General features: G+C 40.4%; 7 protein-coding genes and 4 non-coding genes across 18 annotated transcripts; 2 read left to right on the plus strand and 9 right to left on the minus strand.

The window, feature by feature from the left end:
• Positions 1-3651: 3651 nt before the first annotated feature.
• Positions 3652-80839, minus strand: megf11 (multiple EGF-like-domains 11). Of its 7 annotated transcripts, none has more exons than XM_040025829.1 (27): positions 80604-80839; positions 64131-64259; positions 61031-61139; positions 59685-59786; positions 59205-59305; positions 54945-55037; positions 54764-54784; positions 32591-32837; positions 32330-32450; positions 31798-31934; positions 25402-25614; positions 24748-24922; positions 19960-20080; positions 17135-17298; positions 16906-17008; positions 13980-14126; positions 12534-12668; positions 10453-10581; positions 9710-9838; positions 8943-9071; positions 8677-8805; positions 8337-8570; positions 8031-8200; positions 7877-7940; positions 6392-6436; positions 5483-5695; positions 3652-5234 (listed from the first exon to the last, which is right to left on the minus strand). In XM_040025829.1, the coding sequence occupies exons 3-27, from the start codon at positions 61129-61131 to the stop codon at positions 5059-5061; spliced, it is 3399 nt and encodes a 1132-aa protein (XP_039881763.1). In that variant the 5' UTR covers positions 61132-61139; positions 64131-64259; positions 80604-80839; the 3' UTR covers positions 3652-5058. The 7 variants fall into 7 exon arrangements, with proteins under 7 accessions (XP_039881763.1, XP_039881762.1, XP_039881765.1 ...); XM_040025828.1 differs by having other exon boundaries at positions 8337-8573; XM_040025831.1 differs by lacking the exon at positions 54764-54784.
• LOC120729879 lies at positions 28037-31694 on the minus strand. Its single transcript, XM_040025835.1, has 2 exons — positions 29008-31694; positions 28037-28782 (listed from the first exon to the last, which is right to left on the minus strand). The coding sequence occupies exons 1-2, from the start codon at positions 30400-30402 to the stop codon at positions 28444-28446; spliced, it is 1734 nt and encodes a 577-aa protein (XP_039881769.1). The 5' UTR covers positions 30403-31694; the 3' UTR covers positions 28037-28443.
• A 12295-nt stretch (positions 80840-93134) lies between the features above and the next one.
• On the plus strand, positions 93135-106750 carry map2k1 (mitogen-activated protein kinase kinase 1). The gene is made up of 11 exons (XM_040025836.1): positions 93135-93429; positions 103476-103686; positions 103997-104143; positions 104354-104431; positions 104567-104618; positions 105173-105297; positions 105455-105662; positions 105850-105914; positions 106039-106097; positions 106202-106247; positions 106323-106750. The coding sequence occupies exons 1-11, from the start codon at positions 93347-93349 to the stop codon at positions 106434-106436; spliced, it is 1188 nt and encodes a 395-aa protein (XP_039881770.1). The 5' UTR covers positions 93135-93346; the 3' UTR covers positions 106437-106750.
• A 15-nt stretch (positions 106751-106765) lies between these two features.
• On the minus strand, positions 106766-110270 carry rpl4 (ribosomal protein L4). The gene is made up of 10 exons (XM_040025837.1): positions 110152-110270; positions 109336-109507; positions 109141-109247; positions 108769-108907; positions 108352-108476; positions 108086-108215; positions 107579-107735; positions 107277-107360; positions 106975-107095; positions 106766-106888 (listed from the first exon to the last, which is right to left on the minus strand). Exons 1-10 carry the CDS (start codon positions 110152-110154, stop codon positions 106817-106819), a joined length of 1110 nt encoding a protein of 369 aa, XP_039881771.1. The 5' UTR covers positions 110155-110270; the 3' UTR covers positions 106766-106816.
• On the minus strand, positions 107167-107233 carry LOC120730547. The gene has a single exon (XR_005695125.1). It is a non-coding gene; the product is annotated as a small nucleolar RNA SNORD18 (small nucleolar RNA).
• On the minus strand, positions 107441-107511 carry LOC120730546. The gene has a single exon (XR_005695124.1). It is a non-coding gene; the product is annotated as a small nucleolar RNA SNORD18 (small nucleolar RNA).
• On the minus strand, positions 108563-108662 carry LOC120730549. Its single transcript, XR_005695127.1, has one exon. It is a non-coding gene; the product is annotated as a small nucleolar RNA SNORD16 (small nucleolar RNA).
• LOC120730548 lies at positions 108967-109065 on the minus strand. The gene has a single exon (XR_005695126.1). It is a non-coding gene; the product is annotated as a small nucleolar RNA SNORD16 (small nucleolar RNA).
• Positions 110271-110608: 338 nt separating the features above from the next.
• On the plus strand, positions 110609-117651 carry zwilch (zwilch kinetochore protein). 2 transcript variants are annotated; one of them, XM_040025839.1, is made up of 18 exons: positions 110609-110816; positions 110907-110949; positions 111035-111127; positions 113556-113698; positions 113811-114001; positions 114125-114204; positions 114285-114440; positions 114627-114698; positions 114784-114877; positions 114970-115022; positions 115109-115214; positions 115295-115374; positions 115497-115653; positions 115753-115781; positions 115859-115995; positions 116119-116214; positions 116990-117105; positions 117193-117651. In XM_040025839.1, the coding sequence occupies exons 1-18, from the start codon at positions 110719-110721 to the stop codon at positions 117279-117281; spliced, it is 1833 nt and encodes a 610-aa protein (XP_039881773.1). In that variant the 5' UTR covers positions 110609-110718; the 3' UTR covers positions 117282-117651. The 2 variants fall into 2 exon arrangements, with proteins under 2 accessions (XP_039881773.1, XP_039881774.1); XM_040025840.1 differs by having other exon boundaries at positions 110610-110816; positions 115112-115214.
• A 58-nt stretch (positions 117652-117709) lies between these two features.
• lctlb (lactase-like b) lies at positions 117710-122567 on the minus strand. Its single transcript, XM_040025841.1, has 13 exons — positions 121464-122567; positions 121186-121346; positions 121006-121093; positions 120806-120915; positions 120589-120717; positions 120391-120486; positions 120240-120294; positions 119998-120159; positions 119638-119915; positions 119426-119552; positions 119116-119315; positions 118926-118989; positions 117710-117854 (listed from the first exon to the last, which is right to left on the minus strand). The coding sequence occupies exons 1-13, from the start codon at positions 121588-121590 to the stop codon at positions 117739-117741; spliced, it is 1713 nt and encodes a 570-aa protein (XP_039881775.1). The 5' UTR covers positions 121591-122567; the 3' UTR covers positions 117710-117738.
• Positions 122568-122694: 127 nt separating this feature from the next.
• Positions 122695-124712, minus strand: snapc5 (small nuclear RNA activating complex, polypeptide 5). The gene is made up of 4 exons (XM_040025843.1): positions 124554-124712; positions 124004-124125; positions 123837-123917; positions 122695-123324 (listed from the first exon to the last, which is right to left on the minus strand). Exons 2-4 carry the CDS (start codon positions 124091-124093, stop codon positions 123130-123132), a joined length of 366 nt encoding a protein of 121 aa, XP_039881777.1. The 5' UTR covers positions 124094-124125; positions 124554-124712; the 3' UTR covers positions 122695-123129.
• Positions 124713-143683: the final 18971 nt, after the last annotated feature.

Below are 143683 nucleotides of genomic sequence, written 5' to 3' on the forward strand. Positions count from 1 at the left end.
TGGATAATCACAGTTCCTGTAGCAGGACGTGACCACAATAAAGATCGGCAGCTGAGCTCTGCTATGGATTTAGCCACAGCAGAGTGCAGTCAAATGGTGCATACTTAAATGAGAGCGCTATCACACCACAATTGATCCTGCTATCAGAAGTTCACCAGGAAAAATAGAAACTTTATCAGAAGTTGTTGTGTGTCGCTCTTTTCAAATGCTTCATGCAGACATAAATCTATTCCCTGGCTCTCAACAGCTGATGTCAGACTCAAGTGAAAGTGACAGGTTATTCTGCAGCAGCGTGGTCAGCATCCAGGTGCAGCTTTTCAGAACATGTAGATGTTTTCTTCCCTCCCCACTCTATGACAGCTTCTGTGAAAAACAGCTTTTGCGAGAGATAGAGCTGACAGGCAACTGCACCAGAAAGGTGTACACCTTAGGACTGCATTAGAAAGTGAAAAAAGCCCTGAAGTTCTTCAGCTCAAGATTTATCAACGTTGTAAGATGCAGACCAAAGATATGCACACATATGAATCAAACCAATGACACCGCTCACATTTAACCAGTTGCAATGAGTTTGTGTCGTGTGTAATTTTTGGTAGCGTTTGCATGTCATCTTGTCAGCTTTGCATGAATTTTGATAAAACGTGGTAGGGTTGTAGAGTGGGGTCATGTTAACAATCCATTAAAATTTGGCTTACATCCACCAAGGTCTTCAAGGTCGAATGAATGATTTATCCGTCGGAAAATGATAAAAAAAAAAAAAAAAAAGCTTTAGAACGTAGAAAAAAAATGATCCTTATAAGTGAGATGTGTCAACATATAGAAACTACTGTAAAAATATTTTAATATGTCATATATGACCTCTGACCTCACAGTTGTTAGATTAAACTGCAGGTCAAAGTGATAATAATTCTATACAGTGTTATTTAAACCCATGCTTCGTACTGCTTTTGCTTGCATTGACAACATGTAGGTATACAGGGAATTACATATGGGGATATACAAATATCTCGTTACTCTAGTCAAATAACCTCAAAGTTTCATCAAATACCTCATCATTAAATCTGTGCCGCCTTTGTTTGTACTGGTAACATTTAGGAAATGATTCTGGTATACGTGGATTTTAAATATGGCATTACAGTTTGCATCCAAATATCATGTCACATTTGACCTCTGACCTCACTTTCACATTTCACATCTGCCTTTCTTACATCTCTAAAGAAAGTATTGTCAAGAGAAAGAACGAGCTGGTTATTCCTAAATCAATACCTTGTTTGATTTATTGATCATTACCTACGCCTACATTATCTGTCTAGCTGCCCTTCTCTGATTTTTACTGCACAACAAATTTCTTAAAGTAGTTTGAAAAGAACAAAGAAAAGAAAAATGAATATATACAGAATACAACACTATTCCCCTAAAAGTAAATACTACCCAGAGAATGAGCTGCCATGCCAGAGGTTTGTGCTCTTGGAGTGCTTCTTGTTAACAAAGTGAAAATGTCCAAAAAGTTCTCTGCAAGTTTTAACTGCCCACTGAAAGACTAGCAGTAATAAAGGAGAAGAAATATGTTCAACTGTGAAGATTATTTCAATACTTTGTATAAAATGTAGTTTAAAGGGAAACAAATGACTTCCCGTGAGACAGCTGACACTGTTAAATTAGGATTAATGGAGAACAGATGTGGAGAGAAGCGAATGTGCCACTAATATAGTTGCATATTTGATGGCACACTTTACACTGAGATGTAATATTCATATAGGTGGCAGAACAAGACTCTGGAAATTAGGAACATTTTCTTTTTGTCTGTCACAGTGACTCAGCTGAAAGAGAGCACACGCTCCCCAGCAGCAATAATGATACCTGCATCTGAACGCACAGAACTTTTAAGCATTCAGTATCTGTCCAGCTTTTAGTCAAATGAAGGTTTGTTGCCGTCTGTAACTCTCTACATGGTCTGACCTCTGAGAAATCACATAAAGTATTTCAGTTTGGAAAGGCTATTCAGCAAGCCAAAAAGAAGAAGAAAAAAAATCGACATCTCTCAAGTGCTTACCGTGCTACCGTGTGACCTCTTCCTTTTATGCTTCTTTTCTTCCACTTTAGCTCTCTTTAAAGTCCCCGGCTGTATTTGGTCCATTAGTTCCTTGACTTAGTGACTGCATTTCCTTTCCATGGGGCATCACTCAGGGTTTGTCGGCTGTCAATTGAGTGGAGCTCAAAAAACCCGCTCCTTAATTCTTTGTAACGGTGACCCGACACCCTGCAATTTTTCCACGTTCCGGTAATTATGACAGTTATGACTCTTTTTTTTTAGTAAAGCAAGCACTATGGCCTTTTACACTTGAGAGACACAGAGTTATTTCTATAACTTCATATAGACAGATACCGTAGTCATATTAAATGTATTTGGTGATCCAACAGCGTAAATTATTTAAACACCCCGTGCACTGAGACAAACTTAACAGCTCCAAAAATGTGTATCTTTACTTAACTCCAACAGGTCATCATCTCAGCCTATCGTGTTCATGAAGTAGACTTCTGAGCATCAATTACAACCATCAGCGATCCTGGGCGCAGTCAGAGATGAAAAACAGGCTCCACACTTTCACCCAGAGTAGCAGTAAAAAAACCTGCTTTTCTGTTTTTCACTCGTCTGCACAGTCGATCAGGAAATTACTCAAAAGAAAATGTTTAATTCCTGTGATTTCATTTATATAGCTGTCAAGTAAATCTAATGAAAGTACAATAAATGCGGTAGAATAAAGGATAAAACATTTTCCTCTGTGGTGTAGCGGATAAATTTACATGCTGTGGAGAGCTGAAGTGTACGTATGGTGTAAATCAGCTTGCTTTGCCTGGAGGTCGCTCCTTTAGAATGACAGGAGGCCAGGGGCCAGTTTAAATGATAAAAAAGTAGAATTTATGAGATTAAATGAATAAAACTGACAAGCTGATAGCGCAATCAGTAGGGGCATCTGAAGTTTTGTTAAGTTTAAAAGCCTTCATGCAACACCCCACAACGGTGGAGACCACTCAATCAATTTTATACAGTGAATTTTAAAATAGTCGACGGGTCAGCCGGCGCCCTGCGGTGGCGAGTAAGCCTATCACTGGTCTAAATCATGTAGTTGTCCCCTTTCTGCTTCAGTCTGCGCACAGCATATAACACATTGGAGGATTTAACAGAGTTTCTATTCATGAATTTCACCCAAAGACTCATCATTAAACCACCTGATAAGATTTGTCGTTCACCAGACCAGAACCCTTCATTAAGGGTATTAACCTGACTGAAACGGGTTTCTGATGGCAGAATAGGCATTTAATTTGAAACTTGTACCAAAACAACAACCTGCTTTGATATGACAGCAGCTAGAAAAACCTTCCTCGGAGGTCAAATAGTCACATGGTTTATGATCCACTGGTCACCACACTGGTCAAAGATGGGATAATGTTCAGCACTAATGAAACGCTGTCTGTGCATCGATTGTCAACATGTTATTGCTTCTACATAGGGTGAAATGGAATTCACATAGTGAATGAGCAAATTCATCTCGATAAATAAATAAATAAATAAATAAATATGCTCTTTTAGCCTGATACAAACATAAATTTTAGATTTAGAAATGGATTTGTTTCCCTTTCTTTTTTCTTTTCTTTTTTTTAAACATATAATTCCCTTTTGTAAATACTGCACAGGATATTTGTGGGTCTTAAACTGCTCATGTGAAAGCCTTTTTTTTCTCCCTTTTTTCAATTTACAATTTGACAGAGAGAGTGAGAACATTTTAAGTGACTTCAAAAACAGTTCACAAAATGACACCGATAATTTCACAAGAAGATAAATTGTGTTATCTACATCAGCGGGTATCCATGCTCATCTTTTTTTTTTTATGCTAGAATAACACAGATTTTTTTTTTTTTTTAAAAGGAACACCATCACTAATATAAAACAATCCAAAAAAAAAAACCAATTAGATTTATAAATACAAAAAAAGTCTAAGCAAACTCTTCTTATGACCCACTATTTTTAAAAAAAGATGTAAACCAAAACATTTGCAAGAAAAAAAAAGAAGAAGAAGCTTTCACGTACAAAACAACACAAGATCAGATCACTTCATTAGTGTGGGGAGAAAAATCCAAACTTTAGACTTACTGTTACTTTCAGCAATGCAATAAATGCATGAACACTGATGACCTGAATATATTTCAAGATACACTGGGCCTCATTAACACTAAAACTAAGAGAAGCTCTTTAGTAAGACACAGAGATCACATGAGTATTAACTGTGATTGTTACTGGATAACAGTGAATAAAAAAAAACCCAAATACAATATTTTACTATTTATCCATGCTTCCTCAGACTTGGCTCACTCACAGCAAAGTTTCCTTAATTAACATTTAGTGGAGGTTGCGCTACCTTTGCCTGCGCTTTTCTTCACTTCGGAGTAGATGATCGTAAGCACTTTGTGGCAGCTGTGATATGCAGCTGCTTCACAGAGAAAATTCATAAACACTATACATAGCAGATCTTTGCCTGCTTAGATATGGTGAAGGCTGTTAAACCTTCCTTCCTGTGGAGAAAATCACTTGTGTTTTGCGGGGACTTTATAAACGCTTGGCTGCCCTTGAATGCAAACTTATATGATGGGTTAAAAATCAGAGTGAAGAGAGCTCTCTCCAGGTAAATAAACTGTCCACCCACTCCATGTATACTGTCTTACAGGGTGCTTGGAAAGATATTGTTCCACTTCAGCAGGTCCATAAAGAGGCCAGCCAGCAGTTTGTGTGATCAATTATATAAGAAAATACAATGAGTGAATGATCGCTGGTGTGTGGGACACTCTATCTCCCCCCTTTCCTCTCTCTGGGCGATAGAATGGGCGCCAGTGAGGGAGCTAAAGAGAGCAGGGTCCAGAAGAGCTGTGGCTGTCCTTCCATCTCAGCATGTCAGTATCTAATCGAACACACACAGAGACAAAGGGAGGGCCGTTGGTTGAAAGGTGGCTGGATGTTTCCCAGATGCCGGCACGCAGTCAGAGGCCCGGAGGATAGGGTGCCTTCTAGAGCAGTGAGCTGGGGCTTTCTGGAGGCGGTGGGGGTGTGTGTGTGGGGCTGTGACGCATGGGTAGTATGTCATAGTGGCTGGGGATGTGGCTGCTGCGGGGAAGGTCGTAGGGGCTCTGGGAGAATCCGGTGGCCATTCCATTGGGCCCCTGCAGGACGCTCACTGTCGGCTCTGTCACAGTTTGGGGAAGGAGGAAGGAAAAAAAAGTGGGAGAGATACATAAGACGGTAAAGTGTCAGGCACAGGCTGAGGGAAAAAAAGAGACCAGAGAGGTACATGCAACAGAGAGACCACATATATTTTCTTTTATCAAGGCGTACAAATTCTGTACAGGATCACAGTATGGGACATGACCAGAGAGGCCATAAGCTGCAGGACCCTGCTGAGCTCCACACACAACACTCCAACAACGCACTCACCAACATCATAGACATTCCTGCTTGCACTGCCCAGGAGGGTGGCAGTGCCTCCAAAGGGCACTTCACGGTGGGAGGGGGATTTCATCTCCACATAGCTGCTCTCTGTGTGCTTGCAAGCCAGCCCTGGTGGGTCTCTAATGGTAGCATAAGGATTCTCACTATTGAGGGAGCAGGAGCTGTTGCTGCACATGGAGCTCTTGATGTAATCTGCAGCTGCCGCAAGACAAGGACATATTTAGTATCAACAGAGATGAAGTGCCTGCCACTGACTTTTAACAATGGCGTACATACTGAACTCTGATATTAAAGGACTAAAATTTAAGCTGGTATCAGAGCGTGACCAGAAGAATGGAAGCGAAACCCGTTGCCATTCTCAAGAAGCTGAACTTCTTTTGTCTCGGACAGGTGACTAATGATGGTACGTAGTAATCAGAGTACAAAGGGGAGAGAGTGGAGGACTCGTCTCATCCATAACAGTCTCATCATACTGATAAGAGGGCTCATTAGAGACCGCAGCAAAGCTGCTTCAGACCACTCTCCACACCCTTGGGTTTCTCACATTCACCACCGATTGAACAGTGTGGAAGACAAAATGACGTATCAGGCACGGAGCCATAGAGAGCAATTACTGTTGGAATAAAACCTCAGCCCACCATGATCTTGTCCAAAGTGCAGTGAGTTTTCACATAAATTACAGAGACTATACGGATGTGGGATTTTGGGTCAGAGAAATAGCTGTCTCAGAGGGGAACACGACCCAAATGGGAAAATGGATATATGGGCTGTTAAGCATAAAAGGATTTTGTAATTTAGCTGCTAGTGAAGCTGAACAGGATTCCATATGCAGAATAGGTCTTCACAGACACGCATGCAGCACACAGCAAACTGTCCCTGCTATTCATTTCTTACCTTTCCTGGAGCCTCTTTGTGTCTGCGCCTCACCCTGTTGAACATCTGTAAACATGTCAAAACAACAAAGTCAGACATCACATTAAATTCCCAGAACGTGTGAAGGTTGACAGGCGACGTCTCATTATAGTGAAATATTATTATTTTTTTATTTTTTGAAAGGATAGGAAGAAAATGATGGTGATAAGTTACTGCCAACAACAAAATACCACAAAAAAGAGAAAAACAAGCCAAGTACTGTGACTACAACAGTTCATAGCTCAGTAAATAAAAACCACTTTTTGACTTCCCATTATAATTGATGTGCTTTGTACGTATAAACTAAATGGGGGCTCCGACTTTTAAAGTCAAGCATGACAAAGAATTAATTATAGATATTAGGTTTTTGAATGGACATCCAGCCTATTGTGATTCCCCGAGCGCTGAACACTGTCCTTTTTGTCAAAGCTGCTGGCATCTCACAGATATGCACAAGGTGTCCTCTGGTGTCTGTGCATGACCCACTTGGTTATAACGAGACTAAGGCTGCTTTCTCGCTCCAAACTTGTTACATACAGTATTGAATCTAGCAAAGGACTGTGCACTCTTTTCTAAAGTTAAGCAAGCCTAAGCCTAACCAGGGAGTAGATGCAAAATTGAATTCAGTGATAGAAAATAAAGCAAAACAAAGTCCAAAAGACAAACGCTCCCAAAGGGGACATGGACTGCAATCACTTCCTACTGAGGATTTTATCAGTCTTTAAAAAGGGGCCCAGTTATCTCTTGGCATCTTATATTGCAGCACTTCACGGCAACAAAGCAAAAAGGACACCTTGTGCGTATCTCTAGGACACCGGTGGCATCTGACAGAACAGCAGCAGTTGACGCCTCAGGGTCAGAATGCATTGCAACAGTGTTCAGCGCGCCTAAAGTCAGGACATAAGCAGTAAAGAAAATAATAATATTAATAATACAGTATTTTTACAACAGCTCACACTGTCATTCATTATCTGTGCACCACATCTTATTCTCCACTTACAAATGGTTACCTGACAATTACCATTAATACAAAAAAAACAAAAACGACTTTGATGTGCTTACATCAAACTACCCTTTAATTGATATAAACCATTTATGAAATGCTAATATGCTCCTTTTAAATGCCACACTTAATTTTCTATCGTTCACAGCCTATGTGAGTGTAGTGTTTGACCCAATGTAAGCCTTCATAGAAAAATGTGCCACCAGGGGAAGTGAAAGAGGACTAATGAGATCATAGTGATCCCTATTCATCTTCGCACCACTGCTTTCGCTGCATATCTTATCAAAATCAGAGCAAAGGTTATGTCTAACAAGAGACCCCTGGTTCATCTTCATTCACAGCAGGTTAGCGCCAATAAAGGGTGTGTGAAAACGTGTGTCTTTTGCCCTTGAATTGCTGGTTCTGTAAGGTCCAAATTCCAGATCTACGAACTGAGATGTAATAAGGGAGAGAAGAAAACTGACCCAGGTCATTGAGGTTGCAGTAGGCCCTCCATTCAGACCCATTTCTGCTCTTCAGCGTGTTTGACTGTGAAAAGAAAAAGACAATGTAGTGTTGATTTTGTACTGCAGCGTGTAATTTAGAAATTTTGTGTGAAGACATGGAGGGAGTTCATACTTTGAGGGTCAGAGTGCTGTCCAAGTTGCTGGAAATGGTTGAGACCACGTTACACTGAGCCACGGTGTGGTAGCTAGGGTTGGAGAAGCACTGGCCACTGCTACTGCTGCTGTTCTGGCTCTGACTGATCTCAGGAGCACTGGTTCTCATCGCGACAGTACTGCCACACTCTGAGGATTTACACACAGAAAGCAAAATGATACCTTTTTACATTTTTTTTCCCATTTTAGTGATATTGCATGGGGTGTAAGCAGTTTTAATACATATATTGTAAGTGATGGAAAAATGCACATGCAAGACTCTTACCAGACAGAGAGTAGTCAGTGTTGGTAATGTGCATGGCCTGTGAGTACGATACACTTGGCTGGATCTCATGGCCCTTGTCCCTCTGCCTCTGTCTGTACCACACAAACAGACTAAGCATGGCCATGATGATGAGGAGGAGAAAGATGATGCCCATGACAGCCCCTGCCGACTGGCGCTCGGAGCCTCGTGCTGGACTGATCTTTGTGTATGGGTTCAGCTCTTCCATCATCAGAGCTGCTACAGAGAAAGCAGAAAAAGTGGGTCGTTTAAACAATGCGTACACATCTGTGTTTGAGCGATAATACCCCGTAAAGCCTCGGCCATCTCAATCACCTCTCACCTTGATCGCAGCGGATGCCTTTATAGCCAGGGCTACAGTAGCATGTTCCAGTCACATAGTCACAGGTAGCATTGTTCAGGCACTCGCATAGCTGCTGGCAACCATATCCAAATGTACCAGCGGGACACTCTGCATGACAGAGAGGCACATTATTACACCCATCAAAATTAAAGCACTTACAGAGTGGGAGCCAAACTGTTTATAGAACACACACTCATCTACTGGGTAATTTTGCTCAGAGCTAAAATGTGTTGTGCCTACTCAACTCTGCTCACAGCTCGTCCCAATGAAGCCGGTTCGGCAAGCACACTGGCCAGATATGTGGTCGCAGTCTGCACCGTTTTGGCAGCGGCAGACTTCGGAGCAGTCCCTGCCGTAGAACCCTGAAGGACAGCCTGGGACAGAGATGTATAAAATGTTGGGGTGGGAGGAGTGGTGAAAACAAAGAGAAGGGAAGACAACATGGAGAGTCAAGGTCAAATCGCAAAGGAACGAGGAAATCAATATCACTCAATGTCTCTGCTGCATACTCAATAAGAGACAATGTGAATGAATTGAAATGAAACATTTCCTGCTTCTGCAGAAAATGCTGTTATGCTGTCAACATAACCTAGAGGTGGAAATAAAGAAGAAGACAACTGCAAATAGTAAGAATCTATATGAGAGAAGAGAGGGGAAAACAAATGTAATTTTCATGCACAATAGCAGGAGCTCCACACTGCAAACAATACTGAATAAACCCCTCGAGGTGATGGATAATGGAAATTCAAATTAGTGGACTGATATTGATGATCTGCTCTATCCCTGGGTAAATGACTGGGATGTATTACAAACATTAATGAAATGACCATTAGTTCTGTTCTGCTATTGCTCTCTCTCGCTTTAAAAAAAAAAAAAAAAAAAAAAGATAAAAACATCCAGTTTCCTTGTAATCAGAAAAAAAGTATTGTTTCTCACTTGTCATCTGCTGCAGTTCTATTAGACTGCCAGTAGATGACACTGTGTGTCTACTAACTGGATGGGAGAAACTCACGCTGTGTGCAGTAGAGACCGGTCCAGCCGGGGCTGCACCTGCACTCTCCATCATAGGCACTGCACTGGGCTCCATTGTGACAGTTACACGAGTTGAGACAATCAGGGCCCCAGTGCCCAGAGGGACAGGCTGCAGACGCCAGAGACACAGTCAAACTCATGGTCACGCACTCTCCCTTACATACACTACGTCCTAGACATGCATACATGAATCACATAACACATATGTTTGAGGAAAAGTCCAGACATTCTCCACGCTTTTCATACAATATGTTAAAATGATACATTTGGAAAAAAAAATCCAGTTTTGTCATTACCCTCCACAAGCCCACAAGTTGTAGTGTTGGAAATTGCTGTCAGGTGAATATGTATGGAGTATCACCCGTGTGATCGTTAGTTGTTGTTTTTTTTTTAGTTTAATAGTTAATGCAATTAAAAAACACACACACACACACACATCAATTTTCCATGCCATGGCAGCTCAAAGTTCTGCTAATGATCTTTGGCCTACAGTTCTGTAAATCAAAGAGCATAATGTATTACAACAATCATTTAAGCAAGCTGTGTGTTTTACATCAGCTGGTGCTGAGGGTAGTTCTCTCTGTGTGCCGGGTCATGAAGATGATTAATGTGTATGAAGGTAAGGGTGAGAGAGAAATTAGGAGTGGAGACAGACAATGAGAGTGGGAAAAGTGGACAAATGAGCAAATTACAGAGTGGATGAAGGAAGGAAGGAAGCCATACCCTGAGAGCAGTCCTCTCCTATCCAGCCAGGGAAACACTGGCAGGAGCCATCAATGGGGTTGCAGGTGCCGTTGTTGGTGCAGAGGCAGATCTCGGCACAAGCTCTCCCGTACCTGCCACTTGGACAGACTGCAGAACAGAAAGAAACAACACACCACTTTATGAATAAACAAAAAAACTGCTCTGCCTCTTTTAAGATTAGAAAAACCCATTAACATTATGACACTAAACTTAGGCACATTACTGTGAACACATTTATGCAAACACACTGATTTTTTGAAAGGTTGTGTAAACATGTTCCTCTAATGGATGATATCCTTTTATTTGAGTGGACACGAAATGATCTGCTTAAACAAAAGGAGGAGTCAGTCACTGCCTCCTGTGGCACAACTGCCCCATTTCCACTGCTTAGAGTGGAATGAGTGATGTGCCAAAGAATTAAAATAGACCATGTACACAGACCACTGTATACATTTTTTATGAAATTAATATTTCAATGCATCCAGGCACTCTTCAATAAGAAATATTATTTCCAGTGAAACCTCGTTTGTGTTTCCTTGTTGGACCATGGGACAAATTAAACCAAGGTGTATCTCAGTATCAGGATCAGGGAGCTGCAGTGCCAGCAGATGCAATAAACGTCTCACATAAAAGAATAGCCACCGTTAGGAATATCTGATAAGGTGGCAGGCTGTGAAAGAGATGGGTCTGACTCATTATCATGGGGGGTGATTTTAATGATTATATTTCAACTGGTTTTTCCCTCTTCCTGAGAGCTCTTTCAACCTCTTTCAAGCAGGTTGTCATTAAGCCATGAGGTTGGCTCCCCCATACTGTTGCTTCTGGGGATTCAAGCCTCAGCTCACTGGGAGAGCTTCATTAGGCTGGGACTTTGTGTGCTGGACAGAGGACAAGTGAGGACACAATGGGGCTCAACAAGAGGATAATGTGCATGATGATGGCCACCTCTGTCCCTCGTCGCCTAACGCCCGCTCACCAGTAATTATGGTTCAGACAAATTAGGACTCGTTCTCGCTTTTACTTTTCCCTCTTCCTTCAGCTAAGCTATTAAACTTTTATTTGTAAGACATTGCTTAAAGCCATGAAAGAGAATTCAAAAATTCCTCATCGCCTATCTGTAATTTATTAAAAAAAAGAGGTAAATTATTAGAGGAAAAAAATCTACAGCGCATTTGTGTGAAGGTATCTCTTCTCAGAACGGCGGAGAACATTTTTAATGTGGAACCACTGACACGACAAATACAATACCTTGTCACACAAATGAACTGAAATCAGCACGCTGTTCAATGGATGGACAGTGTGGAGACAAAAACTACTGTGACACACACATAGTATACATTCATTCTCTTTCTCAGTTTCCTACTAAATGTTCTTTTTGACCAGACATATAGCTAAACGTCTTGCAAAAAACAAAACCCTCTTTGTAAAACATTTATCAAGATGTCATCACGCTACAAGAAGTAGTTGCTGAGAAATGTCGCTTATTAGGAATAAAAAGTGCCAAACCAAGTTGTTTTCATATAACATCCTCAGTAACGCCACAAAAGAAAAGTTGCCTTGAAAACAAGTTTAACAATAGAAACAGGTGTGTTTGTGCATTTCTTTGTCTGTATATTAATGAAAGCAATTTACATACAGCTCCTTTTGCAGAATTAGGCAAGGGGACAGCAAAATTTACTTAAAATATTCTTTGTCTAAAAATGTGGCTCTTAGCAATTTTCCATCCTCTGTTGAAGGTTGTTTTTTTTTGTTTACTTTTGTTTTTAGCTTAGGTTGCATCGATAATAGTCATATTTTAAAGTTTCAAGGCTAAGATGCTAGTGCGAGAGGCAGCAGGTCATCTTATTAGGACCAGTGTGCAAAGAGAGGACTTAAATGAAATGTACAGGAACGACATGATCAGTATTATTCCCTTACAGATTTCTGTATTTTATACAAAGGCATTTTCAAAAATAGCCAACAAAAAAAGAAAAAAAAACCACTCAAACTTCACAGTGAATGAATTTCACTGTACGTGAAAGAGCAGGATAAAGGTCAAAAGGACATAGAAGACTACTTGCCTTGGTTGCACAGCGAGCCGGTAAAGCCAGACAGGCACTCACAGTGGCCCGTGACATGATGGCATGGCCCGGTGCTGTGCACACACTGTGGACACGACTGGCTGCAGCGGTGCCCGTAGAACCCCGGAGAGCAGACTGGAGGCAGCAGAGTGTGGCAGGAGAGGACAGAGAATCAGTCACCAGCGTTGGATGAAACAAGAGGTATATAGTAATGAAACAAAGCATGACAAGAGTGATCAAGGGAGTGCAGAAAAATCAAGGCTGCGAGAAGTAAAGCAGAAAAGACAAGGAGCGACAGCAAAGGCAGGGGAAAAGTATAAAAGTCAGTCTCCATTGTAATCACTGCCATTTTATCTGCAGCCAGAGACAGAATAGTAAACGAGTTAAGAGCATAGTGAGTCTGTTTTACGTCAAGTCATGAGAGCAGCCTGATGATCTATATATGTGAGGAGACACACAACTGTGTTAATAATGCAAATTTCATTGAAAGAATGTGAACCGAGAGATATATAAACGGTGGTGCAAAAGTTATTATATAACACTTTATGCAAAGATTGTGCAACCATTATAAAAAGCTGCAATTTATATTAAAAACATATTTTCATTCCAGCGCTACACATCCTAAGAGCGCCTTAGGAATACTTACACTATTTTCACAGCCAGTGATTTGGAGAAAACTGTCAGGGGACAGCTGGGTATTTCTAAAATAGAAACCTTTTAGAAACTGACAAAACAACCTCAGTTGTAGCTTGACAAACTTGCAATGTTAAGTTTACCCAGTGGATTTTATTTTAAGCACCAGGTGTGGTGCATTTTTATCATCCTCTGGAGAAGCATGCAATTCTTCAGTTAACAATATTTCAGTGAGGGAAAAAAAGTGCAAAACTGCAGTTACGAGGTTTCTAGCTGACGAGAAAATTATCTGTGTAAATATTGAGTTTGGAGGAGTAACCATTTCCCCTCTCTGTCTCTCACACACACGGCGTGTTTAAGTCTCTCCACTCAAATTGATGTTTACAGGTTTGAGACAGTGAATTCACTCCCAATCAGTGAGTTCATCACTTGAGAGCACCTTCAGACAGACCCCGTTCGGAAACCAGAGCTGGGACTCCCAGTGAGCATACCCTCTGATGAGCCTCAGGCGAGGACTGTGAGTCTCCCACTGTGAGGTGGTTGTTGAGGACTGTGCCAGAAGGGGGTGAGAAGTGTGTCAGCGTGTGTGTATGTTTATGTGTCTGGGGGAATGCCATTGGGGCAAAGACACTGTGATTACATGATAGCTGTGATGAAGGGTTTACACTCAAGCAGTTATGTCCAACAACAATTCTTCAAAGATCAAACAAGGTCAGTGCTGTGATGGAGTTTGCAAGTATGATGGTCTCAGTGAAACAGATTTATTTCCTAAGGGTTTAGATAAAAAGAAGTTGCTTCGAGAAAGAGGCTCACTTCTTTTGCAGGACGTCCCTCTGTATCCAGGTGCACACACACATGTGCCGTCCTCAGGAGAGCACGATCCTCCGTTCTGACAGGAGCAGCTGACTGAACAGTTGGGTCCCCAGAAGCCTTGTGGGCACACATTATCACAGTGGATTCCTGCAGGCATGTTACCAAATCTTCAGTGAATGCATATTAAGAAGGCAAAAGACTGGTAAGCTGATAAATTCTAAACAGCGTGCCATCTGTAAAAACACATCATTAAGGGGCAGCATTCACAATGCTTGATCATTGCACATCTTTTCAGGGTTATTAAACTAACATGAATCATTGACTTATTTTAGTTTTGAATAAAGAAGCTGCAGTTTGGAGGGTGTTTTTTTTTCAGCCCATCTTTCACACTCTGCTTCTCCTCTCCAAATGTATTTTATTTTTGATCTGACTGGAGCTCCTTGCCAGTGCACTGTGTTGATTAACAGGGTTGGGTCTCAAGAGAGGCCAAGCTTGTCTCCCATTCTCTTTCAGCAGAGCAAGGGTAGTGCATGGAGCTGAAGGGAAGTACTCAGACCACAGTCTGCAAGTGTCACAGTGTCTTTTTTTTTTCTGTGGCTTCAACCAAATGCAAAACACTGCATCCATACAGGGCTCTCACTGTGAATGCATTAGCATGCCCATCAGAGCGCCATGTTTTCCTTCAGAAAAAAAAATTCACGCGTGCCGTTCTACATGTATACAGCCGGGTTTAGAAAGTGTGGCATAGCCCTGCAATTGCACATGCACACGGTCGGTGTCACACAGTCGCACAAATGCATGCAAACTCTGCAACCTTTCAAGCTTCAGCCCTCAGTTCGAAGCCTCATTTGAAATTTCCTTTGAGCGAGAATATCTGAGAATGGTGTGGCAATTAAAGCGGCATTAGTGCAGTACCTTTGAATTAAACCTGGACTAAACTCTGGGGACTAATGTTATACGGTAACCATGGCGCCTTAAGGCTATACAGGATAGGAAATGTTAAGTCTGATGAGTGGGGGACTAGATGGGTGTGGGGGGTACAGTCGCAGTGATTAAGTCAGAAGCTGTGCCATGGACATCAAAAGGAGGGCAAGGCTTGTGCAAGTGTGTTTGAGGTTCTGCTAGGGCAGGCAGGAAAAAAAAAAGAAAAACAGTGGCTGGCTTTACTGTCAGAAAATGAATGCGGACAGAGCATCACATTTTTCAGTCTAATGGTGACAAACAGAGGGGCTTTGGGTGCCTAGTGAGGGAGAAGAAGAAAGAGTGAAAGAAGCCAGAACTGAAGTCTCTTCAAAGGAGGCTTTTCGCTGAGAAGTGCCAGAGGTCCTACTATCCAATTTGTACAGTGAGCACAGCGAAGCAAACCTCTCTCTCCCTTTTTAACTCTCTCTCTCCTAGTGCATGTAAACACACATCACATTACCTGCTTCGTGTCATGGACCAGAATCTCTACAGAAATAAAAGGCAAAGGTCTATTTAACATGGTCTAGCACGATGCCCCCTGCATCAAGTGTCTAGTCAGAGAACTTTTTAAAATCTTTGTTGGCTGATGTCAGGCTCACGACAGTTCAGTAACAATTCTGTGGGTCATAGTCGGCCTAGCCACTTAAGCGCGCACACTCCTAAAGTCAAGCTTCTTGACAATTTAGGCAAGCCTCACAATAGAGCCAACACCAAGTTGACAGCAAAGTAGAATGCAATACCAACCCTGGCACACTCAGTGATATGACAGTGTTTACAAAAATAGCTGTAAACAGACATTTCACTCCATCCCTGACTCAGTCCTGTGACGAATCCCACATAGCCCTCTCTCTAGGTGCTCCTTCCTTCAGAGAGACCGCTGTCAAGCCGCTGCAATTTAAGTATGTATGTGTGTGTTTGTCCGACCCACTGGGCTGCACGCTGCCCCCAGCTCTGCACCCTGGTGACTCAATTAAGGCTGACAGATGGTCCCGACCTGTGCGGGATTCAGAGCATGAGAGGCCCGTTTTGCCGGCTCCATTCTTGCAGATAATAAAACCCACATTGTTTCCCAGAATAAATGCCCGAAGCTCGGGAGGCTGAATGGAGTGGGATGCTGAGAGCTCACAGGCTTGACCTTTCCTGCTGAATCTTTTTCCCTCTCCGACTGCACCTCTCTGCCCAAGCTCAGAGACCAGGTCCTTTGCTAGCCCCCTGTATTTGACATTCAGATGCGACGCTTCATTTTTGAGCATAATGACTCTCACCCTTGCTGTGACATTCATACTTTCCAACCTCCAAGCTTTTTCCCTGTAAGCAAATGGTTTAAATGACAAGAAACAGAGAGCGAACATATGGACGTGCAAACCCCCCAAAAAACGAAAAACTATCTGCATCTAGAGGGGATCAGATTCCAGTGGAGAGCTTGTGATAGCAAAGAACGATTGATACTCTGGTGAATAAACGCGGCAGCTGGTTTAATCAAATTTCCCAATAAAATGCAAACTCTAATAAACAGAACCAAAAATAACAATATCACAAGACATATCTAAAAATCTTGAGAGCAATGTGGGCCAATTATTTAGCTGATGATTCAGTTCAGTCCTTGTGTGTAGCCGGCATCATATAATATAAGCATGATTGCATAGCAGCTTCCAGCGTGCCAGCCAAGAGAATTAATTTAGAGCTCAATTCTCAACATCTCTCATTCGGCTATGCCACCGGCGCAGTGGCAAAACAAATTGAACATTTAATTAACAAAACACTGTGTAGACATTCTGTAAACATACTGTACTGCACAAGCCATGAATGCTGCAGCATATTTTCCTGTTATGGTAAATCAGTGTGTCTGACTGGCATCTAATGTCTTTGATTTTCAGCTAATGAAGATAACTACTAAAGACGGGCCGCTTCTGCTCCTAAAGACAGACTACTGTGATTTTGTTGTGAAAAAAGGAGTACAAACCTGTCCAGCCAGGGTAGCAGCGACAATAACCGCTCACTGGGTCACAGCCATCAGCGTGGCTGCAGTCGCAGCGCTCACGGCACTCCAACCCATACGTACCCTCCTGACAACGACGATAATAATAAGAAAACTTGATCTAACTCTTCTAAAATACAGCACAATGATGCAAAAGATTTAGCTGGGTCTTCACATCAATCTCTCAGTTAAAAAGAAAGAAAGACAGACTTACAGGGCAGGGCTCGTCACAGTGCTCTCCTCTCCAACCAGGAGAACATGTGCAAGTGCCATCTATAGGATCGCATGCAGCTCTGTTGCTACATAAGCATGTCTGATTACAGCCCAGACCCCAGGCACCACTGGAACAGAGGATGGAGCAGTCCACACCCTGCCAACCTCGAGTAACAGAGAGAGAAAAATCTAACTATAAACATTTATACAAGAAAAACGACATGAAGGCAGTTGCTTTATATTAAAATTACCAGACAACTGAACAGTCTAAATCAGGGATGTCAGGTCATTTTATATCATTGGCCTCATACAGTCCACTTTGATCTTGAGTGGGCTGGACGAGTGAAACACTCCTTTCTATGAGTGCAAAGAAGTTTAACTACCCACTTGGTCCATGAGATATCTTAATAATAGAAAAAGAAATGCAATGTCAACTGTGCATCTCAGTTTTTCTGCACACCAAAGGAATTCTGCTCTGTCATCACGACTCTTTCAGCATAAATTGCAAGAAATGTGTAAAACTTCAGAAAAAGTTCTGCAAGGTCATTCACAGAAAATGTTGTATTTTATAATTACTGTGGACCCATTGTAATAAACTGTCATTTCTATAATAGTGAAAAGAACAAAGCTTACTCAAAATTAATTGTTTATCTATAACTTTGTTGTAACATCAGTGATCATGAGGAAGGTCTTCATCAGAAGAAAAGATGGAAAACTTAAGAAACAACTGTTTAAATCCTGAAAATTAGGTCCTCCATCACATTTTTAAAATCATCCCAGTAGGCTGGGCCGATTTTTGCCCTCAGGCCTTATGTTTGACTTTCTTGGTTTAAATAATGGTCAGCTACAATGGTTTTTGCCCTTGTGCTTGAACCCTAAAGATTAATTTAAATAAACGTGATATGATTCAGCTGCAAAGAGAAAACACACCTCTAAGAATGGCGATGTATGAATGAGCACAATAACTATGGATGGACTTGTATAAATTTATTCAGTCCTACTGACTTTGGAGAGTTCTTAAGTTTCTCTTTAGTGCGTCCAGTACAATGGGTAAAAGATTTTAAAAAATGCGGTATATTGATAGCATCTGGACTTTGGTAACCTCTTCAGTTGTTCTATTGTGTTCAAATATAATAAAGTTTTCACTTCCAGAGAAATATATCTATATGTCCTGGATATATTGCCCCCAAAACACTGAATAGACTTAACTGTTGGCAGTCAAAATTTAGCGCACGATTCCTCTATTAACCCACGAGTTAACATCTGTGTGCATGAGTGAAATCTCTCAGGAATAATTGATCTGGGCGGTACTATTGACTGCGTATACTGTATATTTGGTGCACACTCTTTATATGGGACATTTGGTTATTTTTCATCTTTTATCTGATGGAAAACAATACAATCTGAGAAAGGAAAATGTTTTTATAGGCAATGACAGGTTAGAAGGTAAGAAGGATTTGATATCAGTGAGACATTTATGCAGTGCTGTGTAAAAATCTTGAGCCACCCCTCATTTCTTTATAGTTTGCTTCCAATGAGCCAGACTTTCTTGTAATTTTTAAAGTGGCCTGCAGCAATAGTTTTCCAAGCTTTCTGAAGGTCCTTGAAAGTTATTCTTTTAACTTTGGCTACCTTTTCAGTCATTTTTCAGTGTAGTCTTTGCTGTCTTTCACAGAAATATATCGTTAGGCACCTTGTTATTAGCTGTCTGTCACAAAACCAATAATTTGTTCCCATTTCTTTAGTTGAATCGATGAAAAACGTCAAAGATAACACAGTTTGATGGCCATAACATAATATTTTTGCACCAGCAAGGTGATTCCCAAAGTGCTATTGGCCAAAAACGTGGCATATCTTGGCATTGTGTGCAGTGTGTCCTTAAACACTCTGAGGAAACTGGACAAGTGGAGGACAAAAAAAAAAGTGGCAGATCTGAGTTTAAAAAAGAAAAAGTTGGACTTAAAATCAGTTGCAACAGGTTTTTATTAAGGGGTGAATCCAGATTTGAAGGTTTTAGTTTAGATTGTTGAGGAGGAGTTTAGGACAGAGGTACGATAGTGACCATCTACAGCCACGTGTAAGGCATAGTGGAGGCTCCGCCATGATTTGGAGTTTGAGGTCAGTGGTGTTGTGAATTGTGTCAAAATGTATCACATTGTCAACAGAAAACAGCGCCATACATTGATCCATCATGTAAAACCATCTGGAAATTGTCTGATTGACAGTGGCTTCATTTATCAGCACGACAATGATTCTACACACACAATTGCATACTATCAGTCATAGATTGGCCTCCCCACACCATGCTCGTTATTATTAAGTGCTCTTCAAGAATCCTGGAGAACTATTCCTGAAACCTACATGAAGAAATGATGAAAAAAGCTTGCCTAAGAGAGTTCATGGTCTGCTGAAGAATAAAGGCGGTCATACCAAATTTCATTAGAATTGTATGAACAGTTTTTACCTTGCATGTTGCATTCTCATTCATGTTTGCACATTTCAATGAATCAATGCACCTATTTCACATTTTCCTTGAGAAACACATGGAAATGAGGGGTGGCTTAATGAAGGGTGCATTGTACTGACACCATAAAATTTTGTCTTAAGAAATTAAGAATAGCTTATGTCATGTATTATTCATTAGACTGGAAAATTGAACAGATTAAATAAAGTTTGTACAGGAAAACAACCCAATGCACAGAATGCAACTGAATTTAGTCCATAAGAATTTATGTGTACAAATGTTCATCCATCTGTTCATCTGCACAGCCAGTACACCTTATCTCATGATATAGAAGACTTGTTCTCAGCCTCATGATTCTTTACCTTCCTTGCAGAAGCAGGAGCCATCAACAGGAGAGCAGGATGCATGATTATGGCAAGAGCAGGTGGACAGGCAACTACGTCCAAACAGACCAGGTGGACACACTGTAGAGCAGTCCTCACTCTGTGGGAGAAATAACGCAAAGTTATGCAGCACACAGCCAACATAGCAATAAATGCTGACACTGGCAGACTGAAAAAGGAATAAAATAGTCTGAAAGGATGTGGACTAAAACACTGGGAAGGTTGACTCTACTTCTCTGTATAGCTTACTAAGCTGTTTACTTAAACAAGTCACATTGTGTCTGTATGGAGACTGAAATTGAATGGATTTAAGAAAGTAACTGAAGTTCAAAGGAAGGACCACACTTGATCAGCTCAAGCTATCTCTTCTTAACTTCCAATTATGCACTCTATATATTCTGACAGCACCTGCTCTGAGCCATGGTTTGCAACCCCATTTCACCCCATCTCTCAACTTCTCTCTTCATCTCCATCTCCCGTTAGATTTCCTTTTCAGCTGAGACGCAGGCAGGACTCCAAAGTTGGAGAATCCAGACTTTTCACCGCTTTCTCCAATCAAGCAATGACTAACTTTGCACTCTTATCTAATCATCTTCACTCTATTAATGCAATCTTTTGAGTTCTTAATAAACTAAAGTCACATTAAGTTACTGCCCTTGCCTTGTGAAATGACTTGCGGAAGATGTATTTTGTAAGGGTGTTCAAAATCTGACACTGTGGACCCCACTCAAGCAGTCAAGACAATATTGGCATGCAAATAGAACTGGCACACTGAAATGAAATAAAAATATGGCTCATAAGCATAACAAGTTGCTGTTTGCAAGCTTCCCATGGACTGGATTACACTACACTGCATTACATTACATTGGAAGGTAAAGAAGAACATCCTGGAGTTTGTCTGAGATCTGATTTATGGATGCTTATTGCGATGGACATTGGAGATGATGAAACCATCATGAATTGTGAGCCAAACTAAATCACAAAAATATGTAAAACATCTGTGTGTTCAAACAGACAAAGAAACTGGATTTTTGAGTTCGAACCACTTCTGTGGCTTCAACTTTACCGGTTTGCTGAGTGAGCCAAATTAGCATGCCAAACGGCAGCAACAAAAAATGGCAACTTTTAAGATACTCATAATGTGTCCTTTGGCACCGGTGTCCTTGACACACTGTCAGCAGCAGTCTTGGACACAGAGAGATAATGGTCCTCTTTTAATGAGCAAATAAGTCAGCATCAGGAGATTGAGGCTTGGGTTAAAACATGCACCTTCCCCACATTAACCCTGCCCATAAATGTGATGCCAAGGGGTCCTTTACAAGTTTGCCTGTGATCATTTGGGAGCAAAACCCATCTCATTGTTGCCATTACCCCGTGCGTCACAGCACTGATGGCAAAAAAACACATTGTGCTCGTCTGTGAGACATTAGCAGCTTTCCATGGATTTGACAGCATGGGAATGAAATAGGGCTGAATCTTGTGGTGAGAACATTGTATCTACATTTTAGCACGTGGGCCCTCATCAGGCTAGATATTCAGCCAAAGCCACACTAGGCAAAAACAGCGATAAAATCCAAGTAAATGAGTTCCACAGTGAAATGGATGGACAGGATCTCACAGGTATCACTTATAGACCAACTCTCTAACCTCTCACTCTAATATACCATAGAAAAGATTGGCAGCCACATTGGCACAGCCTTTTAGTGTTGTTGCATTAAAATTAAGTATCTGGTAAAGGACATGAAGTACTCCATCTCTGTCCTCTGCATCCTGCTGTCATTAGAATTTCTCTGCTTTAAAGGCTGAGCACAACCCACCTCCACCGCTCTTGTCCCTCCCTCAGCTAGAGATCACAGCTAGTCTATGGATGCCCACACCCTTTGTTTCAAACCCTGACTTGAGTGACAGGTGACACAATGATTTAGAGTTCCAATTAGAGGCCCAGAGGAGTCCTGAGTGGCTCTTGCTTCGCTCACCAGAGATCTGGGGGACTGCTGGCTGCTCACTGCTCTCATTATCATTTTGAACTCAGTTTAAACATGAGGCAGGAGGAGATGTGCCAGTGGACGCCAGGGGCAGAACACACATCTTAAAACATCTCTCCTCCCCGTACACCACATAAAAGCGCCTGTCTGCGAATGAAATTTTTATCAATCGGTTGCAATAACCTTTGTTCTGCCGCAAACGACAGCTTCAAGACTGCTAACAATAGCAGTTCAGTTACAGTTGTTAAGTGCGGCAAGAAGTTCGACCGGCTGGGGGGTGGGGGATGGGGGAGGGCTGGACAAAGGGGGACTGGCAGGGAGGTGCAGTCTTTCTTCAGAGCTCAGGCAATTTACTGGTGACTGGACTCATGGATAAAACGTCATACAGCCACAAATGACCACATGGATTTTGCTGCCTCCATGACTGCGTCGAATTCCACTTGGTTTCCCCCCTCACAGTGCGGACTCCAGTGGTTGGTCTGTTCTCAAGTGGGGAAAGGCAGCTCTCTCATTAGTCGACTGATTCATATTCCTTCTGAGCTGGGAAGGATAGAAGTCTGGATGTGGAGAATCATTATTAATACACGGGCTGTCAGTCCATTGCATAGGAGCAGCAGGACCTTACATAACTACACAGCCGATAGAAGCAGTAACCAGACCAGACCAGGTCGTCCTTGGCCAAAGCACTAAATTCATACCTATTAGTATCTTAATGTAATTGGAGTGCATTTTTTCCAGAAAGCCACTAGCTGACACAACATTGATCAGGCTGGTACCCTTCGAGACTAGATGCAAATGGCACCACTAATTACCAATCATTCTCACTCCTTAACAGTTCATCTAACTGCTGGGTGAGTGAGTGCAGTTTAAAATTCATGCAGCATGGTTGAAAATGAACCTCTGAACCTTCTGATGAGGAGAGAAATCCCTGAGAGATAGGAAAATTGTTTTCACCACCTACAAAGGCAGACCGGAATCCATTCCTAATGCATTCATATTTCACATAAAGTGGTACCAACAGAATCTGTAGAAAAAAAGAAAAAAAAAAGAAAGACACCTTACAGAGTCCACATGCTGCAGATTGCAAGGGACAATGCCTGAATAGGTAACATGTAATCACTTTGTCCCAGTCAAAAAGAGCATGTCCAATTACTAGAGCTAAATCAAGCGTGGAGGTGCTCAGTCTGCTCAGACACTTTGCTTGGTTTGCCCCCCGATGGGACTCCAGAACAAAGATGCAGTGGGGAGGCTTAGTCTTATCAGCTGTCCCCCGGGGAAGTGACTTCGCTTGCAATCATAGCCGCAACACCATCATCAACCACATTTTAAAAGCTCCATGTGATAATAACCATGTGTGATGCATGTCACACAATTACAGGTAGCAGCTACACAGCTCTACCTCTGTAACAAAGTGTTTGCACAGCAGCAGCTTTGTTCAAAGTCCAAAAAAAAAACCCCAAAAAACCCCTCCACACACACTCAAACACACCAATCCTCCATATGAGGTGTGTCTGGTCCCATCTGACTGCCTTCTTTTCTTTCCAGCTCCTGCCCTCTAGGTCTATTTAATGGATCTGGCAGTCCTTCCCAGCAGCCGCCAAAGAGAACAGGTGGAGCAAATTAAGACACAGTCTGCGGCCCTGCTCGGTAGCTCAATTCACCACAGTGGCCTGCTGTAAGACACAGGCAATTTCCACCAAAATGTAATGTTGGCAGGAATGTACCCTTGCAGTCGCTGTTGCTCTCTAACTTCAGATTGCAAGACAAGAAATACAATAGGGAAACTGATTGAAGTTACCCAACTAATTTGACAGTTGTAAGAGGGAACAATGTGGCTGCAACAAAAACCGACTAAAACGAAAACATATATAGGTCAAGGATTCAATTTTCTCCCAACTGGTCCAGGAGTACAGATCACTGATGCTACAAGTCAAGACATATCGACTGTATTTGTAAAATACACACGACCCATTATTAATGTCTGCACTGGGAGGTACCAGAGGATTTATTGTGATGCGGTAGAGCACATTTATAATAAGGCGATAATAAAATGTCTCACCTTGCTCTTGACTGTCTGTGTACAAAAAGCTTCTAAAGTGAAACTGGGACAACTTCCAAAAAAATTATGACCACACTGACACAAACATTTTACAACAGCCACAAAAAAACATGAAACATAAGTCAAAGCTGCAACCTTCACAACTTAGGCTCACGGCGGAGAGTTTCGCAGCATATGGTATGAGACATGCGAGTACAATTATTGGTTAGTGGAGATAGAGATATTCTTCAGTATATTAAAGATCACGAGGAGCGAGGTTACAAATACAATTAACCCTTGAGCATTTCATGAGAAATTAATGTAACCAATAGCATAATTACAAGTTGACATGGTAATTATAGCTGCGAATAAATTAAAATGGACATGCGAGTGTCAACGTGGTTTAGAACACAAAGTCATGGATGTTCAAGGACTGCTCTTTCTAAGTGTTTTAAATGCCATTTAAGCTTATGCTTGTTTTTAATGCATTTTGAGTGCTCTTTTCTCTGTTTTTCCACCAACTTCTTTTTTCCTCCTTTTCCTTGAGTACACATTGGCTGTGTTTCGGTTTGCATAGCGTAACTGTGGCCCCACCTTGGCATTTTGGCTCTGGGAAAAGAGATCTAGATCTCATGAGATCAGGTAAAGGTCAAATTTGAAAGAAAATCTTTAATAAAACATTATCCTGAAAGTGGCCACAGATATGAGTACAATAAAATAGCAGTGAATGTACATGATACTCACCATGAACCCAGGGGCACATGTACAGGTACCCGTGACAGGATGACAGTCAGCTCCGTTGGCACAGCTACAAGTCAGCATGCAACCCTCTCCATAGAATCCAGGCGGACAGGACTCATTACAGTAAAGCCCTGTCCATCCCGCAGAGCAGGTGCATTCACCAGAAAGCGGGTGGCAGCTACAATATAATGAGAAAGAAATATGGGACAATGACAGGAAGAAAAAGGGTGAGGTGAAGTTTGAGCTCTAAAAGTATCAACACTTCATTCTTGAGCAGGATCAAAGTGTGAAGTCCGCGCCAAAAGCCATTCATCCATCTACGCGTCTACGTGCTCGTTTCTGATAGATGAGGTGTCCCTTTTCTCCTTCGTTCTGTAATGACTTCCATGGCCAATGCCCAACTCTTGCCGGAATCAGAGCATTAACATTGCATTAACTATGAATGCTGCTGAGAAATTATGAATGAAGCAAAGGTCGCGATTAAAAGCTAACTGGATGACATGGCTAAGAGGTGTCCAGACTTCAGAATGAGTGCTGGCATAGAGCTAAGATGAGACAAAATTGAGTTGCAGAAATCTTTATTCATATGGAGAGTCTTTGCTTCAGGGCTTGGTCAGAGCAAAGCTGTGTGTGGCCTTGCACTGATGTCTCACTTACCTGACGGTGTTGGTGGTGTTACAGGGGCAGTACTTGTCACAAATGAGGCCGTATAGACCTGGGGGACAGAATCTCTCCTGGCAATTAGGCCCTTTAAACCCTGTTTCACATAGACAGGCTCCATTGATATGGTGACACTTGGCTCCATTCTGACACTCGCACTTCTGGTTACATTGCGGTCCATAGGTGCCCACAGGGCAGTCATCCTGACATCTGGAGGAAAATTACAGAGCAATGACGGTCTTTTAAATTGCTGCTCTAAAAAATGTCAGGTACATGGGGGGAAAAATGAGTCAAGACTTGTAACATGAAAATCTGATGTTGGAAATGTTAAAGATTCTTTTTGTGCATGTATGATATATATATACAGATATATACAATGTTAATTTCAACAATTGAATAAACTGAATTGAATAAAGAATAATCTGCAAAATCTCAAACTCTCCTTGGTTCCATCTTTTAAAATGTGCTCATTTTTCTGTCCTTTCTCTAGTTCATGTTTTTGGGTTTCAAACACAGACAAATCCCACCTTTCAGCTCTGTGAGTGCAGTTCAGTTAATAAATGACGGTATTTTTCAACAATGTCAATGCTTAATCACTACAGCATTAAAAAGCCTTTACAAATTGCACATGGTCACAACTACATGAAGGAAATTGAGTCAATTTTATATTTATTATGAGCCATTTTAGTAAAACTGAAACATTTCATTTTGGATACATATTTCATAGACCCTGAACCTTCTAAACTCAAAGGAAAATAAATGCGGGCAAATATTTTACTCTAACCACTCTGTTCACATTTTAAAAGCATGAGATAAATATATAATAGGTTGCTTGTAAAGTTTTATTTGTATTATTATTTTATTGTTTTACGTTGGTGCCAGTCACCATCTGATTTTATAGCAGACTACATTTTTGTGTGTCTTCAGAAGGTTAGCTGTTAAATAACCCCCACTCACATCTTGCATCAGGCGATCTTAATAGTTCACATGACAGTGTGAGGCAAGGTCTCACGATGGTTTCACCTGAAACCTCTGCTGATAATGACACTCACCTTTTTCACGCCTTGGCTCGTGTGATGAGGCACATGATCAATAGCGGGTCAACGACCCTCTTAAGGGAGAACTCCCACTAGGGTTTAAATACCTGGGACTCTCAGACATTTGGTTTAAGAACTGAAGAACCTTCTCGGATGAAAGAAGAAACATCTTCGAAAAACTTAAGGAAGTCCAGTTGGTTTCAAGAACCACATTATTTGTTATAGTCATTAATTACACTCAATGGCCATTGTGTTAGGTATACCTTTCCACTGCCTCTTAATGTAAATATCTAATCAGTGAGTCACATGGCAGTTAGATTCATTTAGACATTGTCAAGACGACCTGCTTCAAATCGAGCATAAGAACAGAGAAGAAAAGTGATTTTAGTGACTCTGAATGTGGCGTGGTTGCTGGTGTCAGATGGGCTTGTCTGAGTACTTGAGAAACTGCTGATCTACTGATCTCTTTTCTCACACAACCATCTAAAGGGTTTATAGAGAATGGGAACAAAAAAATCCCCCCCTGCCTTGGATCAATAGTTCCAACTGGTGGTTGTGTAATGGTGTGGGGGATATTTTCTTGGCACACTTTGGACCGATTAGTACCAACTGAGCATTGTTTAAACAGCCTACCTGAGTTTTGTTGCATGACATACCTTTATTACAGCAGTCATCATCTAATGACTGTTTCCAGCAAGACAGCACACAATGTCACAAAGCTCAAATCATCTCAAAGTGGTTTGTTGAAGATGACAGTGAGCTCACTGTACTCCAACGGCCTCAACAGTCACACGTTCTCAATCCACAACAGAGTACCCCTGGGATGCGGTGGAATGGGAGATTCACATCAATACACGCAGCTGAAAAATCTGCAGCAACTGTGTGATGCTATCATGTCAATATGAACCAAAATCTCAGAGGAATGTTTCCAGCACTTTGTTGAATCTCTGCCACGAGGAAATGCAGCAGATCTGAATGCAACAGGGTGTTTTTGGAAAGTGCATGTAAATATAATACTAAAAAACAATAATGTTTTATCATATTTTACGCAATGCAAAGATTGTTTAAGAATTGGAAATTGAAATAAAACTCCAGCCCCAGCTTCAATACATTAAATAATATGGATATATTATTAACAGTGTTGCCACAGTTACTTTGAAAAAGTAATATATTACGGACTACTGATTACTCCTTCCAAAAGTAACTTAGTTACTTTAATGATTACTTTATTTTTAAAGTAACTAAGTTAGATTACTAGTTACTTTATTAGTTACTTTCAGAAGCTGCCAATAACACTCCCCACTGCCTCAACATAAAAACATCAACCGGTTTTGCCAATACTCACTTTATTGGAAGTGTATTTTAACAGTAATGTCAACAATATATCTCCTGACATTTGAGGCTGAACTTAAAACTTTTTTCCTGATAGAAATACTTGTTTGTATGAAAATAAAGACAGTCTTGTTACTTCACTTAACATAAATACTTTTTATATAAAAAAGGAGTCTTTCTTGACTTTATTTAACATAAATGCTTTTTATAAAAAACAAACAAACAAAGAGTTTTTCTTGACTTCCCTTAAGATACTTTTTATACCATCCACATGTAAGCACTATTGTCCGCTTTTGTAACTTTGGACTAATCTTATGAAAAAAAAGAGACTGCAGGTCCAACTTAAATTGCCTTACTTTCTTGCAAGTAATTGATTTAAGTTAATCAACTTGAAAAATTTAATAAGTTTATTAAGTGACTTTGATAAACTTAATTCAATTACTTGTAAATAGTTATTTAAATTGGATTCCCCATTCTCTTTTTTTCATAATATGTTGTCATTGCATGTTATGGGGGAAACAGTAGAGTGGAGCAAGTAAACCAGTGGTTGTACCTCATTAACAGAAGCTTCTCAAACCCTTTGTCAGAAAGTCGATTTCTTTTAGGCGTGAGCACCAAACCTCCCAGACTAAAAAGTCGCTCCATAGGAGCACTTGATGGGGTTGGAGTGTTATACTTTAAAAAAAATTGTCTTTATGCTTGAAAACTTATGCAGAATCTGAAGGTCGTAGCCTGACATCAGGTAGTCCATGACTTCTTTTTCTGCAGAATAGGTCTCCTCCTCTGGCTCTGCCATCTCACCTTGGCTGCTAGATGTAGTAGCACTGGGCACACTGGCAGGTTTTTTTGCCAGAGGAGCAATGGTGCAACACTCTGCTGTCAGAAGCTGTTTTACTCGCTCCCTCCTTCCTGTATCTCTCAGCCATCGAAGTTTGAATTTTGGACAACTGGCAGCTACGAGAAGGGCATCTTTGTCGTCCAGCACACCGGTGAAACGAGTCTGAATAGCCTAAAAAACATAATCGATATTTTTATGCCTACAATTTATTATGTTATTGAATTATTTGCAAACCATGCCTAATATGAGATCAGTATTATGGATTTATTTTGTTTTAGGTTACTTGTAAACATTTTAATTGTTTTAATCTTATTTTTCAATGATAATTAATATTCTGTTCCATGTTTGTGAATTGTATGAAGCAAAAAATTTGACAAATTTAAAGATAGAGCGTACCTGTACAATGGCATCTGGAAGGCCTGCAGTCATCCTGGAGAGGTCATCTTTCACAGCCTGGGTCTTCTGCATCAGAACTTCAAGTGTTGGTAGTAAAGTTCCATATGGACAGTCGCCTTGTAAAATGTCCAGTGCTGCAGTCAGAGGTTTCATGGCCATGCAGTACTCATGCAGGAACTGGTATTCTTGATCTTTGAAGCACTTCAGTCCTAGCTTTGTGCACAGAGTATTCAGCTCACCCATGGGGATGTCTGCAATTCTCTTTACAGCATCAAAAAAGGAATTCCACCTTGTGGATGTTGGTATTAGGAGCCTTCTTTTACTGATTTCTTCCACTGTTTCTGATGCAACTGTACATCTACTCGATTTGGTCCAAAGAGCTGTGCATTTTGCTGTGCTGCTCCTATACACAGCCCTGCTCTCTGCATTGGTTGTTAAATGTTTCTCCACATCACGTGAGCAAATTATGTTGATGGTGTGCGAAGCACACCTGCGGTGCGGGGGAAGAGACAGCTGACCATCACTTTCATTCTCAGCCGAGAGGATTTCTGACAGATCAGAAAAAGTGACATCATCGTCTTTGGGGGTGGACTCTTCCTCCGCCCTCTCATCATCGGACTCCGTGACAGGATGATAAACTTGAAACGCCTTAACAAAGTTGGATCCATTATCAGTAACTGTTGCAACTACTTTGTTGAGTAATCCATAAGAGGAGTGAATGTTTTCGATTTCTGTACCAGTGACATCATACGTGTGTCTACCACGAATTCGCCTACATGCTAATGCAACCTTGTGGCGCTCTAATGTGGTTCTACTGATCCAGTGGAGTGTTACTCCCATATACCTTCTGTTGTTAGCAGTCCAAATATCCGCAGTAGTTGAAACAAAGTCAATCTCATTCAGTGCGGCCTTCAAATTTCTCTCCATTTCTGTAAACTCCTTCAAGTAAGAAGTAAAAGTCGTTCGGTGAGGCAGCTCGGCATTAACAGAAGTAGGGATCTTTTTTATTACGGCATGAAACGAGGGTGAGTCAACAGTGTTTATAGGTAGCATTTCTTCTACAATATACTGCGCGACCAACTTCTTCAATTCTTCATCACTTACTGGTTTTGCACCAAAGTCCAACTTTTGTTGTTTGGGGGGTGTAGGACCTTCTGCGGAAGTCACGGCTCTCTGCTTCGGACCACTTGGTGGGACTCTCTCTGTGAGTTTGACTGTGCCGTGCTGCGACTCCAAATGTTTCTTTAAGTTTGACGTAGTGTTTTTGAAGGTAGATAACACTTTTTCGCCAACACAGAGTGTATAACGAACCTTAATATTGAAATCTTTAGTTGACAGAAACTCAAAATAGTGACCATATTTCCAGCTAAAGAACGAACATCTCTCTCCCTCCATTGTTGTTTACACTTTTTTACGTCGCTGGCTGCTTGTGAGCGGGAAATGTGACCTGTCGCTTATGTGACGTTTCACGACACGTATGCGTTTGTCATCCACTGAGACGAAAAGAAGAAACCAAATCTTTTTGCTTAAAAAATAGTAACGCACAGTGGTTTGGACAAGTAACTTTAATCTGACTACTGTTATGGAAATAGTAACGCGTTAGATTAGTCGTTAATGAAAAAGTGGTCATATTCAGAGTCACTGATTATTAACACTCTTCTTACATTTCAAAGTTTTAATAATGAATGTTTACTTTAAAAAATACTTTCATAAATCCATGGTCAAATTTTAACGAGGACAGCGGGCCTCTGCTGTCAGTACTTCAGCATCTCTGCAGGGGTTGGACAAGACTCAGTAATCGTCATCAGCTAAACAGAAACTGCTTCAGTTTTCTGCACATAAACTAGTGTAGATCAGAAAATGGATTTCTTCATTCACTTCAATATACTGACTTAAGTATACAGTCCTGGTGGAGTTTCAGTCTCAAGAGTGTAACAAAGCTTTTACAAATAGCTCAATTACAACATAAAATGGCCAAGTTATGTTTCATGTTTAAATTACCCTAGCTTTAGTTTTATCAGAGGACAATGGTATTATTATACTAGACACACGTGGGTGGGGGATAACACAATCTTAGATTATTCCTGGCAGTTTAATTCACCTGCCACTGACAAAATGAATGAGGGCAATTTTGCAAAATAATAAAGTAAAGGAAAAGGTCTTGTAAAGGAAGTGTTTCCATCCAAGAGACAATTGCTTTAGCTGAACTAATAAACCCAGGCTGCTCTGGGCTGCTCTGGCAGGCACGAGGAACTAAAAAGATCTGTGGATTTCAATGAGACCTTAATATAAGCCCATTACTTATAATTAATGAGCAGACTCCAAACAGCATGTAGCTCATGGTGAGATCAATGGATAGGCTGGGAGTGGATGAGGATGAAGGCTGAAGACATGAAACCTTGCTGGCCAGCATGAAGTACAAGATTAATTAAACATACAACGCCCCTATTAAAAGCTTCCAATCTACCTTCAAATGGACTAATGGGCATTTATAAATGCTTATTTCTCTCGAGTATGAGAATATGCTAGGATTTCCTTTATCTTTTTAAAGAACAGCCAGGTTTGTGCCTCATTTAGAAGTCAACAAAGAGAATGGGTCAATGAGTGACTGTTAAATGCGGAACTGCATGAAACCATTCTTTTGCATTAAATACTAATATCAATAAATCATGCCTTTGTATGACCTATTTTAAGTAGGAGCACAAAAGTTTGCTGATAGAACTTCAGAAAAAGCCTTTTTGAATAATAACTGAGCGGTCTGTTTGTCAGCCGGAGGTGTCACCTGCATACCTGCGTCCACTGAAGCCGGCTGCACATTGGCACTGCCCCGTGATGTGGTCGCACATTCCACCGTTACGACAGGAACAGTCTTTGCTGCAGTTGATGCCGTACTTGCCAAGAGGGCAGGGCTGGGCACACACTGAACCCTGTGAAAACAAGCCAACACACTTGATTGATGTTTGGACAGTTCAGACCTATCGTTAATGTCCTCCTATGTGTCTGCAGATGTGTTTACTTTTTCTTCTTTCTTTTTTTTAGAAGGCAACTGAAAGCATTACATTCAAGAAGTAAGTTCAAAACTGTACACTTTACTGTGGAAGATATTTTCACATATTATCTTCAGAAAGGTCAATGTAGAGTTAATTTTCACATGGAAAGTTCACAGTAGTCAGACTCCACACTACAAATTCTATTTTTTTTCTCCTTCCAGGGAGCAGAGAGACAGCATTCTCATTTATTGTACTTTTCCCCCCCCCTAAACTTACAACAGCGTTCAAGTATTTTCTCCCCTCGGGCCTTTGCTTTTGCTTCTGTGACCTACCGTCCACCCAGCAGGGCAGGAACAATCTCCTGTGATGTGGTGGCACGTTCCTCCGTTCTGACAGGGGCAACGCTGTTCACACTGAGGCCCATGACTACCGGAGGGGCAGCGCTCCCCACAGCTGTCAGCACACAAGTCAAAAGTATCAGATAAGTAACCTGTCTTTGCCTGCAGTTCTTTGCATCAGCAAGAAATTGGATATACACACTCACATTGCTACATAAAATGTGCCAAAAGAGTAAATATGATAGTGGTACTCACAAAGCCCCTGTGTAGCCCGGTGCACAGATGCACTCTCCTGTCTCGTGGTTGCAGGTGGCACCATTGAGACATTGGCATGGTAACTGGCACGCCTTGCCATAATAACCATGCTCACAGGGCTCCTCACAACGCCATCCCTGGTACCCATCAGTGCAGACACAGGCACCTGTGATGGGGTTACACTTAGCCCCATTTTGGCACTGGCACCGATTGCTGCAGTGAGGTCCCCAGAAGTCACTCTCGCAGCCTGCAGGCACAGAGACAAGTGGCATCAAGCACACCAGAAAAAAGAGGAGACTATGCATCAGAATACACTCGTGGACACTGAAAATCATAACGGTCACATAAAAGCACAATAAATAATAAAGTGACTCATTAATGATTGTTTGGAATAACCATAAAAGTTCATCATTAATAATAAATGATCAGGGGAAATCTTCCTCCCAATGAATTACTCTTTATTATAATGGTATGATTTGGAAGCGCTGTCTCAGACTGCTTGCAAATCTATCTCTATGCCTCCGATATTAATTTTCATCAGTTCAACAAATTCAAAATCTAAAGCTTTAATCTGTGTATTTTTTTTAATCTTTTGAACATGTAACAGCAAACAAATTGCTGGATTTAATCTATTCACTCAATTAATTGAACATATTATTAAAATACTATCTGTGTACCAAAAGGCTGATAGTCTTCCTGTGGGCCACAGACCTCGATTAAAAACATATCAATAAAGCACACTGGTACCCGTGGTCAATGTTCCCTCTAATTTTTCATGTGTCTGAGCAAACACACAAACTCCCTGAGCGGTCCCTTGGACCTCTGTGAGCAACAGCAGACGTGTGCACTGTGGTCACGGCAGCATCGAATCCATCCAAGTTACATGGTTTGTTAAAATAATCAAATTTCAGCATTTACATTTATGTTAGACTACTTTGAAATAACTGCTTTAGCCCACTTATAATGAAAATTTAAAAAAAAAAATCTTGTTCATGACCTGTGCAGTACGTTAACACTATTGGAAGTAAAAATAACTTGAACTCCAATTTTGAAAACACAACTTTCTTTCTTTAATTTTTTTTTTTAAAATAAAGCTCTGACTTGTATTATGAGTATGAGTCTGTGGTCTGGGAGAGAGTCCTGTCTGCAAAATACAGTATATAATGACCAATGTTGGGCAATTAATTATATAGTTACTTCTTCAAAAAAGTAACTGAGTTATGCAAACAACAAAGTTTCTTGCAGCTGTTTACCTAAAAATGCAGCCAAGGCATTTTTTAAATAAACATTTCAAACTATTTACAGAACAATCAGCTGTTCTGCATCAAATTTGATGCCACACAAATTATTTGTGCCGCTCCAACAAATAATTTCTGTCCACTATGAGATAAAGGAGAACAAGAGCCTGATACCTGCAGGCCTGACAACAGGAGATGTATCACTCCTGTAACACCTGTAACATTCAGTTGTCGCCTCATTGTTCTGACACACACACAACAACACTATTGACTACACTACACACTAACTACACAAGATTTGCGCTAAACAACGCAAATCTCTCACGTCTCAAAACACCGCCATCATGCCTAAAACTCCCCCCTTCCTAAACAACTAAATGCCATGTTGCCATATCATTTTTTGATTGGTCGACATGGTACATTTTTCCACCAATAGGAAAGGCGGCGGGGGTCGGGATGGGGGCTGTTTTTGCTCACAGGCGGAGAGCGCTTTCGACCGTTTCCGCAGTAAATATAAACAACGATAGGAAAAAAACCAAACCTTGCATATATATATATATTTTTTTTTTATCATAACACTGGTTTTACGTGGCCTATCAACACAACTTAAAAACTGGTATAAAGTCCACACTTTTTCCGTCAATTGTTCCGTCTATCCTGCTCACATCTCCAATGGTTGTACACGTTGTCATTAACATGGCTTCACTCCACATCAGCCATGCCGCTTTGCTATCTAAAACACCGGTGTCGGCGCATAAGGATGCTGTCATAGCCTGTCAACGACGTGGATTAGCTGCGTATATATACGAATGTGAATCTCATCATTGGCTGGACTATGGGATAAGGTGACATCGTTCTAATCCCATACTGGAGCAGCCAGTCACTTACTGACTAACACTGCAAAACAGAATTGTTAACATATTTATTTTAATTTCAATTCAGGTTAGATTTTTTTTTTTTTTTTTTTTCACAACACAGATTTTCTGTGCGCAGAGACCGTGCAGCAGTGCGCAATTGCACACGCGCAGCTTAGAGGGAACATTGCCCGTGGTGTTCCTTCGTTACCAAAACCAGTACACTGGCACTGCGGTTTATGGACTGATCCAATATGTTTACCATCTTCCTGTTGCAGCCAGCAACAACAACACAGAATTTTCCTGCTTGGTAAGATGTTTGCTTTAAAAAAAAACTAAATTATAAAATCATGGCACTGTTTAGATCTTCAGTGGGAATAAATTACCTTGTGGCTCAATACCACAGAGTTGAGAGGTATAACAACAAATTGCTGGTTTTGGTCTTTCCAATGATTTTTTTTCACTCCTGCTCAGGATTATATGAGAGCAGGTACTTATATGAGGATGCCTTGAGCAAAAAACAGACAAAAGGCCCTCCACAGAGCTAACGCTGTCAAGCAATTGCTAAGAAAAATGGACACAGAGAGACAGGAAGAACGTGTGGACTCCCCAATGAAAAGACCTGATTAGAAATCAAAATGAGACAATTCACTGATCTCCTGTTTCATACTCTCAAAAACTACCCATATATGCTTGTGCTTGTCCTATTATAAGGTAGCAACAATGCACAACAACATTTATATCTCGTGTCTGTATGAGTCAATACAAAAGAAAACAAGTGAAAGAAAGCTTCATTATTGTTAACTACTTCCCCAAAAGACATCCTGACCAACCATCTCTCTAAAAGTAAGTAAGTATATTAAGGTCTTTACCCAGGATACCTCACATTTTAATATGATTTTTTTTCTATTTGATATTTCCTATGTTGCTACCCTAGCATTCAGAAAACCTTTCAACCTTTATTAATTATGAACATTTCATAACTTTATGTTTAATACTGAATACGGCTGAAACTTCAGCTTTTTAACATTTTCTATCATTCTAAAAAATACCAAAATCCAACTTTACAGCTCTGCGGATGAACATTTTAAAGGTTTTCTAACATCATCTTCATCATACAGTAATGGTGCCAAGGATGTGGGCATAATTTATATGTTGCAGTTTCTACTTTTAAAGCTGCATGCAAGGGGAAGAGCGACATCATAAAACAAACAGTCAGCACAATATCTTCTTCTTTGTGTGTGTCAGGGCACCTTAACCTACCGGTTCGAAACACGGACCCTTCACACAAGTGCATTAAACCTGTATTCTTCAAAATGGCCAGCAGGGGGTGATCCCGGTGGTTGAGAAAATTGCCTATGACCTCACTACTGGCTCCACTTATTATCCCTCTAAGCATTTTCAGAGGTGGTTAGCAGTGTTGCCTCTCAACAAGGAGGTCCTGGGTTTTAATCCAACAAATGTAGCTGGGGCCTTTGAGTGGGTTCTCTCTGATTACTCTGGTTTTCTCCCACAGTCTGAAAGCATGCATGTCAGTTTAATTGGTAGGTGTGAGTATGAATGTGTGAATGTGTTAGCCCTGCAAGAGACTGATGAACTGTGCAAGGTGTATCCTGCATCTCCCGCTATAACAGCTGGGACCGGCTTCAACACCAACATTTTCCTATTCAGTTTATGGTCTCAGCAGTTTAATCTGTCCTGTAATACAATACTTAAGATCTCGTTTAGCATGGGAACCTGGCAACCTCATGTAGTCAGGACCTGTCTCATCTGATCTCATGACAACCTGTGACTGAAGATGAAGTTGCTGCAAATTTCTGCATGCAGTTACAAAGGCATGAATTTGGTGGTGCTGATCCTTCCAGCAACACCACATGTAAAAGCAGATCATTTCACCACATCTAAAAGCAGTCATTAGACTCAGTGTTGATATAAAAATGTAAATTTGCAGGTTTTAAATGTTTTGGTTCAAATTCCTTGTAGTGGACAGATGACAGCTCTGCGTTACCAACAAGCAAATAAAACGATTAAAAAGGTGCGAATACAGTTCTGTTACGATGAAATGGCGGTAAAATGTATAGCGGGAGACTGAATATATGTGATGTTGACATATCACAACCATCACAGAGAAAAATCTTAATAACACCCTGAAATTAATCTGCAAAAAAAAAAGAAAAAAAAGAGAAGCACGTGTGCAAGCTGTTCACACCTTTCAGTGACTATACGAAAGAGCGAAGGAGGACTCAGAGACTAACACGAGGAACAAATCATTTTTCATATATAACAGTTTGATACTTTAATGGTTTTAACGCCTCTTTTCAGGTGGAACTTCAGCAGCCAGCTGTCAGAATGAAAAAAAAATAAGGTACTTGAGACAGTCGAATTATCAAACTGTTGTAAACGTTTGCGAGCACTCATTTTTCACATTTTGCTAAATGCACAAGCTGACTAATTGTGCTGAACTTGGAGTAATATAACAGAAAAGTTTAATTTGGATCCACACCTGTATGAGACAATGGCGGCTCAGTGTTAAATTCAGTGGCATTACTAAGAAGTACCTGAGGGTATGATGTAAAACAAGTAATTCACACATTCCTGGGAATTGTTCTGTTTAAAACCCCCCCCACAAAACTCAATTGGACCTGTAATCAAGGAAACAACTAGTGATCAACAATCACAATTTGAATGAAGAACGATCAGCACTGAGGTGGGATAGTAAGCTGCCTTCAGTCCCAGCCAGGTAATTGTTCATTTGAGGTCCTAGTAATGATTTAAGTGACTGATATGGCACTATATCTCTCCATCAGCAGCTGTATTGCCTCACAGAAAAGCCCAGCTTGAGATCCAGGACAGCACAGCAGCCAGGATGGTGAATATTCCCCTATTGATTCGCACACCAACACAGCCTGAGCTGAAAATGTAAAGATGCCGAGCCCCCCCTCCCCCACGCCCCCCCTTCTATGCTCACTTTGCCAGAGCTGTGATCAACCGAAATTGGAGCTTAATGAACTCTGTTTCATGGTCGGCACTGAAGCCTGCTTTTCCAGGTACACAGCAGGAAGATGATCAGCCCTTCACTGATACGGACAGGTCTGCCCTGAAGGGGGTCCCGAAACACTGGGCTAGTGCAGTATTGCTTTTGCGTTTGGACAGACTAGCGACTACATTACAGGGCTCTCACTGATTTGATCTAATCTGCTCCTGGCCTCCAGTCTGCCATGAATGAGCTCCCTGAAGGTTGAGCTGCTGCCACGCAAACGACCCTGGCACATTAAACTTGAGGGGTGTGCGGGCGGTGGTGGTAATGGATGAGCAGTTTAACTGCAACTTGGTTTAGCAGTCTATAAGCACTCATCAGAGCTTCCTCTGCTCAACAGTGCTCCCTCGACACAGCAGAAAAATGGGCAGTGTCTCTACAACTTAGAGGCATCATCACCTCTGGCTTCAGCTCAAACCTTGGCCACATTAGTAGAGATGGCATTTTACATTCTTACATGCACAACTAAAAATATAATATCAATTAAAAAAAAAATCAATGCATAAATACCAGAGAGGCAGAGAGAAACAGAATAAACCAAAATCTATCCCGTGCTTAATTTGCAGACTTTTCTGGTGCTTAGGAGCTCAACAAATGTTACTATTTGAAGTTTTAAACCTCCTTTAGCTTCCAGTTAGAGGCACATTGAGAGCAAAGCCCATTATCTTGCTGTCTCTCTCCTACATGGAGGTTCGGAAACTTTACCCAGTAGTCTTTCACTCCCCAGCTCTGCCAGCATTTAACTGTGATTAAGGAGTCAGAGTTCATGATGAGCTGCGGGCAAAAACAGAGAGAAATAGCAGAAGAAAGTAGCATGTAGCATGAAGGCTTCAGCTTCCAGAGAGAACAGCTAAATTGTGTGTGGTGGTGAGGACTCCTGTGGGTTTTGGTCTGTAGGCAACAAATCCCACAGACTGAAACCAGAGAAGATGCAGTCCAAACCATTAGCTGGTCTGGCCTGGGTCACTGTGTCTAACCAGAGGACACATACACCATCCAGCCTGAGCTCTCAGAGCTCATAATGTATAACAGTTAGAATGTGGATAACCTCACACACAGGGAAAGGTCCAATCCCAGGATGCTGAGTAAAATCCCCTCTGCTGGAACAAAACAGATCATGAAGGGCTACCAGCAGGTAGTAAACTTCTGAAGGTGATGTCCAAAGAATAGGCTGAGAGAGCCATCATGGTGGTGCTGAGCTTTGAAGTATGCTCAAGAGCCTGCATAATCAGAGGCTGGCTGAAACAGGATTAAAACCAAACAGCTTTCAGCAGCCGACTTCATTCAGGAGCTCTCCTGAACTTGGCAACTTACAACAAAATGTTTGTCACTGTTCTCGACGAGGAGAAGTCTGCGCCGCTGAAAGCTGCCATAAGCTTCTCCAAGCTAAATTCGAAATGAAGGCCTCAGTCAAATTCTTTAAACACAGAATATCTTTCACCATTCAAATGGCGCCCAAGTTTTAGACATCATTTATTCAGCTCGACGGAGGGGAAAAGCAAACTTCAATTACAATTATAGTATAAATGCTGGCTAGTGGTGGTGGATGGTGCAGACGGTTGCTTTCTCCTTTGCCCACTCAAACTGTAAAAGCCACATTATTGCTACTGGAATATTTGGCAGGCAGCCTGACTTCACTCCCCACTGCCTGAGTCACTCACTGTCACATAACTATTATTAACACACACTGTTGACACTTGAGGAATAACTTAACTAAAGACATTAGAAGGGAAAACGCTCTGGCGCCTGAGAGCCTTTTACTCCACGCTTACTTTTGAGCAGAGCTTGTAGCAAAGCAAAGCAGTGTGACTCATTGTCTTGATGAGTCGCCTGCATTGCCTCATGAGCAGAATGCACCTCTGAGTTTCATATTGTCTGGATCGCACTTTGTTCCACTAGCTTTGTTCTTTTTTTCCCCTTCTTTCCTTGACAGATCTGAATTTTCAAATTATACTCATGGACAGAATTAATGCAGACAAGCCACCACTTACAAATGGCATAAAGAGACAGACTTTCTTTAGACATTTTAAATGTTAAAATTATATATTTTTTTAAAAAAAAAAAAAGAACAATGAAACAATTGTTCCTACAATTTAGCTGACACGAGAATATGTAATACTCGGCTCTTCAATCAATATGAGCTATTTGCAAAAGGAGTTATTCAAAAAAAAGCCACACTCAACTATTCATCACAGCTCCCTGATTCATTGATGCAGACTAACTGAGTGAGAAGCAGACAGGGCTGGGACAGGGTCTACAGGGAAAGTGATGATTGTTGTGTAAAGTGGTAAATTTGCACTGAGTGATAAATGTCTCTGAGCTTTGTTAAACCTGGGGCTGTAAAAGCAGCCAATACGCTACAAGACAGGTCCTACTGGCACCTCCGTGCTCTGCTGACACCCATTATGCTGTTATTTATTAGTCCCCAGAAAACCCAGGCACGACAAGTAAAAAGTTTAGATACATCCATGAGAGCTTGACAAATGAACTTCTAAATATACAGAGGAAACTGCCAATAGTTATGGGCGCCGTTTTGCTGAACTGGAATAACAGCATGCTGCGGCTTCTGCTGTTGGGCGTGTCTTTTGTCCTGCCCTAATTCATCTTAGCTGAGACCCTGTGTGCTCGCATTTCCCTTAGGGGAAAAGCAGCACACAATCAAGCTAACAACACAAGGTCTATGAGCAGAGTTTGCTGCTCAAACATTTCACTATAATGCACCATACACTTCCTCCTGATACCACCTTGCAGCTGGAGAAGAACTAACAAGACCTGACTGTTGCCTACTTGGAGCCACAAAACTAATGAGTGAATAGCTTAATTCTTTTAGGACTATGCATTACTGATTAAAAAGTCTGGCCTTGTTCTTTATCTTGAGGAGGATCTGATCATTTGTCTGAGTTCTACTCTATAGGATGCTAACATGGATCAATAGAAGTACTGCAGCCAGCTCCCCTGCAGCACAGCTGTAACTAGGTTAACAGGACCAGTGGCTGACTGAAACCGACAAGGCCAGGTCATCTCACGTGTTATTCCAAACGAGCACTTAAAAGTAACGTTACTAAAAAGAGTGCCCCTCAGTTTCTAATAAAGCTGCCCATGTTGAGCAGTAATGCAAGCGCCCTGCGAGAGATGCTCTGCCTCATTGCAGTAAACCAGTCACTTGTTCAACACAACCTGACATGGCTCATGAAAGCCTCTGGATCAGCAAATTGTTACACAGCCCACTGCTCCTTCCAATTAATAATTTACCCTTCACCCTGTCCTGCAGAAAACAAACCCTTTGCACTCTTGCCACAGGACAACAACAACAAAAAAAAGCAATCAGAGCAAAGGCGGGCATTTATCTACAGTGCACAACAATACACAGTGACCCGGGTATAAATAAAGCCACGACTGTAGCACTTCAAAGACATAACACACAGCAGTAAATCAGTCACCTGGAATGGCATGGTCCCTCCAAAAAACAATGTCAACCTGACAATACCAACTGTTACCAGACTTAATTTGCACATATTGATTTCCTATTTTCAATTATTAATTCTAATTAGGATGAAGTAGAATCTGCCATAGGGCAACGGCAGTCGATGTGAAGGGGTGCGCAATCAAGAGAGTGGAGACTGATGTATATTCATATAATGCCAATACAGCCACCCCTACCATTTTACCTATATATTTCCCACGTGAAGTTACTACTTTCTAAACCAGATTTACAGTTATTTTCCAGATTAAGCCTGTACACATAAAACTACAGGAAGATGAAAGCATTTACTTAATGCGCCTATAATTAGGATCCAGTAGGTTCATACAGTGGCAGGATTCTGCATTTACCCTAAAATTTGTGTAATTTAAGTTCAATAAAAATATAGCTCAGTCTTTGCTTGTAATAGAATATCGGAGTTACTAACTCACCCCCACTGCAAATTGGTAACTTTGTTTGCACAAAAGAAACATTAGTAATCCACTAAAGAGAACACCTTAAAAGGATCTTCCAAACTGCTGACCTTCAAAAGTCAAAAAACCTGCTTGGTGGAAAAACTTGGATTACCACGTTGTTGCTGTGTGGCTCTATCGACCAGTCATGCTGCAGTTTACATCCACGTCTGTCGAGACTCATGTGTGGAGGAGACCCTGAAGACATTTAATACGTGGGCACCAAATAGTAGTGTTAACAATTCAATATCTGACCAAATGTGAAATATCACAACCTTCCATTCAGTTCTCTGCTATGGCAGGCTCAAGCAACAAAACATATTACCTCCGGCTACTTCAGCAGTCAGCATGAAATCATTTTAAAGAAAAAATCTCAAGATAAGACAACGTTTGACTACATGGCACTCCTTCTTGTTGTTGCCTCTGGTGTAATTGGCTATATTGGTAAAATCATATTATGTTTTGTTATCTTTTCAACCATATTGTGCACTTTCACTGCAGCTCTGCACTCATTTTAAAACACATGGCTTCAGTGTAAGGGGTTGTTGTGTGCCTGGTATCACAATTAGAGATTTGTGACTGGCTTTATTTGCATAAGTAGTCTTAATAAATGGAGTCCTAAAGAGGAAAAGCTGCAGCTGTTGAATTTATGTACATGGCACTAATTAGTTGAAGTCCTGTGTTTACGGTATGAGTTCTGTGGGTTTTATGTGGATTAACAGATTATCACTTTCTGTAGATATCAGTGTATAGAGTCTGCTTTGTTATTACTGTACATATAGAAGCTCAGAGGAGGCACGGCCAATCACAGGTGGATTTAGCAATCAGAGGTGCACGCTTGAAAGAGATTCTTTTTTTTTTGCAAGGTTGTTTTAAAATCTACATGACATGAATTATCTATGTCTACACCAGACTGCTCTACTGAAAATAGCAGGTTATAAAAGCAGGTTCTGTTTTTTGCATTGTCAAACAAAAAATTAGCACAAGCACAGCATATCATAATATATAAACAACACAGCATCCTGCAGGCTGCTGCTCTAATGGCAATCCCCTTGGAGCCCCACTACACTGTATATTCAATATCACACACCAGAAAAGCTTTAATTGCACAGTGTATCTGCATTTTTATGTATCATTATATGCCAGTGGGACTGGTATATAACAATATTTTTTAAGTAAATACGTACTTTTATTTCATTATCATTTTAGATTTTAAAGATTTTCTTTAAAGTTACCCTTAAGTAGATACAATGAAATTGCCGGTATTACTTTTGTAAACTAGCACACAGACATTAGTAATAACAAAATAAGCAATTTAAGAAAAAATAAAGCTTAAGAAAAAAAACACATTTTGGTTTTACCTTTCAAGGTTATACTAATGATTGTTTTCATTATTGATTAATCTGCTCATTTCTGTGCATTACTAATCTGCCACTGCTCAGGCCAGAAAAAACATGAACCACACATATCCATCACAGCTTCTCAAGAGCGTAGCCATCAAACGGCTTGTTTTGCATGACTTCTTCCTTATAACTCACTACAATCATGACAGGGTTACTTTAGGCAACAATTATGTAGTTATTCTAATATCAAGATTGTTGCCAGTTATTTATCAGCAGCAATCAATGACTATGTCCAGTATCAATCTGAGATGGTATCATAGTTTAATTCTCAACTAAGTGGTTCATTCATAAACTAATGTACTACTTAAGCATACTTGGTGGATAAAAAATACATAAAAGATGAAAGAAAAAATATCTTACTTTTGCTATTTTTTGAAAAATGACAGCAGCGGTTGTGTTTTTATCTCTTAAAAACACCAAAGAATAAGAGAGTAACATTAGTAACATTGGTTACTTAAAGCCACTGAAAAATTCGCTTTAAGACTTAACAAAACCTGCAATCTTAAACATAAATAACCAAAAACTGCAATAGAAATTGAGTTTAATCTTCCTCATCTGGACAGTGAGCACATCTTTAGATCTGATTTGATTGACGGCAAGTTGACAGCATAAGGGAAACCTCAGACTTCCGTCTCACTACACACGGGTTAAAAAATGCTCAGTAGATCCCGACTCATAGACGGTGCTTACAGGATAGACCTTATGGAGCTGAATCTCCTAATACTGGGTATTTAGTTCATCTTGCATGTTTTTAATAAAAGGGGTTAAGATAATATTTATGGGTAATATGAGTCACTTTTTATAGATCAACTGAGCTGCAGCTGAGCGTTTCCTAGCAGCAGACACCTCAGGGCAACCAATAATAAAGCACCTGCAGATGGCATAGGCAGCTTTTAATATGCACATTTAAGTTTGCTTTTTTTTTAAGTGTATACACAGGAGCGTACTTGATTTGCTGAAGTGTTTTGAAAACAGGTCTCATTATTGGAGAGTGTCCTGACAAAGTGATTGGGGAAATCTCAGCTGACCAATCAGCACTAGCAGAATATTATATTCCATGTATGCAAAACAAAAAATATTAGTAAAGTTTAATTTTAATCCTGATATAAAATTAAAACTACATTAGTAAAAGCTGAAATCAAAATGTAACAGTTTGGTCTAGACATGGGAGTATATTTATTTTATAGTCCAGCCCCATTCATTCACATTCACTACGGACCGTCTTATGAGTCTCTAGCCAAATAGTATCCGGTGTCACTTAAGTAAAGGAAGGAACAGACTCTGTTTTTTTCAACTAACTCCACTGAACCTTAAATTAAAATGTAGAGGGGGAAAAAAGCTTTGTGTTAAATTGGAAAGATTTGAAGACAGCCAGCCTACTGACAAAATAATTTTTCTGCAGTTTTATTGTCTCGTTCACATTGTTGTGAAGTAAAAACAAGAAACATTAAATACTTGGAAGTCCTGCTAATACTTTTTATTTAGACACGTATATGACTTTGTGGTGCTGTGTGGAAAGGAACCCAGAAATGAATATTGTGCAGAAAACTTAAGAAACTGGAACCATGCAGTTTGAGCAGATTAAAGCTAAACTGGAAATAAAATAAAAATGCAACGAGTTTCATCCTGAGCGGAGAAAACAGGTGTTAAGCCTTGACAGCATTAGCATCTAGGTTTACATGTATCCAAGCTAATACTGTCAAGAAAACACCAGGCATAAAAAAAAAATAAAAAAAAAGTCAAAGTGTGAATGTCCATCTGTCAATCTGATTATTGAATTCCCTAAAGCTTGAGACACGCGGCAATAACAGCACCGGAACTCATCGACTATCACAGAGAGGTGCGTAAATGCAAATTTTCTGTTGTCTCTGCATTTTTAACCACTCCTCTCCACACAGTGTGAGCAAACAAAACTTGCTAGTTGTTCTCTCAAAGCCGTGATTTTATGTGTCTCAGGTGTCACGGCATATGAATATCCCCCCACCGCCCCACCCCACTGTAAACACTTAATATGATTCATCTAAAAGGCGGTCAATCAGTGCGCCTATCCACCTACCAAATGAATCCCAACAATACAGAAACACGTTCGCACATTGAAACACAAGGATAATTGCTTTTTAATGATCTCACATTATGCAAATGCTCATCATGTAGCCATCAATCTTGGAGGGAGTTTCTACCTGCCTGACCACCAGTTAATCCAACACACTGACATATATTATATGAGGAAAGTTATGAGGCAAAGACTTTTATGTACAACTTTGTCAATTTTTTTTAATTAAATGAAATAAATAGCCAAGAGAGAAGCCCAGAAAAGTGTTTTTTTTTTTTTCATTGCTATTCATCTAAAATGGGCAAAATGTGGCACAGTCATGCATTTAAAACTATGTTAGCACTGCATCTTGGGAAATATTTGAATATGCGGAAAACAGGAGGTTGAAAAACCAGAGCAGTGCATTATGCTCAATGAGGTACAAAGAGTAGCTGCACAGGGTAGATGGATACCTGAAATATGAAAGGACAGAAACAGGAAAACATCTTGAGCCTTTGATTAACACAGAAAAACTGTAGATTAAGAGTTTTTCCTTTCTATTTCCCTCCCCTATTTCTCTCCAGGATAATATGGACCCTTTGGAGATTTGTCAGGGGAAAAAAAGGAAAATCCAGAATTTCAACTCAAATGAACTGCTGGCTCTGAAAGCAGCGTTGTTATCCCAGTCTCTGAAACTTGCTGGCCCATGAATTATTCTCCCCGATTCTCAAAGTCAAAGTGAAGAGAAAAGTATACAACAGCAACTTAGGGAGTACTGTGTGCGAGTGGCAGAGAGAGAGAGCAGGAGAGAAATACTGTAGTACATTAAAGAAGCAGCAAAGAAATGAATTAAGCCATCTGGGAAGAGCAGGGTCAGCATGGGGCATAAAACCACCCGCATGACATTTATTATAAGAGAAGAAACATAGTTTAAAAATATCTAAAACTAGACAGATTTGCTCATCGGTCAGGTTTTGATTAAAAGTTTTAAGGAATAAACAAATGACACAAGAGAAGGGAAAAAATCCGCCCAAAAGCTTTAAGAGTCAGCAGAAGGAACAGTGATATTGATCCATGGACCTTAACCCTCTTTTTGTTCTGTGGCAGAGGGCGAATTTGTCATTCATACTACAGTATGCCTGTGCCTGAAATGGAAGTGAGTCCCAGAATTATAATACAAGGGAATGTTTAAAGTGTGAAAGCTGAGAGAATCACATGGTGTCAAGTTTCTTTGCTAATCTAATTTCTCAGGAGGGACTCATCACTTTGAGGATGCGGGTGCCTGAACCAGTAAGTCAGCATTTTCTGTCTTTTATCCATCTAAACTCAATTGAAAGGTCTTAATGAAGTGCGCAGTACAGGACATGATGGACTCCTATAGGTAGGCGTGCTTTTTTTTTCTAAACATTGTACTGGTTGGTGATGTGTGCTCACCCAATCAGGGCAAAAAGACAATTTTAGTGGCACTGACGACTAATTTTAGATGAGCGTCTGCAGAACACAGATTGGATCGTCATGAATACATCCTTGTGTGGGGTAACGATTACATTTCCTCTAAAATTTCCTTTGATCCTTATCATCCAGATGCCCTTTTGTCAATGGTTAAATCCCAAGCTACATCTCTTTGTTCCAGTTAGTATGCCCTAGCTATGTGATAGCATATCTTTGCGTTTTGTCTGTTTCCTTTTTTCTTTGTGGCAACAGCCACCAATTTAATTGAATTTCTTGGCTTTTAATGTCTGCATTACTCTAATCAGAGAAGAGTAGAGTTGTTTATCTCGACCTTGGTAGAATTAGCAGAGGGTATTTGTGGAGATGTAGAATTAGCAGAGGGTATTTGTGGAGATGTTAATGCACAAACAATTCTGCAAGATCGTAACCTCAGCTTTTATTGATCAACTAGTCCAAGGTGCTTATAGACTTTCCTGACACTGCCATGCACTCAGGAACTCTCTCTCACACACACACACACAAAAAAAACCAATTCTTGCGACAAGCTGCAGTAAACTCACACCAAATATAAACAATAGTTTTATTCTTTTGTCAGCCTTGTTTGCAGGTGGATAATTTTAAGATGCTACCACTGGCTAATTCATCAATCACAGACAGTAGAAAGATAGGGCTTGTACCAAAGAAGGGTCCAGGGAAATTTGCTATCTCACACAAACAACATGCAATATAACCTTCTGAGAGGGTAGCACGGCTGCAGGCGAGGCAGAACACAGCGGAATGCAAAATACAACCCCAAATACCCTAGGGCCCGGAGGCAAATTTGATTAAAAGTTTGTTTTTCTTCACTCTCAACAAACGGAGGAGCTCGTCGATGCGGCACTGACAGTTAATTGGACTTGGCAGGGCCACGAGTTCATTCGTCAGCATTGTGTGGGGCTGGCCTAGGAGGAGCAGGACAATCGATGTCCCTCAGGACGGCCTGTAATCACTGCAACACTCCAATGAAGTCCAGGGTTAAACATCAGGAGATTGCAGGTGCACCAAAGCATCTGAGAAAGACTGCTAATATGTTCCCTCTCCCAAAGCAAGGCAAGGACACAGCAACGCAGCACCCAAAGGACTGTGGCGATCCTCAAGCTATTATTCTTATCATAATGATCATGAGTCCAAGGTCCTGAGAGGTGATTGGGGCATCTATTACTAATACTTTGCTAATAAAATGTAATATCTGTATATGCGGTACAAGGTAGAAGATATATGTGGATGTGTGTGGATATGATAATTTACCCTTTATTTGTGCTTTCAACTTAATAACACTGAAGTATATATGTTTATAAACCCCATTAAATCTTGTGAAATTTAGCATATGTACTAAGAATAACTATCTGGGTACTGGGACTGACACAAGAGCTCAGTCTGAGGCGTCACAAAATGAAGCATGGGATATTAAAGCAGAAAGCACATTTCTACTACACAGATGGGAAAGATGAACACAAATAAATCATGGCAAAAAAATAAATATTCATTCCATGATTCTAGCTGCTTTATTGGGTAAATACTGAGAATTCTCAGATTACTAACGCAAAAACATAAGCAATCATACTAACAATAATCATACTTGAGCTACATTCACAACAGCTGACAGACATATTCAAACAATAATACGACATCATGACTTTTAGAAGTCAAATCATCATGGCTGATGATACTACTACATACTTACTGGGGGGCAAATGACTACAAACATTTTTTAAGACCATGAGGAGTCTGGCCTTCTCAGGTTTTTGAAGCCACTGGTCAGAATAGAAAAATAATGACACTCATGGATGGGAGGAGTTTTGTCAATTCTGTAGAGACCTAACAACACAGATCCACGGAGCATTTTGACACCATGTGCAAATGTGTCCAATACTCAAATGACTGAAACAAACAACGCGTTAGGCCACAAAACTAAGTGTGACTTATAGGCTGTAACATGATCCTAAAGCTGCTTTGTTCTGCATTAGTATTCAGGAGATATCTTATCTCTCTAAACTGTTATCATAGCATTTCAGCTATTTTAGACACACTGACCTTCTCTTAAGGACAGGAGATAAGGCTTTTTAATGTCCTTATTAAATCAAGCCATCTATACAGGCTCTCAGAGCTGGGTGGTGTGTTCCAGGAGCCCTTAACTCTCTCTCTCTCTTTCTCTCTTACTGACTAATGACAAGCATGAGGGTGATAATGACCCTCAGAACTTCATGTTATACCATCCTAACCATCACCATGCACGCATGAGTATGACATCCACCAGCTTTTTATATGTGAAATACTAAGAATTCATACATGCATCTCTCTCTCTCCTCTCATATATATATATATATATATATATATATATATATATATATATATATATAATCACAGTATGCAGCAGACATATGGATGCACAACACATCAAACCTTGAAGCAGATGGGTTACAGCAACTGGGTGTCACTCCTGTCAGCTAGGAAAAAAAATTAAGTTGCCTATAAATGTCCTTTATCAATGTCTCATTCAGATGTTAGGGAGAGAATTTGGTGTAAACAACATGACATTATGGATCCATCCTGCCTTGTTTTAAAACTTCAGGCTGGTTATAATGGTGTGGGGAATATGTTCCTGGCACGCTTTGGGTCTCTTAGTACCAACTGAGTATTATTTAAACATCACAGCCAGCCTGAGTATTGTTGCTGTATTTTTTCTGACCATATCCATTCCTTTATGACCACAGTGTACCCATCTTTAGATGGCTGCTTCCAGCCTGCTGATGTGCAATGTCACAAATTTCAGATCATCTGAACAATGTTGAGTTCACTGTTCTCAATTGGCCTCCACACTCATCAGATCTAGACAGATAAGATAAATAGATTCTATCTATCTATCACACGCATACATACAAAGATACATACCTAACCCCCACCACACACACACACACACACCTACACACACACACACACACACACACACGTCAGGCATTCTCCCAAAAGTAATGGAGCAGTGAGCTCTTGGGGAATAATAAATCCTGCTTAATGGGATGGTACAAAAAAATCTTCAGAGGCTGGCAAAGTCAATCTGCATGCTTGGCCAATGAGGCTTGTATGTACAGAAAGTATAAGAGACATGTAAGTGTGTGTGTGTGTGCGCGCGCGTGTGTGTGTGTGTGTGTGTGTGTGTAAAAGATTATGATTATTGTACTCAGTGAGAACATTTTTCAGTAATGAATATTTAATTCATTTTGGATGTGTGCACGTGTGTGTGTGTGTGTGTGTGCTTGTCAGCTTGTAGCCAAGAATGCTGTCAGCTGTGGTGTGTGCGCCACATTTCATTTGATGGACTCAATATCAGTCAGTTGAAGTCTCTGCACAGTGATTTACACTACACATAAGTCACACGAGTCAGTGTGAGGCATGCAGGGAAAGATCTGAGAGGCGTGCTGTCTGAAGCACGTCCTGAAACATCTCTTTCAGAGCCCGAGCAGTGGCATCCACATGGTTTAATCTTTTCTGTTTAACAGTCACCACTGGGTTTTAAAATTGCACACAACCAACTCGAATTACTAAAGTTAGCATGCAAAGTCCTTCTTAAGTTCTAAATAGCAAGTAATGGACTATTAGTGAAATAAAAAGTTTAACAATTTGTGCTCACTATTTCAACTGTCCAAGACTATAGTTATATATTAAGTTGTTAGAGTTTTGCTTTTGAATGCAAGGCACTACAAATTTTTCCTAACTGCACCCAAGTAGAAAACAGAATGACAAGATATATATATCAAAGTTAAGATCATGTGGACCTTTATTGTTAACAGCACAAATTAAATAGGAAGTCGCCCACATTACCTGTTCCACATATTTTCACAATGCCCCCAAGTGGCAGTGTGAAGCTACAACATGTATATGCAGGCCTACAAAGCTGTGTGTGGAACATATATGGATAGAGACTACCAGCACGCTACCATGTCGGGACCTTAAGCACAGCTTTTGCATACTTGGCAGTACACAAAATGGCTCCACCATCCACAGGGAACCCGGAGTCATTCACAAAAACAAACCTCTGCGAGCACAGTAGGCCTCAACTGCACTGATGCAAGCAAACACTTGCACAGCGGCACGAGGCTCTATAGATCGGTCCGTCTTCTGTCCCCTTGAGAAAAACTGTTGCCTGGGCGCTTTGATCTATCAAAATGAATGAGGCAGTTGGCATCGACTGAAATAAGCAGCAAGGAACCCACTTCAGAATGATAGAGTTAGAATATTTATAGTTCTCCAAAAATGCCTCTTTACATGCTTGTATAATGAGGAATTCAATCGATGTGGACGTTTTTTTAAAAACACGATTCACTTTTTTGCTTGCTGTTGTTGACGTGCAGGCGTCATCTCAAAGAAAAGTGACTTGTTGAAACACACACGCTCACAAACAAACGTTCAACACTGTGTCTCTAAGATTAATGAAGGGAGAAGTTTCGGGAGCAAAGTAAGGTGACATTTGGAGTGATGTGTCAAGTGAGAGTGAATCTCTGTGTACTATGCCGATGTTCAATGTAATTCAGTCCCTTGGTCTTTGACAGCAATGCATATCAATGTCCTGCTGCTGTGGGATTGGAGAGAAACCATCTGGCTTAGATGCTCTTCTGAGAATAATGTGTAAATACTGTCGACGTGTGCCAGAGGGAGTCCTCGTGAGAGTGTTTTTCAAGTCAAAATGAAGTTTAACAGCTTCTGGTCTGTTGGTCTTGGTCGGGCTACTCTTTCATTTTACATCTACAGTTGTTGGGGCAAAACAAGCTAACAAAGCTAAAAGCACAAATCATTTAATTCTGTTTGAGCCACATTACTGTGATTGCAATCCCAAATTCCTAAATCCAATAAAAACAAATCATTGATTTAAATCCATAAAAATGGACAGTTTTAGTGGTCAATTAGCATTTGTAACATCTGATCTGGTGCAGCATAGCATAAAAAAGCCATTCATCAGCCACATTTATCAATTAACCACGTGTATAGCACACACAGCAATAGCTGCTTTGCCATCTGAATACATGAGGGAGGAATATGTTACCTCATGGGCCACGGCTGACCAAACACATTAGATTTGGCTGTTAAGTGTGATAGATTTCTTTTTAGAATGCAAGGGAAGCTTTGCGGTTAACAAACCTGAACTACTTCTTGGACTTTCCAGATACTTATATCGGTGGCATTGATTCTTAGAATTTCTGCACAAGTGGGCGTACATTTTCCACCACGATAGGGGAAAGAAATCTCCAAGAAGGCTGAGGAAAGAAACATTAAAAGCTTCATATGCACATTTCTTCTCCCCGAGCACCAGGAACATATCATTATCTGCCTGAATCACATGAAATCAATGATAGTGCTTCATTGCACCTAATATTTTACAAGCGATGGCAGTCACGGCTAAATATACCTTACGACATCTATCTTGATCATTCTTTTTATTTGAAAGCTGTTATTACTGTAGCAAACAGTGACCCGGTGTGACAGACTCATCAAGAGGGATTAAATCACAAGAGCTGAAAAATACACGGAAATAAAGGAGGGGAGAAAAAAAAAGGACCAGGTCATTTCTCTGCAACTTCACGAAGAGTCTACTGCTAAACCCAAGAAACTCATAAGAGTCTCTAAAAAACTTTATATAGATTTTATTCAATAAACTGATAATACTCTACAAAGATTTGATTTCCCGTTTTATCTCATACTGTGTGCTTCTTTTTTTACGCTAACATCTAGTATATTTGCTGCAAACTACAACCAATAACAGCAGTAGCATACATCAGAAAACTTAAATGACTAAAGACATACTGTTCGGTCCCATGAGCAGAGCTCCATCTATCTGAATTGCCATTGCAAAAATAAATAAATAAATAAATCTGCTGCTGTCCCTGCTTTATTGAACCTAATATTTTTTGTCCATTTTTTTATTTACATGGTGGAATTCCTATTGTGAACATTGTTATTTCTCCAAGACAAACCCTACTGACAAAACAAAGTATACATAGTGGCACAGAGAGGACAAATAGATGCATTTCAATATGAAAAGAAGAGAAAGCAAAAGAACAGACAAAACAAGCACAACATTGGGGGGGGGGACAGACAAAAGCAAACATTAACAGGTACAGGGCACTCTTTCAATGCCCTAAACTGTTAAATTAAAAAATAAACAACTGATTCATGACAAGTGATTAGGAGAACATTTTCAAGACCACGTTCCACAAACACAATGTGCAGGCATTAGAGCAATCACACTAACCAACAGCGGCAATTAATCATTCATCACTCTGGGAAAACAAAGCCTCCCCTCAAAATACTCAAAATCCACACATGACAGAAAGCAAGCATCACTCATTTGCTTTTTCTGTTTTATGTGTGGTCCACATCTACCAGTGTGTCCTTGAGATGAGTCTGAGACACCCCGGGACTCGAGGCAGGTCACAGGGCAGGTCTGGTCTCAGTGGGAATATAGCTTCAGGCCGAGAAAAAGGATGAAATGTTTTCTGGCTACAGCAGGTGGACAACAGCAGGCGAAAACAAAAAAACAAACCAAAAAAAACAAACAAAAGAAACCAGGCTAGATCTCTCTTCAGCCTTCGCCACCACTCCCAGCACAATTTACTGACTTTCTCCCACCTTATCGCCTTCCCTTTTCTGGCAACAAACAGTGCAACTCTTTATTTCCACCACCTGACCCATATACAAAACTGTTTCCTGGTGGGTGCTGCTCCAGAAACAAAGTCCAAGCCTTTGATCCAGCTCCAGATCATTGGCTGAAAGGCTGTCACTTCAGCTTTAGACCGCACAGCATCCCACGGCAGCTCTTCATCTCCAAGCCTGGACGGCACACTTTTTCTTTTTTTTATTTTAATCACATTCACAAATCCTTTGTCATATGATGAGCTCATTTTGCCTTCTCACCAGCTATGGAATTGGCTTTTATGTGAACACAAACACCTCAAGTCAAACATAATAGTGGTAAAATAAACAGCAAATAAAGCATGACATTGATTGTGTTGGAGCTGATTTGGTGTTAATGTGTGTATTTCAGCCCACTTGTGCCATAATATGAAGCCTGCACCCATTTGCATAAAGACTTTTACCTAACCGCCTCATCTGTCTGTGCTGAGCGAATGCAGAATTTACAGTGAAAGACAAAAAAAAAAACCATGCTGCACCATTTACACGAAGGAAAAAGAGGGCAGATTTAATTTAAAAATTGGCACACATTCCTTATTTCGACAGATGAAAGCTCGTAAATGAAAAAACCTGGAATCATGCCTGGTATGGAAATCTAAAGTTATGAATAATGCCTCTGTCTCAATCATCAAGTCTGTTTTAACAAGGTGGATTAGCCAAGCGCCTGCAGGCTCAAACGCACACACGACTGCACTCCTAACCAACTAAGAGTGGGACAAGAGTCCCCGAGGGCCCTGAACCTCACACATCCTCCCTGTTGGACCCTCACCAGTCTGTAGGAGTGAGCAGCAGCAGCAGCAAACAGCTCAGGCTTGTCATTTATGCCCATGAATCCACCTCCGATAGGCCACTGCTGCTGCGCAGGCAGCTGATTTACACACAGTTGCTAATCAGCGAATGGCTCTCCTGCTAATGAAAACTCATAGATCTATACAATAGCACTACTGATTTGATTTTATCTGCCATAACTCATTCCTAAATATGCAACGGTTAAATGCAACTGGGAGTGGAGAGTTGAAGTTAAGAATTAGAGGTCAGAAATGTTGATTCAGGAAATGGTGATATGTTGCCATGGCTATTGCTATATTTGCCCTGACCCAAGTATAAAAGGCCTTCTGTATCTACATTTCTCTGCTGGCATACATTTCACAAAGGAGAAAATAGACTCTTCCCTCCTGCCTGGCCTCAGTGACACTCCAGCATTTAGTTGATTGCAGGATGAATATGTCTAACTCCACCCTCCCATCCAGCTCTGGGTGCTGAGGAAACCCCAGTAAATAGAAGACCAATACAATGGCTTGTTTCAGCTTGGCACTGATTCATCATCGCACTGAACAAGCCACAGACATCAGTCTAATCATGATTAAGACCATAACAGAGAGTTTTGTAGACGGGGGGGGGGGGGGGGGGGGGTGGAATGCAACCATCCATCCATCCGCTATATTCATCAGGCAAATCACTTCCACTTCCAGCAAATGAAAATGAATTCATTGTAACTTACCTGTTCCATTGGCTGTGCTTGCTAAGAAGAGAGGATACAAAGCTGAGCAGCTTTGAGGTAGATGGGCATTGTGGCAAAACACACTGAGAGCAAAGTCTTATGGACTAACTGGCTGTGAAGCCATTTAGAAATAAATGGGTCTAAATGGTTAACTGGAAAATTAAAAGAAAAGTGCCCTCACCACTGGAGCAGTCCAGTCCTCCCCATCCGGGCTCACACTGGCATGTATCGGGAGACACGCAGCGACCGTGGACACACTCCTCTGTGCACAGAGCTAAAATAGACAAAGACATTTCCTCATCAGCACAGTTTATAATTGCATTGGAACACACACACACACACACACACACACACACACACACACACACACACACACACGCAGAGTGTAAACCGTCATTAAAGCACTAATAAACAGCATAATGAAAAGCACCAAGATAACAGCTGAAAGAAAATGGCCCATAAAACTGAACACTCAATATCTCCTGAATACCATCAAAGGACTGAATCTTAGCTCTGGCGCTCATATTTAACATCCATCTCAGCTACTTGACAATAGGCTAAACGATTCGTTAGCAGCCAAAGTCCTTGGTCAACACTTGGTTTATCATGTAGTTTTACTTTTCACAATGACTCGCTATCGGCAGGTCGAGGCATGACGGAACAAGCTGTAAATCCTCCCTAATTTGATCAGCCAGTGCTTTGTCATATAGTGATGTTTTAATGTAGCAGGTCCAGGCACTGCAGTGTTTACTAAGTATGCAGTTTTCTTGATCATTCATATTGAACAACACAGCGCCCAATTGATTGGGCTGGCATTAGTATTCTTGCAAGTGTGTTCACAAAAGTTGGATTTGTTTTTTTCTTTGAGCTGGAAAATAAAGTGACCCATGTGGATTTATTTTTTCCACAGTGTTTCAAAGTAAGAAGGAAAAGGATGACAAAAATAGGTACTTAGCATTAATAACTATATGGCAGCCAAGGTCATCTGGCCAACAGGGTTAAGACAGACAGGCTCTTATCTGAGGAAGGAAACACGACGAGAGAGAAACTCCGCCTGATGGGAATCAGCAGTCCTCTAACATGGCCTGTGGAGGGATAATACGCAATCCAAGGGCGGCAGAGCAGACAGTCCATCCCCTTAACTGATCAGAGCTCATCCAACACTCCAAGTTCTGCTTCCTTTGTTCCTTATTTTTTTGTGATGTGGTCAAAAGTGAAAAAGGGACAGGGGATAGCATCTAGCAGTTTTTTTTCTTAACAATATAAGTCCTGTGTTCAACACTATGGCACCCATCCTGCAGGCACAGAGGTCAGGAGGAGCTGGCTGCAGGCCTGAACAGTGCCGCTATAGATTATCACTCAGTCAGGCTTCGATTAAGCTCCACCACCAACTCAAAAGATGCAGCAGGAAAGGAGAAATAGGAACGCCAGACAGCAACAAGCTGGCGCTAATCGCAGAAATGCTCCCACGGCAAAAATGGTAAACCAGAGATTGAAAGATAATTCAGGGCAGATTTTCTGAACATCACTCTGGCAGAGAACTGTCTAATTACAGTAAGCCAGCAAAAAGAAAAGGGGGAAGAGCTTCAACATTTGTGCTGACGAAGGTAGTGAGATCGACTACCTGTAATCAATGAGCCCACAGTATGCAGAGTATTCAAAGAGAAGAGGAGACGAATTCAATGTCACCACGATGAGTTGATTTCGTTTAGTTTCAATCAGCAAATTCTGATCAGCGAGAACAGGGAAATGCAAATGTGTCACATCCTTTAGAAAAAAAAGAAATATGGAAATGAAGTTTTGAATATGGGAGAAAGGATAAAGCGCACCCTTCTCCTGAGATCTGAACCGGTGTACTGAAGGGATGGCATAATAAAGTAGGAGGTAGGTCTTTCATTTTAATTGAAATTCATGAATCACTCTGCCTAACTCATGTCTAAGGAATCTGTTGGAAAATTGAGTCTTTCATCTAGATAAAAGGCTAATCTAACTCATTATGCAGAGGTGTTATCAGGACGGGGAACAATGGAGCTAATTGGTGATTGTCATGCAGTGTTAATAAATTTAATATTTTTACCCAGGAAAACCACAATCTTTTAAAACGTTGGATATTATAAATCTTTACTGTCCCTTCCTGTTGTGGAAAGCTTTCCTGCAGTAACCAAAAGAAAAAAAAGGGTCTACCAGTGCCATTGTTTTGCCAGTGTTTATGATTCTTGTAGTCGTAGTGCTTTGTAGTGGAAAACGCTTGAAACAAGGTGATGCAGCTGATGGTTGAATCATTCTAAGACAGATGCCAGCAGAACCTATCAAACAACTTCCTGCATAACTTCTTTTCCGGGCCTCTGTCTAGCACAGAGACGATTTATTTTAAAACTGTGTCTTTGAAGCATTAAAAAAATGCAACAAAGCCAAAAATGAAAAAGAAATCAAAGGCGTACGATCCCTTTCTGGAGCCAAATCTCATCATCTTACTGATGGTGAAAGCTCAACTGTGAAACTTATCAAAACCCGACTAATTCTGCAGCGAAGGTCTTTTTTAAAATGGACAGGCAAGAGTCACGCAGGAGTCATCTGGCCTAAATGTTTTGCGAAAAGAGAGACTCAGAGCCCCGCAGAGCCTGTCAGCCTCAGAAGATATTACGAGCTGTTGTCATTAGTGAGCTCATCTTGCTTCCTTTGCACAACTGTAATAATCATGCTTATTAGGTGGGAAATGAGTTCCTCACATCCTCTACATAGACTAGTTACATATTAAGCTAATGACTTACGACAGATCAAAGGTCACAGAAATAATCAACACCTCTCATTGGAAACTTCAAGCACTAATTAGAAAAAGCAGATCAAAGTTCAGCGTATCACGGAGCGCCTTGACAAAATGTTAAAAAAAATAAAAATCACTTCTTACAGACAAAGCGAAACACAACAACAAACAAAGAAAAGGCATCTTTTAAGAGCGTCGGAAGCATTAGCATTTTGTGTGTTTCTGTAATGCTTGCTCCACATCCCCAAATTCATTAACTGCCTCTCACTGGAGCTAATGTGAGTGCTGATGTGGTGCCATATGACAAAAAAAGAAAGGAGGCAGGATTAAAAGGCAAACCCTCTTGAAGCTTTTCTGACTCTTAATGAAACAGACTTCATGGGGAAAAGCTACACTAAACTAACAATACACAAGGGAGGGATATTTTACATTCAGTAAACAATAAAATGTCTCGAAATAGATGACTTGAGTTAATTTTGGTTCGATTTCCTCTATAATGCCCCCTTTTGTCACTGCATGCAAAACAGCTTGGGGAGTACAAATCTCTTAATCCTAGTAGTGAGAGTGCTAGGATTAAAAGAGAGCAGTCTGCAAAGCCAGCAAAAAGCAAAAACTGCCCTCTTGGCCCCTATCAACTCAATCTCCTCTATTCACCTGACACAGGCCGCAATGGCCTGATACTGTATTATACAAAAAAATAAAGCACGCTTATTGATAAAGACGAGCCAAATTCAAGAGGCGGCATCGCAGTTAGCAGATTCACCTTGTTAACACCCTGAAAAGACTATTAATGAACAAATGTCTCTGTTGTCAGTTAAATGGTTAATGAATACATTATTGATCAGTCTGCTCCTCACTTCTCCAGACCCCCATATAATCACACGGGCTCTCACTCTTTGTTGGCTGACTTCCTGGGGAGCTGTTACCCCGAGGCTAGGAAAGCTTAGACAAGGACAAGCTCAGCTGTGGTCAAAGAGCACACGGTGGGGTTACTATATCAGAAGCTAGCTTATGTTGCAAAAGATGATGAAAACTATTATTGAAGACCAATTTTAATTAAATTCTTTTTTAAGGCAAATGAAATATTCAGTGAGGTCAGTGTAACAAATACTGTGAACAGCTTGCAAAAGTGTTCAGTTGAATGCGTGCGAGTGAAATTAGACATTGAAGCTACGGAATTGACAGTGAATGACTGTTTTAAGCGCACTGTTACAACCTAATTTTCAAGGCCCTTGCTCTTTTAAGTTATTGAAGTCTGTTGTGGTTTTATGGTGGGTGCTATACATCCTTGGTCTGTAACCAGTATGCTCTCAGCTCGTTAATTTTTCTCATTGTTATACAACTTCAATTAAGCTACTCTAACAGAAAGAGCAACGCAGGGAGCAGACCATGTTGTAAAACAGTGAGTGACCTTATTAAATCATGCTCAGTCATTTTAAATTGACTTAATGCATATTATACATGGTGGCACGCTAGCAAAGAAGGCAGGAGTGGACTGCTATTGAGGGATCAGACAGGAGACTTGGGCAGCAGCGGCCTGTACGGAAGTTGCGTCTTTACTTGCAAGCCACTCAGACTAAAAATCAATCCTAATATTTTATTTTCTTAAAATCTCCTGCAGATACAACCTGAAATGTCGTGAGCAAAGACTTAGGAATTAAAAAAAGGTGCACTCACGAACACACAAGTCTCCGCTTTCAAAGTAACCAGGGCAACACTGCGAGCGGCGCCTATACATGGTCCTCACTCCCCGCCGGTAAGCTGTCTTATAGCTGATCCTGAAAAAGCAGACACACAGGGACAGCTACGTGAGGTAAAGAGTGATCCTTTCTGAAGGGCAGGAAACAAACAAACTCGAAACAGTAACTTAATGTTTTGTTATTATTTGTCATTTTATCAAAGTACGCACAGAAAAATCATTCTTAAGTGGAATTTTACCCCAAATAAAAATCCGCTTGTAGGAGGTCTCTGTTTACTCATTTAGTTGATGGAGCTATCAACCTTGATGAAGCAATTAAAACATAACGTCTTCAAAACAACACAATTACAGTCACTGGCATCCTCTGGGGGTACAGTAAAGGTCGTGCTACTTAAAACAAAAAACAAAAAACAAGTAAACTATAATAAGGAAACAAATTCTGAGACCTACAAACTCACCTGTGCTTTGTGCATTTAAACCAGTTGAGGATGTCTGTGCATCTAGTGTAATAGATCTGGTCGAATGGGTGAGCGTAGGATTCCTGGACAGTCACCGCATAGCTGAAAGACAAATGTTTAAGGACACCAGTTGCAGAAAAAAGGACTGTACCATACTTGCTTGTACTCTGGCTTATTATTTCTACCCCTTTAAATTGTGGTAGAGATTTAAAATGTATTCTCTTCAAAATTTTAGATTCGGATGCTGTGCTCTTTACTTTTTACATCTATTTGACTCCTAGAATTTTCAGCATGGTTTCTGTTTAAGATCTTAAATGTAAACAAGCGCCTGTTAAAATCTTGAAATGCCGGTCCTACAGTCTCCAATAATTTTGGCTTTCAGTCCCACCGCAGGCACAAAGAAAAGCAGCCATTAGTCTGGGCTTCTTGTCATCTATTAAATGTCTGAGTGTTGTAATAAGCTCTACCTAGGAGACATTTACCCTTTGAATTTTTTACATGGTTTGACTTAAATAACAATTTTAGAAAAAAATGGTGAAAGGTGGCATTATTTAAAAAATATTACAGGGAAGTCAAACATTTTAAATATTTGAGCAGCCAAACTTTGTTTGTTTTTCTTTTTTGTGAATAATCACAAAAAAATCATTTTTTAAATCACTTAGACCTAACCCTACCCTAACCCTAACCCTATTAAACTGGGTCAGGTTTTACCAGCTATAGCAATAAAATGCTAATTATTAAGAATCAGAAAGTCACTGATGCCATTTTCAACACAACATGTCGTTTTCCTGCATAGTGAAGCTTTGACTTTAAAATAAAGGGTATGAAAACGCTAAAAAATAGTTGATATTTATGATATATGGTCTGCGGATATTGGAGGACCTAAAAGCCATAACCATACTGCCCACTTAGGGAATCCATTTCGATGCCAACAAGGTGGAACCACAAAGTATCCTCACCTTGGTCAGGCAATAAACCAGATAATATATCTTCACAGCTTTCTTTCCTCCCCTTTGCGCCACAGACAGAAATTATTCCTGCTTATTTCTCATAAGTGACACTGCCCAGCAAAGCTAATAATTATTCAGGCTCTGTGGCATTCGCGATTGATTGGGATGAGAGTACACTGATCAATCTGCCTGTGTATTTCATTTGAAGCAGCAGCACCTCCCATCTCTCCGAGCTTGGCAACTTGAGCCGCTGTGAGATCAATACTGCTGTATGGACTTTGACAATAGATCAGAACTTTGGTTAAGAGAAGATATACTGAAAAAGTTTCAGAAGTGACAACGTCACTCATACGAATCAGCGTTTTCAGACGATTAAATACAAGGGAATGTGCTTACCTCTCCCAGTGGCTGCAGACATTGGGGTCATCTGGGTTGAGACTCAACGCACTGGTGGTGAGCGCAAGGAGCAAGGCCAGCAGAGGAACTGATGACCCCATCCTTCACTCTGAGAAGGAAACAGGGAGGAAATGTAGACAGTTGGGTGGTAGATGATAATTTCATTACATTTAAAGGAATAGTTTGACCTTTTAAAAACTGGCTTATTTTATTCCTGAGAGGTTTACCACATTAAGCTTCATTTGCTTGTTTGTATGTTAATGTGTTTCGTGTATAACAAGCTGCTTGAAGCTAATTGCCCCTAGTGGGATTAATAAACTTGTTTGTATTATATTGTGCCAGTTTGTTCGGTAAGGCTGATGTAATTGCAATTTCCAGGTTCAAATGCTTTTGATGACAAACACAAGCGTAAACTCTCCAATTGATTCATCAATACTCTGAATACTCCAGTATTGTGATTGTCTAGCAGTTATCTCAGGTGGAATAATGAAGGGTACAATATAAGCATCAAAAAATAACAGTATTTAGAGGTTGGGAATCACAAGGTTAGCAATAGGCTGCGCAGTTGGTCTGTAGGTTTTTGGACAATGACACCAGGTTTAATGTTGAGCTCGATCACAGCTGTTCAGACCTTTCTATTTGTAAGTGTCCTCACTTTTTGTGACTCTTGTTTTATAATGGTAGACATTAGAGATGCATGAGTGGCGACACCAAGTTCCCCAAAGTAAACCATGGGGGATAACTGTGAAAAAGTTTTTATATCAAACAATCTAATCAGACACTTAAATCACCCTCACCCAGATTAACATGGACATAGCTAACAAAGGGAAAGAGCTCAGAGGCAGCTGCAAGTCAGCAGCCTCAGTATTAGCAAAATGATCAAAGAAGTTATGAGGAAAATGATGGATGAAAAAAAAGAAAAAAGGGTTGGTGTCTGGTGAATTTAAACAAATTGGAAAAATATGTAAGTGCAATTTGTTTTGTTATACAAGCTTGTTGCACCTGCTTTTGTTTGAGGTAAAAATATATCAGGTGAATATTCGTGTACAACAACTCACATTGACTTAATTATTTATACCTTTTTTCAGTAGCAGAGAATTGTTTTGAAAATTGTTTAAAGGAGAGAAGATTCTGTTTCTTTCTGTAGTTTTGGGGAAAATGTAAAGTTTAATAATTTATTTTATTATGTGAATAATATTTTACACTGAAGAAAAGTCGTTTTTTTGTTTGTATATGCTCTCATTTGTCATTCTTAGAAAAAAAATTGCAATTGGCAAAAAGTCAGTATAAGCATGTTAAAAAAGAAATAAATCAGAAATTTCAATCAAAAACGTACAACTGGTGAATCTCTACTGCATATGGATGGTTACCATGGATATGGCTATTGACTAAATATACAATATATCTGGGATACTATTGATTTGTGGGACTTGAAGTTTGACTTAAGTGGACTATTTAACTCTCAAATACACCATAGCACTTTGTCCTCTGAGGTACTTAAAAGGACACGAAACCTAAATTTTTAAATTTCATTATTTTTTCAAACCCTTTAGTGGTAACTCTGCCATAGAGTAAGACTCAACTGTGCTAAGCTAAGCTGACCAGCCGTTAGCTATAGTCCCATATAGTGGTGCATTTTCTTAGTTTATTGCCCATAAAAAACACACCAAACTATTTTATTTAAGTAGTTTTCACCTTGAAAACATTGTGTGTTCAATGGACACCTACTGTAGCAGCAACCTTTGGACCTTCTGTATAGACGTAAAGTGTCTCACTTGTGTTTTCTAGGAGGCAGCTTGCATGCCATTCAGAAACAAAAACAGAAAAAAAAAACTTTTTATTCCACACATAAAAAAATGGAATCCTGGTTATATAGCTTTGTTGGTAAACTGTGACAGTCAGAAAACTATTGCTCCATGTCCTTGATGACCTTCTAAGATGCATATGCTGGCCCACCAATCTACTACATCTGCCTAGACTACAACAGAACAGATTCACAACAGCCAGACGAATTAATGGAGTATAATATCCTAAATCACAAAATAAATTTACATAATCAAGATCAACCATTACAATTGGTGCAAATAGAAGATCATAATAAAATATTTAAATGTGTCTCAAGCAGAATATTGGGCTAAGTTATCTATGGCTCTAATATCTACAGAAATGAAACCACCCAGTGACAGAGACAGACAGGCTGTTTACCCAATCAGGATTTTTCATTAGGCAGAGAAGAGCACATATCATCAACAAAAGTGACAATGACAGATTAGGTATAGTAGTCCAGGTATAACACGTGCATGACTAACACAGCAAATTTCAGTTTTGCACAGTAGTAATAAAATACACAAGTATGAAGTACACAGAAATGTTACAGCGTGGCATTTTGAGCAAAAATAATGAATTGTAATAGATTCAACATGATGTGTTTGTACAACTCAACATGTAGTGATACATCCATGTGTGGGCTGCGCGTGCTCTGCATGTGGTTTGCCGTGTTATGGGATGTGTTCAATATTTCAGAGTGACTGTATCCAATAACGCACAAATTCACATGTTCAGCTAATCTTCTGCATTGATAGATGCATGTAGTTCACTCACATGTGAAAGAAAATCAATCAGAGCTCCACTTCCTCTGAGCAGCAGTTCATCTGAACAGGCAGAGGTTAAAGCCATGTTCATTTCCTTAACAGGATGATTAATCAAGATACACATGTGTTATGGGCTACAGCTGCTCTCATATTCAAGCGCTGCTCTGAAACAGTCGGGTTATACGCTACTACAGGGACACTGCTTGATGAACCAGAAAGCTTTTACTGTTTCTTTGATTAGACCATCTTCCTCTGCCATTTAATCTGAATGACTGTGGACAAGCTCAATATTTTTTTTATTTTTTTTTTATTGTTCTCAATCACTAGTCTGAAAGGGGTTAAGAGGTAATAAAATTGGGATTATCCTAAATATGTGGCAAGATTAAACAAATCAATGACTATTAGTAAGCTTTAGAGTGTGGTCTGCAAGCAAATTAAGTGCCACAGTGCCCTCAAATGAGGAGACAGTGACAGATCTAATAGCCAGAGGCGTGTGGCCTAAAGCTCACCTAATCTTGCAGCCTGTGGTCTCTGGGTGTTTTTGGTGGCTGCTGAGGGGGCTCTGGAAGCAGAAAAAACACAGAAGTGCCAGTGCGCACACATACACTTGCTGGGTGAGGTGATGACAGGTCGCAGATCTGTGGGAGAGAAGAAAAATAATGAGCTTATGATGACACACAGAAGACACATGCTTCCTTGCTCGCTCTCACATGGACGCACGCACACAAACTCATAAATTTCTTATGGGATCAAGAGTCTCAACAGGCATATAGTTCAACAAAAGCTGCTCTTGAAAGGCCAGTTTACGCTGCGCAGCCTCCACATTCGAGCACACGGTTCCCATTTCCACCTACCTGGTATCCACATCCACACTAACTTACCCACAGGAATAAAAGCCTGCATTAACTCAAGAGGGGCTAATACAATGAACTCTCTTCACGTTTCAAACTCTGTGAGTGGTTTGTCCACAATGTGACAAGATCACATTAACTGTGATCATTAACAAAGCCTACACAAGGTTTATTGCAATAATTTGGAGAACATTCATGTGTTTATCATTTTTCTCATTACATGGCTTTCGCTGGGAGGTCAGAGTGTAGGTTTGAGATTTTTCCGTCCTTCATTTGCTATGAATTCTAAATTAAGATGCAAACACAGCCACAACAAAATAAAGGCTTAATAAATACTTTAACATCATTTCTTATTCATGTAAATAGTTTCCAAGGCCCGGCGATGAGAGGGAAGACTAAAGAATTACTGTAGGTCCACTTATTACGTCTGCTGAACATTAAGTCAGACTATGCTAGTCTGAAGCAATTTTAAATTTGCAGCACAATTATACAGCCGGTCAACAAATACAAAACAATGCACTCCCACTGTTATTACAACAAGCATCAAGAGAATGCTTGATTTGATTGGGTTAAAATTATCACCGTAATTATTTGGTTTGTGGGGAAAAATAATCAATACAGCATAGTATTGCAATATTTTGTCTATGATACAGAGACACCAAATATTGATATTTTATTAAATAAATTAAAATACTGTGGGAATGTTATGAACAAGCCGGCTTGAGTAAGCTTTCATTAAATTAGCTGGGTGCACTTAGCTTGACAAAGCTATGCCTATATTCAGAGCAAGCTAATGGGTCAGTCACACAAGCAAAAAATAGGATGGAAATCTTGCATCTACAATAAAAGGAACAAAAAAGAAAACTCCGTGGCTACTTTGTGATTGTTTTGAATTTTTTCACCAAACTGTTGATGGTGTTGCACACTATTGATCACAAGGTCGGCTAAGAGGAGGCAAACTTTCTCCAAACAGTCACAGTCTCACTTGGGATGACTGCAGTCACTCTCAGAGACGTTGTTGAAGGTTTGCAAATAATCACTAATCTCTAATTTAAAAAAGGTGACAGATAGCCAACATGTTGCCATCAGTTTGAATGAGTCTTTGTCAATTAGCCAACTTGAGGGGACTCGGCTCAACTGGCTGCCAGCTGGTTGTAGTCCGGTTATATTTCTATAGGACAGGAAGGCTGCTGTGCACAAATGTAACAGTTAAATGTACATTTCTGTTGATTGTGAGTTTCCATCTATGTAAACAACAGATGTGTGATTTTCGATGATTTATCACAATTACATGCTGTATTATCAAAAACAGATTGGATGTAATAGCCAATTTGATCCCATTTGGTTGCTGTCAGACTGATATCAGGCTGACTGTCTCTTATGGCAACATTTAAAATAACAGTCTCATTTTGCAGCAAAAAAAAAAAATGACTGAAGTGAGATCGTTTTTTTTTTTTTTTTAAACCATCAAAGGCAGAACAAAATGCAGTGGCCAATTTTGATTGGAAATCAAACCCTACGTGGAGATTTAATTCCAAATCCTAGCAAATCCTGTTAGATCTGGACAAAATCTACCTCCAGTGAGATATATGTGTGCAGCGCAGCATGCGTCAGGAACAGCTTAGTGACATTAAAAATGTGAATGTCAAGGACAAAGACCTAGTTAACATTTTGCAATGCCTAATCACATGTTTGCTATTTCCCTTAACATGGATTTTAACATTAGAATGCATTGTTGGGGGCAAGCAACACGCCCTTTAATTAATGTTGAAATAACTTCTCTTCATTGCTGATTCTCCGTACAGAGAGCACTGCATAAAAGACAAGCTGGATGAATATGACGGTTATCACTCGGGGCTCTCCTGTATGACTTCGCACTGTATCTGCTCAAATCCCTGAAAATAGATTCCCTCTTTTTTGACGAGAAAAGTGTTTACACCAACAAAATGCTCTCCAGAGACCTCACTCAACCTAAATGTATTTCACTTCTGCTCGTCACCACTTTGATTACTGTGACAATGAAACCTTCTCACCGCTGTGCTGCTCCCAGTGAAAAAACAGCTGAAATAGCAACATCATTTAGGTACCGAGGTTAGACGAGTGCAAAGAACAAGCGGCAGAGTATAGTGAAGGTGTGTGTACGTGATTATATGGACTTCTGAATCTTGACAGGAACACCCGCAGTTTACATCGGACACCTGCCTGCAGAAACATTAAGTCCGATGAGACGGAGCCACCTTTGTCCCTTGCACTGCCTATCGGCGGGGACGTCTGCGTGATTAAAGCCATGTGTCTTCAGTGTGTGACTTATTAAAGTGCAGTGCAATTAACCACCCTGTCCCCTGGCTGACCAACTCCTGCACTCTTCCATGAATGATGCTCAGCAGGCATGACTGACTAGCACAAGTTAGCTCACCTCCACTCTGTGGACCCCCTGCCACTTTCAGGACCCTCTTAGTGCTAAATTTATCACAATGCTCTGTTTCCGCTAGCTTGTGTGAATTTACATAATCAAAAGCAGTCAACAAAAACAATGGCATCGCAGCCTTATCTGAGGCAGCGTTAGAGAACGCCGATCAGTCACGAGCTTCAGCCTGTAACATGTCTTTGCACAATCAGCCTATTATCACAACTTCAAGCAGAGGGCTCGTATACAACTTTTATGAGAATTCTTCCAGCCACTCAATCTGTTTTGTAATAACTACTGAAGGATTCCCGCAGCAGCCTAATCTGAAGTGATCTAAAGGTTACAGCAGTAACCACGCAGCATAGAGTGCCAATGAGATAAGCCCCACTGCTGGCCACCTCTATCTCTTGCTGGGGGCTGTGAGTCATTAGGAGTCAGGCCTCATTACAGAGGCCACAGTGTGGCACACTGTACGCTCTGGTTCCCCTGGTTTCAGCCAAATACCTGAGTGTTAAGAGGCCAGAAAGAGATGGTTTCTCTGCAGGTACAACAAAACTACAAAAACTAGGTTCTAAAATCTGCTTATGAGTTGTATATTTGTATGTATATTTCAAAGCTTTATGATAGTGTTCTAATGAGAACCAATAGTAACTATAATCTGAGGGTACTGGTGCTTTATTTTTGAGCATTTGCTACTTTATAATCAATTATATTCAAAGTTAAATTATTATAAATACTTTTGGTAGCACGTTATAATAATGTCACACTATTAAGCATTATTAAGGTATTAGTAAGTGCTTAATTCATCATTTATATAGCATTACTCCTCCTTAGTGTGCTATTTATAAATACAGATATATTATTAAGACTATGATTGGCATCAGAGTGTGACATTATTAATATATAAAGTGCTACAGGTAGTAGTTACTTTGCTGACTAAAACTTGTGACATCTTTATGTTTTCTACATATTTTTTGTCTGTGACCTAAATTGCTATAGATTTAACAGTTTTTTTATTTCAAACTTGCCTCCGCCTCAAATCATGAGACTAAAATACTGTTTCCCTGTATCATATACCTATTAATAATATCAAATAATATTAGTATAATAACAGTTTGCTTCCAACAGGACCAACATAATGAGAGCTTATGTTTAAGAATAGTTTCCTAATGACAGGAGTGACTTGATTGCACGTTTGAATGCTGGTGATTTTTACATTTTTGTATTTTTACTTACGTATTTTTTTGGTTTTTTGGTTTTTTTGTTGCTTCACATTACTTGTTCTGTTCCTCTCTATACACAAATCACTTTAAAGAGACTAAGTGCATGCACTAGCATGGCAAGAGTACTGAAGTCATAAAGCCCGAGAGAGTGTTTGTCGCCGCATTTATGGGAATCTCAGTAATGCTGACAGGATGAAGTGGAGCCAAGGCAGCAATGCCTTATACCTGATCTCTCTCTCTAGGGTACTTCTCTATTTATTACACTTCAGTGATTAGGAATGCCAGCTTGACATGATCCAGCCAAGGATTAATTTCACAATCTCTCAATCTCAGGCTGGATACTCGCCATAATACTGCTTAGTTATGGTTATGGACATTAGCAGTTCAACTCATTTCTGAGGACAGAGGGCATACTGTGTTCAGATTATTTTATACAGGCCAGAAAAGAAAAGTTCCCCCTGCTTTAGCTATAGGCATTTGAATAAGATTTTTCAATCAGTGAGTGAAGATGGACAGGAAGACAGACGCGCAATATTCCTATTATTAATATGCATTAATATGTATGTAGTTTCCCACGAAAAACTGCTGCTTCTTGCTGCCACAGCACCTCACTGTACATTGTGCCTCTGGCGAAGTAGTGTATTTAAAAAACAAAAAACTGACAAAAGCAGCCATTTTATTTTCAGTGGACTTTATCTTAAAAATTGGCACAATCAGTCTTATTGAGATTAGCCTGATTCGCGTCCTCAAATGAGTTTTTTGTTTCTCACTTTATTTCAGACTTTTTTTATTATTTCAAATCCACACGTAGATAAGGAAAATAACAAATTATCTGTCCAAACATTATTTCAGCATAAGTTTAAAGAGGTACTGCAGTATATTTGTGCTTCCACAAAGCACAACAGGTTGGGAGAAAGAGCGATAAGTGAGGATAACTATACATATACTCCTTAGTATGGATCAAAAGCCCTTCCCTTTACTGCTGGCATTTACTACTACCCCTCCCACATCTTGCAGACTTGACATCCTGGGTTTGCAGTGCAGTCCTTCTCTTAAATATGTGACTTTCAACCCCAACGTGATGTTGCTTGTGTTATTGTTTTAGTTTTAAAAAAAATGATTAACAATTGTTATGTGCAAAGTAGCTTCTCCAGTTTAACGATTTTCAGTAATTACATTAATTGCTATTAATTATTTCATTGGACTGTTAAACTTTCATTTTCAACTTTTTAGTGTTTGTTATGGTTGAAACTTGTTTTTGTTCCAGATTTTTGATCAGAAAAGTCCAATCAAGTGATTTGAATTCAGAATTTGAATGCAGTTATTCAAGCTAAGAAAGTCAAATGTATGCCAGCAAATATTTTTAGCCTATAGAAAACACACAATCTGAAGAGCTCATCTTGGGGTGAGTATCTGATCCGCTAAATGACTGTAATGAAAGAACCATTAGCTGCAGGAGGACAGTTTAAATATATCAATATATGCATTTATTGTGGTATTGAATAGATAATGAGAGCTTAGTTACGTTGCCTTACGTCAAGCCTTCATGCCAAGGGGCTCTACAAACTATTAATAAGCTCAAAACAATTACCTGGCAGTGTTGCCGAAGCCATGGGAATTACTGGGAAAGAGAGAGGAAAAATTAAAACATCCTCTGCTTTTAAAGTCTCATGTAGCAACGACAACATCCACGAATGTGATTTCACTTTGGCTGGTGAAGCACCTGGGAAAATGCTGTGCGTCGTTTAACAGAAGCTTAATTCTGCCCACATGGTTTATTCATGTGGCGACTGCTGATATCATGGTTCTCATAAATCACGCAGTGCGGAATGCTGGACGTCCATGCGCTCAGGCAGGGCTCACTAATCTCAACACCATCTTTCATCTGAATAACCTTGCCTTACCGCAGGGCATGCCAACACCAGACTCAGCCCGTTGGAGGGAGCCTGTCCTCATACTTTTATTTCTTTCACTCTGGGCACAAAGACTTTTCGCAGCCTGTCGGAGCAGACAAACACTGTCCTGTGTACTCCCATCCCACTTTCAACCACAGGCAATAATGAGAAATTGCTTTATAGACATCAGAGAAACTAATCTAGTCTAACGTTGGCTTTATGAATCTAAAATCAGACTCACAAGGGAGGAGAGCAGCACAGTCACTCCAGCCATCTGTTCAGAAGTGGTTCAAAGAAAGAGCAGAAAATGTGAAACTAATGTGAGTAAACATAATCATCACATCTCACTAATAAATCAAGAAACCCCTGTCTGTCTGTCCTTCACATATTTCACCAAATGATCTACATCATACTTAGCGGGTGTACTGCTGGGAGCAGGAGTAAGAGCATTGCAAGAGCTTGAGGTCATGTAGATGAGCAGTGTTCTGACCTTAGGGTTTAGCCACCTCTGACCTGACGCATGATGTCACAGGTGACACAAGTTTAAACTATTCACAAACATGCTCCTGAAAGTGGACCCCACTTCCATAGAGGATGAATGCAGGGTGGGTCTCGCTGGCTCCAGCAGGTTTAAATTTGCCCATAATTTTATGTGACAAATGATGCGTTCAGTGGGAATAGGCCATTATGGTTGATATGTGACCTCACAGATTATGCCACACTCCTCTGTGGCCTCATAACAATGTCACAGTTCAGATAACATGGTTAGTTGGAATAAACTTCCAATGAGTGTGATATCTAACTTTGCTGATGCAAAGATACCTGAAGGCTGTAGAAGGCTGACACTGCACAACCCAGTGCGCAGGTTTTTGCCCAAAACCTTCTTAGCTATGAGACAGTGCTAACCACTGCACCACTGAGCAAAGCACTAGTGACTATCAGATCGAGGACTCTCTATTCATCGATTTGCTGGCTGTATTGCTAGAAACCAAAGCAAGTACATTGTTGAGTTTAGGGACCGTTTTTTGATAAGTGCTTTGATTTTGGCTATGTGCTCCTGTTCTCCGGATTTTTAGGCAGACGTAGCACTTAAAGGACCGTGAATAAGAAATCTATGGGACACAGCAGCTTTCCACTGCTCCCTACAAAGAGCCAATCACCTGCTTTATAACGAAAACACACACAGATGAGGTTGAGGATCGTTTTAGCTGTGTGGTGGCAGGTGTGTCTATTTATTATAGTAAAGATATGGGTAAATGAACTATTTTTTTCTAGGCTTAATGCTTTGCTCTGCTTGGATGATCATGTTGGCACTCTATGTTGGGCTGTAAATGAGGCAGTAATGCCGTGAAACTCTGCATGCATAGTAATAATAGAACCTGCTGAAAAAAAATTTGACTGGTGATTGTATATGAGGTTTTTTTTATATCTCATTGACCCATCTATTGCAGTTATGGGTCTAGCCTCACTAAATTGGGAGACTTGGGTGGCTTAGTCTTGTAAAAGATTGCTTGAAGGCATTACGAGGATAGCTGCTGAGCGGCAGGGACAGCTTCTAGAAGGTTAGAGTCATCACGTCGCCTCTGATACTAAGCATAATTGTCACATGCAAATGTATGGCATGATGTGACAATGTGATTGCATCGTAGGGTCTTTTGCTTGATTTGTGACCGCACAGATGATGTGACATTCTTCATAATGATGTCCTCAATTCGGATAACACAGTTTCTAAATAAATCTCCACTGATTATGACATCTGCCTCTGCTGACGCTAAAATGTCTCTGACAGCAGGCACTGCACTAATATAGATAATGGAGTACAGCATATAGCAATTACAACGTCGTTTTTCTTGTGCTTATTCTAATGTCAAACTTTTTTTTTTTTTTGGTAATTAATCATGTTTGGGTTCCTCACATAACAGGCATGGCACATACAGTCATAAACATGTCACCAATTACCAGCTTTAGGCAAGAAAACTAATTAGTGAAACAACATCACTTAATGAAGCAAAATAACAATGTGCCTGATGTCACATAGCTCTGCCTGCTGCTCAGAATAGTTTCTGTGTTTCGCCCTATGCTTTTAATAACAAACCCTAGGCATCATACTGACAGCCAAATGTTTTGCAGTGCCCTCTGCACCACGTCTGTTCTCTCTTCACAGCCTGGGCATGGCCTCCTGCTGCCACCAGGAGGAAGCACCAGTCATTCCTATATGCACCAGTAAAGCTTTCCTACACCACACAGACAATTAGCCAGCCTGTGACTGATTGCACGTAATGAGATCTATTGGAGAACAGTTGGACATCTTTGGGCAAATTAATGTGTGAATATTAGCCTGTTGAACCGTCTGCTCTCTCACCAGGATCATTCTCCAGTGGAGAACAAAACTGAACCACTGTAATATTCAGCTGCTCTCTGCCTGGCGGCCCAGCCAAGCCATGTGTTCATTTCTGTATTTTAGTTGTACAGCTACAGTGCTGTGGACAAATTAAGCAAAGGTATAGTGTGGACAGAAACACAAATAAAAGGAGGTGGATAGAAGGAGGCAGAAAAGTCAAGTAAAGTCTAGCTGAGCAGCTCACCATGAAATGCTGAAACAACAGTGCGGCTGCCAGGGCAATTTTACACCCCAATAGTTTCACACCTCAGCCACCAACCCCTTCCAACTCTGAACCTTGTGTCTTCTTTGTGTCTTCATTTATTTTGTGTCAGTGTCCAAGATGTGAGAAGCCAAGCAGTGAGAAACTCGTCCCAAATGTCGCAGGGTAAGTGGTGTGTGAAGCAGACGCGGGGAGCAAGGAAGAGAAAAGCCACTGCGCGTGGATGCACTTTGCTTTCTGTGCAGACAATCCTCTGAGATATCAGAGGACTTCACATTACACTTGGGAAAACATATCATTTTATACTGATGCATGCAATGCAGTAGAGGGACTACTCAAACCCTTTACTTACAAGCAAGCAAAAGTTCAGAATACAAATGGCTACTTCAATGAAGTAATGTACTGTCAAACAATTGACTCAGAGTTCAAGTGAATTAAAAAGAAGCAGCTCTGCAGTGACTTTATCTTATGGTACGAACAAATTATTAATGCTGAATTATCAAACATCACTTTACCACTGTAACACCTCATAGTCCAGTTAATTACTTCTCAACTTAGTGGCTGTAACAGCTACAAAGGATAAAAAAAAACTGAGATGAGTGGCAGGATATGTTCAAAATTGTTATCGAACAATCATTCATCAAAGCACTCTTGATGACTTTAGAAGGATGGCATCTGGGCAAAAAATTACCTTCCTCTTTTTTGCAAAAATATTTTTTAAAACTGTGTAGTTGTGCTCTTTTCTCTGTGCGTTTTATTGGACTATTTTTTGTTTGAGTGGGTAAATCGGTTGCTTTTTTCTGTTTCGTAACTGAAATAATCCTGTAACTTACTTACGCTTTACCAATACCTGACATTTTGAGTAAAAGCATCTTAAAAAATAAGTAATAATGCATAAATGTGTTTTATTTCTTTTTTTGCAATTCTATTATCTTTGATTTGCTGTGAAATGTGAAACAGCTATGAACAGCCACTGAAATGAAGTGATGAATTTCGAGGGGGAATGTCCCTTAAGTGGATGTGCTAATAATTTAGGCATTTGAAATTTTGATAATCGAGCACTAGTTTCTAAATGGTAGCTCATCAAAAAAAATGGCAGAATTATTAAAGTTGCTGTCAGAATAATGTACCTGAAAACTGACTTACATGCGTGTACTTGAGTGACTTGAGTGACTTGAGTGAATCACCAGCTTACTTAGAAGCATTAGTTAGCCTACTCTAACTAATGCTTCTTTCCCAAAAAATAAAAAATCAGAATAAAACATCAACTCTTTCTGTTAAAAGCTACACCTCCTACTTCCCTCTCAGTGGTGTGCTCTCTCTGATAGTGCAGCACGTTGACCTTCTGGATCACTAGTCAATGACTGAATGAAGAATGACTTACCATCATGATTATTAAATCTGAAAATGCGCTACCGGTGCACAAAGGATCCAAACCAGGTGATCTCCATTTGGTGAAATGAGAGCTCCATCAACTCGATTTGCACGATGTACGCCCAATTTTTGCCGTCATGACCTTTTAAATGTCCTTGAAACCACTTGAGCAAAATGTGCCTACTTAGACTGAATACATTAAAAAAAATGAACAAAAGAGAGGCGTTTGTGTAGCTGTGTTCAGCCTGCATAATGAACACATGAGGACGCCTGTTTTCATCATATGACAGAGTTAAATAAAGCCAAAATGCAACAAATCCATAAAATCCAATGCATACACAAAGCCAATGAAAGTCATTAGAAATTTGTTTGAATAATAACTGGGAAACAGAATATAACCACTAGGCTGAGAAAACAATGCACTAAAATGTATTCAGTGTAAATCATCTGATTCATGAGATGCTCGCACTGTTAAAGCTCATCCTGCGGTGTAGAACTCGACAATATAATTGTGTCGTATATTACAGCTGTGGTCAACCAACATGAGCTTTTCTGCCTGCAATGCAGATGTGTCCGCATTCATAGGCCAACCAATTAATCGGTCTGTCACTAAAGTCTGTAAATATCATAGTGCAGTGAAATGTAGAAATAGTGCACAGGTTGCAAAACAATATAGCAACATATACTTACTGTTTTATGAACTGCAAACCTGTTCATTTTTAATTTATGACATCTGTCAAGAAAAAATAGCCTGTCTCCATGACCTGAGTGAAATAAAAACAACATAAGGTTGTTAAATTGCAGTTTTCCGTGCCATCTCAACCCAGACCGCTTTGTGTTGTATATAAAAATGCTCCTAAAATCTATAAAAACCTAATAAAAAATGATCATTGTTGTAAATGGAAGCCACATCTCCCTTACGTGCTTCTTTCAGCCTCTATTCCATTATGCTTTCCATTATAACATGGTTGCGGTGGGCAGGGATGCCTGATGCTGGTGCTAGGGGTGCCAAGTGTTTGTGCACTGACCTTCTGCTCCCTGGACAGGTCTGAGTGCAAAAGCATCACCAGTAAGGGGCCAAAGGAGATGGGACACTCAGCTGGCTGGTGCATTATTCATGAGTCACCCCTGTTGAGTGGGCTGTTATTCAGCATCCAAATCCCAGATGTGGTTCAATCTGTGCTCCATTCAGTGTCCTGACTGCTGGCCATTGATCACAGGCAAGGTACGCGGTGCTGAATAAGCGCTGGGGCTTTATGTTACAGGGCTCAAAGCGTCTCACTGATAACACAAAGATCCATCACTAGACATTGGAAAGGCTCCAAAGTATTCTCACTGGAACTGATCAGACAAGCCGAGAGGAGATGCAGCTAAAACATTTGCTACGACGGTGCACAGCATGTGGCAGTGATGTGACAGCAATATGTTGTATGTCAGGTGTCATACATTTACATATTTTTTGGTTTTTAAATAGAAAATAAGCTTATATTTACTCATTCAGAAACATACACTCTGACGCACATCCCTGTCAACAGACAGAGAAAAAAAAATAGTGTGACGAGGTCCCTGTGTGAAAGGTGCCAGAGGCAAAATATCACCCTCTAATAGGCATCATACTACTAATGGACAGTTGAGCACAGTGAATCATTTGTCTGCTTTAATCATCAATCACATAAGGGCAGCTAAATGTGGCACGACCACAACTCTGTCTGCATTTGTCAGGATGATGATCATAAGCCATTGATCATGTTGCTGAATTACTGCACAATATAAAACGTGAATAATAATTTCCATTTCACTCTGCCTACTGAGACACAACACTACAATTCTTTGATGTGAGTGATAAATTGTGGTTGTTTGTCAAATTTGTGACTCAGACCCGATTTGTTTGGTTGAGGAAACAATGCAAAAATCACAACATTAAATATGCTGGGGAACATTTAAGTTTTTAAAGCCCTTTTTAAGATGAATGGCTGTTGTTAGGATTTTCTGTTTAGAAGGCGTTACAAACTGCCTTAGTCTTTGACCACAGTTATGAATCATCTTCTCCTTAAGATTTCTGGGGACTTCTGTGAAATCTATCACATCTATTCTAACTCATTTTAAAACATTCTTAGTGCCTATCGGTACCTTTTTGATGCTGTCAAATTAAATATTAAATTTCATCATGTTTCTGACAAGCCAATATTTCACTTTTCTACTTCTGCTCAACAGCCTGAGCTCTCAGAAGGAAAGATTAGCTTAGTGAATATCTGTGGCTTCTTTACAGTCCACATAAGCGATTAAATCATTTTTAACTCCAAAGTAATTAGTAAGCAGTAAGTAAACTATGTGTGAAAAGCATATGCCTGAGATGGAGAGTGGATTTCTGCTGTCTAAGGCATAATAATGAATAATAGCCTTATCAGCAAAGCACAACACATCCCAACATGCTGAGATATTATCACTGTTCATTTCCTCAGCTCATGTATCCTGTATCTCTGGTAGAAAATATGTCATGTGGTCTCTTGCACTGTAACTGACAGCCTAGTCACGTCAAAAAACTTGGGCGTTCTACCAGGGCTCTCTACACAATACGGGGAAGGGAAAAGCAGCAGCTCCAAGCAGATGCATCAGCAGTATTTGCAAAAAGTCACCAAATTCCCGCAAGGGACATACTTGTCATTAAAACCAACAAGAAAAGAACTGATGAGTGCATTAATCAGAGCTTGGCCAACTATCTGTGGTGAGCTGTAGTCCACGGCGTTCCTCCCCAAGCCTGCACCTGAGGGAGGAAGGATTAACGCAGCTCCGCACGAGCTCGTGTATCTGAAATCTGCCTGAGCTCATCGTTTCCTTGTTCCTCGCTAAGAGGCTGTGGCTGGATATCAAGCAGAGCCAATCTATTCCCCTGCAGAATGCTGGCTGACCGGCATCAATGCCGTGCATTGTCGAATTATTAATTAAATGTATGCAAGGATAATCAGATGCAGACATGGCCAGACCCTTGGGAAACCTAATGTGGAATTGTAGCTCAATCTAAATTGCAGATGTCTTCTTATTTTTTAATGCCAGCTAGCGACGACGTTTTATTGGCCTTTAAAATTTTGCATCACTTTGCACTTATGTAACTTTTTTGTGATGCACAACATGCACAACTGTGACTTTTCCTTATAATCACCACTTACAAGAAAAGCCAAATGCTCATGAACAAAAAATAAATAAATAAATAAATAAATAAAATCACCTGTAACAAATGTGTCTATTTTTACTGGTAACGCTACAATATTGGCTACTGCAAATTTATGTCTACAGACGAGGTAGGTTGTGGGTGTACGCTGAGGGATAAACTGTTTTCGCTCCCTCTACTCAGTGCAAAATGTAAATGCCACAGCTTTCAAAAGTAAAGCAAAGTCTAGGTCCTGCCTCCATATATTTCATTAACTTTTGTTAATGCAGTTGCTATGGCTCCAGGGTATTTGCTCAATGCTCAATGCACTTTTGCTGAAATAATAAGATCTATCAGTCATTGCAAAGCAAAAACGGCTTAATTTGCAGAATAAAGGTCATACTAGCTGTTACTTCTGAGGGACTGACAGAAAACAGTGTTCATTACAGCAAATTCGAAAAGAAACTAAGCCCTGAAACACAGCACTATGCTGAGGTGTCCACATGCAGTTTTCAAAATCAGTGTCAGATTTATAAGGCTGAGACGACTTTTTAGGATTTGCCCTTTTGAACCAGACCCAACCCCCAAACAGTACACAGCAGTTGTAGTTCTGCAAATCCCAATACACTAATGGAGAGATTTCACACTGCCAACAGTCTATGTCTACGCCTGCGGGGAAAACTATTTCTAAACATATGCACGAAGCAGTGTTTTCAAATCCCTTAATTCACATGTGTTTTAAGAGATTATATTGAGCCTGTGTGAGTTTCAACCCCCAGCTGGTCAAATCTTAAATGTAGTTACTGAAAAAAATTGTTAGGTCATCTATAGAAACGGAAATGTAAACTATACATGTATACTTAATCCCTACAGTTTCGGTTTAATGAATACTGTGAGTTGCTACATAAAAATCACATTACCACCATGGAATGATTTTTTTCTTTTTTCTTGAGATGAGAGAAATTGGTCAGCCTTCCACAGCTATCTGCTTTCATTAATCAGCCCTAATTAAACATATTGATTGAGCCAAACATCGGGATTTCCAGTTGAAAGGGTTTACTAGACTGTAAAATGCCTGCAAAAAAATGACCTCCACCGAATGCACGAGGCACTTAGGTGCCCCGGACACAGTGATCCTTTAAGTGAGCCCCCAAAATAAGACAAATATGCATCTGTTCAGTAAACAACATCAGAATTTACGGTGTCTGAGCGGCAAATGTCGTCCTTGGCTCCACTGAGAGCTGACACCACTGAAGCTGAACAGAGTATTACTTTGGTTTCTGGCTCCATGACCCCTCATTAGAGGAAAGTGTTGCTTAAAATCACAGCTTTAACCAGCCCTAACTCTGGATCAATGTTTTAACATATATATATATATATATATATATATATATATATATATATATATATATATATATATATATATATACACACATATATATAGACTATATATATAGACTATATTTAAATAGACTATATATATACCCCTTTTCTCCCATTTTCCAAGCACTTGCTATGCCCTGACAGATTGAGTGAACTACTAAAAGACAATGACTGTTTTTCTTTTACTAATTATCTACAAAAGACTAAAAAAAAATATTACAGTTAGGTATTGTTATTCACAGTAATATTAGCAAGAAAAATGTAAATGTGATTGTTAGATGAAATGATTCCCTAACCTGTCAGACAAAGTGAAGGATTCTTTAACTAAATAAACACTTAAAAAGCTATTATCCATTCAGTGTTTACATGATTTATTGACACAAAGCCGAACACAAGGTCATTTTTTATATTTGTGAAAGGCCTGACATTTGAAGATACTCCATTTTCACGGGACAATAGGCAGGTATGAAAAAGGAATATGGTGATTTTGTCAACTTGTTTGACAGCCTAAAGCTGAACTGTGGGCATAAAGAAAGGAAAATGGGAGCAATATTTGCCCACGCTTTCTAATATTTTGACAGGTCATGGTGGTCCAGAATAACAGCTGATTTGACAAAGGAACAGATGATCTAAATATAAAGGCAGTATTTGTTAAACATGAGTTAGGACACTGTGAATTATTGATGTGCTCCAGTTAACTGGAGAACAAAAAAACTAAATGAACACAGAACATTAAAATTGCGGTGTGATTTAACTAATTGTGTAGCCCTTGAATACTCAGAAATGAAGCTGTGAATATCAAGTGGAGTCTTGAAAGGGGTTACAATGAACAAGCCAGAGTTTCTGGAAACACAACAGCACACACCAAGTGTCCAAGTCTCACTCAAAAACTAAACCTTCACTGCTGTAGTGTCACGGTGCATCCCTGATAAATGACTTTATGACAAATTGCTATAATGCAGAGAACCCATGCTGAGTATGTGGAACAATGTATGCAGCGCCAGCAGGGCAAAGCAACAGTAGCTACAGTGTGCGTATTTCTCTGTGTGTGTGTCTGTGCGTTGTGTAACTGATAGTGATATCATCAAAACTGTATGTTTTAGAGACGGGTTTCTTGGTTTTGTTTATTCTCCCACAAAGGAAATCAGCAGCAGTAATGATTTCATGATTAAACCATGGTGCAGATCTGCTCATTGACTAACAGGCTAATGCAAGTTTAATCAGGTGCTTTACGTTGCACTTTGTTGTCATCTAGTGGTTAAAAAACGACATAACATGCCGCATGTCATTTCTATTCTGTGCATCCAAAATGTTCATCAGTCCTAATCCTTGAGTTTGAAGGACAGACCATTATCTCAAATCCTGGTTCTATGAATGTCTCTTAAGCTTAAAAAACGACGTCGTGACATCGCAGTTACACAGGGGCCACTTACACTAGTGTTCATATTAAATGTGTAACATTTATAAGGAACCAGGGAATGAAAGATCACATTCAGCACACAACCAACCAAACTAACTCCAGGCAAGGCAAAAAAGCATTACAACAATGCATAAACTGCAGCAGTTCAAATAAAAGGAAAGAAAATCTAAATCATTAGCATTCAAAGCTTTACAGCTTTTAAAAATGACAATCTTCAAAAGTAATAGACTAGTTTGAAAAGGCAGAGCACATTGGCATACAAAAATATATATGGGATAAAAGAAAAACACTCGGCTTCGCGACTGCAGCAGATTAGAAAACTCTCCGGGATGATACAGCCCTTTTCTTTGGCACAGCGCGCACATTTCCTTGGGATATACTCGCCAATAGCCTAATTAAATGGAAAGCACAATTTGTCACAGCAACCAACAGCAGCGCGCTCAGACTGCAAGTTACTGCGGAGCCACTCCAGCAGTTAAAACAAAAATACACAATAATGTATTTTTCTCTGTCTCTCTCTCTCTCTCTCTTAAAATAAAAATAAAAATAAATTCTGCTTTAACAAACATCTGGAAACATATTTATCGCCACACATGCTGCGCGTGCCGATGACACGCCTGCTGCAGCATCATTTACAAATCGAGCCCGATTTGTCGGGGGGGGAAGCATTTGACTTACCGTTCGGGGAAAGCTGAATTGGAAAGTTATCGACCTCAAGGCGAAAGAATTGACAGGGTCCACCGTGCAACGAGCTCTTCCATATTTAGTTAAAGCAGAAAGTCAACATTCAGGCAGGATCGGTGAGAGCAGGTACTTTGTGGAGTTGTGTCAGCGCAGGGCTTTTTCACACTCGGCGACGCGCACGAGACAGGTGCGAGGAACCGCCGCCGCTTCCTCCCTCTCCTCTCTCCCCTCCACGGGGTGAAGCGCGGCCCACTTTAAACTCTGGTGACGTCATGGGCGCTGATGCTGATGCTGCCCTCCTCCCTAGTACCACCTAGTCCCCATCACCCTGTCGTACACCTCTCCGCACATAAACACACACTTGCTTGTTCTTACAGAGAGGATGATCCCACAATATTATTAGAGCAACCTGGGAAACATCTCCCCTGTAACCTCAGCAGTTACAGCCTACAACCTGTAGGATCTCTTTCAGATTTCTTAAAAGTCTTTTTTTTCTCATTCTGCAAAGCATCTTTCATCTAAGCCACTTCTATACATGGATGCAACATTTAAAATTGTATGTGGTGAAAGAAGCAAATTGCCTGGAACAGCATAATTATTATAATTAGATCCTATTTCTGAAAGGATGCACACTTTAGTTCTCCTGTGAACCAGAGAGGGAAAAAAGAGGAAAAAAAATCAAGTTACTTAAGACTGAATTTTTTTTCCCTTCTCTTTAAATATTCAAATGATTGTTCATAATCCACCTTTACTAACAAATCCTCATCTGCGTGTGACAGATTTAAGGAAGTTTGCTAAGTTTTTACAGCGACTTCTCGCTTTGCAGTCCTGATGTTTCCAAGGATTTTTTTCACATGGAAGATTTGCAAACCAAACCCTGGATCTGGTTCTTAGTTTGACGTTTAAAGAGATGTGCTGCTTAGTGGGAAATTAGAAGGTGCTAAGAGGAGGGAGACTGTTTAAAGAAGCTGTGCATTTTTTTTAAACTGAAAAATAATTATTAGCAACAAAGTATAAAAAAGACTTCTAAAAACACATAAATGTGCCAAAGTTTGTCATAATGTGACTTATAGCACTTTATTGAGTCCATCTAACTTAAACACTCACATGCCTGACATGAATACTCATGAGATGAACAAATGTACATTAGTCACAGTGCAATCATTGTGTTGTTTTTGTTGGTTTTCTTAAAGAAAAATGCTAAAATATATTTTTTCAGCCGGAACAAGTGGGTTGGCAGAGACATTACATTGTGAGGATGTGGGAAAGAATTGATAGATGAAGAAACATTTTGTCAGTTTTGGTCTTTTCTTGGGACTTATTGATGAAAAATGTATGACAGACATATTGTGGAGCAACAGCTTTATCCTTCAGGTGAAAGTCAGTGCAGAATGTGTTGAAGAAATGTGACAAGACTGAAAAGCAAAACATGACATGTCCTGTCACTCACTTTTGTTGCAGATTCTTGTTTTGTTTCCATTGCCTAGCACACGTGTGTTTGCCTGCATGCCAACCAGCCAGTAAGAGTACACTCTGGATTGTAAGATAGAACGTTGGAGGCGTTTTTTGCCTTGGCTTTGACTGTCCATCAGAGTCCTACTGCATGCTCCCCAGCACAACTGCAACAGATGTGTAAAAAGAAAAGTGTCCAAATGTACCAATGCCACAGCATAAATTACTTTAAGTATGCATTATGCAGCTGTTGTATAATCTGATTTCTTTTTGTAATGCATTCATGAGAAAACATCATCTCACTGTCCTATTTAATTGAGGCAAGGCTAACTGCTGCTGTTGTCTTAACTGCTGATTATATGAATGTGATTATTTTCAAATTGCTCAAATTTAAAGTTGAAATAACTGCTGTTGCCAAGTAGAGGTACAACCTCACAAATCCTTATACTTTTTATTATATTATAGTTATAATTTAGGACAGAAAATCCACAAATTATCACATTTGAGAAGCTGTGTAAATAATGAACTTTACAGCTTGTCTGTACTTCTATGGTTTCTTATTGTTTTTAGCAATATTGGTATTTTAAATCTTTTTCTGGTTTTGGTTGTTAGTTGATACAAAAAGATTTCTTTTGTGTCTTCATATTTGTAGTGAAGTAGAAATGGTGTATAGCCCAGCATGTGTTCCATGCAGCTGCACTAAACTCAAGCCCCAGCAGAGCACCGTGTGGTGTGTGTGTGTGTGTGTGTGTGTGTGTGTGTGTGTGTGTGTGTGTGTGTGTGTGTGTGTGTGTAGCCTTTTACTTATTCTTGCTGAGTTAAGCTGAGTGCTGGACTTTTGTTTTCATATTTTTATGTTCTCAGTCACATAGCATATGCAGTCCTCTGTGTTTTGCCGTTGGCTTTACTCCAGATGAACCACATCTGCCCAATGTTAGAACTGCTTTTGCCTCTGTATTATTGCTTGCTGACTTATCATAATCAAACAGAAGGGCACTGCTCCACCTTCCCACTGCCACTGGCTAAGGGGTAAAACTTTCTTTATATAACATGATAATCTATCACTCTACTTAAGGCTCTTAAAGTTAATTATTCTTTGGAAGAAGTTGATCGTGAATTGAATCGCTTTATTCTTCTTTTATTTCTTGTTTGCTTCTTCTTGCCACATTCATAGAAAGCTTCTTATAAAACATTTTGAGATTAAGAAAATTGGCCTCCTCGCATTGATACTCGAGTCAAGAAATCATACACTACGTTTATAAAATTTAAATTAAGGAACACTGCTTCCTGTCCAGAGGGAGACACTCAAGGTGAAGGAAACAAAGAAAAAAGACAAAAAAACTAAAAGGCTCGGCACTTGAAAGTCTGTGCGATGTAAGCAATTACATTAAGTGTACTGAAGTGGGAATTTCAAACCTTCTCCATGCGATTCAACCATCAAATAAATTATCCTTATTTATGTTAATCCAGAAATAGAAAACAGTGCATGAGTACCCACTTGTCCTGCCACAGCTGTCCCATCCTGTCATTGTTTTTCTGTATTAGTCATTGGACAGATTTGCATGTTTGGGACTCAAACTTTTGGCCTTTTTTCTCAGCAGGAGCAACTGGCGGCTGTTATCGGCTGCTTCAGAAGCTGCCTTTGTGGCCTGCTGCAATCCCAGACCACAAATCCCCAACTCCCTGACCAAAGTACTGGTGGATGAGGCAACAAATCCACAGCATCAAACAAGACATAGTGTATTCTGGTTTTCCAACACTACTGCCCGTCTGAGCTTGTTTCTTTTATGTCTCATCTGTTGTCTCCTGATGGCACAGCAGTGTCTGGAAAGTGGAGTAAAGAGCAGACTTGTTTTGACCATATCAGGGCGGTAGGCTGGCTTTGTGATAGACTGTATATACAGATCCATCTATCTATCTATTTTCTTAACTGCTTATCCAATTCAGGGTCGCGGGGGGCTGGAGCCAGTCCCAGCTGTCATAGTGGCTAGAAGACTGTATATATATCTTTTTATCTTTTTTTATTACCCACACTGTTTGCTCAGAAGTGATTCCTGACTTCCTTTAGGTACAACATGCCCAATGACATTTTTTGTTTTTCAGCCTCTCAGTAAAACAAACCTGCTCATTAAAAATACTAAAACTAACAACAACAGACGAATAAATTTCAGGTAAATTTGACCACCATCTTTCTTGTTTCATGGTTTTTCTCAATGTATCAAGCAACACAGTTCATTTAATATTTACGAGGTTGGATAACCCCCCAGTTCCTCCAGAATTAACGTCCCCATTATTCAGGATTATCCACAGATCACATTTTCAACACTTTTCATTTTAAGTACTTCCTGCCCTCTGGACATTTGAAGATATATATACATATTCTCTGCTTTGAATGATAATTTTTCTCCTATGTGTTTTTTGACAAAAAGTTCAATTATTTAGTTGATTTTCTCTATCTTCAGTACGTGTCTTCGAAAATATAGAATCTATGAATATTCAGATGTTCAAATTCTGCTTTTCCTGTCACAGGTAAGATGCGTCCCGCCTTAGAAAATCCCATTTTAATGCAGGTGCACTGGAGATTTCATGTTTGCACATCACACGTACATGTCTTAACCTCTGAATGAAGGTGAGAAACTTTCAGTAGATCAAGATGAAAAGAACTTCTGTGTCAAACTGCACACATACTCCATTCAGAACAGTGAAAGTCAAACATCCATGACATGTAAAAAAGAACAAAACCAAAAAACAGGTGAAATAACTTTTTGAGAGGAGGCATTAAATGCAATCCAGCACAAATAAAAAAATAAGTTACCAGCACTGCAAAAGATTGGAGTGTTAGATAACTCGGCACCTACTACAGTCATGTATTTGAATGTCTTTGAGCACCTGCAGATAAAGGTAATACAGACAAACAAAAAACACTTTCAAATTAAAAAGAAAAGAAAAGACAAGAAAAACAAAAAATTGAAATGTTATCTTTTGGGATTGCTTGATGTTTGCTATCTTGAGTCAGAAGTGGACCTTTCAATTGATTATTGATTCGGAGCACATTCGAAATTCCACGAAGGAATGCCTTATAAACAAATAAAGAGCGAGTTATTGAATGGTCTTGTCAAAGCTCACATTTGAATCCTATTGAAATGTTGTGGGGAACATTTCAAACAGTCCATACAAGCAAGAAAACACTCACCCTGGCATCTGAAGGATTTTTACATGGAGAATAGTCAAAAACCTTGGCAGCCCAATATCTGAGACTTTGGAGAAATTATGCAAAGTGCCCACAAGAAATTAAATATACAAAAAGTGTTTGATGCAAGTCTACTTACTTTTTCCATTACATGTACTGATATTTTTATTGAATAGCAATGTTTCACTTTAAGTGTTCTTCCATCTTTATTTGTAAGCAGCGTATTGAAGAAGCTTAGGGTTAGTGTCTGCTTTCAAAGAGAGGCAACAATTTAGTAGTGATGTAGTTACTTTTTCCACATGATTTTATGTACAATTAGTATTAGAAATAATTATATTTTTTTCTTTCATTTTATGAAATATGATCCCCTTCGATCTCACTGGCACAGTGTGCAAAAACAACGGTCTTTCTTCAGATCGGAGGTTCCCCAAACAGCCCCAAAATAAGCATAATGTTGTTCTTGTCATCCTAATTATGGTTCTGTGACTATATGTGAGGTTTTCCAACCCCTCAGAATGGAAAAACACTTCTGTAGATGTTTTATGGTCCACATTAGATACCAACACTCTAGAAAGGTCTGTTATGCTCAAGTGCCCACAGCGCAGTTTGTCAAATGAAACTTACAATTCTCAGGTTTCCTGTCTATGGGCCAATCTTTCCTCTCTGTCAGTCCTGGTTTATGAAGAAAAAGCTGATTATGGCAGCAAGATGCTTTTGGTAAAATAGGCACGGCTCACTGGCCTTGTGTCCGTCAGGACGATGTGTAGAGACTTCAGGGTAAATTGTAAAAATGGGAGTCGATTTAAAGTTCTGCTTGATGTCTAATCTACACGCTACATTTAGGCTGACAGCTAATACATCATTAGGGTAGAGAATGTCAGGTGAATCTACTCTTTTGTAGACCTCGTATATTTTTTTCACAGAGATCAAACAGTTTGAGCTGAGCAGTTTTCCCCAACAAAACAAAAAATTTTAGTCGAATGACTCCTTTTAGGGATGAAAATTATTCAAAGCGTCCCATCTCCAGCTGGGAAGAGTAGTTTAGTCAGTGATTTTAATTGAGGAAGCAAGCCTTTTTTGACTTAATGGCGGTCATCATTGTCTTCTCCATCCTCCTCCTTCCATCGCTGCTGTGGACTCTCTGGTGGTTAGGAGCACCACCCTCAAAGTATTTAAGAAAGAATTTTAAATATGTACTGGCTGTATGTTTCATGTCCTTCTCTGCAACTTTTGTGATGATGTTTTTCTCCTTTTTCTTACTGTTTTTATCTCCATTGCTTTATGTTAAAAAAAAAAATGAACAAAACTTGGGAGTGCGTAAAAAGTAGACAGAGGATTAAATCTCTGCTTTTTTATAGTCTGCTCTTGTTTAACAGTTGTTTGACAAAATGCTTGTAGGCTACTGGGTCCTTTACTAGAGGACACAGTTTGCTGCAAATATGATAACAAAAAAAAACAACCCACACATACACACACACAAAACCCCATCATTAATGCAACATGAGTCTGTCCTCTGAAATGTTAATGTGTTTATACGATCATTGTGAAGATCAGCCTTCTTTATGAAGAGAAAATGCAAATGCCATTTTTTGCAGCTTATATCACTTTAAGGTAAATACTTAAAGGATAGAGGGAGGTAAGTACAGATTACATTTTGGGAAAGAGTAGTTCTCTGCCCTGCAGAGGGGGAATAAGAGAGAGGAGAAAGCGCTGCAGAAAGAATAACCAAAACTGGGTGTTCAGTACTGTTATTAGTCAGAAGCATGCTCCAAATGAGTTTAACTTTATAACCGTCTCCACAACCCTCAGGCCCCCTTCCAGGTTAAAAACCACATTTATACAAATAGACTAAATTTCAAAATTTTAATAATTGATGAATAAATAAGTATGTTTTTTGAAATTATAATTTTACCATTCTTTTTTCCCCTCTCAAATACTACAACATGTTATGGTTAATAAATGAGTTTCGTCTTATTTAAAATCCACCGGACACAGATTTATTTTACAACATAGGGGCAAAAGAACATTCAGATGGTGGCAGCGTTAGTGGAAAAAGAAAAGACATGAGTCTGAGCCTCTGTAAAAATCCACCCTCTTGTACAGTATGAAAAGAATCAGCAGCTTCTAAACAGCCACAGCGGGTGTCAACAATAATAAAAGATAGCAAATGTACAAAGGGAAGTATTAAAGAGGGGAGGGTATTGCTGTGGATGAAATCAGAAACAGAATCCTTGGCGATTTTGGTCTGAAATAAATAAAACAGAAGCAGAGCACGAACAGAAAATTTCACAGCCTTTCTGAGAGGCTATGACCTAAAATAGTAAAATGATTTTAAAACACTATCTTCAAATGAGATGACTGGGTTATTTACAAGTCAACTCATCTGAAGATGTTGCAGTTTTAAAGTAATGTGGGAGGAAGAGAAAAAAGAGGAAAAACACTATAAATAAGCCTTGTCATTGCTTTGTTTGCCAGGTTTAACTTAACTGGTATATGTTTAATTACCACTGTATATAAATACTACATTATATCAAAACTATAGTTTGACAGCGAATTAATCACAAATGGCTTTTGAGATTGTTCCTATGAGCTTCCTATATTAAAATATCAATAACAAGCAACCGGCAGAATGGTAATTTTATCAGATTCTCTTGCTTTATTCTTCAGGTTATATATATATATATATATACTGAGCTGGAATCTAATGTAAATACCTAACACCTATAGAATAAAAGAATAGAAACCATTTAAGCATGATGAAGGTCATGTGTATCATTGGTATTTTGAAATATTTTTAAATTAATAGTATTTTAAAATAACTTAAAATAATGATAACAACATAAGGGATAAAATATCTTGAAGTAAAGAGGGCTGGGTAGTTTTCATTTCTTTTGCACCGCTTTATTTTGTCGTCGCTATGTTTTTAGTCAACTTCAGTCAAATCTTGTTTATTTGCAGTACAACATGCAGTTTCTGGCTTTTTCCTTATTGATCCTAAAAAAAAATCCTTTGCTATTATTTTATAATGAGGAAACGTATTTAACACAACTTTTTGTAGATCAATCACGATTCATGTTAATTAGATATAGACTTGGTGGCGACTGTTTCTTTCATCACTGACTCTGTGACAGAGATGTTAATTGCATCGAATGATTTCGAGTTATGGCGCCGTTAAAATGGGCTGCATTATACTCAGAGGAGCTTCTAATATACACTGTTCAAAAAAATTAAGGGAACTGCTGGAGGTCATTTTGTAGGGGTCTGATCGTGATCCTTCAGTTTCTCCTTGCACAAAGGAGTGGATACTTGCCCTGCTATTGGCCGTGTTCGATGGCCGTGTCCAGCTGGCCTTGCCTTTCCTCCACATTCTTCAAACTGTAAAAGTGAAACTTCATAACTGGACAGACTGATGTCTGTTAACCAACTTTGCATTATACTGATGATTGAGTGTCATTATTGTTGGTATTATTTTTAGTAGTGTCTATATTAATGCCTACATTTCTGTTTAAATAAAAATATCTCTTTATAAATATGTTAATGGCACAAATGATATCTTGCAAAGTAAGATCACAGCGATGTATTTATCACAGAAATTTCTGATGATGCCATCAAAACCTGTAAGCAGAGCTGCTGTGTTATATTGTAATAGATGTACCTGTCATTAAATCCAGGTGCACCCAGCTGAGTGCAAATTAAATACGTCTTCCCTAATTATATTGTCTGTTAAAAATGCAAACTCCGAACAAATAAGTCACCGTGTTATTAGATTTCCCCATAAAATGGAAACTCGCTATTACTTAGAAAAGCAACTACTTGCTCTAACACAATTCATGAGGTGTCCCTTACACATGGGCCCACAAAATTCTGACAAACATCAAGTCTCCTCAAACAATTATACAAGATGTTTCAAAGATGTCCTTGAATTGCCGGAATAACCTTGTGGTGGAAAATTACTGAATCCTTTTATTTTCTTATAGCTACTTTTGTGGCCTCAACCTAATCCTGTTTGAGTTTAAAAAACAGCTGATATAAAACCTGTAATTTGCAGTGGTAGAAAGTGGCTACATACATTTATCCACTTGAGTCTTTCCAATTTCAGATGCTCCTTTTAACTCATCTATGTTTATTTAACAACATACTTTTTACTTATAATAATAATAAACCAGTTTGTTTGTTTGTTTTTTTACCATTTTTGCTTGGGATCTATGTTGGGGCAATTACTTCCTGATTTCACGTGTCAGATTTTTCTCGGTTAACCTCTCAAATGATTAGTTCAAGAATGTTAGACTCACTGATATTTAATATGAAAATTAAAAACTGGTCAAGCAGCCAAATGAAAAACACACATTTGTCTGGCAGAACTTTATTTTTTCCAAATTCCTGCTCATTCATTCAGTTTGTGACTTCTTTACCTTATGAACTTGCCTGCGACCAAGGACTAAACTGCATAAAGTAACATATACTTTTCCACCCAAAATGGAGTAAGGTCCTAACTCAGTTAGAGCCTCACTTGTTTCACATTTTGTCATGTCATCACTTGATTAATTCATTTTTCACTCAAAATAGCCTTTTCTCAGTATTTTCTTGAATCGTCTTTGGCAGCAATTAGAGCCTCGAGTATTTTTGTGTAGGATTCTACAAGCTTGGCACACCTATATTTGGGTGGTTTCTCCCAATCTTCTTTGCAAAGCTTCACAGGCTGCAGCAGGTTGGATGGGGAGCAATGGTGCACTGACATTTTCAGATCTCTCCAGAGATTATCATTCTTAAAGTCCTGCTCTGTTCACGCATGAGGCCAAGCTTATTCCTTGAACAGAACTACCAATGCCATCTAAATGGATAAAGTCCTCATTATGTGAGCACTGCCAAGGGGCCAACCTCCAATAGAACCAGTCTCAGGGTGGGGCAGTTATCTGTTGTGAGGGGATGATGATGAGGAGACAACTAACTAACTAATTAACTAAGTCATGTTGGTCTTGATTTGTTTATCAGGTTTTTTTTGACAGATCTAAGATAGAAAGATATAAAAGTCTATTTATTCTGTTTGAGTTCATTCAGAGCAGCCAGACACTAGATGTTCTATTGTCTCTTCTTATTGGCCACATATTCAGTGTTTGTTAATTTCCACTTTTTAAAAGTTGTCACATTTGTCAAGGCCATTGAATTGGTGTCATGTTTCAAGAGCTTGTTTCAGTTCAATTCAGTTCAGCCTCATCTTTTCAGTAGCAGTTGGTCTTAGTGCATTGATCTTGAGCAGCAATAATGAGCCCTTCAGTTTCTGACTGTAGGCCTGCCGTTTTAAGCCAGCAGCTTGTTTGGTCCACATCTCTGCCATTTATTCATTTCAAATACTGTCCGGAGCATTTTCTTCCCATTTTCTCTTTCATTGTTATAGGGTTTGATGTTTGCCTGCCATTTCCGCTTAGCTGGTGGTTGGCTCATTTTCCATTAGCTGTATCTTTGGCATATTGAGCTCTCTTTTGAATATAACGGCTTCATTAGTGCAGTGATAATGATTTTTGTTGGGGTTTTTTTAGTTCTTTCGCTATCTTTAGCTTTGGTAAGGAGATTGTCTTCTTTATGTTTGAGGTATGTGTCCAATGTTTTTGTTTTGTTATTTTGTATGTGCTCACAAACTGAGTAAGGCCTCTTCCATCTAATGTCTTTCGAGAGTACAGAACATCTTTTCTATCCTTCGATCCATCTCATCATATTCAGGGTCACAGGGAGACTGGAGCTGAATACAGCTGTCAGTGGGAGTAAGTTGTGGTACACCCTAAACAGGTTGCCAATCTATTGCAATGGTAACACATAGACACAGATTCACTGTGACTCGAACAGCCAATTAAGGAAGAATCACCAAATAAACTTCCCATTGTATTTTATTTTTCCCTGAAATGTTCTTTTTTTGAACAGAGTTGAATACTTCCTTTTGGTCAACCAAAAGGAGTAAGATTATTTCTTTTCCCAGTCTTAATCGCCTTCATTATGGCTTTATTCGTAAGTAGTTGATCTACATAACTCCTACATAACTACAGTATTTTTGTTTTAGTGCTAGCAAGTTGTTGTCCACCAGATTCTTGTAGGATCTGGCTATTGGTATTCATTTTAAAGTCTTACACAGTGTAGGATTAAGTAGTACCACTTGTTAGTTGACTGCATTAGTTGGGCACTAACAATAAGGAGGCCATTCTTCATGGTTTTCTATGATCGTGTCAGGTTTTCATGTAGTGCTGTTGTTTTAGCCAGAAGCTTGTTACGCCATCATTCCCCAGGGTCTCCCAGTTTCTGGATTTTTTGGATAGTTGTTGTTGTTGCCTCCACTGTTGTTGCCTAAGATGTCACTGACTGCAGAGGCAGTGGCATAAAATAATTTGTTCACTTCAGCAAGGGATAGCTTATCATTAAGCCTATTCTTAATAGCCATGATTGCTCTATTAGTTATTTTTAACCCTCTAAAGGCAGGCGTTGCAGATTTGCAACAGTTAAAAGCTAACAACCTGATTACCCCACATACATATTTTATGAGGTTTTTTTACTCAGAAGTACCACTGCAGGTATTCTTTTGTGCATTAGCAACAAAAACTTAATTTGAGCCTGAGAGGGTTAATGCTGATTTTACATGCTTGTCACATTTAATTTTTAGCATTAGTGGTCTTTCATCAATGTTTCTTTTACAGCCTTCCATTTTCTCAGGATGTTGTTTACCATTTCCTCTACTTTTTCATCAGCACTGTGTTGCATTTGGGTGGTCTGATTCATTTGGTTGGTTTACTTCATCGCTGTGCTCATTTTCCTCAGCACTTAATGCTGCAACATTGTTTTCGTGGTGATTCACATCTCTTCCCCGCTCTTGAGATGTTTTTATCTTTTATCCTTTGAATTTCAGTCTCTGTCAGCCTCGTTTTTAATAACGTCCCTTCTGTTGTTCGCAAGGTCATTAGTGGTCATATGAGGTCTTGAAATACACTTCGATCACATATTTTTACTTTTTCTGTCACCATTCTAGTTCTAGCTGGTTTTTGATGGTTTTCAGAGAGTCCATTTTATGGGCCCTCATAAGCATCATACTTATTGCTTAGTGGGGTGATTGTCATTTGCTTGCTTGTTAGAGTTTGTTCTAGTAGCAGACTGTGTGGTTCCCTGTGGAGGAAAGCAGTCCTTGTTTATGTTATGGTAATCTATTAGGTTTTTATGCCATTTTGGACAATGATAGTCAGAGCCTCTGTATCCAGAGGCTACATTTCCCAGTAAAAATCACTGGGTATTATTATTATTATTATTATTATTATTATTATTATTATTATTAAAAGGATGTGAGCTAATGGTCCTAAAAGTGGACCTATTATCTTTTTACTTATTTTCTTTCATTATTATGTCATATTTTTCCACATTTAAGATTGGCCATGTTAAATGTGGTTGAAGTTTCGAATAAAGAGGTCGGTTTATGTATGAGTAATCCCTGTGAGCCAAAAGCTCAGATTTCAGACTTCTTTAAGTGCTCAGTTTCAGATAATTTATGTCAGTGAGAGTGGAAAGCCCTTAAAGCACTCAGCTCTGGGCCCACCCAATTGTTGTGCAAACTTTCAGTTTAGGAGGGGCAGCCAATCCGAAGAAAGAGGCTAAAGTGATTTGTTTTAGGATGAAGTCAGTGACGGCATTTCTTATAAATGAAGATCTTTTTTTTTTTTTTAATGCAAAGCTACTCTAGTTTTGGCTAATAGGCTTCTTTTAGTGACCGCCTTCCCGTTCGTTTAATAAACGAAACTTTAGGTAACAGCATGGTAATACCGCCTATCACCAGCAGAGGGAGAGCTGCAACAAGCCCAGCCGCGCTTTCCGGAAGACCAATGAAAATATTTTGTGACGTTTCATTCACCTCCACCCATTAAGAAGAAATCAGCTGCTCAGCCTTGCAGTGCATTACATCCCTTGCCTAATTCTTCCCCTGTCAGTCAGTGCCGATAAACAGTGTCTTCTTAATATCAGAGACCCCTTCTGTATCGGGCTTCCGTCTACACTGCTGCAGCTCGTGTGTTGATTTGTTGTTGTTGTTGTTGTTTTTTTGTACACCAGCTTGTTTCTTGCACGTAACATGCAGAAGAGAAGGAAGCCTGAGCCGATCCAACTCAACCCCATCCCTGATGGAAACACTATCAACGGCAGCGGAGCCACAGAGTGAGTGTCAATATTAATCTGCTTCTAATATTCTGATAGGGGAATGTAGTACACAGATACCTGCTTTCTGATATATAACCTAATATATGTTGGATTCAGTATGACAGCAGCCAATACCGTGTGTGTGTGCTCGAGTACTCTGCACCAAGTATTTGTGTGGGTTCCTGAAACCTTGTCCTCTACTGCAACTATTGATCATTTGCATCAGTTGCTGTACTGAGAAAATGAAATATTTTTTTTAAATCTGAAAAGTTACTGACACGTTAACCATTGACCATTCCTCAAAATAGCTTATGTGGTTTGGGTTGCATGTAGCATTTTTATAGGCTACAGCATTGATTGAATAATTCTTTAGATTTACTCTTGAGCACAATCCAAGACGCAGAGATACTCCGTTCACACTGAAATAAAACAGGGAATAAACAGAGGTTGCTCACATTGATAATGTTTGACTCTAAAAAAATGCTTGAACAGTTATTAAAACAGCCACTAAATCATAATTCAGTAGACTACATGATAACTGGACTATTTGTTGCACACTAATCAGCTATCAAACAGTTAAAGAAGTTTAACTTTTAATGATGTAAAATGGAGAAAACTGGAAACTCATTTCACTTTATCATTTCAAGCGCTAAATAGCTGTCAAAGTCCTCGTGATTTCATTCATTTTCCCGTTTTACTCATGCCACAGGTCATTTTCACAAATTATCATTGTTACTGTGTTTCTCATTATAATATTTATGTAACTTTTAGCTGTCAAGTCCTCTTTGTGGTGTCATAGATGGACAGGTCTCCGTGTTACTCTCACAGCCCACTTGGTGTGATTAGTCAGAGATAGAGCTTTCCAGCGAGGCAGCACACAGAATTATATTTCTGTCTGCTGAAGAAGTTCTGCAAAGGCCTGCTCCCACCATTGTTTGACAAAACACAGTAATGGAGACATAAAATTGTTTTGACAGCCTCCTCTAGCCCTCAGTTTGCAGAGACAAGCCCAGTGAGTCCTGCAACAAGCTGGATCGGTTGAGATGAGAATTACGTAACGTGTCATCGGTTATGATGGCTGCTTTTCTGATGCGTTGTAGAGTCTGAATATATTATTGTTTCGTTGTTAGAGCGCACATCTGAAGGCCATCTGTGTCTTTGGCAATGAATTAAAGACTAAAAAAAATGACACTGAGTCATGTTTGAATACCATTTTGCGTTAAGTAATGGTAATTTTAAAGAAACAAGAAAGATTTTTTTAATGTGTCCACTAGTCCACCACATTAAGATTTACATAATACAAAAAATTAAAAACAAAAACAGGAAGAAATATACTTTAGGAAGCTTTTAGTAAGATACAAATTAGAGTAGTAGAAATGTAAAAGTGAGGCCAAAAGTCAATGACATGATATTTGGATACAAACTATAATGTGGTATTTAAAATCCCCATAAACCAGTATCATTTCTTAACTGTTCCCAGTACAAATTAATTTGTAGCATAGCTTGAAAGGTGAAATATATTTTATAAAAGTTTGACCAGTAAGAAACATAGTTTTAAAAATAGCTCTACAGATCACTAGTATCACTTTGACCTTCGGATTAATCTATTGACCTTGGAGAGGTCAAAGGTTATAAGTGACCTATTTAAAATCTTTACACAGGGGTTGTGTTCATAACCTGGTTAGTGGCTCTGGTCGCTCTTAGAGGTTGTTCTCCTCGTGACTGCGTGCAGCGGGGCTGGAGGATGGTCTGTACTGGTGGACGTAGGTTACTGGCCTGGTGGCCTGGCTGCCCCTGAGTGGATCCGGGGCAGGCGTGGGGGTTGGGGTTCGGGGGGGCTTCGCGTCCGTGCTGGGGCTCTGGCTGGGCCTTGGGGGCTTCGGTCCTCGTCGGTGTGTCGCCAAGGTTCTGGGCGGGTGGGTGCACGGGGGCTCAGCCCTGGCGCAGGGGGCCTCTTGTGCATCGGCCTAACTGGGGGGCTTTTCAACTGGCGGGGAGGTTGTTCCATCCTTGCAGGAGTCCACTCTGCAGGTGGGGGAGAGACATAGGAGAGGTGGAGAATAAACTTAACCTGGGTGTCTGTTGTCTTGTGTAGTCTGGGAGATGATTGAATGTTGGGGTGGGTACAGTTTCCTCTGCGGTGGGGTAGGGTGGGCTGCCCCAGGTCCTGTGGGGCTTGGCAGTGCTGCTGCCGTAGGCCCCGGTCTGGACGGACCTGGGCTCCCTTGCCTTGGTGGGTGTTAAGTCTAATTGTTGAATGTTGCCATTGTGTTTCTTAAATTTGTACAGTCTTAGTTCAAGCAGTAGGATCAAAGCCATTCCTTTGATCCTGACCACCTCTCCAACCACTCTGTGCTGGGGGAGGTTTTATTGTAGATACATCCTATCGGAAAGATCGGTTTCTTTTGATGTAAGCTTCCTGGGTTTATGACCCTTTGGTCAGCAGGAGGTCTGACACACACACACACACACACACACACACACACACACACACACACACACACACACACACTCTTACTTAAATACAGAAGTTCACACATCTTAGGACCATGTGGGCATGGTTTTGTTCTGACGTGTTTTGTGTGAACTGTCTCCCAATAAAAGGTAGCAGGAGGAGGTCAGATCTGGGGGTCATTTTCGTGGTGGACACAGACGAGGCCTCCCTTGCGCAAATAATCGATCAATCGACTGTCTTGTTTTCTTCATGATGAATAAGTCTCTAGAATTAGCGGGGCTTGTGGAAACACAGACCCAACAGTGGGTACCAGAGGACGGGGGTGCCTACTGGGGTCAGCGGGGGAGCTGGCCCTAGGGAGGGGCATCCTCCCCTCCCTCCTTTTCCTCCCCATCCCCAGCTACCTCCCTCTTCCCGCTCCACCACACTCACCCACACAGGTAGGGCCTTGGGGTGCGGGTGTGTCACCAGGGTGCAGGGGAGACATCCCCCACCCCCACCCCCGTCCCCTTCTGGCCACCTGTGCCTCAATTTTATCTCACAACTTAGACATCCACATTACTTACACTCTCATAACACACACATATATATAGGGCCTTGATGGTGGGCACGTTAACGGCGTCCAGTGGACGGTCTGTGTACTCAAACCTACCTCTGGCGCCGGTGCCCACCTCTCAATTTTAAATCCATGTAGACATTGAGGGTTCTCGGGAGGGGCCGTGCTAACACCTGCTGCTCTCTGGCAGCAGCACCATGCTCTCCCTTGTTTTAAATGCACTTTAGAGCAACACGTAGCAACACTACACATGAGCGGGAGGAGGGAGGTATGGGGTCTTCACACACCCCCGTTCTCTACTAGCCATCGGGGCGGGGGGGCTGGGAGGAGATGTTGGCTGTCCGATTGGCCTCCCTGCTGCTGCGGAGCCTGGGACGGTCTGCTTGCCTCCACCCTGGGGGGAAGGGTAACATCTCCTGGGTCTGGGTTCTGTTTCCCCCTCTGGGGGCGAGGGTACCTGGACCCGGGGTATAGAGTATGTTTGGGGAGTGTGATTGTGTATACATGTCCATTTATGTCAATCCTTACGTTGGGTGAGTGCTGAGTGTTTGTATATGTGCATGAGGGTGGGAATGCATGTTTGTGTCTGTGTGTGCCTGTTTGTCTGTGTCTATATGTCAGGTCGGGTCTTAGACTCTACCTCTCTGGGAACTCCCAGGCCCTCCAAAGTGTGGAGGCCTATCTCCCCTCACCACACTCCCTGTCGGTGACTGATGCCCTCAGGGGTCGGTGCATTGGTGGTTCTTGGTGTCCGGGGCTGGGCGCTCGGGTATGTACCAGCTCACTCCCGGTGGCTACTTGGCGGGGCCTGGCGCCTGTTGCTCGGTCAGGCCTCCTCCGGGGTGCGGGGGGCCCTCCGGCCTCCGGCCTCTGGGCCTGTGGCTCAGTTCACTCTGACACAGCTGGCTGCCGGCAGAGCCGGCGGGCACGCCGGTGCAGCCCCCTCTAGCTTCTGTTCGGTGGCTACTGGGTGACGCCTCGTCTGGGGATCCTCAGCCCTTCCCATGAGGGTGGCACGGATGCCCCTCCGGTGGTCCTCCTTGGGCTCTCGCACTCCGGGGCCTCTGGATGTCTGGGGCCTGGATCTCCTCCATGCCTGCTTCATGCCCTGGGGGACAGGGCTATGGCTCTCTACATCCTCTTGCAGACCATTACATGTGGAAACCATTTGAATACAAGCGCACTGATCCACGAAGATGTGCACAAGCGTGTTCACTGTTCGTAGACTTAAATCACACCTTTCTTGGCTGCTACTTCAAAGCACATTGTGCGCTGTCTGTCCTGGGTGCTGCACAACAACATTGAATATTTAGTATTTACTGCTGTTTACACTTAGCTAGATTAATGCGATGGTGTTGTGTTTAGTATGTTGCTTTGGTTTTTTTTGCTTGTTTTCTATTCTTCTTCTCTCAACAGGTGATCCAGGAGATTCCCCCCCCCCCCCCCTTTCTCACTGTCCCTCTCCCCTTCTGTTTTTCTTTTCCTTCCTCTTTCTTTCTCCCTTTCCTATCCCTCACTCATGTCTGTCCCGTCTGTAACAACTGAAAATAAAATAAATAATAAAAACAAAGGTCGATCAAATGGACCAATACGGCAATGCCACGATGATCCATTTGGCAAAATAAATCCATTGGGTATCCTTGTTGGTCTTCAGACAACAATTCTGATGGCTAAAGAACCAAATGGGATAGGCAAAAAAAATAAAAAATATATAAAGTATATACAATACACTCTATATGTTGACAATACATGTCACACATGCCACAAGTGTAAAACCTGTAGGACTTTTTGTCAGTTTTTGCCCAACAAATCATTTGGTTGACCTTGAAGACCTTGGTGGATGTAAGCCAAACTTGAATGGATTGTTAACATGACCCCACTCTACACCCCTACAAAGTTTGATCAGAATTCATTCAAAACCTTTTGAGTTCTCGTTTTTATTGATACAAGAAATGATCCATGTAAATGCTACCAAAAATAGAACCGCCTCCTCTGATTTTTAAAGATTCAGTTTAGTTTTAGCCAAGGGCAGATGTTTGACTTTAGCTTGCATTAGATGGAAAGTCTACTTCTCAGCTTCTCACCATTAAAATATATATCAGCTGATAATCATGTACATGTAATTCCTGTGAACCTAAAGCTAAGGCTGCTGCAGACATTTTGTTTTACATTCCTTTCGCCTGGTTGATGTCAGTAAGGCAGGAATGTCCTTATATGGGCACAGAAAGGGCCCAAGAATCACCAGATTCTGAACCATTGGACTTGGAAATTTTTCTTCAGTGTTCTACTTAAGAGTTATCTGCAAGTTCTAGAGCTTGATCAAATACTTTCTCAGTTGCGAAGGAGTGCTAAAAGAGAAAGAAAGAAGGAAAACTGTTTATTCATTTATACTCTCTTGTGACATCAAAATGAGCCCAATGCTTATTGAGTAACTCTGTTGAAATCTGTTTTGCTGTGGATGTTGTCGCTGTCTGCTCTGTTCTGGATCAGATTTTGAGCTCCAACGTGTATGCAAGAATGTGAAAAGTGGACATTTTGTAGGTTTTGAATGTTGGTTTCAGAATTTCTACATGACTGATCAAGCAGGAGAAGAACAGCCAATCAAAACAAAGTGGGCTTTTAGAAAGAGGGGCTTTAAAGGGACCGGAGCTAAAATGGCTTTTTCTAGACTGTGAATGAAGTGAGGAGATGCATGAAGGGCTGGTATACGATGAAAGGGGATTATATTGAATAGTGAATTGTGCAAAGCTGTAGTAGAGTTAAAGTATGACCTTAGGTACAGGGGTCAGCACTGTTGCCTCGCAGCACATGAATCTTGCAATTGGCTTGCGCCTTCCTTTTTAGAGTTTGAATGTTTTCCCTGTGCTTGCTTGGATTTCTTTTGGGTCCTCTTCCCAAAGATCAATTGGTGATTCTAAATTGGCCATGGATGTGCATGAAGTGCTGTATGAATATGTGGCTAATGTGTGACTTGGATGGTCTGTAAGACAGGAAAAGCACAAAAAATACTGAATGCATAAAAACATGGAGCTTGAAGTGAGCACAACAGATCAACTTTCAGGACTTAAAGTAATCCGTGTTGGATTGGGGTGCTGACAATGTTAAACAGATGAGCTGTGCCTCTACTTTGTTCATTAGGAGCTATTGATGATGACATAATGTTTGGCGAGAGCCGAGCACATTCCTGCTGCTGCTGGCCGGGATCTAATGGACTAAAGAGCAACATGTTGGGATGAGGCAACAATCAGGAATTCTGAATCACTGTGGTTTTTTTGTTTGTTTGTTTTTGAATGAGGGTCCCTGTGTCCTCTGTCATGTAAGAAGGTGTTATACTGTGGCACTGCTGACATATAGTGACTGCTGTTACTCAAGTCCTCTTTTCCATAAAAACACCGTTCTGTTTGAGTTCAGCTGGCTGAGGGTTTAAGGAAAAGCTAAACCAGTTTCAATCCAGTGATGGTAGATGGTGGGTTTGTGGTAACAAATGTTGTACATGTTACCGATATCACAACTTTGTCACACTTAAATGTTTCAGATCATCAAATAAATATAAATACTAGACAAATGTAACACAAGTAAAGTTTCTAAAATGAGGGTGTTTATCTATTCAGATATGCTAGGAAATAATTGCAGTGTGCATTAGATACACCATTTCAGCTGCTTGTTAACACAAACATCTAATAAGCCAATCCTCATTGCATTTAGGCATGCAGACATGAGCAAGAGTACAAGCTGAAGTTCAAACTGAGCATCAGAAAGTGGACAGTGATTTAAGTGACTTTGAACGTTGCATGGTTGCATGGTTGTTGATGCCAGATGGGTTGGCAACAACCATATCCATAGAGTTTACAGAGAATGGTTTTGAAGAAATATCAAAAACACTCCCTTGTTAATATTAGATATCAGAAGAAAATAACTCAACCAGTCTTTACAACCCAGGTATGCAGAAGAGCATCTCTGAGCACACAACACATCAAACCCTGCGACAGCAGAAGACCACACTGGGTGGTAACACCTCTCAGCTAAGAACAGGAAATTAAAGCTACACTCGGCATGGACAAAAGAAGATTGGAAAAATGTTTCCTGATCCTGATGAGTCACGATTTGTGCTGCAACATTCGGATGGCAGAATTTTGTGTAAACAACATGAAAGGATGGATCGGCTCTGCGTTGTAGCAACAGTTCAGACTTCTGTTGCTATAATGTTGTGAGAGATATTTGCTTGGCACACCTTGGGCCGCTCTGTACCAAAATGAGCATAATAATATCATGGCCCTGAAATCAAACAGCCAAATGAATTTCAACCGTCATTGATTTCAATATTTACATTTATGATTTAGTTACTGTGTATCATAATGAAAATAGATGGTATAAAAATGTCAGAAAGAGACATTTCCAGAAATCTTTTCTCGTAATGTATCAGCGTTATAGCCGTAAGTAAGAAAACCCACCAGCTGTTTTGAACAGAAGGGGAAGAAAAGGCTCATGTTTCAAAGCGCTCATTTAAATTAGCACATTATTCTGGGTAATTTGCAACACGACACAAGATGATTGGATGCTGACACTGGAGAGCAAATATGTTGCATAATGGTTGTGGATGAGCTTAATCCAATCGATGAGCCTCTTACTGAAACCAGACCGTTGCACTCTTGTGAAAAAGGACAGCCATTTCAGCACGCCAAATGCTTTTTCAGCATGAAATGGCCGCAAGCCATTGGAGAACTGCAATGAGTGGCCCATAAGGATGGAATATTATCAGGGGAGAGCTGAGAACAAATACAAACAGCTTGTTTTGGATATACCCTTATACTTCATCTTGGATAAGCTACTGCCATCACATAGGTGAAAACCTCTCTAAGGTTCTGGGAAACTAAATTATTGATAAATATTGACAGCAGCCATAGTTTGTGGCTCTTTTTTATTATTTATTTATTTAACATATTGCTTACTATATGCTTTTTATTAGAGAGCAACAGGTACTCAGTTTTTAATTACAGTAAAAAAAAATTTAAAAAAGGTTTTCTGAGGAACTCATCCTGGTTTTAATTCCTCCAACAGTAAGTGATTGACACTCACTAAAAATGCTATGATTCTCCCATTTGTTACATTTACTGTGCACCAGGTTCAGCTATCCATGCTACAGGTTTCTTGAATTGTAATCTTCACAGGGCACCTATGTGTACACATCCGGTAATTTTGCATAGTCTCTTAACGTACCTGCACACAATGCAATGCTTAGAAAAGAGAAACACTCAGGGGAGATACAGAATGTAAACAGATGGAAACAGCTGTAGCTTCAACAGCAACCATTTTTCAAATAATAGTTTAAAAGAGACTGTTCAATCGCATATCAATTTTTAATAAAATTTTGGTTCTGCAGAGCTGTGTTGAACTATTCTTTGAAGAAAAAAATCTAAGCAACACATGTTGAAATAATAAGTAGCTGAATACCTCTTTGGCTGAAGCCATAAACCAAAACCTGATAGATAAATGTGTGTCTCACAGACTCTCATTTATTAAAAATGCATTTTCTTTAACTTGCTTGATGTCAAGGTGTAGAGTTATTGTGCTTCTCACATTCGAGTTCTGCTGGATGTCCTTGTTCTTTAGTGCGGATGGAGCTCAAAAGGCCAGCGTCGTGCTCACTTCTTCCTGCACCTGGAAGGGAGGGGGCCTGCAGTGTGGCGCTACTGTAGTCCCTCCCTCGTACATTGTGTAGAGTGTTTCAGGCTTCTCCTCCTCTCATCCTCCTCCACCTCCAGCTCTTGTCGACAAAACGCCCACGCCACCCACAGCCAGCTCAAACTCGGCACCTCGTCTCCATGGATATGCAGGCCTACTGTCAAAAATAAAACCACTTAACCCTCTCTTTGCTGTGCGGAGCTGTGCAGGGAGAAGAGCTGCTCTCCAGTGAGTCGTTATTAAGTTTAAAAAAAGATGAGGAATAAAAAGCGTAATTACCACTAAGACTGATGAAGATCTTCTCATCACCACATAGTCGTATTGTCAGGAAAATCTGGTAGGCTGGCAATTAAATAATTCATTTAAATGATTTTCTCTTAGCTGAATGAAGACAGCAGCACATATGAATCATACATGCTTTTGTTTGATACTTTAATCATTTACAGCGTAAACAATTAAATTGCAAATTTTTAACATTCACAGGCCAAATGTTTGACACTAATAACAGGACATCTCTGTGGTCTTCACAGCAGCTTCCAGCTAATACTTTTTAAAGTCTTAGACTGGCTGTGCGTGGCGGTGTGGACAGTGTTTTGAGGCAGTTGAGTGGGAGGTCAAAGGGCAGCAGATCAGCAGAGTTCACTAGACAATTAGTTTCTCAAGGAAAGATCGTTTAAAGCTTTCTCACACTGGGATCAGAAAAGGGATAATAAAGCACACCCTGCTCTCTCTGCTGGCTCCCTCTTTGTTTAACATTATTCCTGAGGAATGTGCAGGAGTACTACACATAGCTCAGTCTTATCTCGGAGGATGACATAATAGATGCAGTAGGTCTGGATGTGGAGTATGTGGATTATCTGTGGTGAGCAGATCCCAGCAAGCTGAATGTGGGGGAGTGAGTGTGACAAGGAGAAAAACCTTACTAATGTTGAACGGTAGTTTGAAATCTAGATATATCTAACTTGAAGAAACACAATCTATGGAGCAACCATACTGTATTTATAATATTTATGGATATTAAAGTTTATTTTTATGGCCTTGTGTTTTTGTACACTGCTCTGCTGCCTCTTTTCTGTTGCACTAACTATTAAAAGTTTGGACTGGTAATCAAACTTGATTTGCCATAAGTCGTTATCCATGGATTGGAAACACCTTTTTTTAGTCACACATTTCTTGGGAGACTCACAAATTCAGACTTTTGGAACTCAAACCAATCATGTGAGATGAAAGCATGAGGAATGAAAATAGTGGGCCCACCGGGTCATTGATATCTAATGAGAGGAGATCTGACAGTTTAGTCTCTGAACTGAATACAATAATAATTCACGTTTCTCATCGTCTTCTGTCTTTCTTTACCTTACTCTTAACAAGAACAAACTTGGAGGCACTGCAGAAAAAACTAGAGGAGCTCGAGTTGGATGAGCAGCAGCGGAAACGCTTGGAGGCCTTTCTGACACAGAAGCAGAAGGTGGGAGAGCTGAAGGACGATGACTTTGAGAAGATCTGCGAGCTCGGTGCCGGCAACGGAGGAGTTGTCTTTAAGGTTTCCCACCGACCCTCGGGTCTGATTATGGCAAGGAAGGTAAGCTGCAGCACAGCTGTCTGAAAGCTATTTTTTTTTACTCCAGTATGTCCAAGAGGCATCATTACTCCAGTGTTTGTGCACAGCCTTAAATGTGGGTTAATGGGACAGCAGACCGTCCGAAAACCCAAGTGCTGCTGTTAAAAATCGTCCCCTAGCTGAAACAAGATGTGCTTCAATATTAAATCTTTTTCCTTAATGATCATTTTTGGTCATAAAGCATGTTCTTGTCTGTGCTTGTATTGTCTAGCATTTGTCTTCTCTGTGTTACGGAAGCATAATTAAAAACATGAGCCCTGCTGTGTTCCAGCTGATCCACCTTGAGATTAAACCAGCCATCAGGAACCAGATCATTAGGGAGCTGCAGGTCCTACATGAGTGCAACTCCCCATATATTGTGGGCTTCTACGGGGCTTTCTACAGCGATGGGGAAATCAGCATCTGCATGGAGCATATGGTATAGTTTATTAATGTTATGCTTGCCAGTGTTTTCCCAGTAGTGTTTTTGCTTTCTTTTGAAGAGACTATACTGAAAGTTGTTAGGTATTTCTTGCCCTCCATTTACAGCCTGGTCGGCATGGTAACAAGCTATTTTTGATGAAATGTGTTGTTTTTCACAAATTTTTATTTTGAATCCTCTCCATTTGTCCCCGTCTGTTGTTCATAGGATGGTGGCTCCCTGGACCAATCACTGAAGAAAGCAGGCAAGATCCCAGAGCAGATCCTTGGCAAAGTCAGCATTGCTGTGGGTAGCTTTAACACCTCTCCCACTTATTTCATGCTCTGGCCGTCACACTAGAGCTAAGTTTCTTATACTTCTTTGGCAGTACCAAATTATCTGTGCCTTTGCTGTGCTGTTATGCAATGTTTGTCTTTGCAGGTAATTAAAGGTCTTTCCTACCTGAGGGAGAAGCACAAGATCATGCACAGAGGTCGCTATTTCAATTAAATATAATTTAATTTTCTTGACCTGGCCTTTAAACGCATAAATACCTTTCCTTAGTTTTGCTATACATAAAGCCTAGATCAAATCATATGTCTGGCACTAGCAGAGAGGTGAAGATATGATTACATGGAAGTCTGATTTGGTTTTTGTTATGTCTGAGGGGGAAGTTTAAAGCTCTTGTTTTTTCTGATAGTTACATTTGAACAGATTTTTTTTTCACTTTAACATTTATTTCTGTCATATTGTGGTCATACTGGGTGTAAAAGCTTGTTTTCTAACGTAGAAGTGGAGGCGTGACCTGACAGCAACAGGTCACGCCTAAAATAAGAGGTGATCACCTACCTCTTGTTTTAATACAAACTTAGAATACAGTCAATCCCAATTTAAAGGCTCAGTTAAATCTTTGTTGTAGGGATGAAACTGTAAAACAAGTCAGCACAAGCAGCACAAAATGCCTGCAGCAGTTTGTTCTATGCTGATGCTGCCTGTTGAAACACTTGCCCACTGTGTTCTCCTAAACACTGCGTGTCCCTCTTTCAGATGTCAAGCCTTCTAACATCCTAGTGAATTCCCGTGGTGAGATCAAGCTGTGTGACTTTGGAGTGAGCGGACAGCTTATAGACTCCATGGCCAACTCCTTTGTGGGCACTCGGTCGTACATGTCGGTCAGTTAAAAATGGAAAAACTCGTCAGTAATCTGGCTGCAAGTTTACGTGTGCCACTTGACATAGCTGTCATTTACCTGCCGGTTTATTATTGTAATAAAATAAGTAAAAGCTATACTACTGATAACTGACACTACCTCTGTTATTTGTTGTTTAGCCCGAGCGCTTACAAGGCACTCACTATTCTGTTCAGTCGGACATCTGGAGCATGGGTCTGTCACTGGTTGAAATGGCCATTGGACGCTTTCCTATTCCACCACCTGATGCTAAGGAGCTCGAACAGATTTTCGGCTTCCCAGTGGAAGGGGAGGCAGCCTCCAGTGATTCCTCCCCAAAGCCGCAGCCCCCTGGGCGACCCGGCAGCTGTAAGTCTGAGAAGGCTCTGGTTCTTGCTGTAACTCTGAAGTGTAGCTTCTGAAGTTACAGCAGCTTTATATCATTTCGAAAAGCTCTGATGAAACAGCTTAAATAAGTTACAGCATAGTCATTGAAGTAATTACACAATGTCTAACCTACAAGGGGCTGATTATTTTGGTTGCACCCCCTTAACAGCATACGGCCCAGACAGCAGACCTCCGATGGCCATTTTTGAGCTTCTTGATTACATCGTTAACGAGGTGAGTTTACTGGATTTATCTACACATGCTGGTATGATGCAGATAGATGCTAGGCTACAGTGTATTAATGCCTTTAGGAGCAATTTAACGCGATATTTGACTTACAAAAACCTCTAAATTTCAGCCTCCACCAAAACTGCCTGCTGTATTTAGTTCTGAATTCCAGGACTTCGTTAATAAATGGTAGGTAGAAGACATCGTTTTCCCCTCACCTACACTGCACATAATCTTATGCCACCTAGTGGTGTTTCACGGAACTACACTAAAATGTTTTGTTTCCACTCCAGCTTGATTAAAAACCCAGCAGAGAGAGCAGACTTGAAACAGTTGATGGTAAGATTTGCACTCTTAATATTCACTTATTACACTCCTTATCTCTATGCATCTAAAAGCTCTCCTTTTCTTCAGGTGCATCCTTTCATTAAAAACTCCGAAGCAGAGGAAGTTGACTTTGCTGGCTGGCTGTGCACCACTATTGGACTCAGTCAGCCTTTGACACCAACACATGGTACCATAATGTGAGGCCTATTCTGCCTACAACACCCACATCAAAGTCTTCTAATGACTAATTTCTATTATTGGTATATAAAACTGTTTATACTGATTAAAGTGTACAAACCTAAATGCCAAGTGAAACTATGTATTGAACAAGTCTTTGGGCTACCTTGCAGGCCTTCCTGAAAAGCCATCTTTTTTCTAAAGATTTAATTTAATCTTGACAAATGCTGCTCTACCTGTGCTTGATATTCCTTTGTAACCCCAAGTCTTCACAGTGCAAAACCTTTGCTAGCTTATGTGGAATAAATAAGTCCTGTGAATAAAAAGTTTGAATGACAGGTCTGACTCATGCATTTGAAACAACTGATTTATTCATCACTGAACTCCAGTCTGTATGTATTGGTTTATGCCTTGGGCTTGGCAGGTGCACCCTTCTTTCCAGGCCTCTTCTTGGGTTTCAGCATCTTGGCCTTGATCTATGGTGAGAACAAAGAGGGGCTCTAAGTTATCAACAAATAGACATACAGTTTTTACTTTCATCTTTAACTGATCAGGCTCTTACCGCAGGGTCATGCTTGAGGATGGCATGACGTCTTGCTGTCTTGGCGTAAGGATTCAGTTTGAGCATTATGTTCAAATTCTTCAGAGGATTCTTCTTCAGAATTCTGCGGTTGAGCTTCTTGCTGTAATGACAATACAATCCACCCTTGAATATGTGCGCTTCTGCTTAACAACTTCAATGAAACTTTCTGCATCACTCAGGACTTCCATATAATCAGGGTTCAGAAACACGGACCTGAAGTGGAAAATCATCATAGCTGGCAAATAAGACCTCGGGGAAAAACTACACTGAAAAATGCTTACTTGGGTGCACGAAGTGCTTTCTGGATCTCCTCACTCTTCAGAATCCTGGTCAGATCTGTATTGGTCATCTTGTGCATTGGCAGGCTGAAGGAAGAAGAGTCAAGAATTAAAGTCCCTCGTGCATGAAGGCAAAAAAATGATAAGTGATAAGTTTTATGTTGCTCAAACTCAGAACTTCGTTAAATATCACATAGTTCAAAAACACGGACCATGAAGTGGAAGCTCATCACTGTTGTACACCAGCATGATACACTGCACTTGTACTTTTAGAGTGCATGCTCTCAAAATACTCAAATACTCACTTGTAGTCAACCTTCAGGGAGGCAGCCTTGCGCCATGTGCCGTACAGGTCATCCAGCTTGCGGAAAGCACTCTCGGTCCAGATGCAGAACCGTCCAACGTGACCACCGGGAGCGAGCCTCAAAAGGTTCAGTTTGTTCACGTTCAGCAGAGTGATGCCTGCAAAATGCAGCACAATAATCAAACATCTGCATGTTGATGAACCAATTATCTTGAAGCTATAGTGAGTTTTTAAAGGGCAATTGACTTATTTAAGACTCAACTATACTATAAACACTACAATTACAACTCATCAGTATTCAGGCAAACTTGAAGTTACGCATGCATAAATAAAGAAAACAATTAGAGTTTAATTGAACGCAAAGTAAGCTAGTTTTAGTATCTTGATCATTTATTCCATTTCATCCAATAGAATCATCCATTTTAACTATACCTTAATTAAATGTAAGAATCATAATATCCATTTTCTAACACCGTAATAAATTCTAAATTTTAACCGGGACATTTACCGGGGATATTTCTGAAGGCTTTGGTTAAGCCAGCATCTTGGTTGTAGATAATGCACGGCCCTCTGCGCTGGATACGTCTGCGATTCCTCATCTTACCCTTACCGGCACGCATACGCTGAGAGGCATAGACCTGAGAAGAGCAAATAAAACTCCATTATTAATAATTAAATGCTCCCAGTGCCAACTCAAGAAAAAGAAGAATGATTTGACTTCGGGAAAACTACTGATGAAACTCAGTGTTCCTCAGTGTTTTGAGGTTACTGTACCTTCTTAATGTCATTCCAGGCTTTGAGCTTCTTCAGCAGCAGTACTGCCTCCTTGGTCTTCTTGTAGCCCTCAACTTTGTCTTCAACCACCAGTGGGACTTCAGGGATTTCCTCAATGCGGTGTCCTAAAAGGGAAGATTGTTAAGAATCAGTCAAAGACAATGACAGAGAAAACTGCTAGGACTATCAAAGTTACAGCATTAACTACACTTGCTCAGATTTAAAAAGACATCAATACTCTGTGACAGCTTAGAGACGGCAGGCAACCGTCACTGTTCACAGGCTCAGACGCAAATTACACCATCACAGCAAGTCAAATTTTAGGCTGAATCAAAAAGGGTTCATTTTTGGTCAAAATATATTTCCATGCTGGTTTCTACCAATTCATGTCCCATTCGAACATCTTTTGACTCTTACCTTTGGACATCACAAGTGCAGGAATGGCAGAGGCGGCCAGGGCAGAGCAGATAGCATAGCGCTTCTGGGGTACGTTGATCCTGCGGTGCCAGCGGCGCCAGGTTTTAGTGGGGGCAAACATACGACCACCACGACACATCTAGACCAAAGTCAAGGACCACTGACTTAAAAAACTTAAGTAAATAACTATTTTATACCTGCTCAGACTCAATGTTCATCAGCCATCTGTGCCAGCATATGACAGCAGGCATTCTGTCACTGGTCACAGAGTCAGACGCAAATTACACCATCACAGCAAGCCCACAGAATTAAGTTTGCCTCAGTATACATATTACAAAGTGGGAAAAACTCTTGTAATCATCAAGAGGATACGTTTCCAAAAGCACCCTGGCCAGAACGGTGAGTACCACCACCTCTCACACGAGGGATACGGGCCACAGCTCTTCCTGTACCCCAGGACTCTGCACTGGTCTGGTGGCCTAAAACACACATAACACATAATCTATATTGTGTACATAACACCTTAATGAAACGTTTACTATATGCCAAGTACATTTATGCACTCACCTGCCAGTTCGCTGACTGCATAAGGCTGGCGGTTGTTCTTGCGCATGTTGGTGTGCACAAAATTCACCACATCAGGGCGAATAGGGGCCTTGAACACTGCAGGCATGACAACATTTTTGCCTGAGGATTCTCCTTTCTCGGAATACACCGAGATGAGGGGTCGGGCACAAGCCTGAGAAAGAAATAAACAATCGTTAGATGTATTCTGTAAGAGAAAGTTCTGTAGGCGATTCAAGAGTCTGTAAACCTGCGTAGCATGTGTCTTTAAGACATCCAGGCATGTGACAGGAGAAAAACTACTCATAATTCAGATTTAAAAGGCAGATTAATCTTGACGTAATTGCAGTTTCAATAAAATATCCCTGCTTTAACCGACACAATCAAAGTAAGGTTTCATTTAGCCAACATGAAATCTGCCTCGGTTAGCCTCAGTTTAGCTCGTTTCTGCTAAGACGACTTGGCCAGGTTGTTTAAACGTAACATTAATTGTAAATGATAACGGCCGAATATAACGCATAGATAAATTCAAATGGCAGAAACAACCATCTAACTTTAGATGCCATCAAAATACACAAGATCAGCCTTCAGTGATCTACCCCTGAAAGGACAGCCACACGTGTAACTTGTAGCCGCTCACTCAAAATGGCTCCTCGTGTTAGCTTTGCTAGCTGGGAGCGTTTCAATTTGCTGCTATATTACATCGAAACCTATGATTTCCAAATTCACAAAACACGCGCTTGCTTGTTCAACACGAACCACAATATGAAGACTCGTGTATTATTTCACGTTAGCCTTGAAAAACATGGAAATTCTCACCATTTTCGGTAGTTATTTTCGGCTCGCCGGGAACCACGCTCCTCACGGTATGGCGGCCACAGTAAAAAAGGAAGTTGGCGATTCACCCTACATGGTTTATGCCTCCGCTTTAAATCACCACTTCCGGTATCAACATCATCGTGACAAGTCCTTTGTATAACTTCATAAAACGAGCACAGGAAAATGAAAAAGAATACACAGCATAAATAATATAGCATGTTTAATTTGTCAGTGCTTAGCATGTTTAGCCAAGCAATTTTAAAACCGTTCTTAAACATGGGACTATTTCTTTACTCCATGTTGGCGCAGGAAAGATTGAACCATTTCTTTCCTCGTTATTTTTAATCTAATATTTTTTTTATTTTATTATAAAATTTCTTGTATATTCGTATTTCTGATACATTTTCAATCTATTTTATATCTCATTATTTTATTTATTTTATGAGGGAAGTGTGTGTTCACCTATGACCCCATGTCGTCACCCTCTGCTTTTCGAGCGCGCGACTGTCAAAATATCAACAACGGATTTGTTAACTTTAAACTCGTTTAGCCACTTTCGTATGTTTTATGTACATCCTTCCTTCTGTAACAGGATACACAGACCATAATTTGGCGATGTGCTCGAAGATTATATCTAGGGCTAAAGAGTTTTTCACGATTCTTCGGTGAGTTTTGGATGCATAGCGATTCTAACAAAAAGTTAACCCTCAGAATGATGGGTGAAACAAAGTTAATTTCTGTCGTGTTGATTGCAGCTCTCTTCAGGATGCGGAAAGCAGTGATCCGTATATATATGAGGTAAATTCATGCATTCTTAAGTAAGCTGTCGTGAGTCAATGCATCCGTCGCTGTTACAGTAATGTTGATATCTTTTGGGCTTCAGGAGGAGGTCCAACTAGTGAAGATGAACGGAGACGGAATCCCTGCGGTGAATATGTATTGTGGGAACCAGACAGTCTTCGTCTGTGAAAAAGCTGTGAGTAATGTCAGTCCTTGGACTCATTTACCATATCGAAAATATGTAGACCCAATAATAAAATTTTACTTTGTAAGATTCTACTTTTTTACTTTACTCTTTTAGGAATATTTTTACCTAGTTGTGTTTATAGCGACACAACATACAGGAATAACTGTTGACTGGCTCTGACTTTTGTTGTAAAACAATTTACTTTGTTTGTCTCTAGCATCCAAACTACTAATACATCTCAAGGCCTTTTAGGCCTTTTGTAAAAGCTGTGGACCTGCTTTTAATTTGAAATCTCCAAAGGCCTGTACTGCAAAGAATGATTTGTGCTTATTCATATAACTTCAGGGCATGAGAAAGATGGTTCACGTCTTCACAGGGTGCATTACCATGGCAACTTATCCTGCAGACCTCATGGCGATTTCTATCAGAAAACAAGCGTGAGACTAATTGGACTCTTTTATAGGAATTTCTTTATTACTCTCCAGGGGGAACGTAAGCACCCCACACCTTCACCTCACATATCTCAAGATGCCCCTCGCTCCACACCTTGCCGCCTGTTGAACAATACTGTCTTCACTTGCAGTCTAAACTTATTACTTTCCATTTTCTTACATTAACCCATTTCTCTTCTTTCTAAAGAACAAAGCGTAGACTGGTTTTGTCTCGCCAGACTTTACAGGATTGTTCTGCCAAAAGATCTGTCCCTATCTACATCCTGTAACTTTCCCTGGAGCAGATTACGTTTGAGATTAAAGATCACCACATAGTGACCAGTGGTAAATGGACTGATCCTTATATCCACTTTTCTGCTCTGAGTGTTCATCGCACTTTGTACTACAAGTTTCATTCACCCAATCACGCACACATTCATAAAAGTGCCTTGACTAACATTCTTAGATTAGATTAGATTAGATTAGATGAAACTTTATTAATCCCTCATGTGGGTTCTTTCAGGAAATTCAGTTTCCAGTAGTACAGCACCAACAGAAGTTACATGTTACAGAGTTACAGAGATGAATGGGGGCACCTCGAGGTTCAATAGTTGGAGAAACCGGGAACTACCGACCTTCTAAATAGTTGACAACCTACTGTACCTCCTGAGCCACAGCTGCCCCGTGCTAATCAGTTCTCTGGGAAAAGGTGTCAGGATTCCTGCAAGTTCCCTTGGACCTTTGTGTGTGGATAGTAGAAGTTATTTACATTTTTTTTAATAGTGTCTAAAGTATTTGTCTTTTCCTGATGAGCATCAGACAGAAATATGTATTCATAGGTAAAACCTTACTTCTTGATTTTATTTATTTTGTTCCCTTGTTTGCTGCAACCAGTTTAAAAAGAAAATTATTGTTCAGTAAGGATTAATATACGATTTCAAAACTGGGCACCTCTTTGTATTTGTTACATTTGAATTCTGTTTTTTTTATGTATTCCTACTCTCAGATTGTAAAACACCACGTGGGCTGCAGCTAAAAAGAATCTCTTACACCCTTCGAAAAATTCATTTCATGAAATAACATTTGCAATCCACCACATTTAGAGAACAAAAGAACGAGGTTTCTTATACAAATGGCAGAAATGAATTTCCTTTGAAGGGTGGCTGGCCTCTTCCTTAAAGATGGAGTGAAGAGCTCAGTCAATTGAGAGGGGCTCAAAGTAGAGCGGCTGCTCCTCCATATCGAAATGAGCCAGTTGAGGTGGTTCAGGCATCTGACTGCGATACCTTCTCGATGGTTCCCAGCTGAAGTATTTTAGGCATGTCCTATTGAGAAGAGCCCCCAGGGCAGACCTAGAGATTATATCTCTCAGATGGCTTGGGAACAACTTGGTGTCACCCCTGGATGACTTGGAAGAGGTGGCCAGTGTAAGGGAACTCTTGGCTTCCCTGGTGAGACTTCTGCCCCGGTGACCAAATCCCAGATAAGCAGTAGAAAATGAATGGCTGTGTCCACCAGATTCTCCCTTGTCTTAATGATAGAGCACTGATACTGAGAAGTCTCTTAACGTACATAGTTCCTTTCTTCTTCTTTTTTACCGGCTTTCCTGGTTTTGTTTTCCTTTGTAAAATTTACTCACTCCGCTGACAGTAGACTTATCAATGTTTCTAATTGGTCAGATGCTGTCAATGCTGCCCTTAGATAATGGAAAGATAACTGGGCATGTAGAGCTTGCTTCACTGTTACAGGGTTCAGGACTGTGTTTTAGTCTAGATGGGCAGAGACTTTTGGAAAAAAGGATGCAGACACACATTCACTCCATGATCTCAAAAAGTCTTTCCGTCCAGAATAAAACCTGAGTTCCAGAGTTTTCAAGCTGAAACTGGGCCAGTAGTGTTTCCAAAATTCCCAATTTTAGGAATATTAAAACACTGAATGTATGCTTAGATGACTAACCAGTCTCCTCCTCTTCGCTCACCATTGAATTGTGCTCTGATTTCACTAAGGTTTCAAAAATAAGCGATCCAGGCGACGAACAAATGACCGAGGCTTCAAACCTTTCTGATGGTGATGCTGATGATGCTAACGACAGTGCCCACGTACTTCAAACTGAAATGGGACCGCAGCCACTTTCAGTCATGAAAGCAAGGTGATTAGTGCTAAGACATTTAAAATTGAATTGCAAAAGAAATATGCGCTGGTAAGATGTGCATATTTAATCAACCACATCTGACAAAGTTTTTTTATTCTTCTTTGTACAGACAGTTTCTCTCTTGGTATACATTATCTCAAAATGCCAGCATGTCAGCTGAGGACACGAACCTTCCTTTATACCCTCTGTGGGTGCGATGCGACATGTCTGATCCTGCTGGAACGACCTGGTTTGGGGCTGAAACAGTCTGCGTGGGCACTAAAGTTACTGGTGTCAAACTGTATTCCATCACTTCCAAAGGTATTGCTTAGAAACATCACTCCTCTTTGAATAACCCATTTTTAAACATTATCAGTGCATTTACTGATGATTTTTATGTATTTGTATCACTTGTTTTTATTTTCCTGATGTTAATGTTTTTAGGTTCAACTGCAGACAAACAATCCCTCACAACCTTAGAAGAACTGAAGCAAGAGCATAAGAAACGGCATCATCCATCCTCGGTATTTCAGTTTTCATCCTCTTTTGCAAGTCTGTCTGTGTGAACGAATGCCCGTGTTCTTACACTGATAAATACTTCTAGGTGGGGATTAAAGGCAGTGCCAGGTTCAGCCTGTTTGGTTCCACTGTTGTTGAAAACACCACCATTGAGTCTCAGAGCAGCGTGACTGTGGATTTCAAATGGAGCCATGTGGAGAGTATTCTTGAGACCCCACCCCTGTCCTCTACAGCAACATTAGTGAGCAGAAATAATGACCTCTTATAATAATCCCTTCTTTCCCTTAAAAAGCTTACTTTTTATATTTCTATTTAATTAATATGCTATTATGAATAGAAAAGGGAAACATGTATCTGGAAGTAGTACCAGCAGATGAAGCTGAACAGACAGACTGAATTTTTAATGTGTTTATCTTTTTTTATGCAGAATATCAAAATTGCCAGTGGAGACATGAGAAGTCCCATGTTTGAGATGTATAGGGAGCTGGAGTTTCTACTGGTTTGTCTTCCACTGTAATCTAAAATGACAGCAACTACCAGCATCCACATAAATAACTAAATATATCTGAATCCTGTTATTTCAGACTCTCGCTGATGGTTTGAGAACTGGTGAGACTGAATGGATGGAACCGCTGGAAAGCACATCGCCTGTAAATCTGACCAAGGCTTACCTAGAAGGCATGAAGCACTGCTGAATCAGTACATTGTAAATCTGATGTAATGCTACCTGCTACTTATGATTATTTTTTCATTTTTAATTCTTCTTTCAGAGCTACAGAACACTGCAAAAACACTGCAGGATCAGGCTGCAAGAACGCCCGAGGTAGGATGGAGCCATTATCACTAAAACATTAATTTCACAATATATCTGCTAGAGTCTTGGGGTTTTTTCCTCTCCATCTTTTTCAGAAGACCTCGAAGCTGAAATCTGAGACAGAAACTCCCATTTTCAACTCGTTCCTGGAAAGAGGAGATTTGGATTTTGTGGAGCAGCTTTGGGTTCGGATGAGAAAAAGTGAGTTAGGCCTTCCATTCAGGAAACTGGGATGGATTTTAGCATTTTACAAACAGACAGAAAAAAACTTTGTATTGCAGGTGTGACTTCATATCAGGACATTGGAGACTGCCTGAAGTTGGTCATTGACGCTCTAAGATATGGTGACATCAAACCCTGGGTAACAACATAAAACATTTCCGCTTTTGAAAACTTGGAGATAGATGAGTTTGGATGTTGCGGTTGTTATTTTATTAATTCATTGATTAATTTTTTTTTTGTTTTTTGTTTCACATCATCCAGATTCACAGAGACAGCAGCAGTTCCCTCAGCAAGCTCATTCTGCAGTCGTACCACCAGCAGATCGAACATGTGTCTCTTACAGGCTTCACGCCTGTCAACATGCTGCTGGAGATGGGTCTGGATAAGATAAGAAAAGACTATATTAACTACCTGATTGGTAACCTTTAATTATTCATTTGGAGCTCTTTCTTTGACTCTGTGTTTGTGTTACACTCTCTGGATGATAGGCCATTTGCAATTTGTGTTTGTTTCTTAGGTGAAGAGCTGACGACTTTAAACCACTTGGTAAGCTTTACACTGTTTCTCAGTTCTTTTCAAGTGTCTGTCAGCATAGTACTGACTCTGAGTAATTTCCTCCACAGTGTTTTTACCTCAGCACGGAGGTTGATCTGCAGGAACAAGTGATCCGACTCAGGAAACTGCACCATCTGCTGGAAATAATTGTGACCTGCAGCACATTCCTTGGTTTGCCCTACGATCGTCTCTTTCTTCTCACACAGTAAATCTTTTGACTTTTTTTCCGCCCCAGTGATATGTGACTGTGCAGAAGTATTTCTTCTTTTAAACTGGTATTTAAATAAACAATTCCCTCTCCTGTTTTTCCCCCTTTCCTGTCACATAGATTGTGTTTGCAGCACTACAGAACGTCACCTTATGATGAAGAGCACGAGTTCAAACTCCAAATCAAACCTGCCCTGATCAGTCATTTCTACCAAAAGTAAGGAATGCAAGCCTTTTTTACTGCCTGCTTTATTGTGAAACTGGGATATTTGACCTTATTGTTTGTGAATATGACATTTTTATAGTGGACATAATCATATTGATAATGAAAATATGCAACAATTATTTATTGTAGATTTCAGTTCTTTAATCCGTCTTTGTTGTTGGGGTTTTTAATCATCTAATAGTATATAATGCTAGCAGACTGCAAAGTGCAATCAATCTTTTGGCAACTCAGTGATGACACTAAACATGCTTCGGTTATATTATCGATCTAAATCTCTCACCTCAAGCTGAGGTGCAAACATGACAGATTTAAAGGAGCTGTCACAAATGCCAAGAGAGCCAATTATTCCTTTGTGCCAAAAGACAACGGTTCAACTGAAGATTTCCAAGACACTTCAAATTGAATGAGACACTGTTGGGATGTTAGTTCAAAAGTCAATGTATTATTGCAAACCTTTACATGCAGGAAGGACCTGACGAAGGCGGGGGGAAAACACTTAACAAGCAAAAATGTCAGGCCTGTAAACCTCACCACAGTCCAATCTCGACTGAACGGCACATAAAAGTCGACCTGAATGTGACGCCCTGCAGAATTCTGGCAGTCTATTATGTGGAGTGTTGAAAACAGAGATCTCAACGGCTTGCGAGAAACCACATAAAACATTTATTGAAAGTCAAAGGATATATTGGTAGATGTTAGGCTTTTTTTCTTTCTTTTTTTTTTACACAGAATTGAGTTTTTCTGTGTTCATCTTTGTGCTCTACAGGGAGCACCCAATACTGTGGGGGGTTGAGGTGTCCAGTGGTCATGGTCCTCGTGAGGTCAGGACCTCCTTACATCTTAGTGACAGACCACTGGTTGATCATGTCATCTTTGAAACAGGTGATTTTTATTTACTGAATATATAAGTGACTACCCCAGTAAAGTATCGATAACAATATTCTTCTTTAACTATTCTTTTGTTTTTAGACTATCCAAATGAAACCGTGAATGGGGACAGTGAGGATCCTGCTTTCTTCTCCACTATGGCGTACTGCAGCCTTGTCAACTTTGCATGAATTTATAAAACATGCTACTAACCCCTCAACAGCAAATTTCAGTCCTTTGTGTGTGTGTGTATATGTTTTTTGTGTGTATATGTTTTTTCCAGTCACATCTTTATTTTCACATTTTGCTGCTCAAGGAAAGACAGGAAATATTCTGCCAAACAACTTAGCTGTATCCAAATGAAAGTAGATCAGTAGATCACCTGGCGTCTTTGCAATACCAGTATCCTATAGTAGCAGTTTAATTAGAAACTCTGACTCCTTTTTCCTTCTACGCAAAACCAGTCATTTTAGAGCAAAACGCTTTACACACATCAAATCGATAAAAATCACCAGTTCTTTCAGTTCAGCTCAAATGATGTATTTATATTCACACGTTATCCAATAAAGAAGTGATGCACTTACATTTTAAATGTGTGCATATGTGTGTGTGTGCCAATGCTTGTGATGTATAAACACGAAAGCCTTCCTAGTTACGCCTCCGCAGCAGGAACATGAGGAAGATGGCACTGAGCAAAATGGAGAGTGTGCACACAGTGGGAACAACGATCTCGGTCACCATCTCCATGTGGCTGGTCAAAGGGTCTGCAAAGCACATACACACACACACACACACTCATTAAAAACTTATGGGCATTGTTATATCGTCCAAACACTGCCAGTGAAGCGAAAGCTCAAGCACAGCACTCAAAGGGTTAATACTTGTCCTGGAATCACAATTTTGGTCTAATTCATAGAGAGCATAGGGATTCCTTACCATGTATAAGTCTTAGAATATTGGCAGCAGTACTCCGCTGTTCCTCTAATAAAAGAAGAGAAAGTACTCAGAGTTGATTAATGGCACTTTAACCCTTTGAGAACTGCATGCAGCTACAGGGGAATATTTCAGAAAGCAGTGTTTTTACCAGATGACTATTAAAAGCAGTATTCTGAAAATGACTTAATATTACAAGCCATCAGCAAGCAGGTGAGGCTTATGTTTGAAATTTTGATTTCAGCTCAGATATATCACTGACTTTATTGGTGCTATTACATTACCCAGTTACATTTTTAATCTCTGCTTTGTGAAATACCTCGTGGGCTGAGGTGCACCGCTTCGCTTTATGCCTGTTTGCGAGTTTTTGTTAAAAAAAGCTAATTGAATTCTTTTAAAAGGAGCAAAAGCTTGTGTTTAATGGCAGGCGTTAAACGCAGGAGCTTGTTAGTCAGAATTGTAAACGCACAATTGCAAAGCGACAAAAGAGAAAAAAGAAATCAGATTGTTAGAAATAGGAAGCATGTACCCTCAAGTTCTAAACTTCATCATGCACTGGCCAAACCTTTGGCATTTCTGCATGTTCCTGGGATTTTCTTCTAGCTGGAGGGGCAAACAAAGAAGATATCTCAGATCGCCTGTAACAGATTCTACTAATCAATTTTTAAATTTCAACTATTCTTCTTAACACTATTTGTCCGTGCATGTTCTGAGATGGCTGAAGAAAAGAAACAGATTTATTATTTTCATTGTTATAGTGTTCAAATTTTTAGGACATTTTTTTGTTTGTTTGTTTGCTGTTTTTTCCATATTTTGGCAAGAATCTTTATTTGTTTACCCCTGCTAGTTGTTCAACCCTATATAGTGAGGAACATGGTCAATGATGTTACAGACGAACTGACCTGCAGCTAGAAGCTGATTGCTGGAAGAGCACGTCTCAACTGCCTTTCGCCTCCAGTTTTCAACCTGTGGAGGTTCACAAGACAGTCAAATATAATCAGAGACTTGTTGCATTTTGGGGCACAGTACAGAATAAACCATGTAATGAAAACCCCCTCAGACTGGCAGGGCTTTGTAGTCCTTTCTGCTCACCTCTCTTTGATTGGGAAATCCATTGGAGCTGATAATGCGTTTGTAAAACTGAACAGAAGCTTTGGGATAGCGAGGCTTGTTTTTGTTCCTGAAGTCCACATAGTACAAGCCAAATCTCTCAGAGAAACCTTCATCCCACTCAAATTTGTCCAGCAGCGACCATGCAGTGTAGCCCTTCACATTGACTCCGTCTTTGATAGCTGGGTGACAAAGAGATCAAAAAGCTTGATAACTACAAAAAAGTAATTTCAATTTAAGACAGTGGGCACATTTTTGCATTTTTTTGTTCAATACATGTGAGCTCATTCACCTTTAAGCATCTCATTGATGTAGTCTTTATAGTACACTATCCTCCATTCATCACAAAGCTCTGTGCATAACATCTTCTCAGAGACTCCATTTGCAGTCACATAAATCATTGGGTTCCCATACTGAGTCTAGATGAGGATGAAATCAATATGAGTTGTTTTTTTGTTTTTTTTTTTAAGTAAAGAGTATGTAGCACAAATATCAATGAGTAACCTTGACAAAATTGAGCAGACGTCTAAAACCCCAGGGCACGGCATAGAGCCACTCTGAACCAGGGTCAGGCCATCTTGGGTCAACCAGCTCAGCCAGGTCACGGTCACTAAAGTAGTTGCTGCTGCTACGGCCCGATGGGTTGTTTTTTTGGGTGATGTAGCGGGTGGTGAAATGACCAATGCCAAGGAAGTCACAGGTCCCCTTTATGTAGCTCTTCTCTTGAGGGGAAAATGTGGGCAGTCGAGACGTCCCGAGGCCCTGCTGGACACTCTTTCTCCCTGCACATTGCCACAAATAGCAATTATTTAATTCCTGTTATATAAATAACACTAATTTAGGAGCATTTACAGTTTAACATACCTATGAAGTCTTTCATCACTTGAGGGTAGTCGCCATGAAAGATCGGTGTGGCAAACCATCCCAGGTGGAACTGGACATATCTCTCAGCTGCTTCAATGTCTTTCTGGTTGCTGATATCCACCGGTTCTCCCCATTCCCCCGACAGAGAGATGCCAACCAGACCTATGGATTTAAACAGGAGCTCTCAGCACTTAGAAAATGTAATCTTTTTAGTGGTAAACGCTGACTTTCATTTTCTTTACCTTTTTGCTTCCCCCTCCACTGTGTGTCATACGTGTGCCAAACTTTAGCATGTGCCTATGAAAAAAGTATTTTTTCACATTTCACTTTAAAGTCTTTATTAATTACTGTGTAGTTTTTATACTGTAATTGAATAAAAGTGACGTCTTATACCTTAATGATATGATGTGCAGCTCTGTATGCTCCCGTTCCCCTCAGCCTCAGTCCAGGAGCGTGTTCCCCCGTCTCATAACCTTCAACAGCTACAGACTGGTACATGTGCATAAATGTGCATAAATACAATACTTTTAATGCTGACGTGAGTTAAACTTGTGCATGTATTTGTTGTATAAATATTTCTTGTAAATGTACCCATGGATTGTTGAAAGTGATCCAGTACTTGACTCGGTCGCCAAATCTCTCAAAGCACAGGTTAGCAAATTCATTGAAATAATTGACCATGCTTATATTTTGCCATCCACCATATTTCTCTTGCAAGACCTATAAAAAAAATTTAAAAAAAGAAACATATTGTTTAAATATGTTATTAAGAACAAAGTTGAGGGTTCTCTATATTTTGCTTACAAACCTGTGGAAGATCCCAGTGATACAAAGTAACAATCGGAGTGATTTTGTTCTCCAGTAGGTGGTTGATCAGGTGATCGTAGTACTGTATTCCCTTTTCATTTACATGGTCAGCTGGAAAGAGTGTTTTAGCATGGATTACTTTGAAATAAAACCACATTCTGCCAGTTTATTTCATCAAAAGGCTTAACATCAGTTACCCACATTTTATGCCAGTGGGAAGGAGTCGAGGCCATGAGATAGAGAAACGATAGTGGTTAAGCCTCAGCTCCTTCATCAGAGAAATATCATCCTGCACAAAAGGCATACACTGGATTACTTGGTGTCCTAACTACAAACCTTCCCCTCCTTACACCTCAGACACACCACACCTGATCACCCTACCTTGACTTTGTAGTAGCCCTCACAGGAGAAATCCCCAGTGTCATTTTGTTGGATCTTGCCTTTCTTATGACTGAACACGTCCCAGATGCTCAGTCCTTTTCCATCTTTGTCCCAGGCTCCTTCTGTTTGATAGGCTGAACCTCCGGCACCCCACGAAAATCCTGAAAAACAAAATGTTAGCAGATCTGGGTTACACGATCACAGTTTAGGAGGACTAATGGCACTAAATACAAAATGAATAAAATGTAACCCCACTGAACAAAACGAACTGTGTGTACCAGCTGGAAAAGTGCCATAATAGAAGGAGCCGTGGTGGTTCTTTGTCCAGTCGAAGTCCTCAGCCGCAGACACACACAACACCAACATAAGCACATGGCACACACCGACTGCACAGTGGGGCAGCATGGTACTTTTGAGCCTGCAGCACAGTTCGTGTCTCACTCTGCTTCAGTCGCTCACTACCACCTAAATACAGATGAGAAGCATTCAGCACCAACGCTTAATGACAAAAAGAAGCGTGGTCTGGAGTAAACATGTCATATTCAAGCCAAAATGCACACATGCTTGCAAACCTTTCTAATAAAACCTGTGTAAAATTGGTATAATAACAATAAACTATCACCAAGTTGTCTGGAAGCATCCAATGTGCTGGACTGTGGGGGGTCCCACGTCCATAATGCAAAGCCAAATGGAGCTTTTCAGACTCAATGGTCTGTGAGCTCATCTTGCTGAGGCAGACAGATCCCATTCAAACTACGGTTTCACCTCTGTAAGCAAAGCTAATGTTGGAGAGGTTGATATATTTACAGTGCACAATCACACAACAATGGATGAACTTTTCCTCACAAACAGGCAAATGTAAGAGGACCTTACAATTGCTGCTATTTCTTTTGTTTGCAAATTTAACTCAAAAGTAAACCCAGTTATCTTTGCAAATAATTTCCAGGTGTCCAAGAGCATCATAGCAAAACAGAAGATACTGCACTGTAAGCACGAAAAATTGAAAACAGAAATATGGCAAAGCATAAATACAGCCTAAAAATGTAATGTGCCTGCATACTAATTCTACACACTTCTGCCTATGTTCACATCTCTGCTGCCCCCCCCCCTTTTTGTTTAAAAAAAATATTATCCTTGCAGTATTTTTCCCCATTTGTTACCTGTTAACCTTACGAACAAGGCATTTGCAGGTCTGCGCAGTGACTTTGGGGTGAATGGCAGCTCTCTCCTGGACTAGCAGACCCTGTAGACAGCTGTTATTTGTGCAATCTCTATTATACATTCCCTGTTGTAGCACCACCCTTCTCCAGAGCTGTCCCTGCTGTCAGGATGAAAGCTGGCCTTATTGTGAGGCTCGCTGTATTGTTTTAACTGTTTAGAAAATGCTGAATGGTTTTCTCGTGGAAAGTGTTTGCACTGCACTACCCATTTGCCCGGGTCAGGTTAGGACACGAAGTGAACACAGATATTATCTTGAAGTGTACAGTGTAAAAAACAGGCTGGTGAAAATGTATGCAAAACATTTATTTTGTGCTTACATAATACAGACATACTATCTCCTTATATGGCCCAGCCATACATTTTCATCAACAGACACATCTCAACATCAGACCTTCTAATTCTCAAAGTGGGTTGATGCTTTCATTCTCCGAAAATACACAATATGTTTAGAAAGCCAAGAGTTTCTCATAACACTGCCTCAAAGCATTTCAGCAGCAGATTTCCCACAAAGTTTGACATATGACTAACATGGTGTGAAATCCTGGTGACGTGCCTTAAATCCAGCAAAGGAGGAGATATTGCTAGCACCGGACATTGTTACACTGCTACTTACTCCACCCAAATAAATAAAACATCTTCAGTGATAATACAAAACAGGTGAACAAATAACAGGCATCTGTTCATGTTCTTCTTCAGTGGTGTAAATACTAACACTGATGGATCTCAGTAATCTTCTTCCTCCTCATCCTCCTCAGGCAAAAATCCGAGTTCGTTGTCATCCTCATCCCCCTCCTCATCTTCCTCCTCCTCCTCATCCTCCTCCTCCTCTTCTTCTTCTTCCATATCATAATCTGCCGCAGCATTCAAGAGGAGTTTGGTTCGATTAATCTCACTTTCATCATCCAGATTAACCTCAACCTGAAACATTCAACAACAAAAAAGAAAAGAATTGATGTTGAAAGGTGAAAACTTTACAACCAGTTGTCATAACCAGACACAGACATCATACAACACTTTTGTGCAAAAGTGTGGGGGTGGGGGAAAAAATAAGCAAAGAAGTGATTGGGTCAGTGTGAGTGTCTGGCTGATGGTGCAATCTCTTGAGACAATATCATCAATTGCTCACTTTAACCATGAAATCAATCATAATCACGTGCAGAAGCAACAAGTTTATGTTTCAGGGAATCCCACTCTGCAGCCTCTGAATTACTGAATTAAAACAAAAAGGACAAATATCCCAAGACACATATAGTACCTCTCTAAATATAAACTACTGATAAAAAAAATTAGATGCACTCTGACTAAATGACTGTGCTCCCCTTAAGCAAATTACTGCTAGAGAAACACAGTTATTTGATCTTGTATATGAATGCAAATGACCGATTGTAATAGTCTCCAGTGTTGTGTCCTTTCCTGGTGCAGAGATCTACCTCAGGTTCGGGCGATAAGCGTTGAGAGGTTCCTTCTTCTGTTTGAGCATTAATAATAGACTTCAGGGCCCCCTCTTCAAACTGAAATGCAGAAGAAGCACACAGGACATAAACTACAGGTATGTACACATATTCCAGCATGCTTGTATTTTGCAGCCTGCACTGACCTTTAACCTGTTCAGTTGGTCCTGTAGCATGACTTTGATTTTGAGAAGAGTCTCCTCTTCCTTCTTTAACTCCTGCAGACGGCTAAGCATATTTGCTGCTGCAGTCAGACCATTCCTCAATACTGAGAGAGAAACCAGACAGCACAAGGATGCTTCACAAAGCTTTTTTTATTTAATTATTCGCTCTCCGGTACCTTGAGTTTACTGTACTAATTCTATTGCGGATCTCCAACACGTTTGGCATTTTCTGTCTCATCTTTTAACATTTAATACCACTATATTCAATATACTTAACAACTCAGCAGGTAGTATTAGCTGGTCAAAATATCAATCTTATAGTAGACTACAACAATGCATTAATCGCAGCCAGTTATTAACAGATCGGTATTTAATGTCCGCAACAACACACTGTTTCTGGAAATTTTGTAACATGATTTTGTTATTTCTAGCTAGCCGCTACAAAGACCACTTTGGAGGCAAAGCGTGTATCCCACATAATAAACAGTTTATGTCCCCAGGTGAGTAACAAAAACAATTTTAAGACAATTACCTCCGTTTATAAATTCAGCCTACAACTCCATACCAACGCCAAAATTATTGAAACACAGGATAAAGTGCCTCCTGAAGCTTCTTATTTAGGATAGGAAAAGCAGCAGAGATGTTGTGCTACAGCTACGGCTACCGCTACTAGCCAAACTTTGGTTCCTGTGCTGTCATGTCCGGGTTTAATGTGCCTTCACGTCCTGTCGGACAAAACAGTTGTTAAATAAGACTGTCACGGCTTTACTAGATGCAGCAATACCCATCTATAATTTCACGCTTTTCTTGTTTTTGCTAATTAACTAGATTCAGTTTGATGTTGTTATTTTTGATACTCTATTTGTATTTCTTCCCCCTTAAAAGCCAGTAATACAATTTCACATAGGCATTGAAAGGCAGCATTAGCGAAGTGTTGCACATGGTGACATCTTGCGGTAAAGTGGCAGCAACTGCAGCCTTGTCCTTTTTGCTTCCAGAAACCCCAGTGACCAATCTGCTTAGAAGCAAATGAAGGTTTAAGACGGTAAGAAAACCTAGCTGTTTTTGTAACAGCGACTGTATAAACTCCTGTTAACAAACCGCAGCAGTGGTTACAGCACCTGGTTATCAGCTGACTTAGTTAATTAAACAGTATCAATGAAATTCTTTGGTACACCAGTTGAAGTGGTCGGTGTCAACTTTACAGCGCCAGGAAGCCTAATATGTAACAAATGTAGCCCACGGTGTTAGTTCCCCTTATAAAACACAAAGGTCATGCTAGTGGGAGACAAACAAGCCTTTAAGGGGAAGAAGTGAGGCCTATTGCTGCTTGCTGTAAATTTGTCTGTAATGTCACCTTAAGTAAGGTGAGTGACGTTTTAATAACAAAGAGTTTGCTAACATGCTGTAAGAAATTTTGCATGAAGCCAGAAGCTGGGCACTTAAAATCCCTGCTATGCCACAGGGTACATAGGATCACCATGTATGCTGAGGTTGACAGAGATGGAGCACTGCCACTATATGGCAGTTTATCTAAAACTGCCATATAAGAAAATATTCAGCGATGCAGCACATTATCTGCAAACAAACAAACAAACAAACAAACAAACAAACAAACAAACAAAACAAACTCCAGTACACTGAAAGGGAACAAGAAAAGTAGATGATGAATTCAGTGAAAACACAATAAATTGCAGATGGAGCTCACTGATGTGAACAAGATCTGAAACGGCTCTTAATCAGTCTTCAGAAATGTTTGAAGAGCCCATTAAGGTCTTTATAGGATTTCTTTCTAATTCCATCCAGATGTGTGTGTTGATAATCACAGCACAGGCACCAATATGGAGCTCAGCCAAAAGCAGAAGACATACAGTACCTCTCTGTTCACACACGTGAAAACAGGAAAATTAAGAATTTCCTAATTATCCTTCATATATTAAAACTTTGCTAGTTTTTGCCATTAGTTCAACAGTTTTTTCTTCTTAGCAACATAGAGATCAGGAATCAGGGTTGTAGCTGGATAACATCACCATGGTAAGAAAGGATGGGTGAACTCACTGTGTAGTCACACACAATATATATAATATACACGGAGTGACACATTAAAGGAAAAACCTGAACCGTCGACTCCTACGGTGAGAGGGTCATTTGGCTCTGGAAGCTTCTCTCTAGCAATATATACCCAATTGCCCCTTTATTAGGTACACCTTGCAAGTACCAGAATGGACTTCCTTTTGCCTGAAGAACCAGCTTAAATCTTTGTGGCTTAGATATAACAAGGTGCTGGAAACATTTCAGTACATTGTTACACCTTGTTGTTTTCATGTTAATATGCACCAAAATGCTGCAGCGTTATCGTATGCACATCCATGATGTGCTCTATTGGACTGAGATAGTGAGTTTGGAGACCATTTGAATACAGTGAACTTCCTGTGATGTTGGTCATAAAGCGATAGATGTGGTCAGCAACAACAAATAATCCCCACACTTGCTTGCCACACGTGCTTTTATGTTCTTTGCGTCAAATTCTGATTATGGTTCAACATGTTGTTCATATGGAGATGCTCTTTTCCATAACTTAGATGAGTTAGTCTTGCCTTCCTATTAGCTACAAGCAGTCTTCCCCATTCTGATGCTTGATTTGTAGTTAAGCAGGTTGTTTTGACCATGTCTACAAGCCTAAAGTTGCAGCCATTTGCTGAATCGATATTTATATTAACAAGCAGTTGAACAGGCGTGTCTAACAAAGTGACTGACGAGTACAGATCTGTACTGTGCTTTTCTAAAAACATAAACAAGATCTGTGGAATTATTTTACCATTGCAACTAAAATGCAATGATGGCATCCTGCAGCTTCATTGCATTCAATATTTCCAAAAGTAAAATAAAACACTAATATCTCATCTCTTTTTCTTTTTTTTTAAAGAAATGTATTAAAAACACTATATAACCAGAATCTTCAAAGACATGAAAGCTCTCAGGTCTTTGCACTGAAATAAGTTAAAAGGTTCTGTTTCATTAATCTTGTGTTGGCCAGCTAACGGATTAATTGACAGTACTGTACATGTGCTGTGTTTGTATGAGGCCATGTACGAGAACATTATTGTTTTATGAGCCAAGCACATGGGAAGCTTTGGGAGGCAGAAATTGGAGCTCCATGTCAGCACAGTTGTGACCTCGGGGATTTGGGGGTCATATGAATAGGTGCTCTGAGGTGTGTGCCCCAATATTGCAGCTGCCAGCCTCCCAGCACACGCACAAGACGCCTGCTGTGGCATGAGAATTTTACTTGGAGCAGGTTTCATCAACTCTGAGGTGGCTAATGCTGGACAGTTATCACTCTGCTCCCTGAGAGAGACAGTTGTTTTCTCCTTGTCATCACACAGACCGTATTCCAGCTACATTGCAATTTCTCCCCAGTCAAAGCGCTTCTTGGCAGGGCTTGGGTCCTAGTGCTGAGGCGTTGGTGGCAGCTGAGGCTGGGGCTCAGACTCCATGCATGCCGCTGCCAGTGGTGGTCTGCTATGCCTATGCAGCGTTTGAAGGTGCTCCCACTGTCTGTGGAATGCAGCGCTGGGCATTTTGGAAGAGGGGCCCTTGAAAAGGGAGAGGAGGAAAAGGGGCGGGAAACTTAGAAAGAAAGACGAGGGGAGGTGACCTTTGAACAGTGCCACCAGGAAATTATGACTCAATTTTCAACTGGGGGAGTGAAATAGAGAAGGTATATGCCAGTTCCCTGAAATGAGCACTTCTTACTGGTCCTCTATCATGTGGGCCATTTCAGGGTTTTGTTTTTTGGAATCAGGAGTGAAGATCAAGAAATGTTGAGCTGGGAGATCAAGGTTTATAAGGCTTTTAGCTTTTAGCAAGCAGGGACACTCCATTATTTGAAATCTGTTGGTGGTTTTTTTTCTTCTTTTATTGTCAGATTCAAGGCCTTATTAATAGTCTGGGAAACAGTGCGGATTGATTAATCTGGGCTGGGAATGAATAGAACTTGATGTAGTTAGTTCAAAAAACACCACCCTTTTCTCAGGTTTTTAATGGCAGAAGCTAACATGCAATGCAGGAACAGAACTGGTGGTGGTGGTGTGTGTGTGTGTGTGTGTGTGTGTGTGGGGGGGGGGGGGGTCTTACTTACTTATTTACTGATTGTAAGAGAGCAGTGAAAGGTATGGGAAGCTGATGGGGTTGGTGAGTCACTGTAGAATCACAGCTAAGCAGCACCAGCCCCACGTTCCAAATCATAAAATTTTGTTTTTTACTTTTTATCTGTACCTCCTCTCGCAATATATGCACTGCTGTGCTACTTTGTCTAAACATTGTGCCACGACATGGCTAAAAAGATGTAAGTATGGCATTATGGTGTTTTTGACCTAATATGTACAGGGAGTGCAGAATTATTAGGCAAATGAGTATTTTGTCCACATCATCCTCTTCATGCATGTTGTCTTACTCCAAGCTGTATAGGCTCAAAAGCCTACTACCAATTAAGCATATTAGGTGATGTGCATCTCTGTAATGAGAAGGGGTGTGGTCTAATGACATCAACACCCTATATCAGGTGTGCATAATTATTAGGCAACGTCCTTTCCTTTGGCAAAATGGGTCAAAAGAAGGACTTGACAGGCTCAGAAAAGTCAAAAATAGTGAGATATCTTGCAGAGGGATGCCGCAGTCTCAAAATTGCAAAGCTTCTGAAGCGTGATCATCGAACAATCAAGCGTTTCATTCAAAATAGTCAACAGGGTCGCAAGAAGCGTGTGGAAAAACCAAGGCGCAAAATAACTACCCATGAACTGAGAAAAGTCAAGCGTGCAGCTGCCAAGATGCCACTTGCCACCAGTTTGGCCATATTTCAGAGCTGCAACATCACTGGAGTGCCCAAAAGCACAAGGTGTGCAATACTCAGAGACATGGCCAAGGTAAGAAAGGCTGAAAGACGACCACCACTGAACAAGACACACAAGCTGAAACGTCAAGACTGGGCCAAGAAATATCTTAAGACTGGTTTTTCTAAGGTTTTATGGACTGATGAAATGAGAGTGAGTCTTGATGGGCCAGATGGATGGGCCCGTGGCTGGATTGGTAAAGGGCAGAGAGCTCCAGTCCGACTCAGACGCCAGCAAGGTGGAGGTGGAGTACTGGTTTGGGCTGGTATCATCAAAGATGAGCTTGTGGGGCCTTTTCGGGTTGAGGATGGAGTCAAGCTCAACTCCCAGTCCTACTGCCAGTTTCTGGAAGACACCTTCTTCAAGCAGTGGTACAGGAAGAAGTCTGCATCCTTCAAGTAAAACATGATTTTCATGCAGGACAATGCTCCATCACACGCGTCCAAGTACTCCACAGCGTGGCTGGTAAGAAAGGGTATAAAAGAAGAAAAACTAATGACATGGCCTCCTTGTTCACCTGATCTGAACCCCATTGAGAACCTGTGGTCCATCATCAAATGTGAGATTTACAAGGAGGGAAAACAGTACACCTCTCTGAACAGTGTCTGGGAGGCTGTGGTTGCTGCTGCACGCAATGTTGATGGTGAACATATCAAAACACTGACAGAATCCATGGATGGCAGGCTTTTGAGTGTCCTTGCAAAGAAAGGTGGCTATATTGGTCGCTGATTTGTTTTTCTTTTGTTTTTGAATGTCAGAAATGTATATTTGTGAATGTGGAGATGTTATATTGGTCTCACTGGTAAAAATAAATGATTGAAATGGTATATATTTGTTTTTTGTTAAGTTGCCTAATAATTATGCACAGTAATAGTCACCTGCACACACAGATATCCCCCTAAAATAGCTACAACTAAAAACAAACTAAAAACTACTTCCAAAAACATTCAGCTTTGATATTAATGAGTTTTTTGGGTTCATTGAGAACATGGTTGTTGTTCAATAATAAAATTATTCCTCAAAAATACAACTTGCCTAATAATTCTGCACTCCCTGTATTGGGGACACATTTTTCTTGCATACTAGCATGGCAGTGTGAATACGCCCAAGAGTGTGGATTGCATTGTCTGTCATTTGGTACTGGTCCAGGAACAAGTCTATCAAAGCTTTACTCTTAATTGCTTTTATGTAATAAAGTTGCTTGACTGTAATGTATTGCAGGTCGGGCCATCTATAGAAGATGGAGGGAAAGGTGGGGGTTGTAGCTCTGAGACGTTTCCTCTTCAGCCCAACGGCGACTCAGACATGAGCCCAGCGTGCCTATAAAAAGAAAGGGCTTGTGTATCTGCTGGAGCCTTTGTTTCCAAGGAACTAGCTAAACCTTAACATTTCCTGTTCTGAACTCCCACACACATATTCATGCAAAGTGGCATGCACAAACAGTGGGACAAATCTATTAAAGTGCTTTCGCTGTAATCTGCACAATCTTGTGCACATAAGCAGAGTCTGAAAGACATGGATGCATGCTTTGATGGTGAATAACTGTACTGATAGAGATCCATGTTTCACAAATACACATTACTAAGCTTGAAAAAACAAAACAAAATGCCTACAGAGGTGTAGTCTGTGCATTCAGAAGAAAATATTTCTTCATATTTTATGTAATATCATCACTGTAATAAGCAGCAGCATGTTAGTGAGCGTGTAGAATAAAATGGAGATTTGCCCAAGTTCTTTATGAAACCTTTCAGACTGTGTCAACTACCTCCCAGTGGGCATGCCTGTCACTGAATCAGAGAGAATGATTGATAATACTGTTAATCTCTAGATTAACCGCAACAGTGCGGTATGAGCCACTGTGTGTTTTTTGTCTATCAACACTCGCATGTGTACGTGTAAGTGTATATTTGGGTGCCCTCTGCAGCTATAATGCTGTCTTCATTTGTCATGCAAGTGTAGTAAAGGCCAAGCTCTATTCCCTTGTCCTGCTGGGAAACTTGATCGTTGTTGCAGTCAGCGTTTTATTATCCGAACCACTGAAGTTCCAGGAGATAGTCAGTCCTCTATTCTCGACAGTCTTTCTACTCTCGACAGAAAGCATATTTGCTCCATAATCAGGATTGATGTGAGGTGTTTGTTGTGCTTTCATGGTTAATCTCATCTTTCCAGAAAAGTGGAACGGCAGCCAATCAAATTGGAAAAGATGTGCAACACACTGTGACACCAGGGAAGTGAAAAAGCAGTTCTGGAGGTCTGGTTCTCAGAGTTTTGCTGGACGTGTGGAACTGAAAAGAAGTTGAAAGTGCTGCCAGATCCTGGACATAAGGCAGTCCAAAATAACCACAGTAAAAGGCTGTTGATTTAGGTTGGGACTAAATGGATTGCGCCTCTTTATGCTGCAGCCCAGGGAATTCCTCAGATCAGGACATGAGGTTTAGGCCCTGATGATGTGGTTTTGTTCGGGGATGGTGGGAGGGAGCTTGGGACCAGGGCTTAGGAGAATGCTTCTGTCACAGCTGAAAATTTTAAACTAATTGACCACCCGTACACAGCATTCCTGTTCCACTAGCCTTTCTCTTGAGACCGACAAAAAACCCCAGAACTCAAGAACACCTCCACCAGACCCACAGACTGTAGTATGATTAATTACATTTTCCCTTCCCAGCCCACCCCTTTCTTTCTTGCTCACTCTCTTGTCTCCTGAGCTTTGTGTATTGGTCTGAGTAGTTAACCTCCCTTGATACTTTAAGTTAAACATCCTTGTAATGTCAGACCAGCCAGAAGGAAATCCATTGTGTTTCTTTTTTCTTTTCTGCTGTCGCTTTTTATTTTCGTAGTGATTCATTATTTGTAAGTCTAAAGGCTCATTTTTCTCTTTTTAGTGAGCCTTTTCAATCTAAAATATCCCATTGCCTGGCTACAGATGTGGTGAACGATGTTTTGGAGTAGGGTAAAAATAAACAAATCCTTTTGACCTCACTTGCCACAAACCCGGAGAGAAAAATGACAAGCTTATAAAATAAGACTTACTACTGCACTGGGCAATGGGATGGCTGACACGCTGACGCCAAGGACAAAGGTCAAATGACAACACAAGTTTAGATTACTGCCCTAAGACTGATTGTGCAATCATTACATAGCACCCGCTAGGTAACAGTTTAATAATATTTGCCTGTGTTGGGCTTGTGTCATATTCAAGTTAAATGTTTGGCTGGTTTCTTTTGGGGTCATAGTGTGTTCCCCAGGGTTCATTCTTTTTGTACTAATGAGAAACCAAGCTGTTTTTATCATTGCATATAAAGCAAATATTAACTAGGCATTCTTCACATTCTTCATGGAAATATCACGTGACAGGTAAAAGACTTCTGATTTCTGGAATCCTGATTTCCTCCTCACACTCTCCACTTTAGTCTTGTTTTACTAGATTTTTTAGGCATCACTCTGGGTCTACACACCTGAATCAAATGATTCGTTCATTACCAGGCCTCTGGAGAACTTCAAGACACGTTGAGGAGGTCATTTATCCATTTAAATCAGCTGTGTTAGATCAAGGTCTAAAACCTGCAGGACACCGGCCCTTGAGGCCTGGGGTTCCCCCACCTCTGGTCTAAAGACTTGTGATTGATAAGCCATTAGCCAATGGGCATGTAGGCTTATACTCAGACCCTCCCCTTTTCATCACAAAGCAAGCGTTCTTCTCGAGGCTTCAAAATGGCACTTCATCAATAAGTGGGTGATGTCACTGTAGCTATGTCCATCTTTTATACCATCGATTTTTAAAATGCCTAACTTTATAACCTGGTTAAAAAAAAATTGGATAATTTCCTCGTTCATAACACCTGTACAGGGGTAAAATTGTTTATTCCCTTTTAACTTTTGTATAACTTTTCTATATTTCTATATTCTAAATACTGCAATTAGGAACATGGCTACATTAGATTGACAGGTGTCTCAAAACAGGCAGCTGTAGCCGATCAGTCTTCCAGGCCTAACCTCTTCTAATTGGAGTCACTGAACTGGAGCTCTCAACTGTGTTTGTACAGTTGGTGCCTTTTGGAGCTTTTTAATAAACCAAAAAGGCACTGAGTGGGTGAAACTGGTGAGTGAAATTGCTACACCACTTATCAGGTGTCAGTGAGTAACCCATACAGTTCAATGCATTTTACTAACCAAGATTTCAAGTGCTCACTAATTACTTAGCGCTGCGATGTCTCATCTGCATATGGTCACATCTGGCTTGCAAAAACTAAAATGGGGCGGCAGCCAAAATGCTAATGTTGAGGCCTCAAAATAGATGACCTCATGGTGGCTGTCTTTTACTAAGTATATGGTAAATCCCCGTACACTTCCATGTTAAAATGATGAACGTTTCTACAGAAATATACTGAAAAAAAACCCTGATTTAGTCATGATAATTTTTCATTTTGTGTGCCAAGTCCAAAAAAGGCAATAATTAAAAGCTGACTGTAACCCAACACCCAAAACAAACTCAGATCCAATCACTGGGAGTAATTACTCTGGGAGAGAGGAGAGCGGGGTAAGTCCAGGTAAGTCCTTTAACAAAGATTCCAAAAAGACGCTCCCAAGTTTTCTTGATAATGCAGATGAGATTGCTTACTTGTTGACACCGCAGTGAATACCCTGAAAGGGACAACTGGTTTGTTCTGGAGAAGAAGCTGAGATCATAGGCAGGTGGGCAGGCAGGTGAGGCGAGTATTCTGAAGGAGAATTCAAGAAGGAACGGGCCGGCTTAACGGAAGCAGGTAAGTGACTCTGGTAAGTGAATTGCTCGTCAACCAAACAGGAGACACTGGAGAATTGGGAAACAAGAAAACAGGAGAGCCATGAAGGAGCTTGATTACAACAGACAATCTGGCAAAGACTGGGTGCTGAGCTGCTCTTAAATACAGACTTTTGATGAGACTGATAACAAACACAGGTGAGTTGGACAAAGAGCGGGAGCCCAAGACTCCATCCTGATCAACCCAATCTAGACCCAGACATGTTAAAGGACTAAAACAAAAACAAACCAGTGCATTGTGACACTGTGCCATGTGCACTTTTATTTGTAATTCACCTTTTTAAACTTTACCAACACTTAAAGTTAGGGGTGTGACTGCTTTGAGTGACAGGTATCAATCAATATAGGCATCTGTAGTTTGCAGATCCTCCACTTTTTCAGGTCTAAGAAATATTTCCTTTGTTTGTAGTTTTGGTGCCTTTTGAAGCATTATTATTATTAATTGATTTACCTGACAAATCATATGGTTTGTGGTGCGGTCCATTGGTCCAACAATAAATTTAAGAAGCCTGTGTTCTCTGCTAATCTGGCATGTGACTATATCCCTCTTTTATATACAGTCTATGACCTGGTATGAAGAACAGGGGCATGGCTAGTGCACCACCTGTACAAAAGCTGAATGATAATGATCTTCATCTTGTCTAATATACGCTTATAGATAAGCAAATATCTATAAGTGTCTGTGAATGTCAACCAATAATAAATAACAAGAAATTTAAGTACAAAAGTTTAAAAGACAGAACTTGAGTCCCTTTGTATAACACCTAAATGATGGTGTTGGCGAGTATGCTTTAATTTCCTTCTGTGAAGTCTCAGTGCTTCTAATGAGCAGACAAGCAACCCATACAAATGGAGGTATAAGGCTGAGCAGGCCCAACACTTACAGGAATGTGTGAACAGTGAAAAAACCATGTATTTGCAGGTACTTCCGCAAAGAGGTCTAGCACCCTCAGCCCAAGAGCAACCCCAAGAAGGCCACAGCTGTGTGTGAACGTTGTGGGGACAGCTCCGTTCACTTTGATCGTTCGACATTTGAGCGTCCCTGATCTCCACAAGCACTGCACGTGTTGTTTGATATTTTGAGTGCACAAACTGAGACATTCCAGACATGTGAACTGCCCATGACAAATGATCACCCTTTGGGTTTTTCAGCTTTCGCATGCTGCGGGTTTTTTGGCATGGTAAAGTTCACCTTGGCCTGAGAGTTCTCCCTTTTCTCCGGCTTCAATGACTGGAGCATCACCCCATAATGTGGATAAGTATTGGTGTGGATTGTTATTTTAGAGAAGATATAATTTTATATTAACTTTTCTTTTTTACACCGGACAGCCTGCATTTAGAACATTGACAGGTCTGTGTGTCATTAGTGGGCTGTTGACTGGATTAAATCAGCTTCAATAACACAGATCCTATGCACAGCACAAAAAACCTTGGAAGTTGGTTTCATTTTAGTTTGAAGCCATAACCCTCTGAGAAGCGAGAAGTGAAAATAACATTTATTACTGCCAGATTAGTCACTGCATATTAGGGGGTGATGTTAGTTTTGATTGGCTTCCAACTCTGCTCCAGTTTCTTCAGTGGTTGCATGAAATATGTCCCGTTTTTCAGTTCACAACTGGAGCCTCGAGGTGTGCTACATCTTTTAAAAGGCGTTATAGAAGCCCATTGATTTCTCCATTTCATTAAACAGGCCTTGCACTGTGCCACAGCTGATGTCATTCTAGTGTTTCCTGTCATTTTCCAAGCAGCCGGTGTTTCACATGCCCTTCTCCAAAGTCTGTCCAGTCAAATCCTCACATGATTGATTCTTATACGCTTCATTTATAGCATTCATCAAATTTCCATTGAATCATGAAACTTTGCCTGACTACTGTCCAAAGTATTCTAGCCGCAGAGAGAGAAATGTTAGGTTCTCTTGGGGCATATTGTAGGTCCCCCATAAACTGATGGCATTTTGCAAAAGAAAGAGAACAAAAATGTTGGACTAAAGAACGTTTTCCCCCACCAAATGAAAAATTTGTAAATCTTTACATACTAACGACTTTAACATTCAAATGACTCTTTGGGTGAAGATTGTCTGTTTGCAGAGGGTGGATTTTTGTTATTGCTGCATTTGTCTCTCCAGACTTGGGTAAGGCTGTTGGATTGTAATGTTTGCATAAAGTTTACTGCCCCCCCCCCCCCCCCCCCCCCGCCCGCCCGCCCGCCCTTACTCCTACTTTGGCTACGCTCTTTTGCAAATGAATATTACTGCCAGAAAACATGGCAGCAGCAGCGCAAGAATGCTTCCCAGATCTGTGTGGAGGTTTGCATATGTTAATGGCTACATTTGTGTGCTTGTGTGAGTCAAGTATTGTTAGGACAAAGATTGTAATTGCAAATATCCTGTATAACCACGTCTGACTGAAACTCAGAAACATACAGTACTATGGAAAAGTCTTGAGCTACCCCTCATTTCTTTATACTTTGCTTCCAAGGAGTCAAACTTTCTTGCAGTGTTTTAAAGTGGTCTTGAGCAATAGTTCTCTAATCTTCATGAAGATCTTTCAGTTTTTTTCCTTTATTGGCTGCTTTTTCACTTCTAAGAGCTTAACTCAAAAAAATTAACCCACTGTTATGCCTAGAAACAGGCAAATTAGCAAAGAACCAGTGCCAATTTGTGTTCTTAGTTACTTTGTTACTCGTAGTCTTTTGCAAAAACATTTGTTGCCATTTCTTTACCCGGATCTATGAAGAATTCTAAGGATAACACAGTTTTACAGGCAGAAACACTATTTTTTTAAACCAAAAAATTGATTCCCAAAGAAATATCTTCCCAAAACTTGGTAAATCTCACCAGGGTGTGCAGTGCATGCTCTAAGAAAATTGAGGAAACTAGGACAGGTGCAGGACAGAAGAAGAAGTGGCAGGCCTAAGAAAATATATCTACAGCAGATGAACAGTATCGGAAAGTTTTGTTTTTATGAAACAGGAAAAAATCCAGAAAAGACCTGACAAAGTACCTGAGAGAGCCATCCTGCCCTTCAGCTGATCCCTCTACTGTCCACTCCAGAAATGCTCTCAGCTGAAGGGTGGCTGTCAATGAGCCATTCTTCAGGAAGGAAACAGGGAGAAAAGAGCTGGACTGAAAATCAGTGGCCATGGGTCTTATCCAAATCCAAATCATATTTTATTTTTTTGTCAAATCATCATCTATCACCATTTGTAAAACACAGTGGAGGGGCCAGTGGTGTTGGGGATCTTATCTAAATTAGTGGAATTATGAACTCAGAAAAGTACCATCACAATTTGATCCAAAATGCCCTGGAAAAGTGTCAGACTGGCAAGGGCTTTATTTTGACAATGACAACCTAACACGCTGCCAATGCCGTAAAAGTATACCTGGATTGAAAAACACACAATGGAATACTTTTTTTTTTTTTTTTTTTTTTTGTGTCCCGTTTGGATCTTTAGCCATCAGAATTGTTGTCTTAAGGCCAAGAAAGATGCCAAGCGGATTTATTTTACCAAGTGGATCATCATGGCCTTGCCATATTGGTCCATTTGATTGACCTTTATTATAATTATGAATTTATTTTATTTTCAGTTGCTACAAACGGGACAGACATGACTGGGGGATAGGACAGGGAGAAAGAATGAAAGAAAGAGAGGGAGAGAAAGAAAACCAAAGGGGAGAAGAGACGGTGAGAAGGGGGGGAAGAAAGAAAAAAAAACAAACAAACAAAAAAAAAAAAACACCTGGGTCACCTGTATGGAGAAAAAAAACAGAAGAGAAAGCAAACAACAAAGAGCAACATAATAAAAAAAAACGGCACCATCACAACATGGAATACTGTTAGTCATCAACTGGGCTCCTCAGATCCCAGACAGACAGATCATGTTGACAGACAGAGCTTTGAATGTCCTTCAAGAAGCCTCGAGAACGATTCTTGAAGACTAAAAGAAATGACGAGAAAGCTGCCTAAGAGAGTTCAGACTGTGTTGAAAAATAAAGCTGGTCATACGTAATGACTTTCGAGCTCTTTAGAATTGTACAAACTCCAATTTTTGCCATCTATACTATATTTCACACATATGTATGTGTGTAAGTGCAGTACCTTTGTGTGAAAGAAACTCTAAATTTGTTATTACAAATTCAAAGTTTTTTGCACTGCATCAACTATTGTAATAAGGGCAATAATAGTTCAAAATACATACAATGTGATAAACAGCACAGTTTTTGTGAGGCAGTGAGAGACCAGAATTCTTTCACAGCTTATATAGTCTAGCGCTGACACAGTACCATTGGACATTAGTTGTTGCAGCAGGAAAAGACAATTTACTGTAATGGCGAATTCATCTTTTCTATAGCTGGACAGTGAGGAAGTAGTTCTCTGCCACTGCGGGTTACACTGTGGGGCCAGGGAGGTGTTGTGGAGGGGCTGTGACGGTGTTGCTAAGCAACGAGCAGGGCAACTTGGCGTAATGAGCGTGGGGCTCAGGAGCTGTCTGCTCAGTGTTCCAGGTCCTGACAAGAACAGACAGGCTGGCCTGGGACGGCCTGCATGGAGCTGCCACCATGGCCACCTGCTCACAGCAATCATCACCAGCGATCCAGCCAGCCACCGATACAGCATACAGACCCAATTAAGAGCTCTGCATGTCCCCCTCCAGCCAGCCATCACTAACACTCCTGCAAGTCTGACAAGGCTGCCTTTTTTCCCCTTAGCAAATCTCTAATTAACAACATTGGCAGTGTTGAGACCGGGCACTACAGAACTGCTGAAAGGGGCTGGGACTCTGCTCGGGTAATCAGCTTAAATACAGGTTTATTTCCTGCCCCCTGTGCCTTGCTACGTCCAGCAGAGATTGCATTCTTTTATCTGTTTATCTCCAATTTCCTCTGACTTGTAACGTGTCTCTCAGACACACTGTCACCTCCACTTAAGGCCAGACTTGGTGCTCCTGCAATCAGATGGTTTCAAAGCCGTGATCAGAGTTAGTTTTGGCAGGGCATAGTTCTTCGAAAAATCTCTGTCTGTTAGATTGCTTACCACCTCCTTTCTTAGCACTCCCATTTCAAGAGTAGTGAACAAGGATCAAAGAGTCCTAGCTAAAAAAAAAACAACCCAAAACAACCTCTTTCTTCAATCAGTCAAACATAACAATTTACCTTATTCTTTTGTAAAGACAGATAGAGATCAATATTTTTTGTTATTCCTGTAGCAAAGCAATGCCAAATTTGAAAGTGGAAAATGAAGAGATAATATTGTGAAATGACCTCATTATCAAAGTGGGATTAAGAGAGCTGTGTGTTCAGCCGAGAACAGAGGAGGCAGAGGAATTTCCTTTCAGTGTGGACATGTTATTGTTTGTGGCCTGTGCACAGCAGATAGATGAAATATCCTCCACTGTTTAAAGTTAACTCTTAATATAGGACGGTCGCTTTTGAGCTCAGGCAATCATTTGTCTTTAGCAAAGTGATACAGATACATTTATATGTAGCATAGCGTAGAGATCGTCTGTTCTTTCACTGAATTTACTTGCCATTGAAGATTATTTTTCTACTGCGAGGAGACAAAAAAGAGGCTGTCATAAAGCTCTCCAGTGGTTAGTTTTCCACTCTCTCTTTGGCTGGACTTGGACGCCGATGATTAATGAGAAATGAAACAGTATGGCTTGTTGGGTGCTTTAATAGGCTTTTTGATCCTTAAAGAAACAGGCTGACTGTATTCTCCGGATATTTTGTTGTTGACGTTTCTGTTCTGTTCCTGGAATTGTAATTATTTTGTACATATTTACTATTTTTGACAAACCCTCACAGTGTTTTGGGTATGAGATGTAAAGCCTCGATGTTCATTAGATTAGGATTATAGTTAATGTTTTCAAAAAATCTGTTAATATTTGAAGAAATGCATTTCCATACTGCTGTGCATTGACCTACACTAAGGCATTTTTTTGTGTATACATGTAAATGGGTAGTTTGCTTACTATCTGTGTGTTTTGGCATAGTGAAAAACTGGATTGTTTGTTGTTTAGAATTTTCACCCAATGCATTATGGGACACACTTCTCAGCCTCCTTGATCTTGAACAGACGCAGCTTTTATAGGAAGAAATTCAGGGATAATTCAGAAGCTAAGCAGCAGAGGACACTGTTTATCAGACAGGGTGAAGTCTTAATATGGCAGTCGAAACAAATAGCATGTGGCAGTGTTTTGATGATCAGCTATTTTGTTTCTCTGTCATTTGTAGTAATCATATCTGGTTTGTTGGATAAAAATGTGCTGCTGTGTGGTATTTTACAACTGCCACAGCCTGAATTTCTTTAACAGTGCTGCCTTTCACTGTGAATGCAATTTTTTAAAAAAAGAAAAAAAAAGAAAAGAAAAATCAAGGGACGTCGTCAAGTTAGTGTGCCTAACATTCGCTGTGGTTTATTTGAACTGGAAAAAGGTTACAACAGTTTAGGTGCTGGCGGAAAGACTTTAGTGGGCTAATCGGAGGAAACCACTTGAGCAACACCTAGGAACACCTCTGTGATGAGACATCATGCAGGCTTATGATTTCCTGTGCTTCTGAGACACAGGCAGGCTTGTGCATCCCCTAGAATATAACTCTCTGTCATGTAATTTCAATTATCATTTGTTGATTTATGAAAAACACAGCGATGTTTTGTATCCGCTGAGTTATGTAACCTAGTGTTGTGCTGACGCTTCTGTCCTCAGTAATAGATGTGGAAAAGGTTAAAGGCTTATAGAGCTCTCCTTTGACTGTCTACCATACGTGGAAACTTGTGGGCCGTCCAGTTCTTGTACAGGCAGTGGTTTCAGTGCAGGGGGTTACACAAATACCCAAATGGTGAGATTTGAGAGTGGGGCTCAAAAGAGGGGGGCAGTCTAGTACCAAGCCTCACTCTTTACCTGCATTAGGTCATAGGCTGAAAAAGGGGAGGGCATCAGCCACCATTTACAACCCTCTGGGCTCTCGTGCCCCTCCATGACCGATCATTTTGAGTATGCAGTTTTGTTTTGTTTTTTCTTTTATGAACTGTGAATTTTTAGTATGCAGCTTCCTGGCCCTGACTGTAAAGAGAGGAGGGAGAGAGAGGGGAATGATGAAAGGGGGCTGTCATTTCTCCCGCTGCCCCTGGACTGGCAGGGTCTACTCCAGTGAGCCTGGTCTCCAGGGCCCACGTCTCACTTAGCCCTCAATATCCCTCTTTCTCTCTGTGGGGCCAGGTCTGCTCTGGATGAAATTTCAGCAGGGGTATGAGGGAACGGTTCATGGAGTTTAGCACCTTCTTCAACATAGGCAAAATAAATGACTTCTCCTAATGCTCTAATTGGTGGCAGTTTGATGATCAAGTATCACTGGCCTTTGGGGCTGAAACGCCTCCTTGTTATGCTACAGCTCGGTGAAAGAGCTGGTCTGTGTCTGTTTTTAAAGTAAAGAGGGTAAAATGCTTGCTAGTATGTGGTCTGTTTTTTTTCTTCCATTAAGTCAAAGTGAAACATTTGACATTTTAAGTTAAGCCTAGCCACTGATCTCTCCGCCTGGAAATCCCTCCCTCTGGCTGGGATCTCCGTGTGGACTGTGAATCAAATGAAAAATGGTTCAGCCTCTGTTTTGAGCTCATCATCTTTGGCTTCTGCCTCTGTCTTTGCATGTTTTGATAGGTGACTGTTAATCATGGTCGCAGTATGTCTCTGTGTGTCATACATTTTGAGAACAACATCAACCAGAACTGCCTCCTCAGTTTTCAAAAACACTGTCACTCTTCCTTCCTCAGAAATTAGTCACAGTCAGACCCCTGCTGCTCTGCTGCACCAACAACAACAGCTCACACAGACTAGATGTGTGTTTCAAGCCTTGTTGATCCGCTGTCCTGCCTATGAAACTGCATCAAGTAACATGTGTCACTCTGTAAATATCTGAACTGGCTGAATGTAATGTCATCCAGCTTTTGACATCATCGAATGGAACATTTTTCTTCACTAAATAGCCCTTTAATTTTTCACAAAATGTTTTTTTGCCTCCCATGGAAGACATAATTTCTATTCCAAATCTGTTAATCCATTGCATATTTGGTTTGTTATGCCGTGTTGTGTATAAAATCGAGTAAGTAAGCTGAATTAATGATCAGTGAATAAGGAAGCTCACATTCAGGGTGACAGACAGACACAGGCTGATTTACTTATCTGTATGTATATGTATATATGTGCATTAATACACATACATACATACATACACACACACATATATATATGTATGTATGTATGTATGTATGTATATATATGTGTGTATGTATGTATGTATGTATGTATGTATGTATATGTATATATATGTGTATATATATGTATATGTATATATGTATATATATATATATATGTGTATATATGTATATATGAAGGGTTTTAGTTTTAAATTAGTTTAATTTAATTTAGTTTTAAATTATTCTAAACCACATTATTTGTTGCTTAACCCAACAAATGCTCATAATTTGGTGTTTGCAAGTTGCTTTTTTTGTGCCATCAAACACTGAGATTAAAGGTTTGCATGTGAAGTGAAGGACAGTGACACAGTGATGTCAGTTTGTTATTGTACTGCATGCCTTCTGGCTGCAGCATGTCATTTTCCATCACTTTCCCAGGTTAGACCTAAGGCTTTAGGCTGGCCCACTGTTTACAATACCTCCCCTTCAGCCTGCTGGTCCTCAATGAAATTTCTATTTATAGAAGCCACTGGCGTGCAGAGAGTCATCTGCTTGTTCTGAATGAGGTCTGGTGGTTTTGACAAGGTTAGCTGGATTAAAGCATTGGGGTGGGGGTGGAGGGGGCTGAAGGACAGGTCACAGGGGCTGGTCAGGGTGAGAAGGCCACCAAGAGAAGACTGGCTCCCTTTAATGTACGCGATGGTCAATGTCAGCTCTCTGTTTAGTTAAATGCCGGACATGTGATGAAGCTGAGTTAGCCAAACATTTACTGAAAACCCAAACTCCAATTTTATACCTTTTAATGTGGCGTTCATGCCTGCCCTTCACCCAAACACTGACGCCAAGCGTGCATTTGTTCTAATGACGGGAAGTGAGCATAAAGTAAGAACTGTTACAGCCAGTCAGCGGTGTCATGCACAGTGATGCAATGATTTTTACAACCCTGCCCTTTAGATGGCTTATGGTACCACCTACTGACCTGGCCAATAGCTCTCTAAGAAAACTGGCATTTTCATTCATTACTAAAGAACTTAATGTCTGAGGTAAGTTTTCTGTTATTGCGCCAGCGGGTCATTTTGGCTGGTGTCTCTGTTACGACAAGGAAGTGTTTACTGCTGATTTCATGTAGCAAAATAGATGAGGAAAAGGTTACAGTTTCCTTAATACTTGAACAGTCTTTCTTCTGATTCCTTGATGTGTGATGATGTTTACCGCAGAGGGAAACATCTGCTAGGCCCTTTTTGACCCTGTACATCTAAACATGGGTAAGTGCTCTTTATCAGAAGCAGACTTTCTGAAGAATAATACTGTGATAGTACTTTATTGTACACTGTCCCCTGCCACAGAGCAGAGGGGGCGAGACAAGAGGCACTTGAACATAGCACATTTACTACATATTCTTTCTCTCTCTCTCTCGCTCACACACACACACACACACACACACACACACACACACACACACACACACACACACACACCCACACACACACATACATGCCAGGACTCTAGACTGTGACTAATTGGTCTCATTTTGCAACCACTTTTATTTAAGGTGTGAGTGTTACAGCGGTCAAGGTCGCAGTAGCATGGACGCAAGCTCTAGAGGCATTTAGAAATAAGAACCAATGAAAAGCTCACGGTAGCATTGGTTTGTGAATGGTTAGCACAGTTTCCTGCATGCACCATGTAAATTGTACATAATGTTGTGTTGGCAGGACACGCATTACGAAGGATATGGCAGGAAAGTGCAAAACAACAGTACGGAGCACAAGTTGTG

Source organism: Simochromis diagramma, unplaced genomic scaffold (assembly GCF_900408965.1).
Source record: "Simochromis diagramma unplaced genomic scaffold, fSimDia1.1 OVJJ01000293.1, whole genome shotgun sequence".
Classification (NCBI taxonomy): domain Eukaryota; kingdom Metazoa; phylum Chordata; class Actinopteri; order Cichliformes; family Cichlidae; genus Simochromis; species Simochromis diagramma.

Excerpts from the sequence above, each read along its gene's own strand:
- LOC120729879 (XM_040025835.1), bottom strand. The coding sequence starts at position 30,402 with ATGGAGGGAGAGAGATGTTCGTTCTTTAGCTGGAAATATGGTCACTAT. Across the intron at positions 28,783-29,007 it reads TTCCAGATGCCATTGTACAG|GCTATTCAGACTCGTTTCAC; the intron begins GTACGCTCTATC and ends TATGTTTTTTAG.
- megf11 (XM_040025828.1), bottom strand. The coding sequence starts at position 61,131 with ATGGGGTCATCAGTTCCTCTGCTGGCCTTGCTCCTTGCGCTCACCACC. Across the intron at positions 12,669-13,979 it reads AGGGACGTCCTGCAAAAGAA|TCTGCTCTCCGGGGTTCTAC; the intron begins GTGAGCCTCTTT and ends TGCTGCCTCCAG. Across the intron at positions 8,201-8,336 it reads CACTGACTACTCTCTGTCTG|AGTGTGGCAGTACTGTCGCG; the intron begins GTAAGAGTCTTG and ends GTAAATCCTCAG.
- map2k1 (XM_040025836.1), top strand. The coding sequence starts at position 93,347 with ATGCAGAAGAGAAGGAAGCCTGAGCCGATCCAACTCAACCCCATCCCT. Across the intron at positions 104,619-105,172 it reads GCACAAGATCATGCACAGAG|ATGTCAAGCCTTCTAACATC; the intron begins GTCGCTATTTCA and ends TCCCTCTTTCAG. Across the intron at positions 105,298-105,454 it reads GCACTCGGTCGTACATGTCG|CCCGAGCGCTTACAAGGCAC; the intron begins GTCAGTTAAAAA and ends TTTGTTGTTTAG.
- rpl4 (XM_040025837.1), bottom strand. Across the intron at positions 107,361-107,578 it reads TCCCTGAAGGTTGACTACAA|CCTGCCAATGCACAAGATGA; the intron begins GTGAGTATTTGA and ends TTCTTCCTTCAG. Across the intron at positions 106,889-106,974 it reads TCCTCAAGCATGACCCTGCG|ATCAAGGCCAAGATGCTGAA; the intron begins GTAAGAGCCTGA and ends TTCTCACCATAG.
- zwilch (XM_040025839.1), top strand. The coding sequence starts at position 110,719 with ATGTACATCCTTCCTTCTGTAACAGGATACACAGACCATAATTTGGCG. Across the intron at positions 116,215-116,989 it reads ATCAGTCATTTCTACCAAAA|GGAGCACCCAATACTGTGGG; the intron begins GTAAGGAATGCA and ends TGTGCTCTACAG. Across the intron at positions 117,106-117,192 it reads TCATGTCATCTTTGAAACAG|ACTATCCAAATGAAACCGTG; the intron begins GTGATTTTTATT and ends TTTTGTTTTTAG.
- lctlb (XM_040025841.1), bottom strand. The coding sequence starts at position 121,590 with ATGCTGCCCCACTGTGCAGTCGGTGTGTGCCATGTGCTTATGTTGGTG. Across the intron at positions 120,916-121,005 it reads CCTTCCCACTGGCATAAAAT|CTGACCATGTAAATGAAAAG; the intron begins GTGGGTAACTGA and ends CACTCTTTCCAG. Across the intron at positions 120,487-120,588 it reads TCACTTTCAACAATCCATGG|TCTGTAGCTGTTGAAGGTTA; the intron begins GTACATTTACAA and ends CACATGTACCAG.
- snapc5 (XM_040025843.1), bottom strand. The coding sequence starts at position 124,093 with ATGCTTAGCCGTCTGCAGGAGTTAAAGAAGGAAGAGGAGACTCTTCTC. Across the intron at positions 123,918-124,003 it reads ACCAACTGAACAGGTTAAAG|TTTGAAGAGGGGGCCCTGAA; the intron begins GTCAGTGCAGGC and ends TCTGCATTTCAG. Across the intron at positions 123,325-123,836 it reads GCTTATCGCCCGAACCTGAG|GTTGAGGTTAATCTGGATGA; the intron begins GTAGATCTCTGC and ends TGAATGTTTCAG.